The sequence below is a fragment of the Euleptes europaea genome, chromosome 1 (assembly GCF_029931775.1).
Source record: "Euleptes europaea isolate rEulEur1 chromosome 1, rEulEur1.hap1, whole genome shotgun sequence".
NCBI classification, from domain to species: Eukaryota; Metazoa; Chordata; class Lepidosauria; order Squamata; family Sphaerodactylidae; genus Euleptes; species Euleptes europaea.
Window position 1 is genome coordinate 78921970 of NC_079312.1, and position 144179 is coordinate 79066148.

At 42.9% G+C, this 144179-nt stretch overlaps 1 protein-coding gene across 2 annotated transcripts; it reads right to left on the reverse strand.

Annotated features, from left to right (window-relative positions):
• Positions 1-8704: 8704 nt before the first annotated feature.
• Positions 8705-82555, reverse strand: NSD1 (nuclear receptor binding SET domain protein 1). 2 transcript variants are annotated; one of them, XM_056852937.1, is made up of 24 exons: positions 82482-82555; positions 80904-81814; positions 63640-63775; positions 49040-49212; positions 46593-48207; positions 38109-38230; positions 37296-37578; positions 34438-34544; positions 33392-33467; positions 32159-32277; positions 30740-30883; positions 30167-30290; positions 29307-29507; positions 28937-29116; positions 27175-27331; positions 26408-26613; positions 25002-25114; positions 23145-23414; positions 22012-22128; positions 15475-15616; positions 12543-12649; positions 11859-12060; positions 10635-10826; positions 8705-10094 (listed from the first exon to the last, which is right to left on the reverse strand). In XM_056852937.1, the coding sequence occupies exons 2-24, from the start codon at positions 81792-81794 to the stop codon at positions 8968-8970; spliced, it is 6804 nt and encodes a 2267-aa protein (XP_056708915.1). In that variant the 5' UTR covers positions 81795-81814; positions 82482-82555; the 3' UTR covers positions 8705-8967. The 2 variants fall into 2 exon arrangements, with proteins under 2 accessions (XP_056708915.1, XP_056708907.1); XM_056852929.1 differs by having other exon boundaries at positions 8705-10826.
• Positions 82556-144179: the final 61624 nt, after the last annotated feature.

Below are 144179 nucleotides of genomic sequence, written 5' to 3' on the forward strand. Positions count from 1 at the left end.
GTCCTATACTTCATCTCAATATACTGATGGCTCACAGAAATCTCAGTAGAAGCTTCTTGCATCTCAAGCTCACTACTTTGGATATTGCACTGTGCTGCAGCAATCATCCGCAACTGTACCGGCATGTCCACACAAGATGATCCGGTTGCCAATCATTGCCATAGCACAATGATTGTGCAATATTCAGTAACATGCGGATTCGATCCTAGTTAAAGACCACCAGACATTAAATACCGCTGGTACATACCCTTCCCAGTTTTGGATGGTAAAAGAGGCTATGGAAGTATAGTGGCAACTTCCCAACCCTCTTTGTTTAAAAATATACAGAAAGCAGAAAATACAGGGCAGTGCTTCATTACCTTTCTGTGTATCGTCAGCTATCCCTCCTTGGAGAAGAATGTTTTTATTGATACCGGAGATCAATCCCAACGGAAGTCGGTTTCCGGTAGCCAGCTCAAGGTTGACTCAGCCTTCCAGCCTTCCAAGGTCAGTAAAATGAGTACCCAGCTTCTGAGGGTAAAGTGTAGACAATTGGAGGAGGCAATGGCAAACCACCCTGTAAACACAGTCGGCCTAGTAAAAGTTGGGATGTGACGTCACCCCAGTGCTTGCACAGGGGACTGCCTTTATCTTTAAGGACTGTTGTATTGAGTCTGTAATGATGGTATATAGGGCAAAAGCAGAAATATCTGGCGCTGGTAAAGGATCTATTTCCCAAATATATAAACCCAATACATGATATAGATGTCCATGTAGGATACATTGATAAAGTAAGCATGCAGCTGTCATGCGCTCTGCAAACTGGCCCAGGCAGGTTTTGCCTGAAATAGTACCTTACCCTTGAGGTCTGGGGCTGCCAAGGCTTGGGGCAGGGGGTGGAGCTTGGGGCTGGAAGTCAGACTGGAACATTGGCTGTGGATCACGGGGCTTGTGCCTTGTGGACTGGTTGATCCTGCAAGGCTGTCTTCCCAGGCCTCAGCCTAAATAGGCTAAGAGCTAATTCACACTAGCAGCACTGCAGGCAGGTGCTGGAGTTCCTGAGGCTGTACTGTGCCGGGATCCTGCAAGGAAATACCGCCACCAGAGCACTGTTCTTGCTCAACAGTTGGGTTGCGTGCAGACCGTCTAGGATTTTGCCTCTTCTGGGCCTTTTGCTTCCACTGTTCCTGCAAAGTGGAAGAGGATTGTGAGGGGCTACAGGCCCACATTCAAGTCCTGAAGAGCAGAGGGAGCAGTGGTGCAGTTTCTTTTGCTGGCTCTGGCAGGGAGCCTCTGGTGGTGGTGGTAGTTCATTGCCAGAGGGGGCCTCGGCAGTGATGGGCCCTCCCTGCTGCCTCTGGCCCTCAGCCGCTCATCTCCTGGGAACAAGAGTCAGCTGCTGAGCTGGTCAGAGAGGGTCATGATAGCAACAAATCCAGTCAGTGGTCCCAATCCATTAACCAGATTAGCCAAGTTTTTGTGTAGCAACCATCGCTATTTCCCAGTCACATCCAGACACAGTAGTCTCAGGAGCATGAGAGCAATATGTTGGTGGAAAGTGCCATCAAGTCACAGCTGACTTACAGTGACCCCGTGCAGTTTTCAAAACAAGAGACGTTCAGAGGCGGTTTGCCATTGCCTGCCTCTGCGCAGTGACCCTGGTATTCCTTGGTCTCCCATCCAAATACTGACCAGAGCCAACCCTGCTTAGCTTCCGAGATCTGATGAGATCAGGCTAGCCTGAGCCATCCAGGTCAGGACAACAATGATATAGTAACACTATAGAGAAGCTTGAATGTCATTTATCAAAGGAATTGCTATTTGGTAAGGAACTCCATCACAGAACTACAAATTTCAGGGTCCCGAGAGAATGATCGCTATATTGTTTTATGTACATAGTGCAGATATATCCAAATCTCAGACTGGACTTTATACTAGCACCTATTAAGGTGAAAGATTGTAGCTGAAAATGCATATACTGGTGGCATACCTGTTTTTAACAACTGCACATAAAGTGAGGGGTGGGGACCTAATTTTGAGAGTGAAAGAGCATACGGTGTAGGGAGCATTACCTCTCTCTCTGCCCATTTCTTCCCTGATATAACTTTCTCCCAACTGAACTCTGATACTAGAACTGAATCCCACTAGCAGAAAAGCACCATTGTGAATGTGGGAGGAGAGGCAAGGGTGAGGTAGACAGACTTTCTCTGCCCCACACCTGTTTTGCTCTCAAAATTGGACCCTTAGCCCACTGCTTTATTTGTGACTAGGGAATAGCAAGGTTTGAACAAACATGGCTACCACTGTGATGTATAGCTTAAACCTAGGCTTGTGTTTATAAAGCTTTTCATTGTATGTAGCTTGGTCAGTCTACCAGAGTAAAACCAAGGTGAGGCGTGCAATTCCAAATTAATATTATATGTCTTGGTCGCTAGGGTTTTGTTAAATGTAAAGGCCTTTCCATCCTTTTGAGGTCGGTAAAATGAGTACCCAGCTTTCTGGGGGTAAAGTGTAGATGACTGGGGAAGGCAATGGCAAACCATCCCTTAAACATAGTCTGCCTAGTAAATGTTGGGATGTGACATCACCTCATGGGTCAGTAATGACCTGGTGCTTGCTCAGGGGACTACCTTTACCTTTAATGCAAACTAGGAAGGCCCAAAAGCTTTCCAACAGTCATTAGAGTCATGTGCAATTAGAATCCACTTACAGGTTTTGTTTCCTAAGATCATAAGGCCTGAAGTTATGGTTAAAACAAAAGTTATTCCAAACTGTTTATGAAAATATCTGACTCTGGACTAGTGCCTTGATTCAGTGACAGAGAAAAAAAACTCCCACCCCACTCTTCACCCTGCCCACGGCCTGTGGGATAATTCATGGCACATGCTTTTTTGGCACCATCTGTCTACCAGCTTGTAATTTCCTCTGTGAGACTACAAAACTGAATCTTCCCTGCTCACACTCAATGAGACAACATACAACCATCAAGAGTAAAGTTAAACTTTACTTTACAGTAATTGCTTTCTTTTATATACAAAGAATTACAGTACATATTCCGGGAACACCTGGGTAGGGCAACCTTTTCCATTATAGTAAGTTTCACATACAGAACTGGCTAAGGAGACCAAAATGAAAGTAATGATCCAATACTCCTTCTCTTAATACAGACACTGTAAACATTTCCCTTGCCAGCTCTTTAAATCCTCTTGTAGATTATACAGATGAGAATTGGGTAGTGTTGTATACATACATTAAGCTTGGCTGTCACTAACACCAGCATATGCTCCGTTGACTTCCCTCTCATTATCCATGCAGAAACATAAGGATTAAACTCTGGAGAGTCACTGCAGGAGTTCAGGTCCTCCTCTTGCCAACAGCCCTGCTCAGCCACTACTCCCACTGAGGTGCTTTCCAGAATCAGCAACAAGCATGCCTGAGAAGGATGAAGCAATACAAAATCGCTTGGAAAAAAACAATCTTCCTCCACTAATTCACGTTAGCACTGCTTAATGATCATTTCCCAGCCTGGCCTTTCTGTTATCTTTCATTTAATATTATTACTTAAAGGAGTGGGGAGGTCTTGCTAATTTTCACCCATTTTGAAGCCCTTGTGAACAAACATTGGGACAGACGTAAGCTTTTAAAAGAAGTGCTTCTCTCCAGCACACTACAGACCTTGAAAAACTCCAAAGCACCATACATGTATACTATTCAAATGTGACAACGGGGAAATCCACTTCGAGCTGTTTCAGGGGCCATCTCTCCGTTTGCAGCAGACATTGTTCTTGGGCCAAGCAGTACCAGGGATGCATGAACCCTCTTCTCTCCTTGCTCCACCTACTGCATGGCACCCACCATACCGGGAATACAAAGAAGAGCTATGTAGATGTTTTATCATGGACCATTTTGTTACTCAATTCAAGTTGTAAAGGAATGTTTACCTATACGTGTGCATGAACGAGCAAGAACACACTGTCGTTTTTTTTTTTAAAAACCTACTGCACCAATAGTGAGAATCGGGACAGCGGGAGATAAGTGTCATATATACATTGATGCTGATTTCCCGAAAACGGATAATGGTTTAGGAACTTATAAGTCAGGAGGCAAAAATGTGGTCATTACTATTTTTCTACTTCCTCCCTTTTTGGGAAACATACTCTGAAATCTCTTGTTCACAGAATGAAGCTGTCTTAGGTACCTGTAAACGCAATCCTTGTTAAAATGCTAGACTATACTTCCTGCATCACTGGCCCTCTGCTTCTCACAGACAGGGAGCAACAGTGCAAACAGGTTAGTGTCAAACTTGTGGTATCATATAGGCCTGAAAGCAGCTATACAGATTTTGGGAGAAAGCCTTTGTCAGCACAAAAAGACAAGTATGTGCAGAATGGTTAAACACCTATTCCAAATTTCCACTTTCAACAGAAAAGTCCAGAGCTCAGTTCCTCCACTACAAACTATACATCCTAAAGCAAATATGCTGCAGCAAGCTTAGCGTTCACAGAATTACAAAGACAGCGATGCTTTCCAGACAAGCAAAGGCTACTGCAGTTGCTTTTAACACTGGCGGGATATATCCCGATCTTTCAATACAAAAGCTGAACCATGTATATAGGGAAGGAGAAGGGAAGGAAATTTGCAACATTAAGGTTGAAGTCACAGGAGGCAATGAGAAAACGGAATGTAGCTTTATTTTGTTGAGCTGTCAGACTCTCCTGTAAATACACCAAGATCAAGATAAGCAACTACAGACTTTCTAATCAAAGTGCTGCTTCCCCCAAAATAACACAATTAATTGAGAAACAATTAAAGAACAACTTATTCCTTTCAGGAGGAATCTGCAGTTATGTTTGGTGACTGGCATGCATGTTTTCCTATCCAAAGACAGTATACAGCGACACATCTTGTAGCACTGCATAGGAATTGTGGTCTTCTGGTGTTGACCTACTACGGGAAGGATGGTGGCTAAAGACATTGGACAACATTTCCATGTTCACAGGAGGCCAATAAGAACCTCAGTCTGGAAAGACCAGCTTGTTTACTTCACTTTCAAGCCAGTTTTATACAGATTCTGGCTTGTTCTGTTTTTCATGGAGATGCAATAATTAACCTACTTGTAATATTACTTTTCACATTATGTAATTTGAATTACTGGCACATGTTTTCATAAAGGGGGGGGAAATAGCTCCATTATAAACAATTGTTCCAATCAACTAAGGCCCCCAAGTACAACTGCCTACTTGCATTCTGTCTATTATGCAACTCTGTGAAAATGCTGCGCAAGCATTGCACTGAATACAGCATTTGGCATCCTGAGTACCTCAGCTTCCATCTTTTTAAAAAGTCAGTCCTTAAGGATAAAAAAAAAAGGCTTGAAAATGAGTGGATGAGCATGGGAGGGGAGGGGATGAGCCACTAGTTCTTTGCCCCTCTCCTTACTCTAAGGTGTGAAATAAATAAATATTTGCAATTCTGCTTATTTGCACGATCCACACATCACTGAACCAAAGAATTTGGCCTGTCTTGACAGAGGCTGGGAAATGTGTAAAGCTCTGTGTCTAAGTAGACCTCAGTGGCAGAAGACCGAGTTTCCTGCACGTAATATGAAATCTAGGTGGAAGATTGGCAGCTCAAACACCAGATGCTTGTTACTGTGGTCTAGCAAAGTACTGCACAAGCAACAGCGGAATAGCTGGCAACCCAGCTTGCGGAAACAGTAGCGGATTCAGGCTAGGGAAAGGGCGAGTGACAGGGATATGTTCCATGTCATACCAAGCATGGCGATCTACACAAACAGATAATCCCATCACTCTTTCCGCCTGTGTCCTTTTGGACAGTCCTTCACATTCAGGGTTTCTCAGAATGCTAGAGTGCTCCGTCTCTGCTTGGTTGGTGTTTGTCCTGATAGATTGTTCCGCCTTATGTGAGTGAGCAATTCTTCCCATTCCAGAGAGGAAGTATCTACTTCTGCCTTGCATTCAGGGACTTGGTGCCAATTCTGTTTTCTGTAGGAATGCTTCTCTAAACTTTGCCTTGTTATTTCTTTATTTATCTTAGACACTGTACTTGGAAAGGTGCTCTCTGTCGTGGATAAAGTAGTACTATAGGCATGCATGTGCACATTCTCCCATGTACATTTCTATGACCGTTTCTGTTGCAGATGCTTAATTTGGCAGCTTCTTGTTTCCGAGAAATGTACTGATCAGGGGAGGAGTAGGCTGTAAAACTGAATCTGTACAGAGAAGCTCTCCTGGGAGAAGGGAAGGATGAGGGAAGATGTCAGGCAATCACTCTGGAATGTCATGCAAAAAATCCAACCTAATTCAAATTAGAATTTCAAGCCAAGAATTCAATATGTGCTGCTGCTGTATGGACCACCTTTGCTACTGTTTATCACACCACTTGATCCCTGGAATCTGCACTTAGGAGAATTCATTCACAGAGAAATTTGCTCTGCTTTAAAGATTTAAAATAGCCTCCACCAAAAAAATTCACAGTTTATTTTTTCCCATTAAACAAATAGCTAGTTAAAACACATGACATTGCAAGAACAGAGTTGGACAAAGCAGTGCAGATATTTTCTTGTTACAGGAACAGCTGGATGGGGGGAGGGGCTGGCACAAAGGAAGTCCTAAACACACAATCTACATGACGGTCCAGCTCACAGGAAGGCCTAGATATGTAAAATTTTAGAGCTTTTTTTCCACACAAGAGAAATATTAAATATACTGAGCCTCATGATGCAGTTGGCTTGCTAAGTTTAAGAAGGTGGTCTTTTCATTGCTTAAGAAAAGCTTTAGTAAAATGCCCTTGGCTTCTTGTTTCTGTCTCATTCATTCTGAAGAGCTGTCCTGTTTTCCTCTGTACAGGAGTCATGCAGAAACAAAGGCATTTGCATTTCCTCCGTTTCAGCTATGAGCTGTGCTTGGCCTGCAGTTCTTCTTGGAGAACCAGCTTGAAGCACTAAGATTCCATGAGCTATATAATGCCTTGCAAAGTTAACAGTTGCACTCAGAGAAGGTGAAATGATTCAGAGAGGATGAGATGCACAACGGCAGAAGGAATGTTTTCCATTGCCCAGCGGATACCGTCACTGCGGAAAGCATAAACTGTAATACTGGCAAATGCCTATCGGACCTGATTTACCCTGCTTTTATCTGTTCCCATGTGAGAGGATCCGGGTTAGGATGCAATGAGGATTTCTACTCTGAGAAAAAACTGAGGTGGTCAAGTGGGAGTGGGCCAAGTTTGCTATCTGAAGGTGGAGCATATGACAGATGGTGGGACTCCAACTGCCCAGCAAGGAGAGTGACAATAGTTAAGCAGGAACAGAGATTCTTCCTGGTTAGGATTGAGCTGAAATCAACATGGGAAGTACCTGCATGATAGGCCTGTCTGCTCTCCTACATCCAAGAACAGCAGAAAGGGTCATATTCAGCCCCAAGGAATAATTTATCTGATCCCAGGGTATAATGCTACAGTAACACCTGATCAATACCATAGCAAGCTGCTTTTCTATCTACAGATAACATAGCTGGCTGGTTGGGTAACACAAATGTTCCCAACCAGATTTACACAAAATACCAGACTGGCAATTCACCAGGCATAAAAGGCTGCCTTGACTGGAGAATAAAGAGGAAAAGAACAGAGATCCCAGTCAGATGCTGGAGCCCTTGCATTCCAGTGTGAGAACTATAGTGTTAGGAGGATCTCTGTTTCTGACATGCAGAGACTCTTCAGTGTAGCCCAGTTAATTCAAGTCTTCTTTCAGAATTTTTGGTAACATGAGAGATGCATTAAGCCAAAGACTAGTCAGGATGAAAGTAAAAAACAAAAAAAAAACAAAAAACAATTTCCCATATTGGTCACGTTCTCCCCCCCCCCACCAAATAGGCAATGAGCTCTGTCTTATCTTCTGAATTAGGCTATACTTTAGCAACAGCAGTACAACAAAGCTGCCCGACTGTAGCATACAATGCAAACATAATTCCTAAGTACATGTTTGCAATGGAGAAGGGCAAGATGATTAATTCCATTTGTCTACTGTGACAAACAATTGCCGATGCAAAGAGAATGGACTTGGGGAAAGAAAAACCTAGAGGACAGCAATGAGACTCTGCAAAATCCAGAAGAGGAACTCTGCAGCATGCTTTTGCTGTGGCCCTCAGTGGTCAGCTTTCTGTAGAAGTGGTAGCTCTTGACTGCCTTGCTCTAAAGGTTTAAGTTCCAAGAATAAGAATACCGATGGATGACATCTTTGAATTTCTTTTTATTCCCACTCCCATTTGCAGGATCAGGCAGTCATGGTGCAGTGCGCTATCCTGCCTGGCACAACTGGGCTTCTCAAGTAACTTCAAGTAATATCAAGATATTCTCCCCCCACCCCCAAAAAAAGCACCTGCACTTTGACAAGTTTTGCATTGGCAGCATATTCTCAAGCAAACACTCCTAAAACAGAACTGGGAGGAAAGAGAGTTAGAGAGACAAAGTGTAAAGTCCCTTCCCTTCATCTGTCCCTACAACTGGAGCTACCCTTAATTGTTTTGGAAATGTGAGGTGCCAGTGAAGAATTGCTGACTTGCATCTAGCAAGAACAGATGGAAGGAAATTACTCCTTGGGAATTATGCAGGAATATTTAGGAAAACACCTTCAATGCAGGCCTGTCACTCAGACATGCAAGACTAGTAATTTGATAATTTCAATAGCATTAGAAATTCTATCCACAGTGGAATCCATGATTTCAGCTTTATTGTCTGCAAAACGAAGAAGGAACAGACCATCTACATTCTTACTCCTTGGCTGGGCATCATTCAGATTTAGATACGTGTACTGGTATAGCTCTTAACTGGGTGGGTGGGATGTGTTGGATGTTAAGGGTCTGGGGAAGTAAAATTTTTAAAAACCCCAAAAAACAAAATACCCTTCCCTATACAATTAAAAAAAAAACAACCCAATAACGGTGACCCGTCTGGTATCATAAACTGGCTTCACTTAGGTTTAGACTCAGTAGGTTCATGGCCAGGACAGTCCTGGCTCAGTACTAGCACCGAATTTTGTTCAGACAAAGGCAAAATGTCCCGCCCCACAGGTGTTTGTGCTTTCCCAGGCAGCCAAGAGATCTGCTCCAATGTCTGAATATTTCTGGTTAGCCACGACGTTTGCCCAGAAGGACGTGGAGCTTCTTTTGCAGGCCAAGGAGGTTGTTCAAATGCACACAATCTTCCTGTTGACCAAAATGTCTGCTCTGTAGGGGTTGCAGATGCCACTTCTTGGCCTGGACAAAGACTGGGCTCTGGGGCCTGCAGTTTCTCAGCTGTCCAAAGTGATTGTTCTGTAGATGACAGTCCTTTTGTACCAAGCCAAGAGCTCTGTTCATGTATTTGCAAGTTCTCTAGGGGGCAGGATGTTTGTCCCGTGTATGTGGAAAGTTTCCCTGTAGGCCTACAGGACTGCTCATCAGATACAGATGTCCGTTCTTTTGGTTGAGGATTCTGCTCCACGGTCATAGAGCCTCTTTCTTTTGGTTGAGCATTCTGGTCAACAGGCCTCAGTGCCTTCTCTGACACCAGAGGCCGTGGACTTAGTGGGGCTGGAAGCCTTTCTGGCAGCTGAGGTCTCAGGCCTACGGTGGTAGAAGGCTTGTCTGATGGCACAGGCCTACTATCCACTAGGGTAGAAAGCCTGTTGGGCATCTGAGGCCATGATCCCACATGAGTGACTGGCTTTTCTGATAGTTTAGACCTCAAGGCTATGGGAGTGGCTGGCCTGACCACTGGCTGAGATTTCAGGCTCACAGGAGTGACAGACTTGCCTGATGGCTGAGGCAGTGGGCCAACAGAAGCGGCCCCTTCCAGCGGCTGAAGATTCAGAGATTCAGGCTCTGAATGCTTGTCCAACACCTGGAGCTTCAGTGTCTCTGCAGCAGATGGCTTGTCTAACATCTGGGTCCCAAGTGTGTCTGCAGGTGACCTATCTGCCACCTCAGCCTCAAGTGTCTCTGCAGTGGGAATTTTGGCTGATGTCTTCGATCCCGATGCCTCTACGGCGGGTTTCTTATCCCAAGGTCCTGATGCCTCTGTGGAGGGCAGCTTGTCTGGGGGCTGCAACTCATGAACTACAGTGGATAGTTTTTCTGAGGTTTGCAACTTCTGGGTTATAGTGGAGGCTAATTTGTCAGAGGGCTGTAGCCTCAGGGCCACAGTGGAGGGTGATATTTCTGAGGGATGTAGCCTAAGAGCCACAGCAGAGAGTGGCTTGTCAGATGACTGCAACCTAAGGGCAAGGGCTGAGGATAGTTTGTCTGAGGGCTTTAACCTCAGGGCCAGGGTAGAGGACCTTTTGTCTGAAGGTTTTAAACTCAGGGCTAGGGTGGAGGATCGTTTGTCGGATGGTTGCAGCCTCAGTGCCACTGCGGAGGGTGATTTATCTGAGGGCTGTAGCTTCAGCGCAACCGAGGCAGGTGGCTTTTCTGAGGACTTTAATCTCAGAGCCAATGAAGAGGAAGGTGGTTTATCAGAGGGCTGCAGCCTCAGGGCCACAGTCAGAGGTAGCTTCTCTGATGGCTGAGATTTTGGGTCGGTAGCAGAAGGCTGCTGGCCTGGTGACTCAGTGTTTTTGCAGCCAGCTGCTGATTCTGTGGAAGGCGCATACTCACGAATCTCTCCTGGCTCTAGAGGGTTAGGGCCACAAGGATCATGTTCTGTACATGACAGGCGCCCGTCCAACTTAGAGATGAATAGCATGCCTTCTCGATGCTGCTTGCAGTAGGATCTGGGGCACATCTCACAGAAAGAAGCCGCTTCTTTGTTACATACGTCACACTGATGCCAAGGACACTCCCATTTCCCTGCAGCATGGGAAGAACAGGCACAACTGAGTGGAAGATAGGTCACGTGCTAGAAAATCAAGAAATGCTCTGCCTTATGGAGCCCGTGCAGGGAATGTCAGCGGAGTCCAGTTTAACCAGGCATCCAACTCCCAACATAAAATTACATAATATTTATACACAAGGCAGGAAATGTAATTTGGTATTGACTTCAGTTTTATTCAGTTCTGAACACTGTGTTTCAATTTAGTTTGTTTCAAGATAATCACCCACTTACACTAATTAATTTTCAACCCTGTAATTTTCAAATATATTTATTTTTGTCCTATGAAGCGGGATGAAGACCAAAGCTAGGAAGGGAATTAACTTGACACATAGCAATCACACACATGAACAAATGAAGCTGCCTTATACTGAATCGGACCCTTGGTCCAACAAAGTCAGTATTGTCTACTCAGACCGGCAGCGGCTCTCCAGGGTCTCAGGCAGGGGTCTTTCACATCACCTACTACTTGCCTAGTCCCTTTAACTGGAGATGCTGGGGACTGAACCTGGGACCTTCTGCATACCAAGCAGAGGCTCTACCACTGAGCCACAGCCCCTCCCAACATCCTGTAAAACATGGCCCTATTTTAATCTCTTTTCTTTCTCACTATTCAGTTTGTCAAAAGAGGAGCTACATTTGAAGCAATGTTTTCCATAATAAGTAGTGAGAACAAAATATCTAGAAAATACAAAAGAAGTCAACCATGGCGACCAATGGGGTGACAGATGTTGCAGCCAGATCACCCTCACATTGGATAAGATCAAGTGTATCTGAGCCTGAACCAAAAGAAGTCAAAGAAGGGCAGATCTGAAGGAATGTACCAACAAAAACTGATAAATTAGAAGAACATCTACTAACTTAATCTTTTGTCCTCACCAGATATGCACTCCATGAGGTGCTGCCAGCTTTCCAACTAGGGCACCATTTTAGCTCTCTCAACAGCAGTGCCAACAGTCCTGACTGTTACCTTTCGTCTCCATGAACAGTTGTGACAGCCTATTACTGACCTGCAGGACGTCTAGTCAGGTTGAGGCAGTCTGCATGGTACACCTTGGGACAGCCTGGCCTCTTACAGGAGACCAGCTGTCCTCCATCCCCACAGCTGAAACATTCGTCCTCTCGCTCCTTCAAGATTTCCGCCTGTGACTTGCGTTTGCCGTGCCGTCTCTTGAACCTCTTGGACTTCTCTTCGGTGGCAGGAGGCTGATTCTAGAGGCAAAACAATTTCAGTCAGCTCTTTTCCAAAGGGAATAAATCCCCGGTCCTCACAATCTTTTTTTTCTTAAACTTTTTAGCTGACCTAAGAAAGTACCCTGAGGAAAATGGCTATAGTAATAATAATTACAAATACATTTTAAAGACAAAAGGCAGTGGTGTTCTATACTACAGAACTTAAATGAGATTTTGTAACAGACCCACTGAAAATTTAACACTCTTGTTACAATAATGGTATTTAGCACAGATCTCTCTTACAATTGCCACCTCCCACGCATTTTCAACTGGTTTAAACAATGCAGAGAGGGCAGCAGCTTCAGCTTTCCAGAGGCGTTACTTTTAATACCAGCAGCAATCACACAATGAATCTAAACTGCATTCTGCAGTGAGTAGTACTCCTGTGAATTAGAAAGAAGTGAGGCCAATGGAATCCAAAGAGTAGCTGAGGGAAGAAATCCAGAGATGGATGGGTATACCTTCGGTCGCACTCCAAGAAAGCCACTGCAGTTTGGAGCGCCACATTTGCAAACTGTCTTCCCGTTCCCCAAACACTCCAGGTTGTAGTTGAAAGTCAGCTCAGTCCCTGGTAAATCAGAGAAATCAATTACTCATCTATATTATCACAGTCTTCTAAACTTAACATTCAGTTCCAAGCAATGGCATAAAAGATTAAGCCTAACAAAACACACCCAGAAGTGTTGAGAAGAATCTCCTCCTTCCACTTCTCATGTTATGGACAGGCACGGAGCTGGGGGAAGGAGGGTGGGGGAGCACCGCACATGCGCTGGAGCCAGGCACTGGGGTGGAGACAAATGTGCTGGGTGGGGCATGCAGTGGCTGCCCCAGCAGAAACAAAAAGAGAGGGAGAGCAGTGACTGGGCGGGCAGCACGTGCACCAGCCGGGCCATGGGCGGGCAGCTTCACCTGTGCCACGGCAGCACTCCTGCCCACGCTCATGTCCATGCTGGTGCCCCCCTTCTCCTTGCACCAGGGGCAAAAGTGCCCCTGTCAGACCACACCCAAGATCCAGCCCTGGTTATGGAACAGCTTCAGTAGCACAGGGAACCATGCCTGCCTGGGCCAGAACAGAGATATTACTATGGCCATTGTGTTTTCTGCCTTCATTTTGCATAATATCTGAGATTAGTGGGAACTGAGGGAAGTCGTAGTACATGCCCCTTGCCCATGAAATCTTAGAGAATGAGGATGCCAAACTGATTTTGAACAGAAAGCGGAACATTTTTTCTTTGCGTATGTCACAAATAGATCTACTCTGGGTGTGTCCCACTGTTGGAATATCAGGAGGAGGAAGCAGTCATTTCGTTTCCATTTGCGAGGCAGCTGAAGAAGTCTGCTATGTGGCTTTTGCCTCTGCTGTGTGCACAGCTTGGATTGAGGAGCTTTGAAGGATGCACCATTCCCATTTCATGAATGTTAAGTGGCACAAAATTGGTGAGGCTGTCTTCCTCTCTTAGTTTATATAAAACACGGCTGTTAGGTTGTCTGTCACCACCTTGATGTGCGACCCCATTAGGTGAGACTGAAGGTGGTTAGCACCAGGCAAATTACCTTAATTTCTAAGGCATTTGTATGGAGTGATTTCTCAGGAGTGGACCAAGCACCACTGACTGAGAAGGATTCTACATGAGTACCCCAACCTGACAGGGAGGTTTCTGTGGTAAGGGTCATTTCTGGTATGACAGGGTGAAACAGAACCCCTGACAAAAGGTTTTGGGGAAGAGTCCACCAGGACAGGGAACATATGATGTGACTTGGGGCATTTAACTTTCTGGACTGGTGATGATGGAAGATGTCAAATACCCTTACACAGCTGTAAGATATGCACACATAGTCACTACGGCTAAGGTAGAGGCCATGAATCCCTGGAGCCTTTGGAAGAATATGGCCAGTTGGAGTCATAAATGACTGCAGTGGAATACTCCTAGATGCATGGCTAGGATTGTTCCCAGAGGTGCGAAGGCTGTTGCCTGGGAGGAATCTAGTATTGCTTCTTTGAAGGACACTCTGTGAGTAGGATCTAGCCTGGATTTTTTGAAGTTGATTTGAAATCTGAGACCATCTAGGACCTTCAGAATTAGCTAGACATCTGATGCCGTTTTACCTTGGAGTCTACTATGATCAGCCAATCGTCTAGGTAGGGGTAGATTTCGCACCCTAACCTGTACAGGCAAACTACCACCACTGCTACAACATCAGTGAACACTCTGGGGGCTGTAGCTAGATCAAATGATAGGTTGGTATATTGCTGAAAGAGACTGCCACATTGGAAGCAGAGGTCTTTTTGGAATTCTGGCCTGATCCTTTAGGCACCTAAAAAATCTAGGGTCACAAACCATATGCCTGGACATAGCAGAGAAAGGACAAGGCCCAAAGGGCACAATTTCTTCAGAGGCAGCTCTAAAGAAGAGAACTTCTGTCCACGGTGGCAGAGAGAGAACTGAGGGAAGGGCATTTTGCCCTTGAAAAGGCAAGAAAGCAGCATGAGGGGGAAAGGAGCTCCCTCTAAAGTTTTTGAGCTTCAGAAGCTCTCTGCTGCAGGCGTGTGCTGTAACCCGAGTGGAACTGCAAAGGCACCACTATGACGAACACAGTATGTCTGCACAATTTTGCTTACTGTAGGACACCGCACTTCCACGTAGGAAATTTTGTCAATCCAGCATGCAGTTCATCAAGAATGGCAGACACATTTGTCTATGTTAGTATACACAAATATGGAAGAAAGCTATTGTCGGTCATGGCCTTCTGGTGCATGTATTTACAGTGAAGACGTGTGTGTCACATATCATGAACCACACAAAGGGTAAGGTAAATTTCTTATACACAAAGAATTTCTGAGTCCAAAACACAACTTTTTAAAAGGAAACTTAAGAGTCTCATTCATGGCTTCTGAGCAATAGTCACTCTGTACTATTTACATGCAGGTTTGAATGCTTCATCCATCCCAAGCACTGATCCTTTTCTGTTGGAGTTTGTCAGCAATAAAAGAAGAGTACAATAGTTCAGGTTACACAGTCCTAGATACCCCCAAACACTTAGAAACAGAACTGCGAACTGCCTCAAGCACTTTGGGTGGAGAGTTAAAAAGGGCTAGAGTCCAGTAGCACCTTAAAGACTAACAAAAATATTTTCTGGTAGGGTATGAGCTTTCGTGAGCCACAGCTCACTTCTTCAGATACAGCTAGAATGTGAATCCATCTGTCTTTAAGTAGAGGAGAGTGAATTCAGACAAGCATTAGTATGTAAATGTTAACAGTATGTAAATGTGAATAGCAGGCGTGATGGGATTAGGTGTGGTATGCAGAAGAGTCTGTGATGTCTGTGATATTTGGGTGGAGAGACAATGTACAGGTATTTTAAATCAAATAAACAAAAAACAAGACTACTTACCTGCTTTGACGTTTGTGATGGCAAAAAGGCCAACCCGGGTGTCTCCATTCACGGACCACTTCTGAGTCTCACAGTTTGGCTGGCAGCAATGGTTCATGAATCGAGCATAATTGCCTTTTGGTCCAGCATCAATGATCCGATCCTACAGTCACAGGAAACAGCTCTGTTTTTAAAAATACAGCCAAAACCTTTCCCCAACTACAACCAGCTCAGTACAAATACAGAGTGCCTTACAGATTCATTGACTTTGCAGGAAAGTGTGTGTACACACACGTACACACACACGCAACAAGTTCTCTGTTCCAATGCTAAAAACAGAGTTTCACTTACCTGTAACTGTGGTTCATCTGGTGGATCTTCTATGCAGGCACACATTGGGGAGACTGCACAGGCGCAGGCTAGCCACGGATAAGATTTGTCAGCTTCTAGCAAAATCTAAGAGAGTGCTCCCCCTCCCCTTTGGGCATGCAATCTTCCCGCCCCTTGGTCACATGACCCAAGGGGGAGGGAGCACTCTTCCCTCCAGTTCTCCAACCTGCCGCCACGGAACCAACTACTGGTCTAGCGGAGAGGTCCCACAGCAGGGAAGGAGGGAGGGATGTGTGCCTGCATAGAAGATCCACCAGATGAACAATAGTTACAGGTAAGTGAAACTCTGTTTTTCATCTGCGTGGCTTCTATGCAGTCCCACATTGGGAGAGTAGCGAGCTCGCTTACCAGGATGGTGGGTGTGGGACAGTCACCGAAATAAAGACTGCAGTATGGCACGTCCCACAGCTGCATCTCGCGCAGAGTCCACATCCACAGTGTAGGGTTTCATAAACGTGGACCAGGTGGCAGCCTTACAGATGTCCCGGAGATCTGTCTTTGAAGAAAAGGCGATGGAAGCCACATACACTCTGGTAGAGTGTGCTTTAATCATAGGAGGGCATTCTTGGTGAGCAAGATCGTAGGCCAATTTGATGGTAGACGTGATCCACCTCGAGAGAGTCTGAGGAGAAGCACGACGACCTTTACGGTGTCCCCCGTAAGGTTATCGTCCTTACGAAAGTTCTGAGACCTCTCAATGTAAAAAAGGAGGGCTCTTCGGACATCGAGGGAGTGTAACGCCCTATCAGCATCTGAGGATGGGTGAGGGGAAAAAACAGGGAGGACAATGTCCTGGGTAAGGTGGAAGGCTGATACAACCTTGGGTAAAAAAGAGAGCTTTGGCTTCAGTACCACCCTATCCAAGTGGAACTTAGTAAAAGGAGGGGAGTGTGAGAGTGCTGATAAGTCACTGACCCTCCTTGCTGAGGTAATTGCGACCAAAAAGGCCACTTTAAACGACAGCAGAGCCATTTCACAAGTGGCCAATGGCTCAAAGGGAGGTCTCATGAGTTGAGAAAGGTACGGGCATAGTGATGGGAGGATACAAATTAGTGAGACCTCTCAAAAACCTTTTGGAAAGGGGATGAGAAAAGACTGAAAAGGAGTCGATATCTGGGTGAAAAGCCAAAATTGCGGCTAAATAAACTTTAATGGATGAATTAGATAAACCATCACCTTTGAGGGTTAGCAGATAATCAAACACAACAGACAGTGGGCAAGTAATTGGCGAAACATCTTTGACTTTAGCCCAATCAGAAAAATGTCTCCATTTTGTGTCATAAGATCGTCTCGTGGAGGACTTTAAGGAGTGCAATAAGACCTTAGCTACCCTGTCAGACCACTGCCCTGGGGCCGCACCCTCCAGGCAGCGAGTTGTAGGTCTGGGGGGGAGTGGGAGGGATCATTCGGGAGAAGGATGTAGTTCCCTTGTGCAAGTGACATGAGCACTGCGAACCACGACCTCCTGGGCCCAAAAGGGAGTGACAATGATGGCATCTGTCTTGTCGTGGTTCAACTTGGCTAGGACCTTGTAAAGTAGAGGGAATGGGAGAAAGAGATAAGAGAGCCCTGTTCCAAATCGTCTGAAAGGCATCTCCCAATGAGCCCGGGCTGGCTCCCGCCCTCGAATAACACATGGAGTTGTTGTGTGTTGCAAAAAGGTCTACTTGCGGGTAACCCCACTGTCGGAATATTTGGTAGAGACAGTCGTCGCTTAAGGTGAGCTTGTGCGTTTGATTGGGAAGGCGACTCAGAGCATTCGCTAACGTGTTGCTCTTGCCTGCGATGTGAATTGCTACAAGAGTAGCATGTTGAGCTATGGCCCATTCCCAAATGTCGCTGGCCTCTTTGGAGAGCGAAATGGACCCTGTGCCGCCCTGCAAATGAAGAAAGAGCGAGATGGATGGCACGAAGCTCTAATAAATTTATGTGCAACCGGGATTCTAAATGTGACCATGTACCCCGTGACGTAAGGTTACCACAATGAGCACCCCATCCAGAAAGGGAAGCATCTGTGAACAGGTACCTCTCAGGGGAAGGACAATGAAAGGGGATGCCTGAGAGGATGTTGATGTCATACGGCCACCACTGCAGGGAAGCAATGACATATCTGAGGATGGATAGGCATTTGTACTGGGAGTCGACATTGAGCCTGAATGCCCGGAAGAACCAATTTTGGAGCGGGCGCATACAAAGTCGTGCAAACTCCACCACAGCGGTGGTGGAGGCCATGAGGCCTAACAACTGATGTACATGGTAGGCTGTCTGAAAGCATTTCTTAGTGAACTTGGCCACCAATTTTTGGATGTCGTGACCTCTTTGAACAGGGAGGAAGGCCCTGGCTTGTTCGGCATCCAAGCGCGCGCCAATGAAGGTCTGTACCTGTGCAGGGACAAGTTTGGATTTGGAAAAATTAACTAAAAGACCCAGATTATTAAGGACTGCAAGGACTAAATCCACTTGCATGGCCAACTGTGATTGAGAAGGACCCACAATTAACCAATCGTCGAGGTAGGGAAATATTACTCAACCCTTCAGGGCAAGGTGAGCTACCACAACTGCAAGGCACTTTGTAAAGGTCCTGGGGGCCATAGATAACCCAAAGGGTAACACATTGTACTGGTAACATTTTCCGTTACATTCAAACCTCAGGTATTGGCGACACTCTGTGTGAATTGCGATGTGGAAGTAAGCATCGCGGAGATCTAGCACCGTGAACCACATGTGCCTGTCCAGGAGGGGAAGCACTTCTGGGAGCGAGAGCATATGAAATTTTCTAGTCTTAATAAAGGCAATAAAGTCCTGGAGATCCAGGATAGGGCGCTTCCCCCCTTTTTATCCACAAGAAAAAAGCGGGAGTAAAACCCGTTGTTCTGGTCGGCAGATGGAACCTCTGAAATAGCCCCCTTAGAGAGGAGACTGTCAACCTCTTGTACAAGTAGGTCAGGGGCCGGTGACAGAGAGTGGGCCAAGGGCCTATGTGGAGGTAACGTAAGAAACTCTATGAAGTAACCGACATTTATTTTTTTCAGAACCCATACATCACTGGTAATTGCAAACCAAGCATGGAAGAAATCAGACAGGCGATCATGAAAAACAACGGACACGTCTAGTCATGCCTGTTTCGGTTTGTTGAAACGGCCCGGAGACCCTCTGGAGCCTTTGTGGACCTTAGGTTTGTTTTGGAACTTCCTTTCGTTCTGAGGGCGAGGAAAGGAAGGGCGGAATGAAGGTTGTGTGAAAGACCCTTGAAAACGGTATGGGCAGGAAGGTTGGTTGGTTTGTCGGCCAAAACAACGCCACTTGAAATCAGGCGCCTGAGGGGCAATCCCTAGAGACTTTGCATTTGTCTTATTCTTTTTCAAGCGATCCAGAAAGGTATCTGGTCGCTAAATAGGGACGTCCCTTCAAACGGAAGGTCTTCGATACGTGCCCTAGTATCATAGGGGAGCGCAGATTGACGCAACCAAGTGTGTCTGTGGATGACTATGGTGGAAACAATGGCTTTCCTGGACGAGTCCGCCACATGGCGTGCTGCCGTGAGCTGCTGCCTTGCTAAAGACATGCCCTCAGACTGAATGGCTACCGCAGAAGGGCACTGGTTGTCAGGAAGGATGGAAATTTGAGGGGATACACGATCCCAAAGGGAGTACTGATATCTAGCCATGACCGTAAGGAAGTTGGAAATGCAGAGGCCTACCGCACTAGAGGTATAACTTTTTCTAGCAAGGGTATCTAGTTTGCGACCCTCTCTATCGTGTGGAGAGGAATGTGCTCCTGACCTATATTTACCGGGCAAAACCTCCACTATAACGGAATTAGGAGGGGGATGCTGGTAGAGGAATGCTCCACCTTCTCTGCGAATCTTATATAGATTCTCTACTCTTTTGGTGGAAGAGGGGACTGAGGCAGGCTTAGCCCAGTTGGTAGGACCACTTCGAGAATGCTTTTTATCATAAGGAGGGCCACAGGGCCTACATCAGGGTTATGGAGAATATCCATTATATCATCGATAGGACCGGAATCCTCCGGTTTAAAATCAATTTTAAGAGCTTTCGCCTTGCGGATTAATTGTTCCGCGTATAAGTGAATGTCCCCCATAGGAGAAACTGGTTTAGAGTCCCCGACAGTGTCCTCAGGTGAGGGAACTGAAGCGCGGGATTCCTCATCAGGAGAGAAGGAGGCGTCATACTCGGATGGATCAGTGTCCCTTGACATAGAAGGAGACCTGGACAGAGGAGGCTTGTGAAGCGATGCTTGCCTTGGATGGACGGAATCTTTGTGGTGAGACGGCGTGTGTCAACGCTGACGAAAGCCTTCAGAAGGTGAACGTGAATGGGAGCGACGACGACGGTCGACCGAAGAGCCCAAGTAGACAGAAGGAGTGGGATATCGGCTTCGAGAATCATCTCGGCACCGACGAGAGGGAGACCGGCTCCTAGAGGAGTAACAGCACCTATGAATGACTGGATTGCGTGAACGAAGTGAATGGCTATGTCCGGTAGTTGGCTGTTTGGATGATGAACGGTGAGGTTGAACATTTGGACCATGTGAACGAAGTGAACGGCTATGTCCGGTGATTGACTGTTTAGATGATGAACGGTGTTGTTGAACGGCTGGAGTACGTGAGCTATGACCGGAAGAAGACTGTCTGGATGAAGACCGATGAGATTGGGAGTGACAAGAGGTAGATCGGCGCCGACGAATGTATCGGCTCCGACGAGAGGAACGGCTCTGACGAGAGGAACGGCTCCAATGAGAGGATGACCGGCGTCTGTGGGAAGCGGATCGACTTTGATGATCAGATCGACGTTGAGAAGAGGATCAGCTCTGACGGGTAGGGCGGCGACGGCACGAATTTGACCGACGCTGACTGGATCTGGATGAAGCTGGAGTTCGAGAGTGGCATCGAGAAGTCGATCGACGCCGAGGCCGTTGGCCAGGTTCGAGATGGGACAAACCTTTCGGAGACTCCACTTGGTTCTTTTTGACAGACTGCTGGGAGTCTTGTTAAGCACTCACAGGAGGGGGTGGTTGATCAGCACCGACCTGGAGCTCTGCAGGTTCTGCCCGAGACCCTTTATCATCAGGCCGTGGGGACTTTGTAAGCACCGGAGGCACATCTTTGTAGAGATGAAGGAGGTGCTGTCTGAACTCAGCCGAGTCTTCCTGGGCCCTGCTCGGACACGGAACCGAGGGGGTAGCCAGGGAATGAGGAGGCGAATCCTCGATGGTAATGGGCTGCTGCTCAGCTACTTTGGAGGTGAGCGACGCCGATGGGTGAGACGCTTTGGTTTGAGATCGGCGTCGAGGAGAAGCCGAGGGTGATCGACGTCGAAGAGACTTCGGCGAACGTGAAGGTGATCGGAGCCGAGGCGATCTGGAGCGGGACGCATGGCGCAAAGAACTGTGGCCGTGGCCACCATCTTGCGAACCCGGAGCAATAAACTTTGCCGGACAAACAACGACCAACGAGGGCTTCTTAGAAGGGCCACCCCGCTTGGATTTTTTTGTTGGGGGACCAGCTTCAGATTGCGGCTTACCCGTCGAAGGACCAGGCTTAGCAGATTGACCTCGTGGACGAAGAGACTCCTTTTAAAGATGAGAGAGCAGGCGAGTCGAACGAACCCTCAAGGCCTTGTTGGTGAGTTTGGAGCAACAAGTTGCAGGAATATGGCCTTCCCCCAAACAAAGGATGCATTCAAGGTGAGGATCAGTCTTCACCATCTTGGTACCACAAGATGTACATTTCTTGAAAAGTGGAGCTTTCTTGGGCTCCATGGCTAGAGACAAAGCTAACACGTTCTCACTCCGTGGCGGCAGAAAGAGAACTGGAGGGAAGACTGCTCCCTCCCCCTTGGGTCATGTGACTGAGGGGCGGGAAGATTGCATGCCCCAAGGGGAGGGGGAGCACTCTGTTAGATTTTGCTAGAAGCTGACAAATCTTATCCATGGCTGGCCTGCGCAGTCCCCCCAATGTGGGACTGCATAAAAGCCACTCAGATGAACAGGACTAACATATCAGAAGACCTGATATCCTGATTTCTAGCTGTGGCCAATTCAAAACAGAACGTTCACATTTCAAGCATTTCTATCAGGCACCATTCACACCAGAAATTAACAACAGAATGCCAAATTTCATTTGAAGTACAGAAAGTTTTCACATACCTTGTCCAAAGTCAGCATGTAAAAATTGGTAATGTCATGCTCTTGAGCATAGCGGATTCTGGCCCGGCATTCCTCCTCATCTATCAGTTCTCCAACATATTCATTCACAAACTCACCCTGAGACCAGGGGAAAAGGGAAACAAAGAAGTACCGTGAACATGAAGCTAAGAGCAGCCAAACAAACTGTCTAAAAATGGTACTTGAAAAATGTTTGTATTTTGACCTTTCTGCAGTATACTGTATCCTGGAACAGATCCCCCAAGGCAGTTTACACAACATTAAAACAAATTAAAATACACAATCAATATAATAAGAAAGGAGAGACAGGCAAAATTCTGAGTACTATCCTACTGTTTCACTCAGTTAAGAGCGATGCATTCCGTCAGCACAAGATATAGCCTGCCATGCAAGAAGCTCCTCCAGCAGAAGGACCGCTCTCATTGATGGAATTCATTTTGTACTAAACACAATGCACTACCCGAAACCAAGTGGAGTGGTAGAATACAAACCACTCTGTCCCATTTCCAGTATGGCAAAGGAAACAATAAGCAGAACCCCATTAACATTACCATAATTTTTTTTGAAATGTCAAATCACATTTTAGCAGCTCAAATAGGTAAGGGCCCTATCCATCAATGAAAGCTGTTTCGGTTACTTAAAGACAAAATTAACACACATCACTTGAATATCCATTCATGAAAGTTAAAAGCTTCTAAGTATATCTTAGAGACACAGTCTAAAGCACTAACTTGATTATAAGCAAATAATTTTTTTTGGGTAAAAAATACATTAAAAAAAAAACCATACTGTGGCAACCTATCATAATGCTACTGTATCAACTTGTGCTGTTCCAGACTTCTCTTAAACGTAAGCTGCTTAAATCAATCTCATCAGTTCAACTAGCATGAATCATGTTTATACAGCTGCACAGAAAAAAGCAGGAATCAAGAGGAAAATTAGAAAAATTTAGATGACAGAAATTATACATTATGTATATTACACAAGATGGCTCATTTCTCATCTTTATAAATCTAGTGCTTTAATGAGGACATATTTGAGTTATGAAAAGTGTGGGATGTTGTCTGCTGAAAGCCAATATAAAAAAGAAGTTAAGAGAGCAAAACAAAGCATACCTTTTTAATGTCTCTTTTAGCTTGCAAGCCCCAGCCTCGGGCTAGAGTGCGGAAGATTTCTACTTCTGGGTACTGCCTCTTGGTGAAACACTGGTTTTGGCAGCGTTCCCCAGCCGGACACACTGCTGGATGACACTCATATAGCAGCATGCGATTTATGCACTCTGAGTCTAGGCCACAGGGGTTTTCATCAGCTGCCTTGCAGTTGCAGCGGGGTATTTCAGATAGGTCCGCAGTGAAGATCTGCACTTTGCCTATAGGCCGGTTTATCTTTAAATACAAACATACAAGACCAAGTAAATAAGCAAGTCTGGCTGAGAGACAATTCAAAATGCAAGCGTGGATGGAGCTACACTCAAAGCTATGGACATATATATGAGAATGTGTGTGTTTTAGTGATAGTTAAGGAAGAATGGGCCCATACAGTACTTTTATGTACACTTGAAAAATCAAGTGCCTTTGATACAGAAAATGAACACACATGATGACACCTTATACAAAGTCATACCACTGATATATCAAGGTCAGTATTGTCTACTCTGAATGGCAGGGTCTCTCCAAGGTCTCAGAAAGAGGTCTTTCACATTGTCAACTACATGATCCGTTTAATTCAGTGGTTCCCAACTTTTTTTTGACCAGGGACCACTAGGACTTTTTTGTTCGGTGCAGGGACCCCAAGGTTCAAAATAAAAATTCAGAGAATTTGAAAATAAACTTTAATCATAACTGTTAGTTAAACATTAAACTTAGAATAATATTTGAATATATTTTTTTATAACAGAGAACTTTTAATTGAAAATATTAATTTATTATGGGTTTATAACTTTGTTTTGCGGACCTTAATTTAGTTCTCGCGGACCCCTGGGGGTCCGTGGACCCCCGGTTGGGAACCAGTGGTTTAATTGGAGATTCCAGGAATTCAATTTGGGGCCTTCTGCATGCCAACCCAATGCTCTGCCACTGAGCTGTGGCCCCTCTAATAAGTGCATCCTTCACTTCAATTATTATCTATGACAACGGTTTTCAAAGCGTAATTCAGACCCTCCCAAGTGTGGTGCAAACACTTGCCAGAAATAACATACATCTCTATGGAGCCAAGAGAGAAAATATCAATCCCCTTCCTCGGAACATTACTGGTTCATATTACTGGTTCATAGTACTCAGGGTTCAATATAATGTAGCTAACATACTCCACGGTACAGATCAACAAATCAGTGGGTTATAGATTAAATCAAGCCTGAACTGACCCTAGAAGCTAAAATGACTAAACTGAGGCTGTCATACTTTGGTCACATTATGAGAAGGCAAGAGTCACTGGAAAAGACAAGCATGCTACGAAAAGTTGAAGGCAGCAGGAAAAGAGGAAGACCCAACAAGAGATGGATTGACTCTTTGAAGGATGCCACGGCCCTCAATTTGCAAGATCTGAGCAAGGCTGCTCATGATAGGACATTTTGGAGGACACTGATTCGTAGGGTCGCCATGAGTTGGAAATGATTTTGGCGGCACTTAACACACACTGCAAAATACAGTCTGGGAGACTGAGGCACCACTGAAAGCTGTTTTTGTGGTGCAATCACCATCATTTTAGAAAGAGACAAATATGATAGTGGAAAGACTATACAGACATTATTTACAGGGATGTGGTGGCAAGTGTGAGATATGGATTACAGAAGAGCAAGTACAGCACATGTGAAGAATGCCCCCCCCTCCGATTAGTATTAATTGTGGTTAAGACTGGTCCCAACACAAACCTTTAGTTATGGTTATGGCTGACTGGGATTGTTCCCTTAACCATGCTTTAGAGACTAGGAGCATCACGTCCACACAGTCTGCTATGACATTCTGCATTCTCACCTTGATATGTTTGTAAGGAGGAGGCTTCTTATCGTTCTTCTTGTCTTCCTGTAGCTGCCGCAGCTCCTTCTGAGCCTTTAGCTCTTCAAATCTCACAGCTGCTTCCTGCAGAGCTACATTAAGAAAAAGTTTCAAATAAGATTTAAACAGCTCCTTCTGAGCCTTTAGCTCTTCAAATCTCACAGCTGCTTCCTGCAGAGTTACATTAAGAAAAAGTTTCAAATAAGATTTAAACAGATACACAGCCATTTTTCTAGTAGATGTATTTCTTTTGATTTGACATGATGTCTGAATTGAGACACTTTCTAGTAGGCTGTTGTTACCATTCAATTTTCAAACCGGGAGGGCAGGAGCAGAATCAGGAACAGATTCAGAAAGGTTTATTTAAATTATTTTAACCCAACCTAAGACCAGGGAAAACATTTAGGTAGTTTAGACTAGGGAATGTATCCAACAATCTGCTCATGCAAGGACTGTAGATCTCCCCCCCCCCCCCAGCAGTTCCTTACATCCTGGAAAACTTTATTCCCAGGTTGCGGGACCTGCATAGAGTAACAGCAGTGCATGTTGGTGGGCTGCAGTGAGGAGGCAAAATTACTCCCTCTTCAATCAGCACCGCTCTACTCGTCAGTGCTATTCTTGAAGTGCATCAATAATTTTTTTTTAATCTGCTATAAGTAGTATTGTAGTTTCTTGGGACTGGAGACATGTACAACACCTACGGTTGGCTTCAGTGGCCAAGTCATCATGCACTTTCTTAAGAGCACATTAGATTACTGCAATGCACTCTACATAGGGCTGCCCTTCAGAAGTGTTCAGAAACTTCAACTGGTACAGAATGCTGCAGCCAGGATGTTGACTGGAGTGAGTTGTAGGGACCACACAACTTCAGTCTTGGTCCATTTACACTGGCTCCCAATCTGTTCCCTGGCACAAGTCAAGTGTCCTTTAAAGTATTGCCCTTTATGGTTCGAGACCAATATACCTACATTCCCTTATGAACCTACCCAACCAGCACGGTCATCTTATGAGACCCTGCTTCAGGAGCCCTGCCTTCTGAGATTAGGAAGGTAGCAACCGAAGAGAGCACCTTCTCAGTTGTGGCACCAAAATGTTAGCACTCCCTGCCCAGGGAAATTAATCTGTTCCCTGATGATGCCATCTTTCACCAGCGAGTGAGGTTTCATTTGGCATTCCCTCAGTGATCCTTCCTTCTTCCCCAATGGTTTAATTATTGTTTTTATTACTTTGTATGCATTTTAGCTCAGGCTTTGTTTTAATGTACTTCTGCTGCTGCCTTTTTTTGTCTTGTTTTAATGTTCACTGCCTTGTGAGGGCAGAAAGGAGGGATATAAATTATGTAAAATAAAACACATAAATAAAACACATAAAAGAAAACATGCTACCTTTCTTGTAAATGCCATCCACTCCTTTTGCCATCTTGTCCTTGCTGCTCACGTCTCCTTCCATATAGGGGAATACTCGAGCCTGGTGCGTCCAAAGGTAATCATTTGATCCAAAAAACAGCACAGGAAATTCACCAGTGACGTGTTTCATCTTTTGGATGTTGACAGGGATGGTCCTAGGATGGCAAATCTCAGCAGGCCACCACCTGGTAATAACAAAACAAAACCAAAAAGCCAGGAACAATAGGTTAGCCCACGTGCATTCCAGATGTATTTTATTATTTAGTTCATTTATAGCCCACCTTTCTCTCCAATGGGGACTCAATGGAGACTCATTCTACTCTCCTCCATTTTATCCTCACAACAACCCTGTGAGGTAGGGTAGGCTGAGAGTGCGTGACTGGCCCAAGGTCACCCAGCGAGCTTCCATGGCACAAGCGGGGATTCGAACCTGGGCCTCCCAGATAGCACACCACACTGGCTTTCTGTTCCCTAGGTTAATCCTTTTGGCAGTTCATCTTTTGTACGGTTGCTAACCATGACAAAGCTGCAACTCACATGGAAAGACAACTTTATACATCCTGTTATCAGTGTGGGAGCAAATGCAGGAACAACAGGCATACGAGCAGGTAAAAGTGGGTCTCACTTGTGTGATTTATCACTGTTTTATCATTTAGTTAAAGCTGCAGGCATTACTGTAGTTACCACAACCAGAGGAGAGCCAGCTCGAACCTTCAGTGATTAAAACATCATTTCCCCTCACCCACCTGTAACGCCCCACTTTCACCCAGACCACCTCCTTGTAGTGGGGTTTCTTGCCAGCCTTGCAGTCATTACAATACCAGCTCCCTTCCGGCATGTCGATGTTCAGACACTCCCGGTGGAAGGCAGCAGGGCAAGACTCACAGCACAGAAGGCTCCCACCTGTGAAAAACAAAAGGCGGCTTTGATAGAGACAAAGGGGTCCCCTGTTGCGTTCAACACTTGACTAGATAGTCTCCTCCTTCCCATGCAATAAAGAGAAACACCAGTGGTGAAAAATTCAAAATGAAGCATAAGTGGTATTCTTTCCCCCTGTCCATCAATAATGACTCCTTCGATCTCAAACCCTATCACAGATCTCAGGATAGGAAAATGGTCAGAACAGTATTAACACCAGTGTTCTGTGTAGGGCAATCTTCATTCATAGCGGTCAGTTTTATTTCAGAGGCATCGAGGTTATCTAACCCACCACAATACAACAGTGCGCATTGCTCCCATACTTGTTTGCACAGAGCTGCACCTGAAGGTGAGAACATTTTCTTTAGCCAAAATAAGCAGTTTGGAATGCTGAAGGATGCTATATTGAAGAGATAAAAAAGCAACCTGCTCTGGTGGGTTTTAATCCTGTATTTTCCAGCTCCCTTATTGCATAGCCATATTAAGATTTTATAGGTACTCATAAGCAGTAAGCTGGAGCAGGTGCAGGGTCCCCCCCCCCCCGCAGTGAGCTCTGTTTCCCTTCCATCTTCAGTCCCTGAAGGACTCAAGGACAGCCCCTGAACCTAATGCTGATTGCCTCCAGTGGATAATCCACTTAATTTTGTTCTCCCCCCTCAACTGCTTTGCAAGTGTATCTGAGCAAAGATTTCAGCAGCACTCTACTTTGAATATTTGGGGGGGGGAAACCTGCATCAAGAAGGATACATTGGGCATCATGACTGACAAAAGGGCCTAGCCAATCAGTTCTGTGCACAGTCTCATCAGTGAAAACAAGCTTCTCCTCAGCTGAACTGAAGGAGGCTGTATGTCTGACCAAAAGTGGAACGTGTGCTTCCACAGCAGGCTCATCATTAAAATTATGTCTTGTGCACTGCACTATCAAGCTCCCTGGATCTTCATCCTAGGCTTCTGGGAACTCACTTGCGTCCTGCTGTATAAAAATAATAATGGGTTGGATCCTACAAACTGTGAATAGATGGTGTTCATGGAACAGATCACCCCACTTCCCTATTTCTCCCCCCCCCAAAAAAAGCTGCTGCTGAGGATTAAGCAGGACTTCTGGGAACAGAGTGGGATGAAGCTTGAAAGGAACATGGCAGAAGTCACTCCCACCTCTCCTGTGCACCCTCTTCTGTGAATGGAGAACTCAAGAAAGAGCAACTTCTGTGGGTTCCATATCCATGCCGCAGCCTTCAACACTGCAACCCAATTTGTTCCCGAGGGCTCCCTGGGATTCTGAAAGTTTGTTTTTTTGTGGGGGGGGGAGTGGGGTGCAGAAAGCCTCAGGGGGAAGAAGATCAATTCCATTAACTCCTTTGGTTTATGATTTGCAGACATCAACCTATGATTTCTGTTGCTGCCAATTAAATCCTGATAAGCTGGACATTAAAGATTACTTCTAGCAAGCCTGTGTGTGGACAGTATGCAAAAGGGCTTCTTTTCTGTAATTTTTTCTGCATATGCACAAACTTTCTCCTTCAATAATGTCCTTCTGATGAAGGAGCCATCCAGAAAATGGCAATACCACAATGCACAAGACTGTCTTACCTTCCGAACAGACGAAGCACCAGCTGACGTTTACATGCTCGTGGTTTCTGCAGCCTCTCCGAGCGGTAAAATGATTAGGGCAGATCATGCTATTGGAAGCAAGGATCACTGTCCCAGCAGCAAGGCAGAAATCATTTGAATGGTATGCAACAGGACATCGAACACAACGCATCAAGCGACCTTGCAGAGGAACACATTGGAATTACATGGGGTTTTTTAATCTGAAAAAAATGGCTAAGAATCAAGTTTTTTTAAAAAAAATCAATCCCACATCTAAAATTTCCAACAAAAGCATAAATCCTAATTAATGGCTGCACAGGAAATGAATTTAGAAAAAGACTTCAATGGTGGGTACATAAAATTACTGTACCTTTAGACGCAGACACATTTGCAGGGTTGGCTGCATGGCAGGTCATACAGATGTGCAATGAACATCGAAAGCCCTTGTTCTGCATGACGGTGGGAGGATACTTCTGTATACATTCTTCATGGTAGTACTTCCCACACAGAGGAAGCAAACACCGCTTCACATTTTCTCCACTGCTCTTGCATACAAAGCACGTGTGGACCCCTGAAGGATGGGACAGTAAAATGGAAGAGAATTTCAATCAAAGTTTAGAAGAAAGCAGAGTTCTAAGAAGTAACAAAGCAGAAATGTATAGGCAAACAGTTTGGGGTGTCGAACCCATTTGTTACAAGGGCCAGATATGACATAAATATCACTTGGTTGGGCCAGGTCATGAGTACCATCACATTTAATGCCAGGTACCGGAGACACAAACTTTATAGAAGACACAGGCAAAACCAATTAATGATACTATTTTTTACTTAAAAGACTAACATGCTTAAAACAATAACACTCTTATAATATTTTCTTTTATTTAAAATCTTTGATAATTGACACCTCAGGATGGAGGGAGGTGGCTGCCTTGGCTGGTGAGCCCGCTGCAGGCTCGGCAACCCGTATCATGATTGGGGGTGGGGTTGGCTGCCTCGGATGGCTCACGGGCTGGATAAGAGCTCTCAAGGAGCCGGATCTGGTCCCCGAACCACACGTTTGACACCCCTGGTCTAGCTGATGGTAGCTAGAGTAGGAACTGTTCTATTTTTGTTTACAGTGTAGCTTGCACCACAGCAATGTCATTCATTTTTAACAGGTTCACAAACACAAAATAGGACAAAAGCGGAGTAGATTAGTGGTGAGCTTTGTCCCTGCTCCAAGAACTGTACCTGTGGAACACTCGGTGCAGATGAACTTGCCCATCGGCATTTCGGAGAGCCCAAGGCACTGCAGGTGGAAAGCGCCACAGCACTGCGCCTCACACAACAACAACTCACCCGGCTTTTCACAGATCTGTGAGGAAGGGAAACAAAGCATTACCACAGGGGATTTTTTTTTTAATACGCACAAAATATACGGTTTGTGTTTCCTTCAGCTGAACCTTTTTCAAAAATGGGTTTTCACACCTATCTCTTTAGAGCAAGCGCATAGCCAACTTTGTGTGGCTTGTCATATGCATGAAGGAAATCCCAGTGATTTATGCAACTTCACAATTCCCATTCAAATGATTTTCTAACAGATAAAATGAATTCGGGTCAGAGCTGGTGCCCTGTTTGTAAAAAGTTTATTTCAGGGCAACACCCCCCACCCCCTAAAAAAACCCTGAAATAAACCAACCCAGCCCTGCCTGAAACAAGAATGGGAGAATACTGGTTCCTGTTGACACCATCTGTTCCCAAGTAGTCTAGCCCATGACATTTTCACCGTCAGCAGCATTCAAGCTGAATGTCTCAGATTTCTACCTGACACACGTTCTCCTTGAGGGCAGCTCCTCCTCCACGCTCCCCTTGTATCTTTTTGGATGAAGGGACTCCATGGTCATTTTCGGACCCCTCTTCAGTAGTCTCCTTGGGGCTTCCTACTGTCCCCTGAGTAGCTCTATCTCCCTTTTAAAAAAGAAGGCCAAGATTTTAAACAGCCACATTCTTTCCTTGGCCCCCACACCCTCTTCTGGGCTGCTGTTAGATGGGCTACAAAACATACGGATGTTCCGCCAACCTGCTCGCTGAGGTGCGCATGCAACGCTTCTAGCCCTAATCATTCTGCCTGCAGAAGGTGCCTCACGCTGTGGCGCTAACTCTCCTCACACTGCTCCAACTCTTAGGTTTCACTGGGGGAAAGAAACATTCTCAACTTTATTACAGCACATTAAATATCACTGTTTTGTTGTCCTGTTTTGGCAGCTTTACTGACTGGCCACACTGGAGAATTTCAACAATCCTTCCTCCAAGCCGCCTCTGTATTGGGCATACATTATGAAGTTGCAAATTAACACATTTCTTGAAGTGTTTAATTTCTCTGCTCATATGAATAACACACCCTGATTTTTAAAAGTTACACTTCCACAGTGTGAACAGGACCACCAAATAAATATATGAAACCTACATTTACAGGTACCTTCCTGTTTTGTGCTAAATCTTGCAAGGAAAAAGTTGTGCACTACTCCTTCTAAACAACTTTGTCCTAGTGGCAGACTGAGGAAAAATACAGCTCTGTACATGTCCCTGTCCTACAGAACACCTACAGGACAGAGGAAACAATTCTACATCGGACAGTCTCGATCAAGCTGTTAGGAGGACAAAATATATGTAGTTTTCATTTCCACAGCAGTATAGGGCAGGAATCAAGAGCTCATGAATTAGAATCCAAAGAACTGCCAGCTCGGTACCATATGCAAAAGAGAGCTTTCATGCCTCCTCTCTCCCATTGCACTACCAATAAACTGAGGAACATCATAAGGTGCTTGCAATGGGAAGGGGGAACTGGCAAAAGAAAAAGAAAAATCACTCCCCCTGCTTGTGTAAGCAGAAGCGCCTACTTGCAGAAGGAGGAATTTGGATCCAACTCAATGACAGAAACATTCCTTAAAAGATACCTTTTTAAAATGCAGAAGTAAATCATCCAGTGAAATACACTGTATCAAAATTTACAAAGGTCCATCATTCCGAGAAATGAAACCTAAGCTTCCAAAGTGAACTACTAGTTCAGAGGGTAAAACTTCTTCAAGTTTGGTGAGAGCTTTTTAAATATTTTCATTTTGCAACACAGTCAAGTGTTCCAAAGTTGTTGGGTGTTTGTTTGTATTTTGGTGCTACTTTCAAAAGAAAAACGGTTAAGTGTATTGCTTCACACAGTCAGGAGAATCCACAGCTTAGCAGTACCTCTGAGTTTGAGGTTTCTCCAAGAGCATCTTCACCCTTCTCTTTTTTATTTGGAGCTGCAGACAGAGTTCGCCTCTGCCGCTTTCGTTTTCTCTGTTTTGTTGGAGTCTTTTCAGGAGCTGTAGCAAGGCAGAGTGCATGATTTAAAGCCATGGCAGAAACAGCTGAATCGTGAGACAATTTTGATAATGTCACTTCTCAGCCTTAAATACAACAGAATCCAGAATTCACCATCTTGTATAATGACACTGGGTACACTCAGGATCAATGCATGCAAGCCTATCCAAAGGCAGCACAAATTTAAAAAAATATTGTGATCAGGACATTAGAACCAAATACATTATTTTCTTTATTACCATCAGATCAAAGACATTGCTAGTATGTTTATAAAGAATTCAAATTCAACGTATTCCTATGTACAACACACAGGAAACGTAGTTGATACCTAAGGTCAAATACTGGAGAACTGAAATAATGAGTTTCTCATCCTTGCGATCATTAAGAAAAGCACAGTTGGCATCAGCTGAAGATTAAGAAAGCCAAACAGTGGCCTGCCCTTTCTATGCTGTCTTCTGGCCAATCCCCTCTGTTTTTCAGTCCTGGCTCTGAGCAGCCATTGCTAAGATTTCCACGTAATTTCCACGCTTTGCATTTTAGTCTGTTTTCAATAGCTAGACATTCATTGTTGAACACAGCACCTTGTGATGTTTTAAAGACAACTAATTTATTGCGGACATACACTTTTGTAAGTCAGAGTACACTTCATCATGTGCATGGAGGTGAATCTGAAGTACCATCATCTACTCTGAGATCTCAGACTGTGTGAGTGTCGGTGGCACAAATAAAACCAAGAAATCAGAAGACTGAAGTTATTACTACAATCTCATCAAAAACATCAGCGGGAACTTGAGGTGGGTATACAGTATAAAATAAATTTGCAAAACTGTAAAACTTTTTTATAGTCAAAGTAGCCCGTTCCCTCTCAGATATACATTTCCAAGTCAAGCCATGACACACATTGTTTCATTCAGCATTAATTATTTCACTGTGTTATTTTTTAGCTTTTGCAGAAAATCTTAAAAGAAAAACTTTACAAATCTTGACAAGAAATGATGAACCATTTGCTTATAACTTAGCTGACTGGTTACTTATTGTGACTGAAGAATCTTGCTTAGTTTACACACTGCATAGGAAACTGCTTGCTTCATTCTACAGAACTCAAGCAATGCCTACCTTCACCAGAGTCCAGAAATTGAGGTGTGGAATACAACTCAGACATTTCAGTATCCAAAGGACCAGCCTCAGAACACTGCGGATAAGTAACATTGACAATTTACCAAGCAAATTCACATTCCTGCAAGAAGGTGTGTTTCTCTGAGCTCATCTCAACTACAATTCTACTTCAACAAATTTACAAATCAATATTACAGCTTCTCAAATTACTACAAGGAGAAGACCACCCGGAGAGATCACTGAATGGCAACAAAAGGGGAGAATCATATTTGACGGAATGTATTTAACAGACTTTCGTTACTGTGAAGGACTAGAAATATCATAATCATACAAAACAAGTACAGGGCCTATGCTGAATAAAATACATTACCCCATTTTCACAGATAACAACTACGACCCCTACCCTTGGCAGATGTTGTTGTCCATATTACAGGAGAGCAGAACCAGAATGACACCTCAGATACTTATGTTACATAGAGGACCATACTCTAACAGACCTGAGAAGTTAGACTTGTATCCCATCTAGAGACATTTTAGCACAACAGTCTTTCAATCATGGCATAAATGTCCTATAAGAGTTAATATCCTGGTACAGAATAAGAACAACTCTCATTTTGTCACCTAGCATGTGCTGATGTTATTTTTTTTAATACCCACAAATGCAAAGTAAAATTAGGAGTTGTTTCATATCAGAGGTTGTACTCCTCATAAAAAGCCAAGATACTTACTGATTTGCCTAAAGAGTTGGAGAAAACATACCACTAAGACATGATCTTATATTCAACTGTGATGAATAAAGGTTGTATATAAAAAATGATTAGTGGGTTGTAGCTTTGGCCATTATAAAAGATACACATATTCAAGGGTTTACAGGACTAACATAAACCTAATTTGGGTGGCAGGTTTTTTTAAAAAAGGGAAACCGACAATGAGAAATTCACAGATAAAGTTTTGAATTATTTTGCAGATTCCGTTATTTTACACCCAAGGGCATAGCAGAACTTTATATTGTAGCTAAGACTTAAAAGCTGAATGAAGGAATGTACCTTCTTTATGGAAGTCCACTCTCTCTTTGGTATGAATGTGGTATCCAAATCATTGGATTCCAAGAGTTTTTTAGTTGGCTTCCTCTGACGCTTGCTCTCAAAGCTCCCTGTGACAAAGATGCAAGTCAGTCATTCTCCATACAAGGTACAAACTAGAACTTGTTAACAACCATGACATCCTTTATGCTATACCTCCTCTTTCCAGGACCAAGGAAGCAGCAAGATCAGCAGGGCAACCCTAACAGTTATGCCCTTCTAAGCCCACTTAGTTCAATGGACTCAGAAGAGCACAACTCTGCTTAAGATGGTTCTGTAAGCGAAATATGTCATGCATATTCCATTAGCCACCTTAGTGGCCCGTGTAAAGGCAGAAAGCTGGGATATACATTTTGTAAACAAACAAACAAACCTATTAATCTTCAGGCTTAATATACTCCATTTTGCCAGGTATTGATCTTATCTTTAATTTTGTAGAATAATTGAATGTTCTTTTATTTGATTCATTCAAACAGATGAAATTACACATATGTACTAGTACTGAAAAGCACAACTAAGATGAGAATGTTATCAAAGAGCAAAAAGTGCTGCAATGCAGGGCTATTTCAAAGTCCTTGGAAGTTAAAAGTTAGCTACAGAGGCTTTTTCTGCCAAAAAAAAGTTGAAACCACAAACTGGAGAGAATGTTTCGGGGATGGAGGGCTAAAGGAACACAGAATGGGAGGTAAACAGCCCACCATCAACCATTTCAAAAGTTGTTTGCACCTAGCCAGTGCCTTCTGCTTCCTGAGGAGACAGTGAAGCTCCCAGGCTGTATCACTTCTAAAGATTTTCTGGACTTCTCCAAAGCACTTTCAGCTGGGTCTGAATTTGGGTAATTTGAACAAACCAACATCAGTAATCTTCATCCCTTCAAGCTCCTTATTTTGTTCTACTGGCTTCTGTTTAACTATGGTTTTATATTCTATTTGCACCCCTCCTTTCAATCGCCCCTATTGTAGTGCTGGGAGCTCGATGTAGAATATTGTTCCTCCAACACTTAATTTGAGGGATTCTTCTCCACTGCTGGATTTCTCCCCTACCTTACTCCTCCAACTTTTGCTACCTACTCCTTCCGTGATAAGGAACTGTAAAAGCATATGAGCATGCTCAGAATTCACATGTGCTCACTTAAATAAGTCCAATGTGGTACCTGTGCTAATGAAGCCAAAGGCATGGGGGCCTGTTAACCATTGTCGAATGCACTGGTTCTTTTGTGGTTTGTATGTTGTAGGTTTTGTCTTTTGAAAAGCCTGTGTTTTCTCTGTATGCAATTTCATTCAAGCCCTCATTGTCTGGGTACGTCAAAATACTGTGTTCACACATAACCTGGCAGTTTTCTATAACTGTAAAGACGCATAAATATCTTGAAGTCTCTCATTTACAGATAGCAAGCACCATTTCAAATAACCATTTAGATCAGAGCATCAAACATGGTTTAATCCACAGTGTTCAATGGACTGCAAATCCTAAGAATTAAGCTATATGCCACATTATTTTGTAGCATCCCAAACAGGTATTTTAAAACCCATTTATGTAAAAATTGAAGGAATTTATATGTAGAAACCAGCTATCTAAAATGTGGCTGCTATCCTAAGCTTCTTCCTACTAGGTCTCAAATATTCTCTCCACACCCTGTCTCAAATAATTTTTTCAGCATTCCTTCCTCATTCTGTTCTTCCCCCTCTGTTCCCACCTCCTTTACAATATGGCTCTAAAGTACATTCATATGTTTTAAAACTGAGATAAACACATCCAGTACAACAGCAAATGAAGAACATAGATTACAGAATAGACAGACTGTGGTCTTTTCATGAAGTTTTAAACTTTTTTAGACCCATTTGAACCCATATTCCATCCATTCCCTCTCTCTAGGCTGACCCAGAGCTTATGTATACTTTTAACAGTTGCGTAAAAGAGGGAATTTTTGTAGGTTCAACTTTTCTCGCCCATGAAACAAGTGGCCACAATCCCTTCTTCTGATTAGCCGCTAAACAACTGTCGTCCTCCTTTGCAGTGTATATTTCCCTGTTTATCCTAACAACAAAATCTTTAATGCTGATGATGTAATGGCAGGGTGCATCTTATGTCAAAGTGTAACCTACTTGCAACTCCAACAAATCACCTACAGTACAGCAGATTGAGTGTTGACTAGACTTGGACTGGTTGAGTAACTCTGCATAGGACTGTACTGTGTGTGACCCTGGGCCAGTCACTCGGTTGGCCTAGCCTATCTCAAAGGGTTGTCGGACGGATACAATGGAATTACTCCTCAGCTCTTTTCAGTTGGAATTACAAATGTCGCAAATAGAGGCCTGTACAAAATCCCTGTCAGCATTCTGGGACCTCTCATGAAAATCATTAGGGCCAGCGGAAGAACCTCTTGCAGGACCAGGAATTAATATTAAATGCTTTTGTTTTATATTTTTGTAGTGAACACAAAAACCATGTTAAAATGGTGTGCCAGTTTTAGCGCACTTTTAAAAGTTTTATCACTGCATAAAGTGGCAGCTGGGGCAGTGCTTGCTGTTCCCACTGTGACTATATTGTTCCCTCAAATACTGATGATCTGGGAATAATATCTAAAAACGCTAATATGAGCACTTGGAAGATCCACAAAGGGAGATCACTCTGGAGTACCCTTAGAAGAACCACATGAGTAATACTTACCAAAGGGGTGGGGATAAACTTGAATACAGAGATACAGCAAGAAGAAACTCAGGTGTGGCATTAGATTAAAACTGGGTATATGGCAGTCCTATATAGGGAAACACACACACAGAATATGCACCCATTTCTATCAGAAATACAATGTAATTTACCTGATTTCACCAACTGTTCCTCTCTCTGTGAAGGAGAAGCAGCAGCAGTTTCCAACACATTTGGTGAAGACAACGTCAAAACGGGCATTTCAGACCTCGGTTCCATGGAATGGGACCCAGGGTCATCTGTCAGACTACGTTCAGCTTCAAGGACTGGAGGAGATTCTTTAGATGAAGAAGCAGGTGAGACCGAATCCATGTACTTCTTTCCTAGATGTTTATTCTGACCTTGCTTGCCACTGCTGCAATCCTGTTTGCCTTCAGGCTTCTCTACAGAACTTGCCTAATAGCAGCCACATATACAAATAGAGGAAACTTAAGACTCTGGTCCAGCATTTGGATCTCATGCAGGCAAAGGATACTAAGGAGTACAGCCTGTTCAGGGACATAGCAACATTTCTGCAACAGGTTTAACAATCAAATGGAAGCAAAATCAGTCAGCTTTGGGTGACTGGCAAAATGATGTGTGGTGATGGTGGTCTTTTTGTATTTATTTGCTTAAATAACCAGGAAAGCTCAGGCTCCAAAAAGACACACATGGTGTGAATGCTCCACAGTTTCTCGCGATCCTTCTTGCGCTCCCTGATAAGCCCCTACTAGTTGAGGCAGCTACTAGTAGCAGCTGATGTGGCACAAGGGGCTACAGAGAACAGGGATCCCCACGCCCCTTTGCACATGCACACATAGGCCTTGCAGGACCCCAGCCCTACTTTTTAAAATACCCATGAGAGTTTTGTAAAACCCTATTTAGACATTTCCCCAGTATTTCACAAAGTTCCCACTGCGCTTGTTTTGCACAGTGGTTGCACCCACCTTCCGAAACGACTCCCGGCTCTTCTTTTTCTTCTTAGGTGCAAATATATGATCATATTCTTCTGCATATTCCAGAAGCCGTTTACTTGGCTTTCTAAGGCGTTTCTTTTCTGACTGTGATACTGAGAAAAAGGAAAGAGAGCTTCAGGGTTAGTCTTCTGAGAGAATCAAAAGGCCTGGGAGGAAATTCTCCATTGTGAACTGGTTCTGCTGATGCCCTGTCTTCAAGTGTCTGCAATAAGAGATCACTATAAGACTCTGAGGAGCAGTTTTGGCATTTGATTCTCTTTGACATTGTTACTAAAATGAGGGTTTTTTTTAAAGCAAGCAAGCAAGCATCAAATCTTCTGTTGGTGTATAGGTTTAGAAGCAACACTTCCCTCTGGATATTCATGTAAACCAGCTTCCCTAAATGTCTTTCTTGTCTCCTCTTTAGCAGGACTCCATACCGTGTTGCATGCCAATTCTACCCCCACCCCAGGGAGCCATCCACTTCCACTTCATAGTTACTAAACTCTGGAAAGCTACAAATAATTTGCCATCAGCATCTTTCTGGTATCAACGGCTCCTGCTAGTTTGGCTGCCCAAAGTATGAATGCAACAGCTTTGCACAGTGAACAACACTGATCCGGGCCTACCATGTCAGTCAAAAAGGCAGAAACAAGAAGAGAATCCAGAGCTGTAAAGGTTTGTGATTTATTTCCTGCCTAAGTCATAGCTGTGCAATTATCTTCATACTTATAGACGGACCCCTCTCAGACTTCAGTATAGAAGGGGAAACAGGAATATCCTATATTTTATCCTGGCCATTTTTAACCAGCTACTCTTTATCTAATGTCCAACTAGGATGTCACAATAGCCATGTTATTCCTCTGTTTATCATGTCCTTTCACTTTTTGAAAAGCACTGCTTCATTGCCACTGCTAAAAAAATATGGCCAAAGTGCCATTTTGAAAAACAAAAAGCACCAATACACATTGCAAATAAAAAGGTTGAAGCATCCCAGGTAACAGCATGAAAACAGATCGAAAATGAAGTTGATGCCTAGATTAATAGCTCAGCTATTCCCTTTTCACATTTAGCACAATGGTAAGCAGAATAAGTGCACTGCCATTGACAACAATCTTATCTTTAATGCTAATAAAGCAAACCCTTCCATCTTTGTGCATGTCTTCCCCTTGCAAACCACCATTTATTTAGATCATGATGCATAGCGTGTTAGCCTGTCACGAGCAGTAGAAAAGAGCAAGAGTCCAGTAGCACCTTAAAGACTAACAAAATTTCTGTCAGGGTATATGAGCTTTCGTGAGCCACAGCTCACTTCTTCAGATACTTCTTCAGAAAGCTCATACCCTGACAGAAATTTTGTAAGTCTTTAAGGTGCTACTGGACTCTTGCTCTTTTCCACCCCCATTTATTTAGTTACTTCCAGTTTAGCACAAGCCATTGTTTATAACTGCATCTGAACCAGCAAACTAGGTCTGCTCTTCTGCTCTAAACAAGGAGTGCAAATCAGCTTCAAAATGTGAGTTTAAAAGGCTTATGAATCAAAAAGAATTAAGCCTTGATTTGATGGTTCAGATGAATGGCAAACTATGAGCTGTGTTAAATTGAAAGTCATTGATTGATTCCAAGTATGTGAAGGGACAAAGAAGGGGAGTGCATGAGCGCAAACCTCACCCCTTTGGTGCCAAGCTATGTTTTGAATTATACACAAGTTAAGCCAGTTTGAGTCACAATTCTATAACGTAAGGTGATTTGATATATCACCAGCGAAGTACCACTGTGACCTAGCAGTTATCTTGAACCTTGGAAAGCAGTGTTTTCCTGCTCAGCCATGGACATCGCGGAACATTTAGCAAGTTAATTTCTAGCAATTCATCTATAAATTGAGAATAATGAAGACCTCAACGATGGGCAGTTGGTTGTCCATGGGTGGCATCAGAGTGTTTGGCTGCCCCAACTCATTGTTCTACTAGATTTTGGCTGCTCCTGCCAGGCTTTGTGTTCAAGGGGAGACAATGTAAGGGATAAAGAGCCTCTGCTTCCTTTTCACCTCTACGCTGAGCATGCATAAGAGCTAACATGCTTAAAATACACAGGGGGGAGGAGGAGGAGTCACCTCTATGTTTAATGAAGCTAGCCAGAAGAGGAAGTCAACATTTCTACCTTTGCCTCACACTGTTCAAAATTATATAACCTGTAAACAGGGTATTTTATAGTACATTCTGTTTCTATCATGGAGGCATGCCATGTGGTGACCACCCTGCATTTTTAAATTACCACCTGGCAGAATTATTGGGTTGTATCCCATGGCCATACTGCCAGTGGAAGCAGATCCTTCTCTGCCTTTTCTTTCTTACAGCAGCCTCCTGTGACACTCCCACCCCCATCCAGGCATTGCTGGGAGAAGCAAAAAGCAACACAGGCCAGGATGCTGCAGTGAGGAGAGGAAAAGGCGTTAGATCCCCCTCCCCTGCTTCAATCAGCAGAACAGCAGTAAGGTATGAAACAGGCTTCATTATCTGTTTCTACATCTGGAGATTTGTTATGGCTTGTGGCTGAGACAAACAACCTTGAACCAAACACACAAGTTGCTGTTATGACAAAACTGTGAAATACTCAGTATGGTTACAAGTGATTAATGTAAATTATTGATAAATACTGATAAAGAGAACGGGCAATAAACAGGCATATAGAAGCAGCTATGCAGTGCTAGTACTGCAATACTGAAATCCATTACGTCCTGGGCCTTAATTTCATCAGCACTTATTTGGCTCATTATGAAAACATGTTTCCATCCACAGAGTAGGTCCTTCCTGACTTCTAAATGACGAATCTAAAATGTGACTTCTAAAGCAGGACACCCGCTTTATTTGCAGCAGTTCCTGGGTTTAATTCGTAACATCTCCAGTTAAAGGATCTTGGGTAACCGATGTTGGGAAATCCCTTTCTCTGCCTGAGACCCAGAGAGCCATTACCAGTTAAGGACTGACAATACTCAGCAAGACAGACCCTATCAATAGCTGACAGCTACTAGAAGTCATCCAACTTGGACTTATTCATAAACTGAGGTATTATATAACATACTAACATTACATTGAAATGTTTGCAGAAACCATTTTATCTGAAAATATGTTCCACTTCCTTTTCTAAAATTACTATACTTGAGCCAGGAAATCTCTGGCTCAAATACCTTCTTCAGTCATGAAGTCACTATATAGTTTTAAGCAACAACTATCCTTGCAGCCTCGCCCCTGAATCTGAAGTATGGAGATAATAAAATTGGTCTAAGTTACAGAGCTAGCGTCGGTTTCTGGTGGGTAGCCTTGTTAGTCTGCAAAAGGGGGAAAAGATGCGCGTCCAGTAGCATCTTAAAGGTAAAGGTCCCCTGTCCAGAGGGGACCTCTGACATCAGAAGGTAAGTAGCAGACCCTTTGTAAGGTTAGTGCCTCCATACATGTAGAGAGAAACTATGATCTAACCAAACCTTCAAATAAGAGTAAGATATACACTTATATGTATGGATGTGCTATCCAACACTACTATACCTTTATTAAACAAAGAAAAATAATATAAAATGTAGGTACTGACAAAAAGAGTAGATGAGATAATATATTAATGAGAAGTGCTGCTGAAGGGGGGAAGTCATCAACACAACCATTTCTCTTGTGGGAAAGTACATTTAATGTTCAGAGGTCTCTTTGAATCCCTTCCCTATATGCAGTGCTTTGAGAAAACTGGAGCTACTGTTTTCTTTGCACAGTATAAAATGTATAAGAGTATGAGCATAAAACACATTGCATTTGCGCCTGTATAGTCTAATTAGTGAAAAAGGCACAGGAGCCTGGTGATGCAGTTCAAAGTGCTTGGCCCCTCGACTCTGGCCTACTCTTCTCAAACAGCAGATAAAAGCAATATGTCATGAAAAGGACCCCTGCCCCACATGCTAGCTTTCCATGAGCATAATTTTTTATCGGATGGAATATTCCATCATGCCAGCACCAATCAGCAACTGGAGTAGTACAATACAGCTATGGTACCTCACATATTGTTTGCAAGAATAAAGTCTTTGTTGGCACCTTCTCGTAACAAGAATTAGAATCACAGAATCGTAGAGTTGGAAGGGACCACCAGAGTCTAGTCCAACCACCTGCACAAAGCAGGAAATTCACAATTACCTCCCCCCACACCCCAGTGACTCCTACCATGCCCAGAAGATGCCCCCCAATTGGCATTTCCCTGGCCATGTAAGAAAGGGCCACGAGAGCCAAACACAAACTCAACCCTTCCTGCTGCCCTCCCTCTCATGAACTGCCTAAGTTCACGGAGTCAGCATTGCTGACTGATGACCATCTAGCTCCTGCTTGTTTCCCATACTCTGCGCATTAGCGAAGAGACATTGGAATCCATTGCTCAGATCATGCCTCCCTTATTCTTGCCTATCATTTCCAGTTGTCAATAGCTCCTGTTTTTACAATTACATGAAGCTAAGTTTTATTTTACTGGTGCATAATTATAATGTGGTAGAGCTGTATACCACATCCATCCATCAGTGCATGTCTCACTCAGATAAACTTCAAAGGTTGATCAGAAACTAACAAACAGTCTTGAAGACACAAAGCTTATGAAGGACAAACTATTTACTTTCAGGAGTTCAGTCCCAGACTTCTGTGGGACCAAGGTAAAGCATACTTTGGAATCTCCTGTACCCAATGTGAAGCCCTTGAAAATTTTATTTTTAATTCGATAAAGCTTGAAGGAAGTAAGAACATACTATGCAGCTCAGTGCAGTACCCCAACCTTCAGGGATGGCTGCCTCTGGAAGAGACAGTTGCAAAAGACCTCATGCAGCAGTTCAGATTCTAGCAAGAAAAAGACCCTGTTTACTTCCCAGAATTATGTTTTGCAGAAAAATTCTGTTATCACTCAATTTGAAACTTCTCATACGTTTTACTGCAACTTATTGCCATTTTTTATCCATATGCTTATTTTTCAGAGATGTTGCAAAAGTCTATTCTTGTTTCTTGCAAATCAGATGAATGTCAACTATGGTGTGAGTAACTTGCATTTTATAAACCAACACGAAGACATTTTGCGTAGACAGTTGCCTTTGTCTCTCACGTTTTGTGCTATGTTGCATTTGTATATGGTTGTCAACTTGTCTTTTGCAACTAATAAGCCCATTAAATCAGGTCAGCTCTCTCCCATTTGCCATAATGCATGGCATATAATTGCTGATCGAAGAATATTAATGAATTACAAAAGTGTTAAGGCTAAGTAAATTATAATTAGAACCTATTCCAGTAATCACCTTGTTATCTTAGTTATACACTAGATTTGGGGGAGGGTTTAAGGCCTAGTGGTAGAAGGTCCCAAGTTCAATCTTTGGCAGCTCCAGTTAAACAACCTTGAAGTTGCTGGGAAGACCCTTTTCTGGCCAAGAGCGTCTCTGCCAGTGAGAACAGACAGTACCGAACTAGATCTACAACATTGGTTCTTGTGGGTTATCCGGGCTGTGTAACTGTGGTCTTGGTATTTTCTTTCCTGATGTTTCGCCAACAGCTGTGGCAGGCATCTTCAGAGGAGTAACACTGTGTTACTCCTCTGAAGATGCCTGCCACAGCTGCTGGCGAAACATCAGGAAAGAAAATACCAAGACCACGGTTACACAGCCTGGATAACCCACAAGAACCAATGAACTCTGACCGTGAAAGCCTTCGACAATATTTAGATCTACAACAGTTTCTCTCAATAGCTCCAGAATTCATGAACTACTGATTTTACACAAGGAGAAAAATTAAAATTTGATAACAATGAAAAAACGTATTGGTTGTTTAGGCGACAGCGTTCCCTTTAAAGTCTTATGGGAGCAATTAGAGTGATCCCACAGACTTCAGTGGGATTTAAGAAGTCTGTGTAAAGAACTGCAGAATTAAGCATTCCAAAACTTTCTCCTTTTGAGTTTTCTGCAGTACACATTTTCATTAATTTACTTTATAAATAAAATTTCTGCACAAGGCAAAAGAAAACCAAATAATTTAATAAATAAAATATAAATTATTTTTCCAAATCAGCCATCTCTATAGACTGTTTTTTTTTTAAATCAGAAAAACAGAAATCTGCTTGCACTAAGCGTTAAATAAAAAAAGGTGGAGTAAGCCTCAATATTTCCATGGGATAAACTGGGAATATACTACATTGCAAATCCTATGTAGAATCTTCTTCACCTAGCATCTGTCTTGACAGACTTCTTTCAAAGTTGACCAGCTATTTGCTTTTCAGCATTGGACTGCATCCCTAAGGCTAAATTCTCACAAACTGCAGATGAGACTTAAACCAGCAGGTGAACTGAACTACCTGAGAGGGGAGGTGGAAGTTGACATCACAGAATGCTCCTTCATAAAAAAATATATCCATGCACGTAGAAAGCTAGATGCTTCACAGAAATGTTCAAGACTCCCTTCTATGTGCAGGAATTGTTTTTTATGGACATGCATTTCATGAGGCAAGCACACTTCAGGCTGAAGCAGTTAAAACCCAAACAGGTTTATCACCTTATACATTGTCAGTGACGACCTAAAACCAGCTTTTTTATCCTTCTCCTATAGAGAAAATGGTGCAGACTGTCCACTATGGAAGAGTACTCCCAAAATGCTTCTGTAGCATCAAGCACTGTGCAAAAGATGCTGCCTTCTCTATCTCCAGATAGACTCCGAAGAGCTGGAGGTCAGAAGACAATTGTGAAAATGGAAAACTATGATTTCCATGACATTATGGGAAGCACATAGAATCAGAGTTGGAAGGGACCACCAGGGTCATCTAGTCCAACCTCCCGCACAATGCAGGAAATTCTGAACTAATTCCCCCCACCCCCCCAGTGACCCATACTTCATGCCCAGAAGAAGATGGCCAAGGTGCCCACCCCTCTCATGATCTGCCCTAAGGTTCTCTCATGATCTACCACTCACTGGTAGGGAGGGACGTGTTCCCAAGTATTACTTTTCTACGAGCTCCTTTTACCAAAGCACAGCGGCTGCTGATTTTTAAATCTCATTTAGTGTACACTGGATGGATTTTCTGCAGCCTTTAGTTGCCAGACATTTTAGCCTAATTCAACAAGGTGTTCCAAGCACTGGAAGTTCAATTTTGCACAGAGTTCAAGGTGAACAAAGTACAGCTATCAAGAGGGAAAACATTCCAGAAACAAACATTCCCATCACTCTTTCTTGGGGGGTGGGGTGGGTCCAAATTAGCATAAATGCAAAAAAGTTATAATTGTACAGTGCTGTCAGTGAAAAAAACAACAAGCACATGCTATGGAAAGGAAGTCAGGCTTACAAAACTTAACTATAGGAAAAAAAAGATGGTCTTCCCTTATTTATTCTTAAAAACATAGACCAAGACTCAGCAATGCAAAGTATTTCAATAATGACATATTGAGTAATGAAGCAGCAGCTGCCCAACTATCTTCACACTCTCTTCTTAGTATGTTAAACAGCGTTTCAATTGATTTCTCAAGTTGTTTAGGTAGCATTCATGCTTAACCCTAAACAATGGTGCTTTTAATACAATCTTATGTTACAATCCTATGCAGAGCTACTCCATTCTAAGCCCATTGGCTTCAAGGGTTTAGACTGGAGTAATTTTCCACAGGATTGTAAATTCAACAGTGTTAAATGGAAATGTACAGGGTCAACTGTCTCACCTTGCACAGAGAACTGAGATTGGGAAGTCAAACTGCAAGTTCCAGTTCTGGAGCTTTACTCCCCCCGCCCCCAATTTATCACAGTGAAATGTTGCCCAACTCATTCTCATTGCTCTTGCCTGTTACGTCTCCCTTGATCTGTGACCCCATACAGGCCTGCACTCCCACACTCATTTCTGTTTAGCAGACGCCAATGGCATATAGCTGTTCTACTTCCCTACATCTACCAATGTGCTTACCAGCTTTAGCACTGCTTTGGTTAAAACGCTGCCATCGCTTTTTGGGTGCTACGTGGCTTACATCTTTAGGCTCATCACTGTAGGAGCCTTCTCTATTCAGTCCTGAATCCAACTCTAGGCACTCCCCATTTTCGAGGGAGCTGCAGCGCTCTCTCTTTTTATCAGATTCTGACTTCATTTTTACACGCACTAAACTGCCATCAGAGGAACTTGCAGAGTCTTCATCAGGGGAGCGTCCCGTCATCTCCCGAGATACCTTCCTTGCAATATCATCCTTGACATTTTCTAGAGGACTAGCAACTGGTCCTTGGCTAGCTCTAAGCTGATGGGGCACACTCTCAGCTGTACTGCGTAATCGGATTAGTGACTTGCTCTTTGAAGTTGTATTAGCTACTAGTTTGGGCAGATGCTTAGATTTTGGACAGCTGCGCCTTGCGGTGCAGTTTGTACCAGAAAAAGCAGCATTTGTAAGTTCCCTTTTGTTAGCACCAGGATTGATCAACTTGGTTGCGATACCATGTGAAAAAGAGGACTGACCTTCTTTGGGTTTCTGACACTCTGGTTCTTGAGCACTATCTCGTTTTTTTTCTAATTTATGAGTGGATTCCTTTGTAGGCAAAGATGTCAAATCACTTGGAGCATTATTTCCAGAACTATCACCGCTGTTAGGACTCCTATAAGAGACTATGTTCTGAGTAGTCATTATCTGTTTCTCTTTTGTCTTACTATCATGCATATCTTTGATCATCATTAATAAGGTGCTGAATTTATAATCAGGCTCAATAGGCAAGTGATTCTGCCCAGAGACTGAGGAAAAGAGTAAGGGCCCTGTAGTCTTAGCTGGCCCACAGTCTTTCGCTTCAGCATTCATGGGCCTACAAGACAGCTCCTTTAGTTCTGAAAGCACATGCTTCACTACTGCCGTCTCTATTTCAGTAGAATCATGGGACTTCTCATTTGTGCTGTTCAGCAGCTTTGGGCCATCAACCTTTTCACTTTTGGCAGGCATATCTAACTGAGACCCAGGAGAAACTTTGGCAGCAGAAAAGCAGCAGTTGGGGCTACGTTCGTCTTCCTTAACAGAGGAGTCTGTCCCAGCAGCAGTTCCTTTATGTTTGCATTTTATACTTCTGAACGGAGGCTGTTTTGTATCCATTTGACTTGTAAACCCCTTACTTTGGAGTGTAGTGTGCTTATCTACACGGGTTAGATTGTCATTCCTGTAAGGTGAAGCCACCTCAGCTGCAAGGGGCAGCTCACGGAATTCCTCACCTCCTGCTTCAACATTGGCATTTGTATCTAGAGATCCTTCCAGAGGTTTGCAACTTGAATTGTGGTTTTTGGAGACGTGTGAAGAATGTTTAATGGTTCTTGAAGACAGTTCCTTTCCTCTTTTATTGCCAGAATCACCATTTTTCAGGAGACTATGGGCTGCTGCTATACTTTGGTCAAGGGGGTCTAGATCACAGGTACTATTATCCAATGAATCAGATTCCATTTCTTTCTCTGTTCCAGCATCAGCTGCAGAATAGTGGTGATGCAGTTTTGAACTGCATATAAAGCCTGCTGGGTTTTTCTTTTTCTTCAAGTCTGCTTTGGGTGCCTCCTGCTGGCAGTCTCTATCAGAGACCTTGTATTCCGTTTTCATAGGCTTCTTGTCAAATTGTCTCTCTCCAAAAGAAGAGAGCAAGTAGTTTTCCACAGTGCCTTTGGATCCCATTAGGCTCTTTGCTATCCTGCACAGTTCATGAGATGCCTGCTTATCTGGCAGATCTGTAGTAATCATATTTTTAACTTTGTTCACTGCCACTTTCCCCCCACTGTCCCTCTTGGATGTCTCCAATTCGGTGCTACTTTTTCTTACTCTAGTTCTCCTCCTTGTATCAGAACCTTTATTTATTTGCGTTTTGGATGTCTTTGCCTTCTCATCAGAGGAATGTTTAGAGTCCAATGCCAATGACCTAAAACATCCATTCAGATGTTTGCACTCTTCACTTAAGGAGCCCTTTGTACAAGATCCCACTAAATGCATGTCCTTCTCATTGTCTGGATGGCTAGAAGTCTGTCTGCATTTCTGAGTACCATTCTGCTTAAGACATTCATTCGCAAGTCCAACACTGATCTCCCATTTAGCCATAAATTTCTTAGGAACCTTTAAAAAAAGAAAGACACACAGAGTTAGAAAACAAATATTTATACCATACAAAAGAGCAACATTATACAGAGAGGTGAACATTATTTTCCTTCACAAAATGTAACAAGGGTAATTGCAATTCTTGATGCAAAGCGGGATTCATAAAATATCCAAAGTGCTCCACAAATTCTCACATTAGAATGTAGGTGAATTTGGATGGTTCTAAGTCATGGACTGGGACAATCCTACAGAGCTGGTTGTCTGGGCACCTAAGCACACCATGGTAGCATCTTGGAACTGGAAATATTAATTCAACACTGACATCTAAAATGAGATGCAGGCTCATAAAAGAATTCAAGCAGTTGGCTAAGATTTTGTAATGTTTTTCCAGCGCTACCTGTTTTACCCAATATATGCCCCACCAGGTGAAAAATGTTCTCCATCATTAACACTGGGACACATTCTTAAAAGCTGTCAGTTTTACTCATTTTAACGCACTAGCCAGATGTATCCCCATGTGCTCTTCTAACTATTCCCATGCAAGCCAACACAGATGCGCCAATGCATGAGGTCTTTTTTTTTTTTTTTTTTAAATCAGCTGCCTCACAGGCCTGATCACATTATACACTCTCTCAAGGTTGCTTGGAGATGTTACAGGCATTATCCAGACCAATTTAAGTACTGTGACCTTCCACTTATCTCCAGAAGAGCAATAAGGCATGTGCTGAAATCTCTACAGCTGAAATTAATTGGACTTAAAAACTGTTTTAACTTTGGATGGATCATGGCCCATGCTTTGTACTCAGACAGGGTCTCCCAAGTACAAAATACTAAAGAGCAAGAGCTTTACCTTGTGCTTGTAGCCCTTTTCTTTTTGTTTCCCTCTTCTCCGAAGGATAGGCAGATCTTCAAATTGATGTCGTCCTTCAAAAACTACAATAGCTTTTCCTACAACCCAGGCTCTTTCAGATGGTTCTCCTAAGGCTTCCACATAATATTCCCGATATGGTCTACGATTGGAAACTATTGAAATAAAATTAATAAAGATTACCAATTCGCATCAAGGTGTAGGAATAGAAGTACATAGAATCATAGGGATGGAAAGGACCTCCAGGGTCATCTAATCCACCCCTCTGCACAATGCAGGAAATTCACAACTATCTCCCCCACACTCACCTCAGTGACCCCTTCTCTATGCCCAGAAGATGGCAAAAAACAAAAAACAAACCCCTCCTCCATGATCCTTGGCCAATCAGGCCTGGAGGAAAATTGCTTCCTGACCTCAAAGTGGCAATCGGCACTACCCTGGGCATGTAAGAAAGGGTAATAAGAGCCAAGAACTGAAGCAACCCTTCCTGCCCTCCCTCTCATGATCTGCCTAAGTTCACAGAATCAGCATTGCTGTCAGATGGCTATCTAGCCTCTGCTTAAAAACCTCCAAAGAAGGAGAGCCCACCACCTCCTGAGGAAGGCTGTTCCACTGAGAAACCGCTCTGTCAGGAAGTTCTTCCTAATGTTTAGCCAAAAACTCTTTTGATTTAATTTCAATCCATTGGTTCTGATTCGACCTTCTGGGGCAACAGAAAACAACTCCACCCCATCCTCTGTATGACAGCCCTTCAAGTACTTGAAGATGGTTATTATATCACCTCTCAGTTGTGTCCTCTCAAGGCTAAGCATAAACTAATCTCCTTCAGCCTTTCCTCATACGACTTGGTCTCCAGACCCCTCACCATCTTAGTTGCCCTCCTCTGGATATATTCCAGCTTGTCTACATCCTTCTTAAATTGTGGTGCCCAAAACTGAATACAATACTCTAGGTGAGGTCTAACCAGAGCAGGGCCTTACCATAGCTTCACATTTTGGATAAATATCTCTCATACAGAAAATTTGCCTCTCTGTTGAAATCCAGGAGACAACAGCCTGAGAAGCTATGACTAAGAGTTGTGGAATAAACATTTTGTTTATTAAATAAATTCCAAAGCCTCAGATTTTGGCAGGAGTTGCTGGGTGTCCAACTTCACTGTTACCTCCATTTTACCTCTTGAAAAAACCAAAGGCTACAGTGAGTTCAGAAGTGGTTATCTTAGGGTAGATAACAAATTGTGAAAATACATCCTGAGCAAAAACATCATGTGAATAGATATACAATTGCACAGGTGTATGTTTTGTCTTAAATTACATCACTTCACACATTCTTCAGGCCCCTCTTAAATTATGTTGGGAAACTGTATGAACAGTTACCATACTTTGTTGTGGTTTTCTCAAATTCAGCTATAAGTTCCTTTCAGATAGTTTTATATTTTGAAATGTTCACTAGGTAAGATTTCTCTAAGAATAGCTCTCAGGAATGCATGTAATTTTATATGTCAAATAATTCTATAAGACAAACCTACGCTGAATCAATAAACATTAAAAAAAAACAACACACACAGCACGATGGCCCAAGTGATACTACTATGTAAACATCATGTTGACCGTCAAAGAAAGTGACTGTGGAGATTGCTAATTAAACCCTCTTGAGGTCTTGTTTTCAAGGTCTTATAAGATTCATAAACGCAGGCTGAGGAAGTAATTTGTACGAAACATGCAATATTAATATCTGGAGATCACGTCCCTGCATTTTCTTTACTCCTGAGCAAGCTTACATGCTACTTTCCTACTCTGAGCTTTATCTTCTTGGAGAAGTTGAAAAAATTTATTTGCTTATAACACTTCTACCTGTAATCATGGGACTTCATACAATTGTTTTCTTACATATGTATGTGTAGGGCTTCAAACAATAATTTTATTATGTATGTAATATAACTTGGGCACTGTAATCTGTGAACATGTTTGCATAGTAGTATCACTTGGGCCATCGTGCTGTGTTTTTTTTTAATGTAATTTTATATGAACATCAATAGTGTTTAGAGGCTTCCAGTGGAGCTTGGCGAGCCAGAGGGAGTGCTTTCTAAGCGCTCTCTACCTTTCGCGCCCCTTGCTGGGACCCCGAGGATCGGGGCAGGGTGAGAACCCTTCGGGGGACTCCCCCTCTCCTCAGAGAGCCAGTTGAACCGGCGATCGCCCTCTTTCGGCATGATCCGGCAATTTCAGCGTGGGGGTTTGCGGAGAGACCGACCAGGCTGGCCTCCACCATTTTGTGTGACTGTGAGACGGGTGAGTGTTAAAGAACTTCGGGAACTTTAAACGAAGCTTACTTCAGGGCCATTCCAGAGAAAATTAAACCAAGAAGGGGGGGGTGAAGACTTTTTTGGCGGTGGAGACAGGGGAAAGCAGCAGCGGGGCGAATTATCAGCAGACGACAGATACGGCCAAACGGAAGGGGGGGAAGAGCCAGGAGAACGAATCGAACGATTTAAAACTACAATAAAAAGGCAGGTAGCTCGGTTAAAGAAAGGAGAGAGGGGAAGATTGGAAACATCAGAAAAAATAAAGGAGAGCAGCTCAAGTCCGCAAAACAAAATCGAAAGTAAAAGCGGATGGTGAGCGAGCGGCAGGCGCCATTACGCAGCACTGAAACAAACCGCCTCTCCTGATCTCAACAAGCGGCTAATGCTCCCTCTCCTTTTTAAAATCATAAACCCCTGCCTCACCTTCTAAAATCAGGAATCGTTATCCTCCCCCCCCCTCCAGACAAGTAGAAAATCTCAACTGCATAAGCCCCCGCCCCCACCAGGAACTTTTTTTTTTTCATTTCCTTACTGAGAAGCAGTGTGCTGATCAACGCGCTGATGGATCTTGGAGTGAGACCACCATCTTGTGGCCAAAGTTGAAAAAACATTTTTTCCTATCTAATAACATAGGTTTAAGCTGTCAGCATAACTAACTCAACTAACTCATAAGTATTCATTTTCATTATTGCCTAATTCTGAGTAGTGCTATTATCCCACCCAAAAATCTTGACATTTTTTCTATCTCTTACTTACTAATAAGATATTACATTATAGAATCTATCCATTAACTAATGAATTAATATAGCAAAAAAAATAATTTAAAATTTTACTAATTTCTTAAACATTTACCTAACTAACTGACACCTTGTTATCAACAATGGGAATTTATCAATTAATCTCAGAGGGGGAAAATACTTAATTTACCTAATTATACACTATTATATTGCTGTAAAAAAAATCTACTTGGATTATTTGAATAACTTCAAACTGCTGTTTTTTTTTGTGTGTGAACAGACTATATAGCCCAATTAGATTTTAAGTTCAATGAATGAATAATGCAGATTTAAATGTGATGATGACTATTGATTTAAATCTGATGAATGATTAATAGTGTATCGAAAAATTGTATTACCATATGCAATTAAGAAGAAAAAAACATAAACAACAGGTTACAAAGAGAAGAGGCAAGGGGGCTAAAAAAAGACAAATCATCCAGTGAAGAAGAGCTGGAGGGTGACTGAAGCTGACCGAAGCGCAATTTCTCCCCGGCTCCCGGTAGAGAACCAAGAAAACGTCTTTAAAGGGACCCCCGCGACCCCCCCATTCCTAAAAAGTGGAACAGGAGATCAGGAATACTCCTGCTGCCGATCAAGAGTGGTTTGACTCCCGAGCTCTCCGAGAGTGCTTTTATAAGACTTCCGGAGGCTTGGATGCTGGCGCCGCTGGCCAAGGAGCTTCTAAGCACCGCGGACGTTATCTTTGGAAGAAGGCTTCGATCTCTCCTACCCATTACCACCCAACTAACTGATTTAAAGGAACGAAAGCCTCACCCTCTGAAGTTCTAGTGAGTACAAAGAATCTCTCTGCATTTCTACTCGGAATCAGTTGAAATATAATAAAACCACAAGGAGAACCTTGCCTCCCACTTAAATATATTATTTTGAACTTTGGATGTTAACAAACTTTGGATAAAAGCGGTGGAAAATTCTTAAAAACTGAACCGGAGCTAGACTAAACAATACAAAGTAAACAATATTTTCTGAATTGATGTACTGACCTCCAATGAAATAACGAGAAAATCTGGAGAAGGAAGAGGAAATCCCACCCTTTTGTAATGGCTTCCTAGAGGAAAACTGTTCAACTGCGCCATTACTTAGAGCAGTGGTTCTCAACCTGGGGGTCGGGACCCCTAAGGGGGTCGTGAAGTGTTTTCTGGGGGGTCGCCGCCACTGTCCTGGGACAGCCCCCATCCCGGGCTGTCCAGGACTAACCCAGATGCCCTGTAACCCTGATCCTCCACGAGGGCAGGGAAGACCCCAAGCAGAGAGGTGAGGAACTGGCCGACCGACAGCCAGAAGGAGCCGAGCTGCAGAGACGCGGCGGTGTGCCGCTGCACACCAGCTGTAGCCCCGCTGCCCAGCTGAGAGGCGCGCGGGCCAGCCCTGGGCGCGGTCGCACCTGCGTCGGGCGGATGATGCGGCAGGATGTGTGGGAGGCTGAGGAAGCTCCCCTGGCTCAGCCAGTTCAGGTCTCAGAGGAGAAGAGGGCGGTCCCCCTTGAGGCTGCTACAGCCACGTTGTTTTTACTTTTAGCTGCGCTCGGGTGGGGCAGGAGCTTCAGCCTGGAATCCAAGTGCGCATGTCTGTACTGTGGCTTCGCTTTTCTGCCCTGAGTCATCAGTTCCGCTCTGCCATGAGTCATCAGTTCCGCTCTGGCCAGGCCAAGGGGGAGAGAGTCGAGGTGCATGCGCAGTTCGGGATTTCCCCCTCGAGCGCGCAGGTTCGGTGAGGCGCAGAAGGAGCGGTGACTGGCGGAGGGGAGAAAAAGGCACGAAAAGTCCGAGCGGGATAAGTGGCCCTCGGCTCTTTCCTGGCCCTTCGCTCTCATGAGGTGATTAAACGGAGATCCGCTTTGAGGGATAACTGCAGTTCTGTGCACAAGCAGTGTCCCAGTCACAAGAGAGGGGGTTTCCTCGCGAGAGCCCCGGCCTGCTTGGAAGAGTTTTTGGGGAGAGAGGGGAGAACAAGGAACGCAGTGAATGCTCAGAGGCACTCTTTCCTCCGTGCCAGGAAAAGTTGCCGTGCCACAGTCACAGTCGCTGCACAACAGGTGGTAGTACCGTTTGCTTGTTTGTTTTAAACTTTAAAATTTAAAGTAATTATATATATGGATACCCTGGACTGCCAAAAAAACAAATGTGTTTTCTTTATCCTATTGAAAATGTAATTTATGCAAATTTATGCAAATGTGACGAGGGTCGCAGGTTACTTGGCAATTGTAAAAGGGGGTCGCAACTCGAAAAAGGTTGAGAACCACTGACTTAGAGTCAGGACACTGGCTGTGGACTGGAAACGCCGGCTGCAAAGCGATACCGAAGGACCGGAAGTGCCCTCCTATTGCAACTGGTAAACACATCCGACTGGCAAGAGCATAGAAAGGAGGAGACAGAAGGTCCGCGGTACTTCCTATTTCCTGTCCTAGAAGCCGACCTAGAGTGTCCCTATACTCTATGGTATAGAAAATTTTAAAACTCATTTTTTCTATAAAAGCTGGAAGCCAAAAATTATAAAAACAAAGCGAAACAGGTGGGAGGACCATCCTTAACTGGAATTCTATATATTGAGTCGAATGGCACCGCTATTACATTTATATTAAGATCTGCTAATTTGTATGTCTGCACCAAGGCAACGTTCGGGATCCTTGCATAGCCCAGCAGTACCAAAGCCTTCAGCAGACTCAGCTATGGACAAACAGGATAAGAAAATGCAAGATCTTTTGGCCAAGCAGACAGAGACTTTTACTAAACTAATGGAAAAACAAATGACACAGCAAACGGAACTGCTGGCTGGAAAAATAGACAATGTCACAAAAGAAGTCCAAGAGATGAAGACACAGATGACAACACGACAAACTGACATGAAGGCAATGGATATTTCAGCCAAGAAAATGACAGAAGAACACAAAGAAGTCAAAAAGAAAATAGAAACCCATGATAAACAACTGGATACATTGCAATTACAGGAGGAAACTACAAAAGACCAATTGGCAATGATGGACCTGGAAGTCAGAGAGCCTAATTTACGCATTAGAAATTTACCTGAAGATTGTGGTACCACCAGAGAATCACTGATAAAAGAGCTAGCAGCTATGTTCCATATACAAGAACAAGACATGGACACTGCTGTTAATAAAATCTATAGAATGCCCTTACCTCCGAATTTAAAGAGAGCAAAGGCAAAAGATGTAATGATATCTTTTTATGATATCAGAATGAAAGACATGATGATGCAATATCACTATAAAGACCCAATAATTCTGGCTGGTAATCCTTTGATACTTCTAAAGGACATTCCAAGACACTTGATGACTAAACGGGCAATGTTCAAGGATTTTACAGCAACTTTGAGAAAAAATGGAATAAAATATAGGTGGTTGTTACCACAAGGATTAACTTTCACTTATAAAGAAGTGAAATTTACCATAACAACTAAAGAAGATGTTGGGAAATTTTTGAGAAAGTACAGGAGAGAATTGGAGGGATCCAAGACAGGACAGCAGCATGACTCTAGTCAAGAAGAAGAAGAGGAATCATAGCAAGGGGCTGTAGGTGGATTTTAAAATTTAACATTTTGACAACATGGCTAAAGTTATTTCATGGAATGTGAATGGACTGAATGAAAAAGTGAAAAGAGGACGGATCTTTAAATTTTTACAACAACAAAGGTATTCTCTGATCTGTTTACAGGAAACACATATTGCAAAAAAAGACAAGAAATATCTAGAAAGAAATTTTTTGGGACAAAGCTTCATTGCCTCATCTAAGACAAAGACTAAAGGACTAGTTATATATGCACACCCTTCTTTATTACCAGAATTTGTATATAAAGATGAAGAGGGCAGAATTTTAATGGTGAGGATTAAGGTCTTAGGCAAAAAAAACATTGGTGGTAGGGATCTACGCACCAAATGAAGGCAAAGCACAATTCTATAAACAACTGCATGATATTTACAACAGTATGCCCAAGAACAAATATTACTTTTGGGAGATTTTAATGGAGTTATGGATTGTGCGATTGACAAAAAATCAATGGCCAAAGATGACAAAGAAGGCACTCTTCCTAAAACTTTTTTCCAATTAGCAGAGGAATTTAAAATTCAAGATATTTGGAGAACAATTAATACGACGTCAAAAGAATATACGTACTATTCCGCAAGACATAACTCACACTCTCGGATTGACATGATATGGGGAAGTAAATCAGTATTTACACAACTCCGCAAGGTACAAATACTACCAAGGACTTTCTCTGACCACAATCCGGTTTCTTTTCAATGGAATAACAGACAAGCATTTAGATGGAGGCTAAATGACAGATTGCTTCGAGATGAAAATATCAAAAAGGAAATACATCAGCTATTAAAAGATTTTTTTGAGATTAACATGAATGGAGAGACAAGTTTAAACACAGTTTGGGATGCTTTCAAAGCTGTTTTGAGAGGATTTATGATACAGAAAATACGGCATGGAGGAAAAAACAGCTACAGCAAACAAATGAAATACTTTGGGAATTGCAAAATTTGGAACAACAACTAGTTTTTGAATCAGCTGAAGATAAAAGAACTGAAATTACTCAGAAAATAAAGAGGGTGAAGCACCAGCTTAGTTTAGTAGTGATGGAAGAAATGAATAAAAATTTGAAATATGCAAAGCAGATCTATTTTGAACATGCAAATCGACCAGGGAAGCTTCTTGCTAGTCAATTGAGAGACTCTACACAAAAGAAGATAATAGATAAAATACAAACAAAAGGACCGGTTTATACAACGACTGATATACAGAGAGAATTTGAATCATTTTACTCTAAATTGTACCAAAGAGTCTTGATTTCTGGCAAAAAGATGGACAAATTTCTGAATAATATAAATATCAACAAGTTAACTTCTGAACAACATAAGGTGATGGATGATTTAATAACAGTAACCGAACTTGATGAAGCAATATCTAAACAAAAGACTGATAAAACACCAGGCCCTGATGGTATTACGGCTATGTTTTTTAAATTATTTAAAGATGACTTGAAGAATCCTCTCTTGAAGGTATGTAACTCAATACTACAAACGGGTCAAGCTCCTGAAACGCGGTCTCATGCCTTCATATCACTTATCCATAAAGAAGGAAAAGACCCAGAGAAAGTAACTAACTACAAGCCAATTTCCCTATTAAATGTGGACTATAAAATTAATGCTTCAATATTATCTACTAGATTAAAGCAAATTATAACAACTTTGATACATGAGGATCAGGCGGGCTTTATACCTGGAAGGTAAATAAAGGATAACCTGAGGACACTATTGAATGCGATAGAATATTATGAACAAAACAACCAACACAAAGTGGCACCTATTTTCCTGGATACAGAAAAAGCTTTTGATATGGTTTCATGGGAGTTTATGAAAAAAGTTTTGGAAATGATGAACTTTGGAATTAGATTTCGAACAGGGATTGAAGCTATTTACAAAGTCCAAAAAGCCAAGATATTAGTAAATGAATCGATTTCAGCCAACTGCGATATACAAAAAGGAACCAGACAAGGCTGTCCACTTTCTCCTTTGTTATTTATTTTGACCTTGGAAATTCTCTGCAGTAAAATACGTGAAATGGAGGCAATCCGCGGTTTAAAAATAAATAAGCAAGAGTATAAATTGCGTGCTTTTGCAGACGATTTATTGCTTATTCTGGATGACCCAAATCACTCCATAAATAATTTGATGGAAATATTGAAACAATATAGAGAAGTTTCAGGATTTAAGATTAATCAAGACAAGACCCAGATACTATTTAAGAATCTCCCTAAAAAAGAACAGGAGGAATTCATGACTATTTCTAGATGGGAGAAAACAAATAAAGTAAAGTATCTGGGAATTTGGATTACAAATAAAAACAAAGACTTATTAACAAATAACTATCTTAAACTTTGGGAGGTAGTTAAAAAAGATATGATATTGTGGTCTAATAAAAACATTTCCTTACTGGGACGTATTTCAGTAATTCAAATGAATGTATTACCAAGGATGTTGTTTTTGTTTCAGAATTTACCTATAATTACCCAAATGAAATATTTTGAATTATGGAAGAAGGACTTGTTGAATTTTGTCTGGCAAGGAAAAAAACCCAGAATTGCATATAAATACCTAGGTTTCGCCCTTACAAATTTTAAACTGTATGTGGAAGCTTCTACTTTGGTATGGCTAAAAGACTGGATTTTATTGAAAAATAGACGTTTATTGGACTTAGAAGGCTTTGAAAATAGATTTGGATGGCATGGATATTTGTGGTATGATAAATTAAAAAGTCAAATGGCATTTCAACATCATATTATTAAATCATCTTTGATAAAAATCTGGCTAAGATATAAACATCTGTTAGAAACTAAGACACCGCTCTGGATCTCCTCACAAGAAATGTTAACATTACAACCATTAAGACCATCTCAATTTTTAACATATCAAGACCTTCTGAAATGGGAGGATAAAAAATGTGCTCTAAAAGATTTTGAAGATATCAAAGACCAACTAACTTGGTTTCAATATCAACAAATAAAATCTGTATAGATACAAGATTTGAAAAAGGGATTTCTCAAAGAAAAATCAACTTTTCAACAAACTTTACTGGACAATACGGATCATTTAATTTCAAAGATGTATAAACTTTTGCTGTTAATATATACGGAACAAGAAAGAATTAAACCAACAATGATAACTTGGGCACAAACAATTGGACACAATATTCCCCTATCATGGTGGGAAAGATTATGGTCAAGGGACATGAAAAATGTTCGTTCACAACTACTTAAGGAGAATATTTACAAGATGATATACAGATGGTATTTAACACCGAAAAAACTATCGAAAATGTATAGTACAATGTCACCAAACTGTTGGAAATGTCAGGAGAAAGTTGGTTCTTTTCATCATATTTGGTGGCTCTGTGATAAAGCTAAAAACTTTTGGGATATGATTTATAATGAATTACGGTTAATTTTACAACAAAACATCCCTAAAACACCGGAGATGATGTTACTAAGCATCATACCAGGACATATTTTAACACAAAGAACGTTTTTACTATATGCCACTATAGCTGCAAGACTGGTCCATGCAGCCAAATGGAAAATGTCCGAGATACCGGACAAAGTTGACTGGATAAATAAAATGTTTGAATTAGCAGAAATGGCAAAATTAACAGCGTTGGTAAATCAAAATGAAAATGAAGATTTTGTGAAGGAGTGGGAGGCATGGATGATATATTGTGATAGGGAACTTAATATGAATGATGTTAAAGGTTATGAATTAATCTAATTCAACAGTCAAGAATAATACTATTATATTGTTAAAGGGGAAAAGAAAATAAGAAATAAGAATGAATATAAATATGTTATAAATGAATTAGATAAATATTGCAAAGAAGATAACAGAGGTTTGGTAGTAACAGAAGAGGGGAGAGGGGAAGTTAGAAGAAAATCTAGGTAGAATTTTATGGCTTTTTATTTTGGTAGAAAAATCTGTATACAAAGTTAATGAAATGTATGAAATTATAATAGAAAATTTAAAAAAATTATTAAAAAAAGAAGAAGTGACAACAAGACACAAAGAGAAAAGGCAAGGCCAATAAAAAAGATAAATCAGCCACTGAAGAAAAGCTGGAAGGTCAACCATCGGAAGCAATGACCAATGCGGTGGCAAAAGCAGTGGTCGAACAACTTATGCCACAGCTGGCGGGACTAGAAAGCAGATTAAAAGAAGAACTACAATCCTTCAAACTTGAAACAAGAACATCTCTTTCAGAAATCAAAGTTAAGATAGCAAAGAATGCTGAAAGCATCAAAGACCTGAAAATATCTAACTAGCAGATTTCTGATACTGTACAAGAACACGAAGTTTGGAAGAACAAAGCTGATCCAAGAATTGATATTTTAGAGATCCAGAACAGAGAAGCCAACCTGAGATTTTGAGCTCTTGAAGAGGACTTTGGGAAAGACAATTTACTACAAAGTTTCACAGAATTGATTCAAGATTACTTACAGCTGGAAGAAGAACCTTGCTTAATTTACAATATTTACAGAATTAACTCAAGATACGCAGCAAGAAATAATCTTCCAAGAGATCCTTGTGAGATTTATGCAGAACACAACAAAAGATTCGATAGAAAGATTCGATATTAAGACTACAAAGAGACAAACCATTGGAATACAAAGGCAAAAGAATTCAGATCTTTCAAGACTTACCGAGTTCAGTAGTGGAAAAAAGAAAGGAATTCAACCAACTTAGGCAAATCTTACTAAGTAAAGGAATTAGATTTCTTTTTATTAAAGAATAAAAGATTAGGACATGCAATCATCGCATTGGCAAAGGAAAAGAAAAAAGGAGTGGTGGTCTATTTAAGAAATCCACATCTCCAAATAAACACTGAGATTAAAGATCCGGAAGGGCGATATCGTGGCAAGAAGTGCATATCACATTAATTCACAAAGAAGGAAATGATCCACAATTGCCTGCTTCGTATAGACCGATATCTTTACTAAACATGGATTACAAAATATTTGCTTCTATCTTGGCTGAAAGATTAAAAAAGAAAATAGGTCAAATCATACACCCTGATCAAACTGGTTTTGTTCCAAAAAGACTTATGCAGGACAATGTGCGTTTCATCATTAATGCCATAGAACATGTAAAACAGAGGAAATGCAAAGCATTTTATTTTGCTAGATGCAGAAAAAGCATTTGGTAACATCCAATGGGACTTTTTACTAAAGACTATCGAAAGTTTGAACTGTGGCAATAAATATATACAATGGATCCAGAGCATATACCAAAGACAATCAGCAAGATTAGTGATTAATGGGAAGCTATCTGAAAAATTTGAAATTAATAAAGGCACTAGACAAGGATGTCCATTATCTCCACTTTTGTTTAACATGGCTTTGTAAGTAGTAGCTACTAGATTAAGACAAGATGAAAAAATTGCTGGTCTGAAGACCTCCGGCGAGGAGTACAAATTAAAGTGTTATGCTGATGACGTGGTCTTAACTTTGGAAGAACCGGCAGAATCAATAGAACATCTCATGAAAGAAATTGAAAAATATGGTGAACTATCTGGATATAACATAAATAAAAATAAGACGAAGATTATTTTAGAAAACAAGGACAATTTTGAGAAGCAAAATATCCAACAGTTGACAGGATGCAAAGTTACAGAAGAACCAGTAAGGTATTTGGGAATCTATCTTACTGGGAAAAATCACACATTGATAAAAGACAATTATCAAAAAACGTGGCTGACAATACAAAATTACTTAGAAAGATGGACTAAGTTGAATCTGTCATGGATGGGCAGAATAGCAGTAATAAAGATGAATTTGTTACCGAGATTGACTTTAGCCTCCCAACCATTGAGGGCAAGGGAAAGGGGGACCCGGCCATTCTCCACGGCGAAGGGGGGGGGAGAGACAGCGCGCCCGCTCGCCTGCTCTCTCGCGCTCTCTCAGGCGCGCCGGCTCCGCAGCCCAGCTGCCGGCGCGAGTGGGCGCAAGAGCAGGGGCTCCGAACCAAGTTCGGAGAGCCGCACTCAACAGGCCAAAGCGCCGCATGCGGCTCAGGAGCCGCGGTTTTCCGACCCCTGCAATAGAACAATGTTTATGTAAACTGATTCCTGAAGTAAGCGCAAAATGTATGAATGGAAGTGTATGTATATGTTTGTTATCTTTTTATTTTTAAAATGTTAATAAAATATCTTTTAAAAAATAGTGTTTAGAAAGGCAAGTTTAAAAAAAATCTTGAAAGTAGTGCATAAATAACAAAAGACAATAAATCCACTGTAGCAATTCAGCCCTTTCCAAATTGTCCGGAAGAACAATCAGGAGCTTTCTGCAATCAAATGTATACCTTTCATTAGCAATCACCTTTACTAATCACTTTTGCCTACTCGATTTCGGCAAAGGCCACTGTTTGGGGATGCTTGATATCTTATCTAAAACTACAGTTCCTCTATTTCATTTCTTAATGAAAGAGGATGTACTAAATTTAGATTCAATAAGATGCAAGTGAGCTCAAAATCTGTCTATGCAACCAAAGCTTCCCTTTGGAGCCAGAAACTGAGATGTTGACATGTCTCTACATCCCTTTGGTAAACTAACCTGTTCAGTATAACATGAATGGTAGTAATTCCTGTCACCCAGGTAAAGGAGTTCATATAATCTCTCCCTTTATAAGAATCTTCAAATACCTCAGCCTGAGTAAGGGGTTCCCAACTGAGAGGCAGCAGACCCCAACTGGTACCAGTCTTGCCCAAAAGTAGATTCAGTTTCATACCATCGGACTATGGCAAAAAAATTCTCCCACTGGACATGGGCTCTGACCAGTCCTTCCACCTTCAATCCCCTCAGACTAAAAAGCAGGACTTTTGCCCACCAAAGATGTCATCTCTTTTGATCTAAGGAGGTTTGTTCCTCATGTTGATACAGGCAAGTGTGTACTCCACCATTCTGATGTTTGTTCCATCCCATGACCAAGTGTCTAGAATGGAGATAAAAAGGCTAAAAAACCATCTGGTGGCAGCTAATAGTTATTCTCTATGGGCTGGACCAGTTACGTCCTAGCCCATCACCTATATTCATTGATTTCCCTCTGGCTCTAGTGTGAAGTAGGAGAAAAAATTAACAACTTCAGCAAGTGAAAAAATGAGGCTCATCTCACCAGCATGTTATGATGATGGAATGTTTTGGTAAGGGATGGTGAAGCAGATTAGTTTTATTTTAAATTCTTCTTGATCCTTGGAATTAAAAACTTTCAGTGCCATCCTAGGCAGGTCTACTCAGATCTATTCAAGGGGGCTTACTCCCAGGAAAGTGTTCTTAGGATTGCAGTATTAGTACCTGGTTATACAGGAGCATGGGCACTTGCCATGTCTCAACAAGTTTGCCTCCGCCATGCTATGTTTTTTGCCAGACTACTGGTACTACAAGTTTAGAAAGCCAAGCCCTTTCATTCTCCACCGTAAATCCAAACTTGGGTGGCAAAACTGGTAAATTTAGCTTTTGAGGAACATACTGCTTGCAGAAGACAAGCTTTAGACACATTTGGGAAAAAATTGGAATCCAGTTTTGGAATGATGTGATTAAATATTTGGCTGTTGGTATTTCCACTCAGCCACTGGGAATATGTTCTACTGTGTGAGTGACAATGCAGAATGAGTACAGAAACACATCCTGCTCATCAGTGATGCTAACTGTACTTTTGTACAAATAACAAAAGAGATTCATGAAGATGATCAGACTTCAAATTTACTAGAAATAAGGAAGGGAGCTGTTAACCAAATAGTTGTTATTACTTATATTTTTCAAGTTTTTCTAAAAACCACAGCAGATAAAAAGATACTCACTCAATGTAGGTTATAAGGAAAACGCCATGCATAGTCAATAAGGCAGAATTTGTAATTAATAATGCAGACCAGAGAAGCATTAACAATGTGGAGTCCTATAATGTCTACATACATTACCTTTCATTTTTGTATGCGTATCTAACATAGGATCGTGATAAATTTTACAGGGCCACCATGGACGTCTACTGAACTTTGCCCATACAAGATCTCCAGCTTCATACTTCACAGGAATAGGTTTCTTCTTGGTGCGACCCTTAAAAGAGGAGAGGAAAAGTTGTGAATATCAACTGGGAGTTCACATACGTATATTTTATGAACAACCCACAAATATTTTTCTCATTTCCTACACACAAGAGTCATGAATTACTAGTACAGTTAATTTTAATCTATTTATTTCAACTGATTAATTGGAAGGACAGCAAATTAAATATCCACATTTTGGAAGTTATTTAGTTCTAGTGAGTTACTTTAAATAGGCTTTGAAAAAAATTATACATCATTTTTCATTTTAATAATGAAAGGTTTACTCTTGTTTGTTAACCTGTAAGCAAAATTTGACATTTATAAATTTACAAACTCTAATTTTTACACTTCTTTTACAATCTAAAACAGCTCTATTATTGCAATTTCATCTAAATGAAAAATGTAAATGGTGGTAAATGTGCAATTTTTTCACATTGCATGCTAAAACACCGCTAAAAGGCAAATGATTAGTTAAAATCTTATAATTAATTACTAGACATATAAGCCTCCAATTTTCAGGTCCCACAAGCACCTACAGCTCTTCCCCACATCTAGCCTATCAAGGAGCCACGGGCAAAGTATCGCTACTAGTTCGATACAATAATTACCTTTTAAGACAATCACAATTTTGTGCACTTATTTAACTGCAAGGGCTGCTCTTTTATGTCAAGGAAAAACCCTAATTTTGCTAAACCTGAAACCAGAACCTGGGCAAATCCTATTCAGAAACAAGGGGAATTTCTGAGTGTTGCGACAAAGAATAGAATTCGCTTTAACCAGGAAACGTCTACCATTTCACCACATCTCCAGCTCAGAAAATAAGCCAGTTGAGTCCCATTGCCTTAAGCCTTGCCCAGGGGTGGGGGGGGGGAGAGAGAACAGGACAAGACTATCTTACGGTTTTTCTCAATACCCAGAGACTGTCCCTTTAACTGCCTATCTTTGTGCACCCCCACTCATTTGGCTTCTGTCGACCCTGACTAGCTATAAATACTTCCAGATCATCTTCCAACTCTTATCAGACCAACAGGTTGTGGCTCTCAGTTCCTGTGACTTCTCTCCACAACTACCTTTCCATCTTGTCTGCAAATTTACTCCTGAGCATCTGGCGTCTTCCCATTTTTCTAGGTTTTCAACCACTAAGACTTGCTGTGGTAGGGGCAAAGACAGGAGCTTGTCTGATTCCACCATAAATTCCTGCCTTTCCTCCCAATATTAATACTTGTTAACAAGAATAATTAGTTTTACAGAGCAACAGCATAGATAAATAGGTATCTACTAAGGTATGATTCACTTTACCACTTTGCTTTCAAAAAGGTGTATTCTCCTGGTTCCCAGACACAGCCATTCACTGCAAACACCTACACCCTTTACTCACTTATGAGCAACATGCCACAATTTGGCACAGAACTGCAAACCTTCAAAAGTGAACCGAGGTATGAATGCTATACAACATTATGCCATTCCCACAAGTCATAATAAAAAGTATTCGAACTAATGTTAATATTTCAATATGTATTACTGCTTTATTCTGATTTTCATTCATCTCAAGACAAGGAGAGAATTCAAATGCAGAGGGATTTTTCAGCCATCTCTTCCCATTACTCCCAGCCCATGAAAAGGCACCCACAAAAGATGGAGAACTTTCCAGAGTAGGTCTATTTGGATCCCAGACAAGATTTTCCACAGAGGGTTATGACAAGACTATTTTAAAGAATCTCAAAATTAAGTTATGTCCAGAAAACGCTAGCAGAATTTGAAGCCACCTATAAACCATTGTCTCAAGCATAAATGGTTGTGATTATATATTCCCCTTCCCAAGATCCTCCCCACCACTCACCATCAATGAAGGATTTAAGTCTGTGCATTGACATTACATGTTTATTCTCTTCACTCCATCCCAAAATCAAAGATTCAAAGCATCCTTCGTCATTTTATTGCATCTTGTTTAAAAAATGGGCATTGTTTAAGGTACAAAGCCATAAAGATGCAGAGTAATATATAATTTTCAAAAACTGGAAATTGCATGTTTAATTTTACTACTTTATAAATTACAGGGTATTTTCAATTTGTTTCAAATGTCATTCAAAAACTTCCATTTTAAGCGACTTGTAAAGTCACTAAAGAAAATGGTGCAGTGCAGACACCAAGGCAAACCTTGGTTAACTAAGGTTAATGATAGCTGGTGTAACATCTAAGTCCATAGAACATTATCAGAACCATAGGTCTGCCTCCAGAGGTAACTACACCAAAGAAACAGGTGGGAAACTAGAAGTGTCATGCCATTCTAACATCATGGTTTACGGATCAGATGAAAAACATAAGTAGTTCTAAGCCATGGTTTGCCTGTGTGTTTGGAAACTTATTTATGGATTTCTATACTGCTCTTTCCCAGCTGAGGCCGGGCTCAGAGAGGTTCACATCATTAAAACATCTCGCACAAATTGGGCAACAGTGGGTTCGGCAGCTCTTTAAAATTTAAAGAGCTTTAAGGAGCTGTCTGAAAGGAGCCGAAAAAGCTGCAACTTTTCACCTTTTTTGAATAAGATTTTCTTTTCTTTTTTTGCTCCAGTTCGGCACACCCAAATGCACACCCCTAGTGCATATACCCACAATCAAGACATGTCTTTTCTAAAACAGCTTTATTAAACTAAACTTTGAAAAACATGATTTCATACCCAAATGAAGGCAAACCTTAAATGAATTTATTAACAATTTTATTTATTATACTGAGTTCATTCAATCATTAAAATTAAGAATTTCAGCATGCTAAAGGCAATCTTCTAGTAACCCTCCCCTCATCAGTATTTCAAGTGTTTGGCAGAAATCCAGGTTTCCACACTTCATGTAACCCTTGAAATCTAGTTCACCTGCAATTTATACTCACTTCTGAAATGACGTTACGAATTTCAAAATGAAACTTTTAAAACTGGTATATATTTTACCAGCCTTTCACTTCCATTTCCACTGCATGCAACAAAAAATACAATGCTGGGAGGTGCTCCAGTTTCCATCAGCTCCTCCCAGTCAGACCCTCTGATCACCTTGAACCATGTTCTGTTCACTACTGTAGCCCTCAGAAATAGCTTTTTAAGGGTGCTGAAGATGCAGTTGGAAGGAGGTAACAGGATCAAAATCCAATTTTTAATGTTTTTCAAAGGCTGGTGTTTTATGTCAATAAATATTAATCAACTGCTTGGCTCCTAATATTGTGATTCCCCACCCCAAAATGTTTCACCATTAGGCAAATTTTTGGGACCCAGAAGAATTATCAAATGTTTTACAGCAGGGTGCCCACTCACTAACATGTACTGGAGGAATATAATAAAGTCAAGGAGAGATTTGGCTACTTCACCCGCACCAAGCACCTGCTGTAGCATCTAATTCCAGAACCAGGAGGCACCAATGAAATTGACAGACAATAGATTGAGAACAGACAAAAAGAAATATTTCTTTATTCAACAAATAATTAAACTGTGGAACTTGCTGCCAGGAAATGTAGTGAGGCCCATGAACATAGATAGCTTTATGTTCATGGATCTTCCTCGCTTTCCCCTCCCTTCAACAGCCATTTCTGACCCCAAGAAAGTTTATCCCCCATTGTTGTTGGACCCAAGTGGAGCTAACAGCCATGTGGCTCTCTTCCTGCATTTTTTGTTGACAGGGCTCCACTGGACAGAAGAGGAAGAGAGAAGCATATTTGCCCTTTCCCCTCTCCTCACTGCAGTCTACTGACATACACAGCTATTACTCCACGTGGGTCCCATGGCACCAACTTTCCCTGAATCAAAAATGACTACTGCAGGACAGAAAAGAAGGGAAGACTCAAAATCCTTATACTGTATCCAACCAGGTCTCTGCAGTGAAAGACACTGTATAAATGGCAAGTAGGATCTTTATTACCCTTATAATAGTTAAAATACTCTGTATGGAATACTGAGACAAAAGGTTCTTCACTGTGAATGAATATGTGGATAAACTGAAACTATACTGTATGGCAAAATTGGAGGATAATAAAGGAGAAGGGAGGGGAACCAAGTCAAAAAAGTAGTCAACTGCAGCAAACAAAGGAAATTCTGTTAGTCTATGAGTTTTCTTAAATATTCCTGTATTTAATACATTAATACATAAGTTAATAATAACGTAATTAATTCATTAACAGTGGAATCTTAAACAGTTACACCTGTCTAAATCCACTGAAGCAGGTTGTAACTCTGGACTGCAGTGACCTTTCCTTCTAATGCTTAATTAACATATTACAGAATATGTTTACTATTTTGTCTGAACAAAACAATTTTAAGTGACGCTACCTTGAATAAAGACTCCTGCATGCCCTGTAACACGTAACATCTGTGCACTTTACTGAATGAACAACACATCTAGAAATGCCCTTAAACATATTCAATGACTTTGTGGTCAAGAATAGGTGTTGGGGAGGGGCTGTGGCTCAGTAGTAGAGCATCTGCTTGGCATGCAGAAGGTCTCAGGCTCAATCCCTGGCATCTCCAGTTAAAGGGACTAGGCAAGTAGGTGATGTGAAAGACCTCTGCCTGAGACCCTGGAGAGCCGCTGCTGGTCTGAGCAGACAATACTGACTTTGATGGACTAAGGGTCTGATTCAGGATAAGGCAGCTTCATGTGTGTTCAATGGCCCACTCAGACCCACTGCCTATCCCATCGTCCAAGTACAGAAGTGAAAATTTACTTCACCAACATCCTACTTCCTGTGCACACACTGTATGCCATTTAATTCTCTAGTTCTCACTGTAGTGCATAGTTATCAACACACACACCCTATTATATTAAAAGATATAGGCCCCTTTCAAACTGCCCTTATAATCCATTTGAGCAGCAGGTTGCTAATTGATTGTTTGTGTCATTTCAGACACAACCATTTTGGCTCCTGGCTGTGAACGGATTTTTTTTTACCTTTTCAGACAAAGCCACTTGTATCCCCATTGGCATGCTGGGGCTCAGCTGTTTTTTATGAAATTGTTTTCTCCCATTATCAGTTCTTCCTTGCGCTTCTGAATCGCTGCAGTCTGCTATTTAAAGTGTCTGGAGCGCTTCTGAAAGGACTGCTTTTATCCCACCTTTTTAAGCAGTGTGTTCTTTTTTGCCCTTTTTTTAAACATTCTGAGATTACCGCTATAGCAACCCGATGCATTTGAATGCTGGTGATATAGCACTGAATTACTATATCACCAGCATTGGGGTGCACTGGGTCACTATGGCGCTACAACGTGAATCTCAGACCATGGGGGTGTGTGAAAAAGTACACACCGCAGAAAAAGTGGTGGTTTGAAATGGTCAGAGCGCTTTAGAGACAGTTCATAGACAGATTGAAATGAGCTGTTTGAAACGCCCGTCTCTGTATCACTTTACTCAGCAGTGAGCCAACAACTGATGACATCCTGTTTAGAACGGTAATCTAAAAGGGCCCAAAGTACACAATCATGGCAGGCAGATATCAATCAGAATCTTCCATTTGAAATAGCCAGGCTATTAATAACTATTATTATTAACTACCTATTCATAATGCTAATTTAAGCTGGATTTCAGCTCTACTGGACGCAGCAAAATAAATCACATTTGCATAAATTAACACTTTGTGGAATTGCCTACAGGGAATATAATTTCTTCAGCTTTTACTCTCTCATTAACAACTGAAATGCTTCTTGCTCATTAAAAAAGTACTAGTTCCCTACCAATTCTGAGAATGACTGTAAGTGGCTCTATTGCTCACGCACGTTTTCTGCTGGCAACAAACATTTTAATTAAGTTAAATCAAAGCTACAGACCGGATGCAAAGAACTACCTTTAGGTTTAGTGTAAGGCTTTAATAGTGTTTAAGATAGGTCATTACTATTATCTCCACATTACAACTGGAAGTTACAGTTTGAGGGATAGCAGGCTTGCAACTACAAGGCGAACAAAAGTAGTATATAATTCATACTAAGGATGAGGTAGTACATATATCATTGTAATGGGAACTCTTGATACCAGGTGCTATTTTTCATATCTTTATATTTGTTACTCAAAAGCAGCATGCATATTTTGTTGATTCCCATAGAACACTGCTACATCTGGCTCAGTTTACCCTAAAAAATTATGACGTTTTCTATACCTCTGAAGAACCCTTCTGATATAAATGAATGTAGCATATACTTGTTAAGGCGTCTAGTAATCCCCTTCCCAATCTAATTGCTAAACTGCAATGGAAATCAGAAATTTCCTGTCTTTCCAATATAATGCACTATCACTCTTCACAGTGCAAAAACAGTTTCCTCTTACCTGCTTGTTATACGTATCTAGGGCTGCCAGCTCTGGGTGGGGAAATACCTGGAGATTTTGGGGGTGGAACCTGGAAAGGGCACCGTTTAGAAAGGGGAGGGACCTCAGCAGGGTATATAATACCAGAGTCCACCTTCCAAAGCAGCCGTTTTCTCCAGGGGAATGGATCTCTGTTGTCTGGAGATCAATTTAATAGCAGGAGATCTCCAGGCCCCACCTGGAGGTTGGCAACCCTATATTTAGCTAATGTCATGGTTGCCCCTTACTTTCACATTAGGGAAACAAGCAACAGAACATTTCAGTTTGGCATTTGAGCAGAGCACCAAGAGGGGGAAATCATAGACAAGGAATTAAGAACCATGTATACTGCCCTCAGCTTTTTGGAGGAAGAGTGGGATAAAACTGTACTGGATAATGTCGCTCCTTAATATTTGTTTTTAGGGTGGTGGCTGTGAAACAAAGAAAAATGTCCTTCCAAACAACCAGAGTACTCTTCTATTCTAATTCTGAGGAGGGTATACAACATCCCTCTAAACTGGATATTATATGGGGGTCATTAATTATATGCATATAGTGATCACTAACAAGTAAATATTTATTTGAGAAACACAGGTAATAATTCAAGACCATCTCTCTGTTCCAAACCGGGGGGAAATTTTATCAAGACAGTCCTTATTTAAATTGTTCAACATCAGTTCACAATATTACACTTGAATCCACATAAATGTTATTGCCATCCTGCAGAACAAAATATGATAACTTTAGCTCACTGTGGCTCTCAGCCAAAATGAAGCCTTCCAGATAGCACTGAAAAAGAAAGCTGTCCATGTGCTTGCATAGTGACAGTTTGGGTAGAACCAGAATGCAACCTGGACACAACAGCTGCTGAAACAATTCCCTTAAGTAGAGGGTAGCCCTTCTGAGCAGGAAGCATTTCAGCAAAGAATTCCATTGGAGATTATGGCAAAAGTGTAATACAAAAATGCTCTAGAAAATAGAATGCTATATTAAACAACCTTTGCATACTTGAGTTACAGCGAGATTTACACCAGAGTAACAGTTTACAAGGAGCCCCGTGGCGCAGAGTGGTAAGCTGCAGTACTGCAGTCCAAGCTCTGCTCACGACCTGAGTTCGATCCCAACAGAAGTTGGTTTCAGGTAGCCGGCTCAAGGTTGACTCAGCCTTCCATCCTTCAAAGGTCAGTAAAATGAGTGCCCAGCTTGCTGGGGGTAAAGGGAAGATGACTGGGGAAGGCACTGGCAAACCACCCCGTAAACAAAGTCTGCCTAGTAAACGTCGAGATGTGACGTCACCCCATGGGTCAGGAATGACCCGGTGCTTGCACAGGGGACCTTTACCTTTACATTCTTAACAGTTTACAAGTCTGTTATAAGGGTGCAGTAATCCACTACAATTTAAAACCTGAATTGGGGAGAGACTTCAAGTCAACACCATTGTTCCAGAGCAGAGCACAATCCAACATTAGACTATATTTAGCATGTTCATGCTATGAGTTATTTCAAAGAGTTTAACATTCTGGACTTTTGTATGTAGATATATTCAGAATGAGGAAACCTACCTCATTCTAGATTGTAGGTACAAAGTGACATGTTTATTAGCACTTTTCCACCATCTTCCTTGATCTTAAAGAAGCTGGAATCAATTACATATTGCCAGCTTTTTAGAGAGTGTGTTGCAGGTGTTCAGACTACTGTGCTTTGGTTCATCTTCTATGCCCCCCCTCACAGAATATTTCTCATTTTAGATTTAGTTTTCCCTCAACTAGAGCAAAACGTCCACAGGAAAATAGATGAGGTTTTTTTTTGGGGGGGGGGGACACTCAAAGCAACTCTGCCTGTCGTGTCTGACAAATGAAGCTCTGACTCTCAAGTCAAGTTTATTAATACTGTCAACTGACCAATCACGTGCCAACACATCAAAATTTCCAGACACAACAGTTTTGCACTGCAGAATCACAGACTGCTTGTACATATAAAGGTATAAGGTCAATAAAAGCAACTCCTGGTTAAAATTATCATATTAAAATTGATAACATTGTAAAATATTCTAACAATCATTCTCTAATAAAACTCTGCGTATTTTAATAGCAACAGTGCAGAACTTGGCAGTTTGGAGCATAAGCTGAGGGTCTTCTCCTAATAGGAGCTTCTTTGCCAAAAGCTCAACTGACTCGTTAGGAAAGTTACCAAGTAGGGGGGAAATAAACTTTGATCTAACTTCGTGGTAGAATGGGCAACATATCAGTGCATGTTGGATGGTTTCAATGTCCCCCTGTTCCACACGGACATAACCTCTCTGCTCTAGGGATCTTCTTATATTTCCCTTCCAAGACAGCCGATGGTAGGGCCTGGCATCTGGCAAGGGTAAAGACCTTCCTATAATTAATAGACTCAAGATGATAAAAATAAGCTGCAGGTGAGACCAAGTATCTAGATTTATCAGGTACTAGGAAAAATGGTGATTTTCCTATGTCTGTCTGGCATTCAATGCCTTCCACCCTTTGCTTCAAGAAACATGATGCTTGGTCTACGCCCATGGCTAACAGGATAGGTGGAGAAAGGCTCAGGCAGGCCATTTTATTAAGGACCATCTTTAGCTATGTTGACTGGAACTTATGCTGTAGAAGCAGGGGTAGATGAAGCTCTGACTCTTAAAAGCTTATACCGTGAAACTCTTGCTGGTCTCTAAGATGCTACTGGCCTTGAATCTAATTGTAAAGACGAAGACTAGCTCAACCTAAGAACATTGGGGGCATGACTGCATTATGTTTCTTTTTTTAAGAGAGTCTTTGTTTGGCTTAACATTGGACTCCACTTGCAGGGCCGTTGCCAAGCAAGTGCACCTCTGACTCTTGCCCCACAGTTGTAGCAAAGTAATGTGTTTATTTTATATCCTGCTTTTCTTCCAAATGGAGACCCAACATAGATGACATGGTTCTCATATCCTCCATCATATCCTCATAACAACCCTGTGATGTACGTCAGTCTGAGAGTGTGTCGATCAGTAAGGTACCATGGCAGAATAGAGATTCAAACCTGGGTCTCCCAGATCCTAGTCCAACATTCTAACCGCTATACCACATGTTTGTATGCACATGGGTACACACACACATTCCTACATACACAAGCCACGCAAAAGAAACACAGATGACCAAAGAACATTATTAACAACAAATGAAGAAAGATTGAATTTCCATCAAATTCCATCACATTTTGATGCAAGCAAAGATGCATATGGCCATGGACCCCGGCCTCTGAAATAAATCTATGAACTGTTCATCTGGATCAAGAAAACTATATCAGTTTTAGGAGACTCTGGACTACACTCTCAAAGCCCAAATCTCTTGCAAATCACAGCCAATTCGGATGCAATACAGCTCTTTGGAGCCTGATCCTGACTCTGTCCATCAAGTTTCCTCAGAGGACTCAATAGTGTCCCAATAAGAAAATAGAAAAGGAATTTGCTCAAACACCTCTTGCACCCAAGCTACTTTTCCTGTTCTCCCATCTGCTTTAAAGAAAGAAAAGCTGCTTAGGTATGACGTTTCATCCAATATTCTCTTGTTCTGTTTCAGCAAAGGCCAGTCAGCCTGGTAGAGATAGAAATGGGTAATGGAATCATTGCTAAGAGAGGTTTTGAAGGAGGGTACAGCTGAAACAGGGAAGGACTAGGGGGAAGATAGGTCTGAGGGACTGGAGGCAGATTGAGTGGGTTCAGTTCAGAGCACCAATGGACAGAATAGGCACTTACTATATTATGGAATTACCATAGACTGAAGAATTATACCAACTAATGGGTATCATCCACTATCAGTTTTTCTCTGTTCGTGAAAACTAACCTGGTATGGCATTCAACTGATCCTAAATAGTGATCAGTAGGTCATACTGCATTTAACCCACAGGTTCTTTCTGCAATGTCTAAATGTATATGGAGAAAGAAGAATTCAACAAGTAATCTATTTACTTTAGCTCATATGTTTGTGTTTGCAAAGTAATCCAAACATTCGTATTTCCCATCCAGAAGAAAAAAATCACAACACATTTTAAAGACATTATTGCAATTAATTATCATTTTAAGTAATCAATTTAGACAACAATCTGGGCAAAATGTATGCAATTTGTGACCTTAAAAAGTAACTGAACTGTGGCTAAAATTAACACAAGTAACTGGCAATGCAATCCTACATAGAGTTACTTCAGTCTAAGACTATCAATTTCAGTTGGCTTAGACTAGAGCAACTCTGCACAGGATTGCTCTGCAAAAGATATTACCCTCAAAGTTTTGTACCCTAAAAAAAAGAAATGTTGCATCAGTGGAGGATTGGTTCCTCCTTTTCGAAAGAGTTTTGACAAACATATTATCACAACAATCAGCTTTATGCCACGATATCAAGAAATACAAGCTGGCTTGTTCACTGGACCACTATTTAGTAGCATTTAAAATTACATGTATAACCGTAGTTTCACCCTGGTATTGCCCTTGAAATCGCTACACACCAAGAGAGAAGTAGAAACATCAGTCATTTGTTAAACACAAATTTAGCCATCAGGGCATATAGCCAAGTTGGTAGACAACACTTTAAAACATCTTGATTTCTCAGTTTTGGGGTTACAAGTCAGAGACTTAAAAATGTTTGCTCAGAATTTACCAGAAAATATTGCTTTATTCTAAAAATATTAAAATTATAAGTAATCTTAAATTTAAATGTTAATGCATTTATTCTTCTGAAATAGTTCTATCCGTTAAACTATTCAAGGAGAATATATATCTGCCAACTGAGAACTTCATACATCTGATGAAGTGGGCTCTAAACAAAGCTTGCATAATAAATCTGTGGGTCTTCAAGGAGCTATGAGACTCTTTTGGGTTTGCTATAACAGACTACACTGCTATTTTTTTGTCTTTTCCCTACCTAAACAAATAATTTTGAAAAATTTTCACTGAAGTCAATCACATACTTCCTACATCAAGCAATAAAGTTTTACAGACCTTCTGGGGCCAATCTGAAACAAATATCTAACTTGTAGCCATCATTCCAATCTGTACAATTTGCCAGACAACTACAACCTGAAAGACACTAAAAATAACCCATGGTAATGCTAATAAGAATTAATCTACTGCAACAGGATACTCATGTGAGTATCCCACTGGGCAGTAAGATGTGATTGCTTATATTGCACGCATTATATAATCACTATTTACAAAAGTTCTGGCATGAAAAACATTTTTCTTTGAAACATAATACCTAGAGTTGTTCCTCTCAATCTGGTACGAGAGTCTCTATTTTTCCAGAAGCAACATCTCTTTGCAAGAAGCACAAACAGCTGGACACACAACTCATGAAACTGTCTTCTTCATGTCAAAATTCAGTATTTTTGGTACTTTGTTTGCTAATAAAAAAATGAAAAACACATCCATGGCCCTCTCACATGGTACTTGATTATCTGTGGCAGGAAGGGTTACAAATAGTCTCTCTAATGAGTTGCCTCTTAAAAATCTTGGACAGCAACCAGTTTTATTGCAGGATCAGTTTGAGGAGGGACACAGCAAGGTCTCACCATGCCACCAAAAAGGGCCATAGCCACTTACCGTACATGTCCTCCAGCCTCCAGGTTGGTAACTGCAGCAGGGGTTGGCATACCAGCAAAGCCACTGGCCAATGTTGTCAACTGAGTATTCAACAGCAACCATAAATTGCCAAATAGTCCATAAAGCTGGAAGGCCACTGTGTAGATGGCAGCTTAACTTAATTATTTCATCATAATACCATTTGTTAGCATGGGCAGCAGTAAGAGCTGCTTGTACCTCAGCCCTAAAGCAATCGAGGACAGGAAACCTAACTGTTTTAATGATATTTTGTAAGCCAGCTCAACAGCCTTTGGCGGAGAGTGCAGCCTAGGGGAAAAAACTGAATAAATACACCTAGTGGCACAATAAAGCTTCTCTCACTGGCAATGTGCTATAACTGCAGTCATCTCCATACAGAAGAAACATGAACGCAAGCAGCCGTCAGTGGCAAAGGTTACGCTGTCTATGACTGCCCATAATTCCACACTTCCTGCAGGAACTAGAGAGCTTCCCCCATCTCCACAGGATCTAGCTGTGTGTTCTCTAAAGCTCCTGGGAGAGACTAACAATGCTTGTAGGCGGCTTGCTGCCTACTTAATGTAACTGCCCTTTTAATAGATGCTATGCTTTACCTCTATTTTACATTCTGTTTTTAAAATAAATCGCTGCTTTTTTTGTGTGTGCAAATTGTTATGTACAGATGATGCTAGAAATTAAATTCCCAAAACAGTTTTTAGAAGTTAATTTAATTGATTTGTAGTAACAGGGTGTTCTTGTAATTAGCATTAAGTATCAACCTGTTGATGAATAGACTACATTTGTAGTTCTAATAAGTTTATATTTTAAAAATATTAGACTGGTTAATTGACTAACCCCTTTTCCACCAGTCAAATGGCTAAAACTAAACTGGGGAGAGTGTGGATTTAGCTCTGGGGTTTCCATTACTGGTCCCTATTCTAAAGAACTGGAGCCAGGGCCGCCCTAAAGAACTTTGCAGCGCAACCCTGAACAGAGCTACACCTTACTAAGTCACTTGAAGTCAGTAACTGCTTTGGACTGTGCTGTCTGTTAATTGAACTTCTGCAGTTTAATCAGTCAACTGCACATAGTCACTCATAAATTTATTTATTTATATCCTGCTTTTCTCCCCCAGGTGGGCCTCAAAGCTGTTTAGAACATTATTCTCCCCTCCTCCATTCTCTCACAACAATCCAGTGAGGTAAGTCAGCCTGAGAGTTATCGGCAAATGTGAAATGACTTAAAAGTTATTGTTCGCATTATTAGAAATAAGCCATCTTTTAAATTCCCTATTGCAATACTATACTAAAGGTAAAGGTCCCCTGTGCAAGCACCGGGTCATTCCTGACCCATGGGGTGACGTCACATCCCGACGTTTTCTAGGCAGACTATGTTTGCGGGGTGGTTTGCCAGTGCCTTCCCCAGTCATCTTCCCTTTACCCCCAGCAAGCTGGGTACTCATTTTACCGACCTCGGAAGGATGGAAGGCTGAGTCAACCTTGAGCCAGCTACCTGAAAACTAGAACCAAAATAATATCAAAAATAAAAATTGTACCCTTATATAAACAAATGCCCCTCCCACTGATTATGATTTGCCTTCAAATTAAAACTGTCTCCTACCAACTACAGGCCGTGACCTGGATGGCTTAGGCTAGCTCGATCTTGTCAGATATCGAAAGCTAAGCAGAATCAGCCCTGGTTAGTATTTGGATGAAAGACCACCGATGAAGTCCAGGGCCACTATGAAGAGGCTGGCAACCACAGAACTGCAGTCATATACAATTACATCGCCTAGACCCATTTAAATTAATGGGGATTTAACAAGCCTCAATATACCACTGTAGCCTGTATCCTTAGCTGGCTAAAGATTGAAACCCTAATTAGTACCATTAATTGCGATACATAATAAACATAACAGAGGAGCAATGACTCTCAATTAAAATAATTTCTACCAAGAATACTATATATCACTATTTTAAAAAAACCTTTATGAAACAGGATAGGCTTACCAGAACTTCCATGGGAGAAATGCTTATGTGCAGGACTTTTCATTGCCTTCCATGAAGCCTGGCCACTACAGATCTGTGCAACATTCCCAAATTTTCTCCTACTAACCTCACTATACCAAATGGGACTGACATAGACATCCGGAAAGCCAAAACAGTACACGTAGTATATTCCATCCTATTAGTGTCTTGACCTTGGTCTCTTGACCTTGGAAATATGGATCTCCATATCTCCCATACTCCATTCAGGCTTATACTTAGGTTCATGTATATTAAATATGGTTTTAACAAAGCCACTGATGTTAACAAATATATCAACATATCAGTCCTGCATCTCCTTACTATACAACTATCCACCATCTCAAAATCAAAATCTAGCTCTTGTTTTTTTCCATAGAATAACTGAAATGATCATACAATAAGGTCATATGAAATGTCCATCACACACATATTGGCTATCACAAACAGAAATTCACATGCCTTACCATAGTCACCCCAAGAAAGGCTGTAAAAAGGACCTTGTGCTACTAAATAAGTATCCAAAGGGGCAAGGGGAGAACCCTTGCAAAATAAGCATATTAGTTTTAGCAGTATGCAATATCTAACAGCAACCAATTAGCATATTACTTCTGGATAGAATGATCAAATCATGTATAATCAAATCAAGATCCCTATTATACATACATCCAACATCCTCATAAATTTTTTTAGGAGCAAGTCTATATGACTTTCTTTATAACTGGTGTCCCTGGCTAATAGCGTTTGGAAATGCTTCCTGATATCCAAATGGAATTTGTTTTATTATAACTTGTAACTTCTCATCCACTTCAGTGCTTTTGAATCAACAGCCATTCCCACTTACTCCGTCCTTCTGCATATCTTAAAGCTAGAATGTTCCACCATATTTTCTTCAGCCAGTTAAACATGTCCAGTTCTTTCAACATTTTCCTCTTTCCTAATAAAATCATTTTATAGAAGCTTGTTTCCCTGTATTTTAATTGCTTATCAACACGGGAATCACCACCTTAAAGGTACACTAACCATTTCACTTTATGGAAAATTGGCCTACTCCATGGCCTTAACAGAGACCACTTCAGAAAAATATTTTCAGTACAATCTTAAGAACACTTTTCTGGAAGTAAGCACCACTGAATACTCCTAAGTGGGATTCCGAGTAGAGCTGCTTAGGATTGTTCTCTCTACATTCAATATTTTTTCTAGCTGGTTATTTTATGAAGACTAAGAAACCATATGCATAAGAGCTTGTAGTCACATAGACTTCATGTCTAAGAAAATAGGATGTTTGGGGGGGGCATATGTAAATTAAACACAAGAAACAGTCATGTTTCCATGCCACATCAAGCTCTACAGATCAAAGAACTCGAAGGAAGTTGTTCTTTGGTAAAGCTACATTGATAATATATGGAAAGTATATGGAAACTGATTTATCTTCTTCATGAAAGTACTCCAACAATCAGACCAAATGGAAGGCATGGCATATGGTCACACTGGTTGTTCATTTTCACTTTTTGTAACATAATTTTGTAATACAATATTTATTTTTTTAAATCATTGGATATGTACTGCTAGGAGTTGGCCCCCTCAATTTCTTATTGATAAGTTCAGAGTTCTTCCACAGCTGCATAACTCCATTCAGCTACTGTTTTGTTTCACAAAATGGCCAAGAAAAAAAAATCAATGACTGTTAGCAACAGAACTCCTCTAAAGTCCAACAGTGGCAGTCTACCAAGAGACCTGTTCTTGACCCTGCATCAGCCATAACTGAAACCATCAGCCATCATTTAAAACATAGATGGAACCCCCTGCTCACAGAAAATTGCAAGACCAATACTTTGAGATGACGTACCACTTAACTATATTGGTGGTCTATTATAACTCAACAAAAGAAAATGTACTGATAATACCAGAGAGGTAAACAATACTGAATCCAGTTTGGAAGTTACAATTATTCTATCATGAGTACAATTCTGCACAGTACCATGACACACCTACTACTATCTATGACATTGCCTTGAGCTTTTGGCCTCATTTTGCTATTTTTTTTTTAAAGCATTTAAGCTGCCAGCAGTTCTTTGTTGTTTTTGCAACAACAAATCGACTCTGCTATCCCTGTGGAACACATAACAACAAATAGGGCTATTTGGCAATGAAATTATTTTGGATAAAGAGTGGCCTACTAGTACACTAACTGAAATACTAATACCTGGAGAACTCCATTACAGCTGAACACTAAGAAATAATTCTGTCATTGCACAAAGTAATTTAGCAGACTTTTCCCAACTCTACAAACATTCATCCCTCAAAGGGAAAATAGGAACAGAATTGTCAGCTGAATCTTATAATTTTACTAGTAAAAAAGTATTTTCTAATTAGGGCCATTTCACACAGCGTTATACTTACAAATGTATACCCTGATGCAGGAAAATAAACATGTTCACCTGTGCATCTCATGCATGTAGATTTTACCGAGTGCCAACACATTGGGCAGTTATAACTGGAAGCAAGTTTTTGTTCATATATGTACCAAAGGAGAATTGTATGATTTCCCCAGGTGACTCTGTCTACACCTGCCATGATCCAGGTAAAACACTTTGTGTGAGGCAGCCTACTAACCTTGCAAATCCATAAGAAAAATATCTGGCACCTGCAACTACCATTTTAAAAAATACTCAAGAGTTTGCTTAGAACAGTTGATTCCTATCCCAAGTATATTTCGCTTAGCTTTCACTATAAAATGAAATTAAAACTTCTATAATTATAGCAAACTAGTATGCACAGGAAGTAGGATTTTGTGAGCAATGCATGTTTTAAAGTCTTTTATAAACTTATCAAATCATAATTATGACAAACCGACTGTTAACAACCTGCAGATGAAATATGAGTTCCTGTAAAAGAAAAAAATCAAGTTTTGTTCAGCTATGGAAAAGCTACACTAGAAATTCTCTACTGTGTCAACTATTTCGATTGTATGTTACGCAAAATGGCTAAAGTTTTTCTTTAAAGCTCACACTATTATCTTATTGACATCAACCCCAATTTACTTTGCAAACTGAAAGAACACAGGGAAACCAGACAACCTGTCAACTCCACCCACTTCTCACTTGTATGTTTCTCTGAAACAGTAACAGACCCAAAGAACACTAAAGTAACCTTATTCCCCCATAAATAAATTTGCAGAGTGCTTAAACTGACACCCCAAGGCTGCTTACAGATGGTAATCCTGTTGTTGAAGGTTTTGTAGTGATTGAAGTTTCAAGTCTTTCTATCAAGTTTCCTAAAGTGATGGGACTCTGACCTGGATCTTCTTTTTCAGATACCTTTGTAATGCTGAACTCTTTTTCTTTTTTCGACTTTGTATCTCCAGGCAAATAAGACACTGGAGGTAGGTTTGCTTTCTCAGTTCTAGCTCCTACTCCAGATACTTTGCATGAATTACTTTGTATTTGCTCTGCAGGGATGGTGGGTGAGAGCAGGGCAGAAATGGCCTCATTGTATCTAACTTCTATGGAGGTGCTTTGCCGATTCAGTTCCGCCCCATTTCCAAACTCTGCCTCCTTACTGCAGGAAGCCCTGGCTGTATTTTTCATCACGAACTTAATTCCTTCCTCTGGGTTTTCTTCTGCCGTTAGGAATGACGTTCCAGAATCTGCATCCTTGTCCTCCTCCTCCAAGCCAGGGGAGAGCGACTCAAAATCCAGCAGCCTCGCGGTGTCCTGTTGGATGTCGAAGTCTTCTGGGTCAGCTAGGACTGAAGAACTGCAGAGCTCCGGGGCCTCAGGGCTGGAGATGTCGCTCCTTTCCAGTTCCTGCAAACAGTCAGAGCCATCTTTTGAGCCATTCAGATATTCAGCATTAATCATTGAGGCCAAATCCTGCAGTCTGCGCAGCGGGATGTAGCAGGAGGCAGGGTCTTGGCCAAACGCAGCAGCCTTGGACGCTGCTGCGGGTAACTGCATGGTGCAACCATTAGGTGGTTCGGGGCTACGGCTCTGACCCTCCCCCCCATAAGGGCTGCCCCCACTCTCCGGGGCATCTAATGCTAAGGAGCTGGCGAAAGGCGACAGGCAGCTCCTCCTGCTCACTTCGCAGGCTTGATCCATCCTGAGGGGCGGGCATCAACCTGCGAAGCAAACAGCAACAATGGGGTCAGGCAAACCCTCCAGGGCCTTGTTCTCCAAAATGGCAGCCACTATTGCTGCTGCTCCTCCTCCTCCTGTTCGGCGGCGGCGGTGGCAGAGGCCCAGCAGACGCCTCCTGCTCCTGGGCTCGGAGGCCGCAGAGAGCCTAGAACGAGTGGGGAGCATGCCTCTCTTCTTCCTCCCCCCCTCCTCCTCCTCCTCGTCCCGGCAACGTTGCCTTCTGATCGGCACCTCCCGGGCACAGGCTAATGTTGCCTTCACAATAGCGCAGCATCAATCCTGCTGTTGCTTGCAGGGAGCGCAGCAGGCCAGGCCAGGCCTCGCCGCGCTTCCCCTTCAGCTGCCTCTTGCCCCCCCCCTCCGAAAGCTGCAGCTGCTGAACACTGAGCCGTTCATTCTCCCGGCTTCTGCGCCAGGCCCGACACCGGCTTGCGGGGATGCCCCCCCTCCGCCCCCACTGCCACAGGCCCCTCCGGGAGTAAGGCTGCATCGTCCTTGCAATCTGACCGGAAAGATCGGCTTCAGCCGCTTTGGAGGGCAACCGAACCCCTCTCCAATTTACCTGCCTCTTCCCTGCCCGTCTTCTCCCCACCCCCAGCACCGACCAGGGCCCAAATTAAGAGCCGATGTGGCTCCTCCGGGCCCTACCAGGTCCGTCTCCACCACAGCTGCCAGCCAGCCAGCCAGCCAGCCTCTTTTGCTCGCTCGCTCCTTTCCCCGCTCGCTCGTTCTCGCGCGCGCCGCTCCTGCGCGCGCCTCCCCGCCGCTGTCCCCCGTGCGCGCTCTTGCGCGCCCCCTCACTGACTCTTGGGGTTCAGCAGCGGCAGCAAAAGCCGCGCTGGCCAATCAGCGCGCGCGCCTGCTCGTCCCTGCAGACGGACTTTCGGTGCACGGCCCCTGCGCTGGCAGCTGCCCCCTAGCGCCCACGGCGGCAGCCCCTCCCTCCCTCCCTGCCCCACCTATTGCTCCTTGGACTAGCTCCTGAACCCGTGGCCATGAGCCGCCCGCCCCATGGTGTCGGCTTGCAGTTCTGCCTGGCCTCGGCCTCCCCTCCCTCCCTCCCTTCCTTCCTTCCTCCCCACGGCACATGGCGACGCGGCTCTCTCCTCTACCCGCGCTGGACACAAGCCCTGCCTTCCTCGCCACCAGCGCCCAGCACCGGCCCTCCCCGCCACCTCCACCAGTCACCTCGTCCAAAACCACCCCAGCAGGGCGCCGCCTGCGAGGCCAGGCCTCTGCTGGTCCCCCAGCCAAGCGCTGCACCAGGGAGCCGGAGCGAGCAAAGATGGTGGCTGTTGAGCTCGCTCGCTCGCTCGCCCACCCGCCCGCTGGGCAGCCGCCGCTCTCCTTGCCAGCCCGGGGGAGGGGAAGCCTCGTAGACCCCCCGTGACCACCAGCCAACCGGGTTTAGTGCTGCCTCGGGGTTCGCTGCGGGGGGCTCATGGAGCCGCGGCCGGGTCTGGGCTGTTCCCCACCTCATACGTGGTGGTGGTCAAAGAGCCCGGGCGGCCTCGCTCATTTGTCCCACTTCGGGGGGAGGAGTGGGAAGCTGGGAAATCGCGCCGCTGCTCAACTGGGAGCAGAAAAAAGCCAGGCCATCCCCTGATTCCCGCCCAAACAACGAAGGGAGCTCGGCAGGTCAGCCTGCTCCCTAATCTCCAGCCAACAATGGGGGCGGCGGATCAAGGCAGGCTTCGTCCGCGCTCGCCTGCCTTCACCCTCCCGCGCCCACTAAGGGGAGGGGAGCCGGACGGCCCTCAGCTGGACGGACGGCGCCCCGTCTGCCTTGGGGCCCCCCACAGGCGCCTCAAGGGGGGCCAAACTCTGCCCTCTCGCGTGGCAGGCAGGGCCGAGCGGCGCGCGCCCCACACACCACTGGGGAGACGGCTTGGCGCTTCAGGAAGAGCAAAAGCAGGCCGCTCCCCAGCCTCTAAAGGGAGGGAGAGAGGGGGGGCAAGAGGGAGTTGCAAGGGAGTCTCTTTATTATTCGGCGGGGACCCCCCCCCCGCTTCTGCCCACATTAGGAAACGTTTTTCCCCTCGCTCCAGCGGAAAGGCGAGCGAGTTTGCCCTTCCGCCTTCGTTCTGCTCGGAGCTGAAGTGGAGCCGGCCGACTACTTTGCAAAGCGCCCCCCTCCCCCGGTCCGTTCCCGCAGCTGGTCTCTAGGGCCAGCCGGGACGACGACGACGCCTCCTCCTCCTTGCAGTTCCCCGGAGCAGCGCTGCCCTGGGCGCTCTGCCGCCTCGTGTGTCGCAAGGCAGCCGAGAACCTTCCTGGGATCCGACCAACCCCAGCTTAGTCCACATAGCCCGAGCAGGCTCCCCCACCCACCTACCCGCCGGCCCCACTCCCCACTAGGCGCCCTCTCAACGCCTTGACATCGGCCAGGGGCGGCGGGCCTTGGCCGTTTCCTGCTCTTCCTGCTGCAGCTCCTGCTTCGCTTGTGAGCAGAATGCAGTCCTCGGCTGCTCGCCGCCGCCCCCACCCATCCACCCACCCACCCCCCCACCCCCCAGCAACCTGCCTTGCGAAGCAAAGCGGCCATTAAAGCCGCCAGCCAAGCTCGGGCTTCCCGGGGCAACCTTTCCGTGCAGCGAGCGAGCCCCCTCGAGAGGGGCTGAAAACGGGTGTGGCTGGCAGGCTAATTCCTTCTACCTTGAAATCCTCGCCCCGCGATCCGTCGGCAAGCAGCCTGCTCAGAGTACTGGGATCGCCCGTTTATTTATTTTTTTTAATGTCCTCAGCTTCAGCAAAACTCCTCCGTCGTTGAGGGTGTGCATTCAAATGCGAACGCTACTAAGGCAGAGAGGAATCGCTCTGGGGCCCAAGGCCGCCAGTGGAGTATAGACTCCTCGTTTGTTTGGGGTAGCACTTCTGATGTATGAAATGTTTCCCAAATGGAAAACAGCCCCTGTTCCCCATTCAATGACAGACAGGCAAAGGTATGTGTGGGTGTAGATTAGCCAGCCTATTAAATAGCCAGGTTTGGGAACAGGCAGGTTAAACTATGGCTGGCAAATCCAGCGTGGAGAAAGGTGCACTCTCAGACTTTCTGTTCCACAGACGTCTCGAGCAAGCCCAGGCAAGGTTACTTAAACTGAAACTACTTACTCTGAAGTTAAAGTCAGGGGTACAACCTGCTGCACCCAGCCCTGATATGATGAGTTAATTTAACAGAGGGATTATCAGAATTGCTACAAAGTTCACCCGAAGTAGGGAAAAGCTGCATTAGTCTCCCAGAGCATAAAATAGGATAATGATGTACTTGGCCAAATTCATTCCCTGGCTTGGGGTGCAAATCGATCTGAAGGAAAGATGGTAGGATCGAATGGACAAACTGGAACTGCATGGTTCTTACAATCACTTCCCCTGGGGAAAATGTTTTGCAGAAAATGGAAATGTGGTCCATAGGTCTCAGAAAAGACAATTGCCATAATGGGGGCGGGTGAGAATTTTGTGTGAAGAGAAGGAAAAGTAGGGATTGTTCACTGCTTCCTGACACACACTGGATGATGATAATACTTACAGTACTTTCAAGTGTACATAGTGCTTTTTCACAGTAATATTCTCCTTGCAAATTGGGACAAAAGGAGAAACCGTCCCTACCTTCCCACCCGGCTGCATCATATTTTTGAGAATCTTTGCTGTAAGACAGACCAGACCCATTCTGTCCACCTCAATGATTATGCACTTCAGTTCCTGGCCAAGGCATGTAACCAAAGGGGGATGGTTATCTCCAATCAGTTGGCACACTATCACCCTGCTGTTTCCAATAAACCAATAGGTCCCAGCCGCTTTTGGCAATGGGGGCTTGATGGGGTTTCCGCCCAGTATGGGATCCACACCCAGTTGTGCACCTAATTTTCACAAGGGTAGGATCATCTTTCCCGTCTTCCTCTTGTGCAAGGGGGATATTACTGCGATCTGATATTCAGCATCCACTCTAGCCTCCTTGGACTTCCTGGATCATTGTCCATTTGACTTCCCCCCTGAAGTCTGTCCTAAATGTTTTTACAGCCATTACCTTTCATTTTGTTGGCCTCTTCTTCCCTCAACCGCCTGCCTGCTTGCTTCAGCATTCATCTTCCTTTCAGGTCACTGCTTTTCAATTTAATATCTACTTTCCCCCCTTTCTTCAACCAACCTGCCCTTTATTCCCTAATTCCTTGGCATCCTGACCCTTGGTTTCTCCAGATACTCAATATGCAGCTGCTTTATCTCTACATTATTCCTCCCCTATTCTGGCCATGATACATAGCTCCTTGTGTCTTTAGGCCTTGTCATATTCTTCCAAACTGACCTTTAACCTTCACCACAAAAACCACTGTCAACCATTGCTCTGACAGTACAATCCTATGCAAAGCTACTCCAGTCTAAGTCCACTGAAATCAATTAGTTTAGATTGCAGTATCTCTGCATAGGATTGCGCTATAAGTGAGTTATGATATTTGTGAGCATCACTATATATACTAACTAGGCAGACTGGCCCTTGTGCAGATGGTGAAACTCACACAACAGAGCCACCCACAGACAAGATACCTGCCTTGAGGACTCCTGTGGTGTGCAGAAAATTGTTGACTTTGTAAATTAACTCAAGGGAGGTGGTGGCCTGGAAAGGACTAAATAGGTTCCAGCAGGTATGGAATGTTGACAGCAGTAGAACAATAACAGGATTCTGGATGGGTATATTTTGAGCAGTTTGGAGGGATTTCCAAATTGTTCCCTGCTCCCATGATTCTTTGCAGATCCCCAGTTTGTCACAAAGTCCACAAAACGGGTAGCTTATGCTGATCATTAAAGCAGTGCAACAGAGCCACCCGCAGATAGTTGAAAGGTATCTACATCTTGGGGGACTTCCCCAGTATGCAGAAGAGTTTGACTAAATTATTCAAAAGTTGTGAGGGGAACCCCAAATGACAACTGAGTATCTTTCAGCAAGTATGGGATATTAGGAGCTGAATCAGTTTAAGAAGGGGGGGGGCAGGAGGAAAAATCATCATGGCCAAGCCTGTGTGAGCTGAGAGGGGATATTGGGGGTGGGGATTTCAAAACTATCCCCTTCAGTGATTCCTCACAATCCTCCAGTTTATCCATCTCATAGTATCCCACTGATTCAATCAAACCCATTATCTTCAGGTAAAGATTTGAGGTAACCTTTCTGGCATAGTAATACTCCCTATGACTCCATTTGCCCCTTTGTTTCAGTTTACTATCTATAAAATGAGTTGAGTAGTTCTGTCATACTACCAAAGCAGGGAGTTTGTCATGGATTTAGAAACTGAGTTAGCATGCCTCTCTCACTCAGCCTGCAACTGTAAGAACACTTTCTGGAGAGTAAGCCTTATGGAATAAAATGACTTCTGAGAAAACCTTCTTAAGAGTGCTCCCTCAGGTTGGGTTGCTTTTAACTTGCATTTGTCTTTCCAAAGTATGCTGATCAGCTTTTATACAAACTTCTCAGAACTGCTAAACACATTTCAAACAATACCGTCTGTATCACAATACAGGATTGGATCCCCCAAAAATATCATTTTGTGCAAATTTGCAAATTACTAATTTTGCACACTGATATACTACGCGCTTTAATTTGACACCTTGTCTCAGTATGAGCATAAAATGTTGGTTGATTTGAGTTATTTTAAAGCATTTCAATTGTAATTGATATTTCAATGCAATTTTATCTTTTTGTGAACTGCCTTGGGTATTCTTTCCAGGGTAGAAGCTAAGCTAAACTTTTTTTTGTCTATTAAGGCTAGTTTAAGGAGCCCCATGGCGCAGAGTGGTAAGCTGCAGTACTGCAGTCCAAGCTCTGCTCACGACCTAAATTCGATCCTGACGGAAGTCGGTTTCAAGTAGCCAGCTCAAGGTTGACTCAGCCTTCCATCCTTCCAAGGTCGGTGAAATGAGTACCCAGCTTGCTGGGGGTAAAGGTAAGATGACTGGGGAAGGCACTGGCAGCTCACAAAAAGATAAAATTGCATATATAGAATGCTATTGTGTTTAATTTATTTTTGGTGGCTTTTTTGGGCCAAAAGAGATGATTTCAGTACCTTGACTCCTAATCCTAGATGCTGTGCAGCTGACAATTGTTAGTTGAGGGATTCTGTATATGTTCAAAAGTATAATGAGCCCCAGCTAAAATTAACAACTTATTAAGGTATTCATTTTATCAGCCAAAGTTGTGCCACTAAACTCTGTGACACAGCAGTTCCGGGGTGCTGATCATTAACATGGCACCCATGGGCAACATGGTTGCCTACCAATGTGCTTCTAGTCTGCTTGCTTCATCGCCTAAACAAAGAGCCAATCCTGGCTTTCTCTTACCTCAATGTAATAAGAGGTGCTTCAGAAAACCCAAGAGTCATCATCTTTGGGACTATTGAAGAGTGCCCATTTGGAAATGACTCCCCACATTATAGGAAGAATTTGGAAATGACTCCCCACATTATAGGAAGATACTTGGCTTTGAAACCTACCATCATTTTTAAAAAATTGCCTCCCACGGCAGAAATTTTGTGCTAGCACCCCTACCTGTGTGAGTAGAATTGCCAGGTCCTTCCTGGCCACCAGTGGGGGATGGGGGGTAGGGCTGTCAGATCCAGGTTGGGAAATTCCTGGAGATTTGGAGATGGAGCTTGGGGAGGGCAGGCACCTCAATGGGGTATGATGCCACAGAGTCCACCGTCCAGAGAATCCATTTTCTCCAGAGGGAACTGATCTCTGTATTCTGGAGATGAGCTGTAATTCCAGGGGATCCCCAGGTCCCACCTGAGGAATGGCATCTGTATGTTTGAGTTGTTTAGCAATCTGCCCTACTCTAGATGTGAGGTTTCAGTATCTACAATGAATGTGTATGACACTTTACAGAATAGCAAAAAGACAAGCTTCTGCCCTAGGGTTGCCAGTACTGGGTTGGGAAATACTTGGAGATTTGAGGGGGGGGGGAAGGCAGGGTTTGGGAAGGGGAGGGACCTCAGTGAGGTACAATTCCACTCTCCAGAACAGCCATTTTTTCCAGAGGAAATGATCTCTGTTGTCTGGAGATCAATTGTAATGGCTGGAGATCTCCAGGTGCCACCTGGAGACTGGCAACCCTATTCTATCCTGAACAGCTAACGATCTAAGCTTGACACAGGAGAGGTACTAGAGTGAAGGGAGGAGGATGAAGACAGTATAAACAGGTGGAGAATAGACTTTTAGTTAACTTATATATGTTTTGGTTTAGAGGACTAAGGGTGCTTTTCTCATTGCACTGACAGAACTGCTAATGAAAATATTTATCCTTCTTGAGGTCTGAGTCTTAGCCTTGTCTACAAAAACAGATTTTAGAACTGAACTTGTGAATCCCAGCTCAAATTAAGTCCTGCCTGTTTTAAACCTCTTTTCTGCAAAGTGAGGAACCCATGAGTTGTGCTAACTTACTGGACACAAGAACAAAGGAGGACTAGATGCTTGCCTTTTTCTCCATAAGTCCTTCACATATTAACTAAACTGATAATTTAAGTTACAATAATTATTGAGCTACAGCGAAAGAAAGTGCAGTCTTTAGTAACTGAATTAAGCAGGTTGATAGCAGTCCTTGGAAACGATATTGATGCCAAATGGGAACATATTTTATCAGACAGGGCAGTGATCAAGGGCCACGTAAAATGGGTCAGGCTAGATAAAGACTGTGCACTGGCATGTTCCCTTCATCTCATCATTGTCACTATGGAATATTGTCATAAATCAGAACCTCTAAAATTAGTTTGCAGTGGATGTGACTTCTGTCATACTGTCACAGCTTGGTGAAAAAGCTGTATATATTTAGATGTGTGCAGATCATATTGGTATCATCCATGGGGTGGGGAGCGTAGTGTGCTGGTATCAAAGGTGTGGTGGTAACAAATGACCTGCAGGGATTGTTAATAATAGCCTCCCATCCAACTGGTGGTGCTGTACCTGACATTTTATTAGAGTAAAATACAATCATAAGCAACAAGGAACAGGATATGCAGCATCAAGGAAAAGGTGACAAAACAAAGGTAGGACTAGGAGACAGCTGTCACCCTTTCATCGTTATCTGTAGCATGCCCTTTAAATCATTATGCCATCATTGTAAAGCCTCTATGAATTAATGAGGACACTATAAAAAAAACTTGATTTCATGACATAGGGTAAGCCAACCTTTGCAGCTTTTGTGAACCACCATTCGATCTTGAGCTGCCTTTATGTGACGCATAGGGTTCCCAGGTGCTTGCTAATGGGGAGCAATCTCCCAGCTATTGCTGCTTGTTCTGCCAGCTGATGCTCAGCTGTTCAGCAGTTCAGCAGGCAGAAGCAGACCAGACAAAGGGGGGGGGGAACGCGATCAGTGTCTGTGTGCAATGACTTCACTTCCTGTGTAACGTGGAAGCGTTGGAATCGCGCAGGGGGACACTCTACCACTTTCGCCAAAATGCTATGAAAACCATAGAGTTTGGGGGTGAGTGCGAGAGTTTCCCCCCGTGAGATGCCGGCACTTCCACATCATACCAGAAGTGACATCATCATGCAATCACTGCACCCTGTATGCACCTCCAAACATCTGCCAGTTGCCAGGAGTGATCTGGCAACCCTAGTGACACATCACTCTAGCTTCAGGCTGGGAAACTCCTGGAGATTTGGGAATGGAGGCTGGGTAGGACAGGGACCTCAGTGAGGTACAATGCCATAGAGTCCACCCTCCAAAGCATCCATTTTCTCCAGTGAGCTGATTTCCATAGTCTGGAGATGAGCCATAATTCTGGGGGATCCCCAGGTCCCACCTGGAGGCTGGCATCCCTAACCGTTGGTCATTTTCAGGAGTGAGCCATGCCTGTGGGTGAACTGTGAAACACTGGTAATACTGCATCCATAGTCCAATCAATGCATACAACATTTTTCAAATTACACCCTTCCTCACCAGCACATGGCCAACATCAGCAACTAATCTATGGACTGAGTGAACTCAACATGACTCTGAGAAAATACAATCACCCCATCAACTTTGACAAAGTTAGCAGGAGCTAGGCATCTCCTTGCCCTCTGAAATGGAATCCTCAGAGACAAAAACAGGCAAATCCCAATACATCCCCTCCATAGCAGTTAACAAATAGCAGGAGTTTCTGATGTTGTCATGGAAATGCTCCTGAAAATGTCATCTCCAATGGTAAGTCAGCCCCATCTCATAACATGGTCAAATCTGTGACACCCTGCACATCCCATTCTGCGTTCTAGCAAAAGAAGGGTTGTGCGTTCACAATGTCATGGTACTGATGGTATTTGTAAATAGTGTAGCCAGGACACAGATGGTGTGCTGCAGAGAAGCTGATCTTAGCAGTGTCCTTGTACTGATAATAAGACATGCTACAGATTTGTTTTTTCTTTAAATACATTTTATCTTATGTGCTTGGTCCCACCCACCCCCAGCATTTTTCTCCCGGACTGGGTTATTGCAGCCTTGCTGGGACAAAAAGGTTTCATGAGAGTGCAGTGAGGCAAGGGAGAAGAAAGGGGTCTGGGTTTGGGTTCACCCACATGCTCCATTACATGAAACTAACACAGATGCCAACTCTCTGCATAACACATGAATGGGTGGGTTCATATGAAAGGATCTCACCAATATAAATTAACGGAACCTACCAGTTTTCTTGCTAAAGTCTGAGTCAGCCCATTCGGCAAACAAGATTTTTTTAAATTAAATGCATTTTTAATTAGACAGTGTGAAAAATTCCCAATAAATGGCACCCCCTCACAAAAACTAATCACCTGAAGCCATGTAATTGCAAAAAGTCTGACCAAATGTCCTCATGTTTTGTGCTCCAGCTTAAAAGGTTTCTTTGCATGTCCTTACTCTCCTTTGTTTCTCTGTCCCAAAGAACAAGCACCAGAGACTGAATCAGAGTTGCATTTATGTTTATCTTGATCACACATTATTCTTCTGTCTGTGGTTATTTCACTCAGTGGATTCTCTTCACTGAGTAGCTGCAATGATGAACAATGTAACAGGCAGTTTGAATCAGGAGCATTGCTACAAACTGCCACATACGTACACAAATGTGGAGGATCTGTAAGCCATTAGAAATAATTGCTGTCGTTTCCAGGAGGAACATGCTTGTGAAAAGCACATCACTTTGAATGTTTATTTTTGTTGCATTCTAGGACCTTGATTCAGGTTTAAATTTATTTATTAGTTTATTTTATTTAAAACATTTATATGCCACCTTTCCACCCAAATAGGGTCCCCAAGGTAGTGAACATCAGGCATTAGAACATTAATACATTAAAATTACATTTAAAATGTATATATAAATATTTAACAATACAATGACCATAGGTCATAGTAGGTAAAGGTAAAGGTCCCCTGTGCAAGCACCAGGTCATTCCTGACCCATGGGGTGACGTCACATCCTGACGTTTCCAAGGCAGACTTTGTTTGCGGGGTGGTTTGCCAGTGCCTTCCCCAGTCATCTTCCCTTTACCCCCAGCAAGCTGGGTACTCATTTCACCGACCTCGGAAGGATGGAAGGCTGAGTCATAGTACCCCTGTTTATAATTTACAGTGAACATTTACAGTGTACACTTGACTTTTATTTATATGTCAATTGAATAATTCTCATGTTACATTCAACACACATACAGCTGTTTGATTTAAAACCCAGGTACTTGTCCCCCAGTTTCATTTGTAAAGAGAATGCACACTGCCTCTTTCTTACAAACAGTTGCACATGCATACAGGCTGTGTGTGCATTTGCAATAATATGTGAACAATGCTAGTATAACATGTAGGGAAAAGCAATATTTACAATGTATAACAACATAAAGAGCACATCAAATAAATGTCAGACCTATATTATCAAATTTAGTAAAGGCATAAAAGAACATTCCAACATCAACATTTTTTTCATAATGTAACAGATTTAAAGTCCATAAAGGAAAAGCAGGATACAAGAATAATATTTTAACGTGTTAAGTCACTCTCCTCAAAAAAGACTTCAGAAACATTATTAAAATTTAAAAATATGAAGGAAAAAAAGGTAAAAGAGAAAATTGTCCATTGTTTCTGACTGACATATGTACAAAGCTAATTAATAAAATAGTGCCCTCCTGGGATCTAGCACAGTGATTTCAACAGTTGCTATTGTTAAAGAGACCTCTGTGAATGCAGCTACTCTTTGTGAGGATTTTAACTGCTTCGGTATAAAATTCTGAAAAGTGATTCCAGCAAGGATATCACTGGACAATTGCCTCTCTGGCATCTGGTTCACAGGCCAAGATGACTGAAGAATGGGGAAGATGAGTGGAAATAAAAACATAAATAGTGTCTGCTGGCTTAGACCAGTCGTCCGTCTCTAGCTCAGCGTACAGTTTCACATAGTGGCCAACCAGTTGCCCTGGAGGGCCAACAACAGGGCATAAAAGCCAAGGCCCTTCCCCTGCTGTTGCCACCCAGCACTGGTATTCAGAAGTTTGCTGCCTCAGGAGATGGAGGCTCCTTTCAGTCACCATTAGGGTTGCCAACCTCCAGGTACTAGCAGGAGATCTCCTGCTATTACAACTCATCTCCAGTCGATAGAGATCAGATCACCTGGAGAAAATGGCCACTTTGGCAGTTGGACTCTATGGCATTGAAGTCCCTCCCCTCCCCAGACCCCGCCGTCTTCAGGCTTTGCCCCAAAAACCTCCCGCCAATGGCAAAGAGGGTCCTGGCAACCCTAGTCACCATGGCTATTAGTCACTGATGGACCTTTCTGAAGCTGTCTAACTCTCCTTTAAAGCTATCTATGCTTGTGACCATCACTACCTTCACAGGCAGTGAATTCCACAGTTTAATTACTTGTTGAGTAAAGAAGTATGTGTGGAGTAATGCTTCTGAGTGTAATGTCTCGTTTGATCCTACATTGTATTCAAATAATGTCAACACTGACAACAAGAAAGGAAACAACAAAGGTCAGAACAATAAAGAGCATATTAAAACATTCAATAATTTTATGATACTGATTACCTTTTTTTTCTTGAGTCATGATCCATATTTTCAAAAATAAATTTGAACAATAAATTCATGCTGTCTATTTCAGCAGAGACCGGTGACATTTACCGAGGCATCTTGAACAATTAGCTGGGCAAATCTCACAACCAATAACCATATATTAAAGAAAACTGGCATGATTCTGGAGGACAGCATAAATAACGTGCTTAGCTCTGGAAATAAATGCAGTCTTGTTAGCGAGTCTTCTCTATTTGGAAAGACAATAGACCCAATGAGAAAGCAATTGGTTTATAAACATCTAAAGGGAATGAATTAACTACTGGTAACAGCTAGCATGCCTTTATTAGGAATAAATTATACCAGATCTAGCTTATCTACACAGGTATCTGGTTTAGTAGTAGTAGGAAAGAAGGAGGGAAAGTATAGCATGTCTCAATTACAGCAAGGCCTTTTCACTTTGACCTATATAAAATCCTCTTAAGGAAGCTCAGGAAATTAGAATTAGAAAAGGAATTTACATAGTAGTTCATGCAATTTGTTTTTGTTTTTTTAAATCATTGTGTGGCATCAGAGATATGCCTGGGGAACAGCAGCTATTCTTCCCACCACTATTTGTGGTATTGTGCTTTCACATTTACTCTTCTGTGTAGTAGTACTATTGGCTTCCTTATGTTGTTATGCAAATATGACCACACTTTACAAGTTTGGGACTTCGGGTGGGGTGGGGATAGGCAGAAATAGCTGCTGCCAGGCAGATACCAGGCATCAATGCTCTGGTTCCAATACAAACTTACAGTATGTCCCCCCCACCCCCTGCCATACCATACATGGTCCAATCCCATCTATACAATCTCATGAATCATAAAAGAAAAAATATGTTTTAATAACATAACATAATAACATAAATAACATTACAGTGTGTGTGAGTGTATGTGTAAAATGCCACCAAGTCGCAGCCGACGTATGGTGACCCTTTATGAGGGGTTTCAAGGCAAGAGACTAACAGAGGTGGTTTGCCATTGCCTTCCCCTGCATAGCAACCCTGGTACTCTGTGGTGGTCTCCCATCCAATGTCCTGTCCCTTTAATAGAGGCTTAATGCAGGGAAATGGACAGATCAAGCATTTCATGGCATGGAGATAGATAACATCACCTGGTGAATAACATCCCATTAAGCCTTCATTAAAGGGAAAGGCTTTTTTTTCTTTTCTCCAGGCAGTTGGTAACCCTAATAAATCTCAAAGCCTTATAACTAGTACATTTATTCCTACATTACTACTGTGGGGAAAGTCTGAAAGATGATCATTTGCCCAAAGTTATGAATTGAATTCATGGCAGAATTTGGGACTTTCTGGTTCACAACTCATTTCCATGCAGACCAAGTCTATCCATATTTACTCAGAAGTTAGCCTTCAAAGTGACTTGCTCTCAATAATGGTGCACAGGATTATAATCTTACTTCAGTAGCTCTAAATTTAGACTAAATTGGCTTCAAATTGGACAGAGGTATCCACTGGTCACTCCAAGAACTGGCACCAGTATTTTCAGTATTCTAATTAATGACTCCAATTAAGGCTGTGAATTGAAGGATAAACTTTGAGGATTAAAAAAAAACAACCTTGGAGAATATTGCATTCTTTTGGGTGAGTAAATAGGTTGAAATTCAGAATGATCTCAAACTAGAGAGGTGGCTTGAAAGAAACAAAATAAAATTTAGTGATGGAAAATGTATTACCCAAGGAGTTTAAACTACAGGAAGACAGATGTAGATCAAACATTTAGAGAGGAAAATTTCCTAAGTATGAAAGCAGCTTGGGAAACAGAGCAAACTGTATTCAGAAGATTGTGGAATTGTTTTTCCTGGATGTTTGCAAGGAAGAGCAGGATAAATACTGTTTTCTACTTTGGGGCTGTTATTGCTACAATAATTCACATTTGGAAACTGGAGGCAAAGATTTCCCCCAACCGAAGGCTACAATACTATCAATGCTTATTTGGGAGTAATACCCACTGATTTCAATTAAACTCCTGCCAGTATTAACATGTGGCAGAATCAAAGTTTTTTCCCCTCCTGGGCTGAAGTAATAACTTCAGACCTCTGTGGTAATTGGCATTTTATTGAGTGCTCCCCTGTCCTGCGCTCCTCAATTGTTTGACAAAAGCTAGTATGGAGAGCAAAACAGGGGTTCCATCTTCACCCTCCATATGGGTAGTTCTTTTCACAGAGCAGCATTAAAACACACAAACCCCTTCCTGCTGCCTAAAATGATACAAGTTAGCTAAATCTTGATTCTGATGCACATATAAATTGGGTCTTACTTCCCAGTAAAATGCACAGGATGAAAATTCACACTTAAAAAAGAAAATATAGTAACTGTAACTTCCATAAAAGCGGTTAACAAATGAACTTAAATGAAGGTCGCGGGTAGGGTTGCCAGCCTCCAGGTGTTGGCTGGAGATTTCCTGGGATTACAACTAATCTCCAGGCAGCACTGATGAGTTCACCTGGAGAAAATGGCTGTTTTGGAAGGTGGACTCTATGGCATTTTACACCACTGAAGTCCCTCCACTGGCAAACCCCTCCCTCCTCAGGCTCCTCTCCCAAAATCTCCAGGTATTTCACAACCGGTAGCTGGCAACCCTAGCCACGAGGCTCAAACTTCTAGCTACCTAAAGGACTCAAAACTGACAGTAGGGACTAGTGTATAAATTTGAGTTAAATATTTAATATTATTGAAAAATTTGGCATCTTGCTTATGTGTCAGGCTAAGTTTTTTTAAAAAGAGATTGCTTACTGCTTTTACATATTATTTCTGTTATCAACATGGATTGTAATCATGCAGAGTAGAAACATTTCCTTTTCTTTCTCCTGCTAGCTGAGGGGGTTAATAGAAACTGATTAATGGGTAATTAGCTGTAACCCATCTCCCACTGAGAGAGACATCAAGGGATGAAAAAGAAGGGCATGACACAAGAAATGTTAATAAAGGACACATACAAGAAACAGTTTGAATTTTCTTGTGCTAAGAACTGCAGGGGAAAGCTTGAACTGATTTTGATATGACTGCACATTTGTAAAGAAACCTATTTACATAGGCACCAACACTTTTCTGGTAGTCCAAATCTTCTCCAAGCACAGCCCAAGCTTCACAGTGCTCCAAAAAGTAGAAGGGTGTGATGGCTCAAAACATTATCTGTTATGAGTTTTCAGGAATAGGATGAATTAACAACTAAATAAATATGGAACTTCAGGAGATCTTATGTGGCTGTCCCTCCAGGAATGAATATGTGTTTGATAGATCCTGCGCTAGTTCCTCTGTTGACCTATTTACATTGCTTTGACTTAAGTGCTTACATTTGCCCCAGCTTGGTACCTCCCCCTTCTTCCGGCAAGCTTTTAACTTAAAACTTTTAAAGTGCTTGGCTCATATCTGAGCAACCTTCAAGCTGAACAGGGACATAGGATTCTTATCTCACCACAGTAGGGTTGCCAGGTCCCTCTTTGCCACCGGTGACAGGTTTTTGGGGCGGAGCCTGAGGAGGGCAGGGTTTTGGGGAGGGGAGGGATTTCAATGCCATAGAGTCCAATTGCCAAAGCAGCCATTTTTTCCAGGTGAACTGATCTCTATCAGCTGGAGATCATTTGTAATAGCAGAAGATCTCCAGCTAGTACCTGGAGTATTGTCGAAGGCTTTCACGGTCAGAGTTCATTGGTTCTTGTAGGTTATCCGGGCTGTGTGACCGTGGTCTTGGTATTTTCTTTCCTGATGGACAATGATTCAGCTCAAACCCAACCCCTTCCTGACTATATATTACTCTTCCTATATATTACTTGACACTGAGAGACACTGTCCTTCAATGTTACTCCTCTGAAGATGCCTGCCACAGCTGCTGGCGAAACGTCAGGAAAGAAAATACCAAGACCACGGTCACACAGCCCGGATAACCTACAAGAACCAATAGTACCTGGAGGTTGGTAACCCTACACTATACAATTTTCTGCATTTCCCATCCCTAAGCATTTCTCCTCTGCTCTAATCAAGCTGATTACATTTTGCATTGTACCTTTGCATCCTGACTCCCTTCTTTACAACACCCCTCCCACCTTCTGACTGGGACTAGGATGTAAGGGCTCAGGGATCTCCATTCCCACTTGTATCTGGCAAAGGGGACTTTGACTCTTGAAAACTTTTACCCTGAAAATCTTGCTGGTCTTTAAGGTGCTACTGGACTCAAATCCTGCTCAGTCAAGGATAATATCAAATGGCAACAAAAATGGGGCAGCACCTTGACTGTGAAATGCACTCCCTTTGGTTTAACTGGCACCTAGCTTGTTAAGTAAAAGGGTATAATCCTGTATCCTTTTAATATTTTATAGCCTAGTGCCTATGTGTGTGTGTAAAGTGCTGTCAAGTTGCAGCTGAAATGGCAACCCCATAGTGTTTTCAAGGCAAGAGACATTCAGAAGTGGTTTGTCATTGCCTTCCTCTGCATAGTGACCCTGGAATATTTTTTCTTCCAAAGTTTTATTTTTAAATCTATAAAATACAGACAACGATACATTACATAACACCATAATATACACAGCACATCACAATACAATATGTCCAAACATCCTGCTAGGGTGCACTTAATACATGTAATTTCATTATAAGTTCTATCTTATACTATAAAGATCTAGTATACTACTATTGCTAACTGCCTTTTATGATAACACTCCAATCATGATATCTGCTTTGCCTTTCTTTTTGCCATAGCCCACCTATCCATCAGTACTAATTCCAGCCAGAATTAGATGCTAGCTCCAATATAATACACATAAGATTTATACATAATAACTGACTTTTATAATACTAGATCTTGAAACTAACCAGTTTTCTTATTATTTATGCAAACTTTACATAGCATGTAAATAATAGTTCCCTTTTCTTTTTGAACTCTTCAATGGATCTTTTATTTACTAGATTTGTCAACTTTGCCATCACTGCATATTCTGCTAGCTTGTCTCTCCAATCTTCAGTGTCTGGTGACCCTGGCATTTCTTGGTGCTCTCCCAAGGTCAATCCTTTTTAGTTTGCAAGATCTGAGAAGACTAAGCTAGCCTGGGCTACAGGTCAGGGCCATGGTGCCTTTACTACTTGCATAATATTGTGCCCTTTTCGCTGCTGTTTACTTTTATTCTGCTGGTTTTTAAATCATTTTTAACTGTTAGTTTTAACTTTACCTTTCACCTCTTAATGTTGTGAGGTGTCACAAATATTTTAAATAGGCTGGCAATAAATATTTTTTAAAAATTAATGTTTATTTAACACTTTGGCTTAAAACAACCTGACCTTTTACAAACTAAAAAAAAAAAGAGTCCAGGCGAAGGGGGGAGAGGGGCTTTGTGAGCTTGTGAAATTCAGGCAGTACACGGATCAGTATTATGGAGATTGCTACAATGGCCAGCTAACCTGCAATCTGCAGAGTCTATTCTGGAAACAGGAAGACCAGTGATTCCAAAACCAAATTCACCTTGAAGTTTGTACGAGGCATGAATGAAAATCCACAGTAAGCTCACCTTACTACTTAACATATGTACATGTTGTCATTTATTAGAACTTCCCAGAAGCAGTTGTAGATATAACATTTTGTTTTGAACACTGAGTTAGTTGCTGATTTTGAAGGCTCAATGGGGCTAATAGGTAGGATTGCCAGGTCCCCCTTGGCAACCAGCGGGGGATTTTTGGGGCGGAGCCTGAGGAGGGTGGAGTTTGGGGAGGGGAGGGACATCAATGCCATAGAGTCCAATTGCCAAAGTGGCCATTTTCTCCAGGAGATCTTCTGCTATTACCTGGAGGTTGGTAAGAATAAACAGCATGAAGCTCAATGCATCTAAATATCAAAACACTTTATTGTACAAAAATTGTGACCCTGTGCTTAAAAAAACAATATATTTACAAATACACTTAAAGACACAAACAAAGCACTCTTTTACACAATCTTATAGCAAAGTTCTTATCAAAGTTCATAAACTGAATAGTGCAACTGAGAATGATATCTTCTTCTTGCCTTGATGGCTAAGGTAAGTAGACTTGGCTTCTCGAAGAAGTCTTCACAGCCAGAAAAGGAAATTGTTCAAGGAACATTTTCCTGATTAATTTTAAAAGCTTTCGCCGCTAGAGGGCTTTGTCAGCCTGGCAGGAAATATCATTTATATTATACAATTCTTACTCTTTTTTGAGAAAATTATCAATAACATTACAGCAGCAATAATGGAAAGCAAGTGTTATCAAAAATTATATACCTTAAATTCTATAGCACAATCGGCTCTCATTGCCCCGCAGGGCTTCTTATCAGCAATGCCTCAAGGGGCTAGGTTGTCTCACAGATCAGAGATCGTAATTGCGAGAACTATAGGTAATACTTATAAATAGTCCCACATGCGAGGCATTTGCCAATCTACATGGGTCTGCAGAGTAATGGTATCCCAGATCTTAAAGGGAACCTGTTGGCTGCAGTTGTGACTTCAATCAGGGTGGATTGTGAAACTTCTAATGTCTTAAAGAAGATTTATGCAAAACAAGGAGGGTTTCACCATAGGATATAAATTTTAAACAAAACATGTTAGATCTAATTCAGTGTTAAGCCCATTTGGGGCTAAAGTATTAAAAAAGTAAATGAACATAGTTTCTCTTTGCAACAGAATTTTCTGCACGCTGTTCATGTTGTACTGGTGACCTCGGTATACCCATAGTACAAAAAAATCTAACATCATCTTCATTGTGCCTTTTTTCTAGAAAATGGCTCACTAATGGAACATGGACACGAAAGCGGGAGCAATGTTCTCCTATTCTTAGTTTGACAGGTCTGGTTATGCTGCCTATATACAACGTAGAACAACTGCAAGTAATCGTGTAAATGACGCGGCTGGTGGAGCAATTAGAAAAGTGTTGTAATTTAAAGCAAAAATTAGAAGTAGTAGACTTAAACTCCTTGACGGGTAAGCTCAGAGAGCAGACCGTGCAGGAGCCACAATTAAAATGCCCGATGACAGCTGGGCTAGGAGGAGGAGGAGGAGGTAGAAAGTCAGAGCGAACAGAACGATCCCTAAATGAGGTAGATCTTCTTAAACCAAAAACTGGGGTCTGAAAGCACCCAGGTATATCAGAAATGATATACCAATGTTTTCTTACAATGTTCTTAATAGCTTCAGTATGTCTGCGGTACGAAAGAGAGCAGAAGATGTTGTTTCAGGTCCTATTGCATCGGTTGGTAAATAATGTGGCACGTTCTCTTATTTCTGCTTTCTTTCTGGCTTCATGTAACACTTCCATAGGATATCCCCTTTTGTACAGGGTATTTTGCAATCGTGTGGCTGCTTTGTCAAAATCGGCAGATGATGTAGGTATAACTGTTATTGCATTTGCTTTGGTATGCCTCTCTATTGAATATATTTGTTTTCATATGCCATCAGTGCTTGTGTTGTTTAATTACTTGGAGGTTGTCAACCCTACTAATAGGTGATTTTTGAGACAGTGAATAATAACTTCATAATCTGGGTTTTATTAATAAGAATAATAGAAAGAGCCCAAAATGATGATACACCTCTATACTTGCAAATACAAACATTTAAAAAGCACCATTTTCTTTCAGTGTGTTAGCTTTGGTCATTTTGCATAGGCATGCAAAACTGAGCCTGTGTGATTATTGTCTGATAGACCTTGGTAATATAATACTGTTTACTGTTGCTTATTAACTAAACTAAAATATTTGTAATCCTGTGTCAGGACCATAGAATCATAGTGTTGGAAGGGGCCATATAGGCCATCTAGTCCAACCCCCTGCTCAATGCAGGATCAGCCTAGAGGATACTCGAGGCTGGTTAATGAAGTTAACTTTGACGCTTGCTTCTCAAGTAAAAGAACAACTCATTTCTCTTCAGATCCAAACAGCTGAATTCTTTAATATTTAACAGCAACAATAGGAACAATAGAAAAATGCAGAACTGGATACAGGAGAGCTGTCTTTGTTCTTAGTCTATATGAATTCCAGTTTACAACCTTCTGAGGCCTTTTCTGCCAGCTTTCTCATGGGGAGGGGAATCTCCTTTCCCTGGAGTTCAATGTAGTAGCTACCTTCGTGAACTGCCTAGAGACTGGCTGTAGTTATTCCATTGTGGTGTAGTGGTTAAGAGCAGTGGACTCTAATCTGGAGAACCGGGTTATTTCCCCACTCCTACACATGAAGCCAGCTGGGTGACCTTGGGCCAGTCACACTTCTCTTCAAGCTCTCTCAGTCTCACCTACCTCACAAGGTGTCTATTATGGGGAGGAGAAGGGAAGGAGATTGTAAACTACTTTGAGACTCCGTAAAGGTAGAGAAAAGCGGGGTATAAAAACCAACTCTTCTTCTTCCTGCAGCCTAGCTCCTGATTGGTTCTTCTCTAACCAGGCTAAGGCACCAATATGCCAGCTTTCCCCACCTCCTCCTTTTCTAATTGGTTAGCTGTACAAACCCTGATTTGCATGATTGTTCAGCTTTCTAATACATATAAAGACCTTAAATTCGTTTTAATACATATACTTTTCTGTTTACAATTATATATACAAAAACAAACATGTTTTTTTTAATTATTCACACCCTGCCTTTCTCCCTAATATAGGAACCCAAGTGTGGTAAAAACAGATTAAAAGACAAATATCACACATTTAAAAATTAACATAAACTCTTTTAAAATAAATGGAATTAACATCTTTACTATCTACTGAATCCAGAATGCAACCCAAAATCATTATCAAATGCTTGCCAACTCCGGGATGGGAAATTCTTGGGGAAGGGAAGGATCTCATTGGACTGTAATTGGACTATAATGCCAGAGACTCCACCCTCCAAAGCAGCCATTTTCCCCAAAGGAACTCATCTCTGTAGTCTGGAAATCAGTTGTAATTTTGGGAGATCCCCAGGATCCAACTGGAGGCTGGCAAACCTACATGTTCTCCACTACATTGGAGCACAGAAGATGGCCTTGCAACGGGATATTTTTCTGCTCATTTCAAAAATAAAAATAATTTTTGGATGACATATCAATAGTTCACTCAGAAATGTAAACCAATAGTGGCACTTATACACAATGGGGGGGGGGAGTCATTCAAGGAACTGTGTCCTGCCAGGGACTAGGCTTTTCTGTTAGCTAGTTTATTATTTGTGTGCTTTAATACAAACATAAGGATAAAGGCTTTGTCATATTTACTTTCATTCCGCCACAAACAGCTGCAACTTCTGGGATTTAGATGTGGGCTTTTGATGTGGTCAGGAGCGCCTTTCTTCCAAACCCCGCCCCCTCTTGCCCCACCCCCCAAAACCTCCCACCAATGGCGAAGAGGGACCTGGCAACCCTAGCGCTGAATCTTTTGTTTCATTGTGTATTGTGAGACTGCTTTATTGCGGTGTGATTTGTTGTGATTATTCTATAACCTGCCTTGAACTTATGAAACCTAAGAAAAGAAATGTGAGTGTTGTCAGGGGGCAATATTTCTGTAAAGAGCACCCTGGTTGCTGCCTTGTTTTTCATGGTGCCCCATTTCCCTTTAGGAGCTGCCTGACTAGCAGAAATCACTGCCTCTCTGTCTGAGAAAAGCTGCAGCTGTTACACACCTGCCTGTCCTGCGTCTTTTCAAGGCATTAAAGCCTTGCCAGCAAAAAAAGGCGACAACCCAAATATATTAGTTAGTTATTAGTGCTATATATGTTTTCTGACTTCCGATATATTTCCTTGGGATTCAGTTAGCACTACGGTTCAGCTCAAAAAACATTGCTTGCAAAAGAGAAAATGTAATGGTGTTTTGGTCTTAGCCAGAAGCAGGACAAATGGCATTTCCTGGATTTTGTGGCAGCTCCTTTTTTTCTTTTCTTTTTTGGCATTTCTTCAGAAATTGGAACATGAACCATCTTATTCTGCAGTTTTTAAGTCCCTGATGTTGGCGCCCTCTAGTGCCTCACAGCAGGGTAACAGTCTGAGGAGTTAAAGTTTTTTTGTTCAGGTTTTTCTCACCTGGGTTCATACCCTGGAAATCTTGCTAATCTGTAAGGTGCTACTAGACCCAATTCTAGTGTGGTATAGGGGTTAGTGTGCCAGTCTAGGATCTGGGAGATCCAGGTTTGTAATCCCACATGGATGCTTGCTGGGTGATCTTGGGCCAGTCACCCAGCCAACTTGGTGTAGTGGTTAAGAGTGGTGGTTTGGAGCGCTGGACTCTGATCTGGAGAACCGGGTTTGATTCCCCACTCCTCCACATGAGCAGCAGAGGCTACTCTGGTGAACTAGATTTGTTTCCCCACTCCTACACACAGAGCCAGCTGGGTGACCTTGGGCCAGTCACAGTTCTCTTAAGAGCTCTCTCAGCCCCACCTACCTCACAGGGTGTCTGTTTTGGGGAGGGGAAGGGAAGGTGATTGTAAGCCGGTTTGATTCTTCCTTAAGTAGTAGAAAAAGTCCGCATTTAAAAAACCAACCCCTCCCCTTCCCCTTCTTCTTCTTCTCCTCAGCTTAACCTTCCTCACAGGATTTTTGTGAGCCTAAAATGGTGGAGAGGAGAAGAATGTAAGCAGGTTTGGATCTTCATTGGGGAGAAAAATGGGGTATAAATTATGTAAATAAATAAAATAAAATGATAAACTTCTCTGCTTCTTCTTCCATGACTGCAATACTACAGTAGAAAACAAGCAATATTTTAGAGTTGAAAACAGTTTGAAAGGAATCACATACGCATTCATCCCTCTCCAATAAACATATCTTGTAAGTCCTTGTGTAGTTTGAAAAACCTGTTTGACTAGGGACAAAAGAACTGTATGTTTTCCATGGGAAATGAAGCAAACCACCTCTGATCATCTCTTGCCTTGAAAACCCCACCAGGTTTTCACCATAAGTCAGCTGTGACTTGACACACAAAAGAAAATGGATAAGGCAAGGAGGGCCCCCGCTATTTTTTACATAGAAAGGCATATGTTTATGAGGGGAGCTACAGCTTTGCCCCTTCCCTTGCTATAACTCTGTTGTTCAAACATTTGTATTCCCTGCCTGGAGCTGAGAGGTAGGTGCTTCAAACAGTAAGTGCAAAGAAGCAAGCAGAAGGAGGGCAGGAGGCTCATGTAAAAAAAAAAGGAACAAGGCAAACGCAGATAAATGCATGTGGCTGCTCCACCATATCAACTCACTGTAGGGCAGGGGTGGGGAACTTTTTTTCTGCCAAGGGCCATTTGGATATTTATAATGGTAACCAGAAAAAAACCCACATGAAAAAAGCCCACAAGAAAATTGCTCACAAAAAAAGCCCACAGTCATAAATGCACACAAGAAAAAAGCCCACATGGAAAAAAACCCACACGGGAAAAAACCCACATGGGAAAAAAGCCCACACGGAAAGAAACCCACACAGAAAAAAACCCACATGGAAAAACCCCACAAGGAAAAAACCCACATGGAAAAAAGCCCACACGGAAAGAAGCCCACATGTGGAAAAGCCCACACAGAAAAATACATTTGAATACTTAATATTATTTATTTATTTTGTTTTTTAAAAATTACTGCCATAATATAATTTTTACAACCCGTAACATAACTTTCACAACTATTAACATTAACAATAAAAAATAACTAGATCAGAAAGAACCATATTTTATTATTTCCAAATCATGAAAAACACTATTTGTACTGGTATGATAATACCTGATAATTATTCATTTTTATTCTTACATTTCACATTAATTTTATTCACACTTCTGTAAAAGTCTCTTATTTGTTATTTAACTATATACTTTATTCCTTTACAGTGATTATTTGACATGAAATTAAAGCCATTTCACTGTTTTAATATCCCTGCCAATTCTTTCATTTGACATGAAAATGAAGCTATTTCACTGTTTTTATATCTCTGCCAGCTGTTGAAAACAAACCCGGAATGAATGGGTTAAATGAGGGACCAACATTCAATAATAAATCGAGTAAATAATAATCTTTACTGCAAATTAGCCAATCTCCTTAAGTAGGTAAGTTTATCTTCCACCTGCTCATACTCCTGCACAGAAGTGGAACCATGTCATGTAGTGCCTCGTATCTTCTCTTTTTCACCTCTGGGCGACCTGCTTGTGCATTAGCCAATGTTAATTTGTGGCAAGCCAGGTCCTTCTGCAGTCCATCAAATAGAAACCACACACTGGGATGACTGCAGTGGAACAGGGAATTAAGAGCGTTGTGAAATCCTTCACAACAGTTGGTAGTTTTTGGTGACCTACCTGCTGCACCCTCGATATATGTAGAAAAGAAGTACGTGAGCACCTCATTGTAGCTGTCTTCATCTGGAAATGTGGCGGCAAGCTTTTCAAAAACACTTCTTACATCATCTATTGGTACAAAGGCTAATGCAGCAAGAGACTTCAGTGTAATTTTTATGTTCATATTAGTTTCTATTCAGTCTTCAAGCCAACATTGTTGATTTTCCTAATGAGACTCTGACACAGATGAAAATAACACCCTTTGACCTCAGCGTGTGGAAAGGCAATCTTCACTGCATTCATACAAGCCTTCTCAAAATCGACTAAAACCTTTTGAGGTGCCAGATTTGGAATCAATAGCTTCATTATTTGAAACATTCTATTATAGATGTCTGTGTTCTTTTTTTGGAGTAAAATGTAAATACATGGCGGATATGAATTACCCACCTTGCCATGCCATGTGTACAGTTGGTAAAACATATTTGGCACTTTATCAAATGTGCCATCTCCATAGATGGTATCTTTGTTCAATTCGAGCATAAGATCTCTATCACCTAAAACCAGAATTCTGTCTTATTCTCCACACCTGAATCATGAAGTATATATATCATTATTTAACGCTGACAACACATTTCCCATCACATTGCGAGGAGTAGCACTTACTGCTCCCATGTCTTCCCTCATTTTGCTTCTGGCAATGCTTGCTGCTGCTTTTTGAGGACAGGAATCGTGACAATGCTCTGTTGGTTCTTGAACTACGTTGCCATCTTTTGTTTTTATAATTGAATGGCACTTTATGGAGCGATTCTGTCTGCATCTCCAAGTCACCACTCCATTGACAGTGTGAAAAGCGAGATACTCAAACCCCAAGTAAATCATAACTTCATTGTTCTTCTGGCTTCTTGAAAACTTCACTGTTTGCACTACAAAAATAAAAAATAAAACTCATAATGTACATTAAAAAAAACAGCAATAAGATAGTTGTGTAATAATTGTGCAAGTCAGTAGTGTGCCTGTGCAACTCAGACTTGAGGCAAATGCTGAAGTAGGCCTCTGGCGCACCTCCCTGCCATCCCCCTGCCCCCCATCTGGAGTCCTCATCTGGAGGTCTGGTCTACCTATTGGCTTTCTTGGTGGTAGACTCCCTGGACTCCAGGGGCCTATAGAAGCCAATGGGTAGACCTGGCCTCCAAGGGTGCTCACAAATGAGTGTTCTTGTTGTCTCAGAACACAAGCACAGGAAACTACACACACTTCAGCAATTCTCCAAAAACTACAGGGGCTGAAAAGGTCCAAACAGGCAGCTCCAACTAAAAAGCACAAAAAACGTCCTGATCCATAACACCTTTTACAAAGACACTTCAGAATTGTGTCAGCTCTGAGGGGAGAAACTTGGAGTTGTTGCCTGGCAGAGCCTCCAAATTCAGAACAGCTCTTTTCTAAGGCTTTGGCTGCAACCTGACTGAAACTCCCTTCTTAGGGGGAGAAATTGAAATTGAAAGAAGAGCTTAGGAGTACCTGAAGCAGCCCCCCTCACTACCATGCAAAAGAATGTTCTCAATCAAGGATACACCCCATGCCTAGCAGAAAATGATAATAGCAGCAAGCAAGCAAACAAACAAAGCTATTTCAACAAGGAAATATAGGCACTACCCTTCCCCAGTGTTCTATTTCCAAACTACAATAAAATGATAACATAACTGAAAAGTAAAATAAAATAGAGACTCACTTTTCCCCCTTCGTGGATAGATGAGGTAGCTGTGTTTGTGTGTCCGAAGTAGAAAAGAGCAAGAGTCCAGTAGAGAATGCAAACTCAATTAACATCTGTGTGAGAACTCCAGAGGTAACGCCCTGCTTCTCTGAATTGAAGGTACTCAGGAAGCCATTTGTTGTCAAGATAACGGATGGCCTTTCAAATGGACTATGAAGGTACTCATCATTTTAAACAAATAAGATGTTTGCTTCCAAACATATTGTGAATATGGAAATTTTTCTACTTTGAGTATTTTTCCGTGTGGGCTTCTTTCCATGTGGGCTTCTTTCCATGTGGGCTTCTTTCCGTGTGGGCTTTCTTCCGTGTGGGCTTTTTTCCAAGTGGGCTTTTTTCTTGTGTGCATTTATGACCGTGGTTTTTTTTTCTGTGGGCAATTTTCTTGTGGGCTTTTTTCATAGAACCATTTATAACATCATTCGCGGGCCATACAAAAGTATCAACTTAAAAATTAGCCTGCTATATTTGGTCAGACATTTAGCCAAGAGGCATGACCGGAGACGGCTCCGAGTGTCTGCCACATAGAGCGACTCACTTTTGAGCTCTGCTGTCCCCAGCTGGGCCAAAGAGATTCAGGCAGGGCAGCATCCTTCTGAGCTAAAGAAGTGCCAGGACCCATGAAGGGCTTCACAGGCCTTATACGGCCCCCAGGCCTGATGTTCCCCACCCTTGCTGTAGGGCAAAGTGAAATCCTACTGAATTCTTGCATTATCTCAGGAACTGTTGCAAGAGTACATCCTTCCAGCTGTGTGGACAGAGCATTTGTAGTAGAGCTTCAGGGCACCAGCAACCTGGCAAACATAAGAAAAGCCATGCTGGATCAGATCAAGTCCAGCAGTCTGTTCACACAATGGCTAACCAGGTGCCTCCAAGAAGCCCACAAAAAAGATGACTGCAGTAGCATCCTGCCTGTGTTCCACAGCACTTAATATAATAGGCATGCTCCCCTGAGAATACGTATGCATCATGATAACTAGTATTCATTTTGACTAGAAGCCATGGATAGCCCTATCCTCTATGAACATGTCCACTTCCCTCTTAAAGCCTTCCAAGTTGGCAGCCGACCTCGGAAGGATGGAAGGCTGAGTCAAACTTGAGCCGGCTACCTGAAACCAACTTCCGTCAGGATTGAACTCAGGTTGTGAGCAGAGCTTGGACTGCAGTACTGCAGCTTACCACTCTATGGCATTGAAGTCCCTCCCCTCCCCAAACCCCGCCCTCCTCAGGCTCCACCCCAAAAACCTCCCACCAGTGGCAAAGAGGGACCTGGCAACCCTAAGCATGAGCCAGGCTTCAGCAGACGCAATGGTCTTTAAGTCCTATGGGTCACGTGTCACCGATCCACTGAGCTACTGGGTCAGGGAAGAGACTGTCTAGCTGGACCGCTCTCTTGTGGCTCAGAGGCTCTCATGCCCTCCACCAAGCATGCAGAGTAAGCATGAGTTTTCCCAGACAGGCTACACTGTCAGCTCATGCTGGCCACATCTGCTCCCCTGGAGGCTTGAGCAATCGGTCTTCCTGAAGGTCAAATTGCTGGTCTTCTGCTCCCCGGCCCTGTGCTTGCACCTGCCTCCTCTCTGTCTGTGTTGGGGAGTCAGGAGAAAACGTTCTTCCCCAAATTTCAAACCCAGAAGTAGAAAGAAACTGCTGGGAAGTTATCCAATTTGAAATTATCAAATATAAAATCCACATTCAACATTGTGTTCTGAAGAAACAAATCCTCAGCTGAACCCTAGTCCCTGTGCATCACGGAGGGGGGGGGGTGTCAGTGGGGCTCAGCATCTCTCAGCACACTTTCTGTGCAGAAAGCAAATAGGTCCATGTTGTTCTTGCCGTCATAAAGAACTCCACCCGACAAATATCATTGGAACAAGAGGTGTTAGGTAAGTAGGTGAGTGGGTCACTTAAAACAAGCAGGACTTACAGAAGCACCTAAAATGAAGCTCATGCATGCTGCATTGCTGTTGTGCTTCTTCTCTATAGGGCGTGGGAGGGAACAGGAAGTCTAGTGATGAAGGGGCATCTGCGGCCCCTGAAGCTCCTCCTGCAAGGCAGTGTGTATTATGGGCTGCAGAGACAGAAAACTCAGCTGCCCCCAGCCCCCTTCCTTCTTGCTTTCTGTGGCCTTCCTTGGGGAAGAGACATTAGTATGTGTGTGCGTTTCATGACAGGGCTGCCTGCCTGCCTGCCTTGGTACTGCCTTGCCCGAATGGTTTGGCTTGGATTCTGTGGTTTGACGTGGGCTGGGTTGAACTTGCCGCATTGCCACATTGGACCATGGTTCTGCTTTGAGGCTGGTCCTATTTGCATTGGGAGGCTTTTGGCCAAAATTTGCTCCTGTGTGTTTGGCTATTGGTTTCTTTGCCATGGAGAAAGCATGGATTCCCCCCCCCCCCGGAAACAAGTGGGATGGCCGAGGGTGCCTTGTTCAGAGGTCTGCAGAACTGGACCCCTTGATCCAATCTGCTTGAAACTTGGGGGGTCTTTAGTGGACAGGAAGGAATTGGATCCCTGAAATTTCGGTATCTTTTTGTGTGTGCAAAACAGTCACTCCTGCCCCCCAGAAAGTGTCCCCTCATAAGGAATATGAAAATTTCAGTTTCAAAAACCCCCAAACACACCACCCTTATTTAGAATTCTGAAATGGTAATCGGTGGGGGGGAGATACTCTGGAATACTGATATGGAACCCATTCCCAAAATTAAAAAAAACACATTTTCCCCCCAGTCACACATCCCTACTGGGAATGGTACCTGCTTCCCAATAGGAACCTCAGGGTATGATTAGAAATTCCATTTGCTTAAGTTGTTGTTAGCACAGCTTCTGTGCTAAGCACGAAGCACATTCAAATATTCACCCATTTAAATAAGCTACCATATATAAAGTCAGTGCTTAATTTCTAAAAAAAGAGACACTTGGTGCGTTTGTTACCTGTTCCTTATTTTGTGGGAAAGCAGAGGCTCACCAGAACTGCAAAAATGCAAAAAGAAACTTCAATGAAGTACAAGGGTACTGCAAGGATGAAGAACATTACAAGGATACAGCCAGTGTGGTGTAGTGGCCGGAATGTCAGACTAGGATCTGGGAGACCCAGGTTCAATTCTCCCTTCTGCCCTGTGGGTCTAGGGTTGCCAGTCTCCAGGTGGAGTCTGGAGGTCTCCTGGAATTCCAATTATCGGTCAGTTACCCTGGAAGAAGAAGAAGAGATGTTTTTTATACCCTGATTTTTCCTACCTTTGAGGCATCTCAAACTGGCTTACAATCATCTTCCCTTCCTCTCCCCACAGCAGACACCTTGTGAGGTAGGTGGGGCTGAGAGTATTCTGAGAGAACTGTGACCAACCCAAGGTCACCCAGCAGACTTCATGTGTAGGAGGGGGAATCCAACTCGGTTGTCCAGTGGAGAGTCCTCTGCTCTTAACCACTACATCATGCTGGCTCTTTGGAGCTGTTTGACACTGTATCTGCTGAGCTCCCTCCCCTCCTCAAACCCGGTCTTCCCCAGCTCCAACCACAAAATCTCCAGGAATTTCCCAGCCCAGAGCTAGCAGCCCTTGAGCCAGTCACACATTTTCAGCATATCCTACTTCATAGGGTTGTTGTAAGGATAAAATGGAAGAGAGGAGAACTCTGTAAGCCACTTTGGGCCCCCACTGGGGAGAAAGGCAGGATATCAATAAAGAAATCAGTATGTTAAAATAACAGTACTTTGAATGTTCTGATGCATGAAATATGTCCTTTTCCTACAGCTGCAAAATGTGTGCCTTATTTTGGATCGTTCCAGTTGACATTTGGATATTAGGGCTCTGTTCTTCCTGGAAACTGCATCAGTGACCACAAAATTATTCTGCCTGTTCCCTGATATGTTGAGAGCTGCATAGGGGTGAAAACTATACCATTTACCCTTGCTCAGGTGCACTTTCGTCTCTTATATGTCCCTGTGTTAGCTTTCAAAACCAATGCCATGGTTGGGCCCTAGTGCAAAGCAAGCCCTGTATGAAGGGAAGTTAACACTGTACGTTTAAAAAGATTCACATCATACAGCTTCCAACCGAGGAATGCTGGGAATTGTGGTTTTAAGAAGGGACTAGGTGCCTTGTTACCTGCTCAAAACTACAGTCCCCATGGTTCTCTGGGGAAAGCCATGCCAGTGAAGCCAGTTTCAAAGTGATTAACATTTGCATAGATAGGCTCTATGTTAGGACTAAGGCTGACAACCTCCAGGTGGTGGCTGGAGATCTCCCGCTATTACAGATGATCTCCAGGTAACAGAGATCAGTTCCCCTGGAGAAAATAGCTGCTTTGGCAATTGGACTATGGCATTGAAGTCCCCCCCTCTCTAAATCCCCCTCCTCAGGCTCCACCCCCAAAATCTTCTGGTATTTCCCAACCTGGAGCTGGCAACCCTAGTTAGGACTGGGGGATTCTTGCCCCCTATTTGTACGTCATATTCATAAACCATTTTGCTCTTCAAAGAGCTTCACATACATTATTTTGTTGCAATCTGTACACCAATCCTGCAAAATAAAGTTCCTTATCTTCACATTGCTCATGCAAGACTGACAAAGGAAGGGCAGTCTAAGATCACATAGTGAGTTCATGACTGAGGCAAACGGGGGAGTTTTTCTTAGTCATTGTGCCATACCAACTTTCAGCAATTATATTTCCAGTTTAATTTTCTCATGACCACAAGCACCATAAGTCTTATTCAGAAGGCCCGGTTAAATTTGAACTGTGTCCAGCAGAGGGCATACTTTCATTACTATTCCCAATAGCTGGCATGAAAAGGGGTGCCATTTCCTTGCTCATCCTCCAAACACATGAAGAAAGTTGCCGGGTTCTTAGCTTTAAATGTTTCGTTTAGCAGTGTCTCCATTCTTGTAGGCATTTTCTCTTCTACCCAAACATGAGCTCAATCCTAGCACCTCAGGTTGCTGTTCCATAGTCTGGGTAGGGATAATTTTCACCTCTGAGATGATTTTGGGGCAATTCTTTGTTGAGGTATACCTGTCAAGAGTTTTCAGTCAGTTTCCTCACAGTGGGAAATGTCAGATTGTGCACCTTATATTGCCTTCAAAGAGCTGCAAGACTCAGCTAAGCTCAAACAATTTGCATTTGGATACGTTATTTTCCTAAATAATGGACAGGATCCAAATAATCACACAATTAGTCTCCTACACCCAAGGAAGCTTTAGCCTTGTAGTCTCTGGAACAGCAACTCCTGCTACATAACAAACCATTCTGAAATGGGACTTTCAAAAGCAGCTTGATATGGCAGAAAAGTCTGGTCAAAGGGGGAGGGGAAATCCATCAAAATTTCAATATAAAACAGGATTCCAGTGGCACCTTATAAGCTAACAAATTAATTTCAGCAAAATCTTTTGTGAGCTAGAGCTCACTTCTTCGGATGCACAAAGTGTTCATCCATTAGGCACCTGAATGCATCTGAAGAAGTGATCTTTGACTCAGGAAAACCTATGCTGGAAAAAAAAAGTGTTTAGTCTTTAAGGTGCCACTGGACTCCTGTTAACGTTTTGCTCCCACAGATTAACAGAACAACCCATCTGGAATCATCAAAAAATTCACACACTTTGGATCCTAAATAGATAAATCCCATCTACATAAAGCAAATGAACCACACAGCTTGTAACCTCTGGTCTTTTTTTTTTACAGGGGAGAACTGGGAAGCCAAAGGGCTCTGGCCTTCCCTCTCCCCTGCTACCTCCATGGAAAACCCCTGAAATGTGCCTGCCCAGTATACTACTTAGGCTGTTGCCAAATTTATTTCAGTAGCACTTAAAACCCACATTAATTTGATTCAGGCCATCTGAGAAAGGATGAACTAGTAGTGAAAGTGAAACAGGGAAGTTGTGCTGCCTGAGTCCCTCACCCACCTTTGGCCAAACAGCCCCTTCAGCAATTGGCCTTGGGTGGTCAAGGTTGTACAATGACAGGAAAACAGGGAATAGGGAAGCGCCCCATACAGAGGCTCCACACCACCGTGTAGGCCTTTGCATTCATAGCAGCAAGAAGACTCAAACAGCAAATCAGCCCGGTGCAGAAGCCAACTCTAAGCTCCCACTGTTTTAAAAAATTCAATTATCAGGCACTCAGGGACCTGATTTGACTCTCCTCCCCCGTGCTGTTTTCCCATTCCCAAATAGCCCTGGAGAGCTACTATTTGCTCTGTCTGGGTAAACCTGTGGGTTCCCATATCTGTACTTGTATGTTTCCACAACAGAGCAAATAAGCAGTGCCATTTTAGATGGCCCAAATTGTGCAGGGAAGGGAGGTTTAACTCCCTCTTCCCTTGTGGTTCCAATCCAAATCAGGCCTCCACATACCTGATAACTGAATTTTTAAAAAGTGTATCCTGTAGGGCAGAATAGTAATTAAAAATGTTTTTCTAGACAAATGGTTTTTTTAAAAAAAACTTTGTTTCTTCCTTAAGATGGCAATTGTGTTAGCTGTGATCCAGTGTTGGCAGCATAATATCAACAGCCCTGTTATCTGCTTACTCATATTTCCAGCTCTTTTGGAAAATCAGGGAGAAATAGTGTGCTGCAATATATTGTCGAAGGCTTTCACGGTCAGAGTTCATTGGTTCTCGTAGGTTATCCGGGCTGTGTAACCGTGGTCTTGGTATTTTCTTTCCTGATATTTCGCCAGCAGGACAATGATTCAGCTCAAACCCAACCCCTTTCTGACTATATATTACTCTTCCTACACACTTGACACTGAGAGACACTGTCCTTCAGTGTTACTCCTCTGAAGATGCCTGCCACAGCTGCTGGCGAAACGTCAGGAAAGAAAATACCAAGACCACGGTTACACAGCCCGGATAACCTACGAGAACCAGTGTGCTGCAATACTGGCAAAAGGGAGCACCCACCACACCTTGGGAAAGGCAGATATAACCGCTATTTTAAATAAATAATATTAAAAAAAAATGCAGGCCAACTAAAAGAAGAAAGGCATGGCAGAGGATGACCACAGGCCAAGGTAACAGCTGTACTGATGTTGAACACACATATACATGAACACGTGAATCTGCCGTATGGAGTCAGACCATCGGTCTATCAAGGAATCAGCATTGCCTACTCAGAATGGCAGCAGCTCTCCAGGGCCTCGGGCAGACGTCTTTCACATCACTGATAGCCTAACTCTTTTAATTGGAGATGCTGGGCATTTAACCTGGGACCTTCTTCATGCAAAGCAAATGCTTTACCACTATGATATGGCGCCTCCCCGTGTTACAATTTTAAAAAGGGGAGGGGGCTTACAGGATATTATTAGGTGTGAGTGGGAGAGTATTCTGTAAAGGGTTAACCAATCCCTCCACCATAAAACATGGCAGAGGAAATTGTGTTGTTTCTCAATATATGGCCTATGCCAGTGATGAAGTCACATTCCTCACAGCACTCTTATTACCATTGACACACTAGCAGAGGGCTGGGGGGTGGGGGGATATTTTCCCGATGCCAAATGTGGTTTGAGTGCTGGAAATATGTTACTTCCTCACGTCATAAACACTACCTTGAGGGAAAACATTTAATTATTATTTCCTGATGATATATAACACCAGACTTTTCCTGTTATTCCCCCCTGGAAAGGCTTTCAGCCTATAGTAGTCTCATGGGAATCATCCAGGAGGGGGGAGATAATAAATTCAAAATAACTGAACAAAGATAACAAAGGACTATAGCAGTGTAGAAAAAAAAGCTCAAGACATCAGATGGCACCTGAGGCTGGGGAAATAGGTCAGCTGTAAGTGTTCCTGGTTTAGTAAGTGTTCCTGAGGTAACTAAACAGCTTCTTGGGCATCCAACACATGACGATACCAAGTCCTCAGTGGATGGACAATGAGAATGGTAAGGAGCTGGGAGAGGAGAATCTTGTCCACTGCATCTGTGGCACCGCTGTCTGCAGAGGGAAGGGACGAAAGCAGATGTCATTGGCCATTAATCTGTTGGCAAGCACTTTCCCTAACCACACAGTGGCTGCAGGAAGTTATTATTTGTAGCCCTGACCCCATTGACCCCCAAGCACCAAGTTCAGTCCTTGTTTTTATTTCTGTTTCCGTTCAGGATGTTACTAGGTTTTGACTTTTGACCCTTTAAATCAACAGATGGCAAAGCCGTTGAGGGCTCTCGGCCCTCTCGCCCTCTCACCATCACCAGTTTTCCACCTCCAATACTGGGGAGAGGACAGGAAATGTTTCCAGTTTGGAATGGGAGATGTGATTACGCCAAGAAGGATGCAAATCCAATGGTGATATAAGAGGATCCAGTTGAGCAAAAGCAGCACAACTTCAGCGGAACCAACTGGGACTTGCTCCTAGAGTACCGGAACCATATTTTCTGATGCCCCCAGAATTCGTACTCAGTTACCTTCAACACAGTAAGATACATTACAAAGCTACAACACTATGATCCCACATATGCCTCGGCTGTGAAAAGCAGCATACTAAGGCCCAGTACACAGGTACTGGAGTTCATACTGTGACTAAGAGCAAAGGATGAAGCCTGGGTGCCCCACTTTGAACCTCTGTGGGGGGAAATCCACTCAAAGGAATGGGGGTGATAACAGGGCTTGAGCATTCTTCATCCCTTTGCTCGCAGCACTTTAGGGTGACAGGCTATCTGATGTACCCCTGCCCTCCCCATAATGGCTGAACAGAAGAAAGGAGACAGGATGAACCTCAGAAGTGCCAGCATTCAGAAGCCAGAGGGAAGATAGTGATGAAAGATGGAACATCGGAGTTATTAAACACCAGGAGTGGAGAAACCAGAGGGAGCTCTCGGCCACCTGCGGGGCTTCTTTCTACTTTTAATGTTCTCCGGTTCAGATTTTGTACCAGCAGATGGCACCCTTTCCCAATCATGCGATAAAGAGTAAAGAGTAAACCCTGGATTTCACCACTATGAAGTTATATATACACACACATATACCACACACACACACAGATCAACAGTGACTACCAGCCTATATAGGACCTTAAAATCTAAATATAGGAGGATTTATTTGGGTCCTGAGGAAAACTTTAACAGCTTCATACCAAGCCTTCTTGGACAGGGTTTACTTTATATCCAGGTTCCAAATAGGCCTGCTTTAAACAGATGAACTGTTCAAAGATGATTTTTGTGTGCAAAAACACCACGAGGAACTACTGACATGGTCACCTTGTGCATAACTGGAGCCCGTGAGAACGAATGTACTCACCAATACCCCTGTGAATTGTTCATCGTTTTCCTAGGTCATGTGAAATTTCCTTCATCATCTGTGGGGCAAATATACAGAAGGACGTCACAACCTTGTCCCTATGTAAGCACACTCTAAAACAAAACAAGGAATGGTTAGTGAGACTGTGGGGCGAACTAGATGTTGTCTCAGTAAATGTAAAATGTATTCCCAAACACATATTTGCAAAGATTGGTGGGGGGGGGGGGCTTAACAAGGGATGACTGGGCAACAGCAAGGAAGGCTTTTTAATCCTTTCTGATTTGCCCTTGTAAATTATAAATGGCTGGTGGGAGGGAATCAGTGAGCAAGAACTGGTGTGTGTGTGTGTGTGTGTGTGTGTGTGGGGGTGATCAAGGACCTTTCTTTAGCTTGCCCGCTTCACCCTGCAGGTACTTTCCTGCTGTGCTCAAGCTCTACATTAACAAAACAATAGAAATACCATTGCCTAGTTCTGCTCTTTGTATATATGTCAGAAGCAAAATTTATCTCAAGGTCTGACCTCATGTAATATATCCCTCTTCCCCTGTTTGTGGGAATAGTTACTTCCCTATCATAATTTATAGATGCAATCTGCAAACACCAGAACCAGTTACAACTGAGGATTTACCTGCCTCAGTATCAGTATTTCATTCTCATAGCCAAAGCCCTGAGTGGTCATGTAGACATTATGGGATTTTGAGTCCACTGTTATTATTCTGGAGGCATAAATATGGAAATGGGTAAGTCACTTGATTAAAGCCAATGTCACAGAATTCCAGGGAATTTGACGATAGCACACTCTGCTAGTGGGTCAGATGAATGATGAATTCAACCGCATTTGGGCAACTGACAGTAACAAGACAAGGGAGACTCCTAAGCAAGGCACAATGGCACTGTGTACCCAGTCCTGTTCTTCCCCAGACTCTGGCAGTCAGAGCTACCAGTTGTATTTTGGGCTAGTAGCCACCTATGGTCCTAGCCACCATTGTTCCCTAATGGGTTTAAAAAGTATACAGCTATCATTACATGCTCTGGCAATGAGTGTCATAGGTTAATTACATGTTGGTGAAGTCATCCTTCCTTATGATATCTCAAAGCTGTTGTTGATTGATTTCTATGGAAGATCCTTTTTTATATTAGATACTGCTCCTAGCTAGATGCCAAGGAGGGGAGGGTTGTGTCTTTAACAGACATGCAGAAGAGGGGGGTTTCGGCTGGTGCAGTGTCTCATGTAATAATAAGAAAAAACGACTGTGGAAATCCCCTCATCGGTACAAACGTTCAAGGTTCAAGGAGGCCTATCCTTCATTGCAACTGGTCACCCTGACACTGGTGAAAGTTTGTCAGGGTAGCAACAGGCCCTGCTATTCAAGAGAGAATCCACATGTGAGAGATCAAATCCACGTCAGCAATGCTGCTTAGCCAAACCAAGGGTGTTTTGTACTAACTGTCACTGACAAAGCAGTCGGTACACAGTGTCCCATAACCAGGACACTCATATTGGTTTACTGGTCATTATGACACTCCCTCAGGAAGTGGTGGGAGTAGCAGGACTTCACTTTTAGAGTTCTCTGGGCCTCCACACAGAACTACAAGTGCCCAGGGTCCTTGACATGGAGGGACTAAGTTTTAAATCAATCATGTCCTAAGTATGAATGAAGAGTAAAAGTTGAAATAGGGCTCCAGACTCATGATCCTGTTAGTTTACCAGAGTTGTCATCTCTTTGTAAGATGGGAGTTAGCATGCTGCAAAGGGTAATGATTTACTTGGTGGGATCATGGTTCCCCCCCCCCTCAAGGACTTCCAAACAAACCAGAACTACTAGAAATAATGTCACATTCTTTTAATATTACATGTCAGGTCTCACACACATGCCCCCCCGCCCCACTGTGAATGATTGATGAAATTTAGATTAAAGAATTCCTTGGTTGATGCGGCCTAGTATCGTGCCCCCTGGTGCAAAGTATTAGAAAGGCAACGCAGCTTAAATAGCTCTTTTAAAAAAATGCTTTGAATGAACTATTGAGGATGTGTGTGTAATAAAACCAGAAACGTGCTCGATGCCTAGGCCACTGCCGGATGCTGTTGCCACCACGCTTCTCCCTTCCCCCTCTCCGGCTGAGACAGCCAGCCTCAAACCTGGGCCAGCCGGCTCGGTTTCCTTTAGCAACTTCCGAGACGGCAGCAGCAAGCACAAGAAGGAAGGGTGATTAGTGAAATGAAAATTCAGAAGAGAAGGCTGGATCCAGCTAACTTAAAACTTGTAACCGTGCAAACTGGAATCTGCAGTTCTCTTCCTATGTGCTAATGGTGTTCTCTGATTAATTTTTGCCACTTTGTGAATTCAAATGGTATTAAGTGAAGTTTGTGAATTCAAAATTCATTGGTCATAATTCATTTACACTGGGCTTTCCCTCCCCTCCACAGATAAATTATTTGCTAGAGAAAGTATGCTCTATTGCTGTCTAAAGATTATATAGCTGCTGCTATTATGTGTTAATTACTATTGGGGGCACAATAATAACTGTGTTGTGTTGTTGGGTTGTCAGAGAGTGTGTGAATTTCATTTCATTTTTGTTAATTTTGCTCCTTCCAGCAATTTAACTTTAGTCCTATCTGTTACTGGCAACTTGGCAGTGGGATTTCTGTTTGAATGAAAGTGAGAAATACGGGGGAGGAGGAACAATTCTTTGTACCTTGGACCGGAAAAAAATCCTGGGCTTTCACACAAAAGAAATTATTAACCAGCTAAATGCCATCATAGCAATAATTATATAACCATATGCAATGCGAAGAAATCATATAAATATCTTCAGGCAACATTTGTCATATTGCACTTAAAACAAATATTTCTACTAGCCTAGTTTTACAAATCATACAGCCCACACTTCCCAGAAAGAAAACAGAGTGTTCTAGGAGAGGTCTGGCTGGAACACTGGTTGAACAAGGGCCTTGGGCCAGGCCTTGCTGAGAATCAGCTTCTGGCTTAAGGTCATGTTCACAAAAACAAGGGAAGCTCAGCTCTGCCATTGAGTTCTGAGCACGACCAACCTTGGCCTGTGGTAGGATTGCTAATAGGGTTGCCAGTGCCCGGTAGGTAGGGTTGTCAGGTCCCTCTTCACCATCGGTGGGAGGTATTTGGGGCGGAGCTTGAAGAGGGCGGGGTTTGGGGAGGGGGAGGGACTTCAATGCCATAGAATCCAATTGCCAAAGCGGCCATTTTCTCCAGGTGAACTCATCTCTATCGGCTGGAGATCAGTTGTAATAGCAGGAGATCTCCAGCTAGTACCTGGAGGTTGGCAACCCTACAGGTGGGGGAAATACCTGGAGATTTTTGGGGCAGAGCCTGAGGAGGGTGGGGTTTGGTGAGGGGAGGGACTTCAATGCCCATAGAGTCCAATGGCCAAAGCGGCCGTTTTCTCCAGGTGAACTGATCTCTGTCGGCTGGAGATCAGCTGTAACAGTGGGAGATCTCCAGCTGCTACCTGGAGGTTGTCAACCCTAGTTTCCAATTTTTCATCTTGCCTCTGTATTTAGGCCTTCAGTTTATTTCTGTGAAATGAAAATCTTCATCCAATGATTTCTGCAGCTCCAGCTGCGACCGAAAGAGCATGCTGGGCTGCTAAGAGTGGCTCCCCATGCGGTCGCAATCCTCTGAAAAGAGAGGTTGTGGTGGCATGATGAAAAATCACCCAAACTGCAGGTGAAAACTGCTCACACCATGACTCCATTATTTATTGCTTTCTGCTTATTATACTCCTTGTCCTCTGAGGAACAGCTTAAATCCAGTTCCCCAGGCATGCTCCCACCTGGGTAGTTGACTGGGCCTGATCCACTTAGTTTCAGCAACAGGGCTGTGGCAACTAGGGATGCCAGCCTCCAGGAGGAGCCTGGGGATCCCCTGGAATTACAGCTCGTCTCCAGACTACAGAGATCAGTTCCTCTGGAGAAAACGGGTGCTTTGGAGGGTGGACTCTGTGGCATTGCGCCCCATTGAGGTCCCTGTCCTCCCCAGGCTCCATCCCTAAACCTCCAGGAGTTTCCCAACCTGGATCTGGCAACCCTATCCCCCCATCCCATGCTAGTGGCCAGGGGGGACCTGGCAACCCTAGTGGGAACAGAGATCCACAGTGATGACTGGATCCCACAATACTAAGAGATGAACAAGAGGCAAAACAAGTAGAAGAGCTGGTTTTTCTATGCCGACTTTCTCTACCACTTGAGAATCAAACCGGCTTACAATCACTTTCCCTTCCCCTCCCCACAACAGACACCTTGTGAGGTAGGTGAGGCTGAGAGTGTGTGACTAGCCCAAGGTCACCCAGCTGGCTTCGTGTGTAGGAGTGGGGAAACCAATCCGGTTCACTAGATTAGCCTCCACTGCTCATGTGGAGGAGTGGGGAATCAAACCAGATCAGTTCTCCAGATCAGAGTCCACTACTCCAAACCACCACTCTTAAACACTACACCAAGGAGGAGGAGGAGAGTTGTTTTTATACTCCACTTTTCCCCTACCTTTACGGAGTCTCAAAGCGGCGTACAATTGCCTTGCCTTACCCTCCCCACAACAGATACTTTGTGAGGTGGGTGGGGCTGAGAGAGTTCTAAGAGAACTGTGACTAGCCCAAGGTCACCCAGCAGGCTTCATGGGTAAGAGTGGGGCAAGACTGTTTATTCCAGTCTTCACAGTAAATAGCCCTCATGCTCAAGGGCCATGTGAATCAGCTTTGAGTCAGAGACAAAGCTGGGAAGCTGCCTGCGGTTTAGGAAGTGGGAGCCTAAAATTTGGCACAGAAAGTCATTATTATATGTAGAGCCTGCAGCCTCTTGATGTGGGAAGCCTGGTCCCAGGCCTTCCCCTTCCTTCATGGAGCTCTTTCTGTAGTGTGAGCGGGCGCTGTGATCTCATGGCTGAGTGCGTGCTGAGGACTGCAGCTCTGATGACAGCCTGCGTTTGATGGGATCTGGGTGCTGGCAAGAAGCAAACCATCTGGCCTTGCTTCAGGGCCACAACAGGTCTCCCTCTCGCCACCCCCCAACTGGATGGCTCCAACAGCTGGACTGGAAGTGGGGGCCACAGATAGGGTTGCCAACCTCCAGGTCGTGTGCAAGAGAATAACCAGCAGGACTGGCTTTACAAAAAAACTCAAAGACAATTGTAGATGCAAAAAGTCACACATCTATATTAACAATGAAATAAACAAGTAGCAAAGTGCAAAGATTGTGAGTCCAGACAATGCCTGTTACACCACAGGGTATGTCATGCAATAAATTCTGTCCATGCAAGGAATCCAAAATTTCCGTGGTGATATTGATAGTCCACACAGATTACTTCAACCCACACGTATAAGAAGAATAAGAACCCCTCAATAATGATAGACAGGGATCTGGTAATCATCCTGTTTCGATGTTAGTCTTCCTCAGGGTTCAACACTGACCGCTTAGTAGCAGGTTCTGTGCTGAAGGGAACAAAAATGTTCTCTCATCTCCACTTAAAATAGGGTTGCCAATCTCCAGGTGATGGCAGGAGATCTCCTGCTATTACAACTGATCTCCTGCCGATAGAGATCAGTTCACCTGGAGGAAATGGACTCTGTGGCATTGAATTCCCCCCTCCCCAAACCCCCCTCCTCAGGCTCCGCCCCAAAAACCTCCTGCCAGTGGCAAAGAGGGACCTGGCAACCCTAGCCACAGAGCGTAAGCTCTGCAGATTCTCAGAACTTTGCCAATCACAAGGTACAAGGAAGTTGGAGGTGGCTGCAAAGTGAGCCTGTCAAAAGACTGCAGAAAAATAATGGAAAGCATTGCAGAGCGCAGGCCTGCTGCTAACAGGAAGCGTGATGTGCCTCAAAAGAGACATTCACCAGCTTGTACTCCAGCATAATTCATCTGCTGTAAATACCACCTCCCTGTTTCTGTTTTTGCAATCACTGTTGATTAAACTCACCATACCACATGTTAGGGCACAGTCACACCATCTCTTAATGAGGATTATTTAAATATATTTTTAGTAGTGTTTTGTTCCAAAAATCTGTATGGTAAAAGAGTATTCTGCTTATACCCTCAACCCAGAGCTGCAATCAAGAACAAGAACATTTGATTTCAATGGGATATAAGCACTTTCAACTCTGTGCTGGGTTTTTTAAATCTGATTTTTAAAAATGCATTTTTTTTAGGTACGCTGCAAGGCCACACTTTTATGCACTCTTTTATGTGAATCAATTCCAACTGAACCCAAAGGAGTTTACTTCTAAGTAAATGTGCACTGGTTTGGACTGTAGAACCTTCAGCTCCATAGCAGGAAGAAACTGGAGAAAGGACAGATGTGTTATGCAGCCCAATCCCGTCCATTTTCACTTCAAAGTACCGTAAATTCTGCTGTATTGTGAGGCTCACTCCCAGGTAAGTGTGCAAAGGAGTGCAGCCTTAATTCCACAGAGAACATCCGAGAGTTATCAGACTCTTAATTTAATCTGGATGGCTGAGAAGATGCCTTCCTATACCTCAGCAGCATCAGCATCTAATGAGTTCACCTGATTGATCTTGCATCCCTAATTTATGCCCAAATTCCACAATGTTTTTATTTCTCAAATATTTGTAGCTGCATGGATGCTTACTTTTCATCTCATGGAAAAATAGCGTTCGATCCAGAAAGTAGCAGCTCTTGCTTCTGTAAAATTTGAGACATGAACAGTGCATTCCTAAGGACAGTTACTCCAGTCTAAGCCCGTTCATTTCAACGGGCTTAGACTGGAGTAACTCTCCTTAGGAATGCACAGTGATAATCTTTGAGTAAATCCTTCTATGCATACAGAAACAATCAAATTAAAATCCATTAGTTTTGCAATGCACCCCCTCTGTCTCTAGATATATTTCCATAGTGCAAAAGACATGTGGCTGCATGATCAAAGATTCTGAAATATGTTGCAAACGAGTACATTAGAATTATTAGAACTACCAATTAGTATGTGTTTTTGGTTCTTGTAGGTTATCCGGGCTGTGTGACCGTGGTCTTGGTATTTTCTTTCCTGACGTTTCGCCAGCAGCTGTGGCAGGCATCTTCAGAGGAGTAACACTGAAGGACAGTGTCTCTCAGTGTCAAGTGTGTAGGAAGAGTAATATATAGTCAGAAAGGGCGGGTTGAGCTGAATCATTGTCCTGCAAAAAGTATCAAAGGTAATGTGCTAATCATTGTCCTGTAAGTATCAAGATAATGTGCCAATGAGGGTATGGTATGTTAATATGGAACCATTGTATCCTGAAGTGATCTGTTAATGTGTGAAATCCAAAGCTAATCTGCATGGCTATTGTCTTTGTTAGTCTGGAGGTTTTCAGGACAGGAAGCCAAGCCTTATTCATTCTTAAACTCTCTTCTTTTCTGTTAAAGTTGTGCTGATGTTTATGAATTTCAATGGCTTCTCTGTGCAATCTGACAAAATAGTTGGTAGAATTGTCCAGTCTTTCAATGTCTTGGAATAAGACCCTGTGTCCTGTTTGGGTCAGTCCATGTTCAGCCACTGCTGATTTCTCAGGTTGGCCAAGTCTGCAGTATCTTTCATGTTCTTTTATCCTTGTTTGTATGCTGCGTTTTGTGGTCCCGATGTAAACTTGTCCACAACTGCAAGGTATACGATATACTCCTGCAAAGAGACCCCCTCACCTCTGCAGGTGAGAAGCCATTGAAATTCATAAACATCAGCACAACTATAACAGAAAAGAAGAGAGTTTAAGAATGAATAAGGCTTGGCTTCCTGTCCTGAAAACCTCCAGACTAACAAAGACTACAGTCCACAATAGCCATGCAGATTAGCTTTGGATTTCACACATTAACAGATCACTTCAGGATACAATGGTTCCATATTAACATACCATACCCTCAATGGCACATTATCTTGATACTTACAGGAGAATGATTAGCACATTACCTTTGATACTTTTTGCAGGACAATGATTCAGCTCAACCCCCCCCTTCTGACTATATATTACTCTTCCTACACACTTGACACTGAGAGACACTGTCCTTCAGTGTTACTCCTCTGAAGATGCCTGCCACAGCTGCTGGCGAAACGTCAGGAAAGAAAATACCAAGACCGCGGTCACACAGCCCGGATAACCTACAAGAACCAATGAACCCTGTCTGTGAAAGCCTTCGCCAATAATTAGTATGTATGTTTGTTCGGGCAATACATGGACGGAAATGGGAAAACCTGATTTCATTTTGTGATTTGAATCCCCTATATTTAAAAGAATTGCAACCTTGCAATCATGCAGACAAATCTCATATATTTATTGAAAAGTACTCCTCACTAAATTCAGTGACACTTATTTCCATGCCAACATTCACAGGGTCAGGCTCAATTCAGACATCATGAACAATCTGGAGTTTGGTTGTGATGGGAACATACCAGGCTAATTGTCGAGCTTATGCACTCACTTAGTCTTCAATGAACACCAGTTATTTGTGATGTCTGGAAATGGATGCCTGAAATGGGTTAGTTTCTCAGTAAACTGGATTCTTAACTACACTTTACATCCAATTACCGGGGAAGTGGGGGACTAACCTTCATTTGTCAAGGCTCTCACATTTGGAATTCACAACTAATTAGAGTTATTTGAAGACCTCGATCTTCAATCTCCTTATTCTGCCAAAGGGGAGGAAGTGGAGGGAAGGGGCATGTGAGTGCACCAACCAGGTTTGTACGTTGAATTGATCCTTAAATCCTAAGGAGACCCAAACATTATACAAGAGAGAAGCAAAATATTAAGCTGGAGAAACAAATCCTCATAGACTTTGCTGGAATTTGCACTCAGTGGCCCGATGTGGGGTGTGTCTGATCTCTGAAAGATGGACACTGCCTACAAGCTCTGCCTTCCCCGAAGAAAATGAGAATGGGTCAGGTCCAGCCTTATTAGGAGGCCATATGAAGCTGTTCTCTTTGAACCACAGAGTCCATAGGAGGTGCCATTCCATAGCCTTCCATTCTCATTTTTATTTTAGATGTGAAATTTTCTGAAGCATTTAGAAGGGGATATAATCACTGCAGCCAAAACAGGAGAATTGGGAGGCGCTATGGACTTAAAGGCACTTTACACACACACACATGGTGTACATCAGGGATTTACAGCATCAGATCATGTAAAAAATAGACGGCATAGACAAATCTATAATGGACAAGGAAGGGGATTAAGCACTTTCGTACTCCTTGATCCTGTCTGGCTAATGAGCTATGGTTGCAAATCACTATGTCGTGGGAGGGGAGGTTATTCACATGCCAAAATAACTGCTCTGAAGGTGGCAGCAAGAAGAGCCAAGTGTGAACTCCACGGGGAAGGATACGTTGCTGGATGGCAGAAGATTCACCTAAACCTCTCTCTTGCAGGCAGAGTGAGGAATGCTCACTGTATCAATGTTGTTGTGAGATACCATTACTAATCCAGTTCTGGTTCATGCCTTTGGAACAATGGGTCATGAGAACTAGACTGATGATCATTAATCCCAACACTGTGAACCTGTCTTTCCCTCACAAAGTCACGAGTTAAAAGAAAAAAAAGTAAGAAGATTGGGAAAGGGAAGTAGATACAAATCACTTCTTTTTTTCCCAAGCTTTGAGGAGGGACATGAGGATGGCCTGGCTAGATCAGAGCAAAAGTCCACTGAGTCTGGCATCTCCAAGAGTGGCTTGCCCTGGAAAACTCACAGTGTCTGATTCATTTTTTGCTGTGTGGTTATCAAAGGTATGCTTGCTTCTCCCCCCTCCTTCCTACTGCAACCCAACCCAACCCTCAAATTCTGCACCTGGAGGGTGAAAATCACCCACTCTTCCACCCAGGGGTGAAAATCACCTGCTCTTCCATCCAGTGAAACCATCCGTTGGATCCAACCCCATAGATTTCTGTCATGGTATTAGAATTCGTGCTGTTATATTATCAGTCCCTCTCCTAGTCGTTCCTAACATCAAATATTATTTTAATGATCGAAACACATGAGACAATGGGAGTTTCCTGATAGGACTTTCCAAGCAGTTTTTAAAGTTACATGGTAACCACTCACTAATTCGCCTTTGTGAAGGAGAGAGGGAATTTAACCTCCATAGAGTTAAAACGGAGTCCCTGTGCCTTTATTAACTGCAGAATGGGAAAAAGACAGGCACACCTCTTTGCTTCTTCTTCTTCCAAGGCAGGGATGGTGGTTTCAGAAGGCTAAATACCGGAATGAGTTACACCCCTTTTCTGTTCCCCAGGTGATCTTGATTTGAATTGGGGACATGTGGCTTCCCTTTAGACCAGTGGTTCCCAACCTTTCTCGAGTCGCGACCCCCTTTTACAATTGCCAAGTAACCTGCGACCCCCGCCACATTTGCATAAAGCCATGGGGGCGGAGCATCTGCTTGGCATGCAGGAGGTCCCAGGTTCAGTCCCCGGCATCTCCAGTTAAACTTTAAGGGAACAGGCAGGGCCGGTGCTACCAGGCGAACTAGGCGACCGCATAGGGTGCAGACCTCAGAGGGGCGCAGATCTGACCTGAGGGGCACCGTTTTCAACATATTAGTTTCTTGAAAAGATGCAGCTGACAACTTATATCTTTTTTTATTTTAAGATAAGTGCCACAACAGTGCGATGGAATAGAATTAATTATAACGCCTTATAAAAAAGTTTTGTAGGAATGCATCAGGCTTGTATTTTTTTCTACAAGAAATCTGTTTTTGAAAATTGGTTAGCAATTGGGGGGGCACAAGTAGTTAGCCTTGCCTAGGGCGCAAAGAAGACTGGCCCTGGGGACTGGGCAAGTAGGTGATGTGAAAAGACCTCTGCCTGAGACCCTGGAGAGCCGCTGCCGGTCTGAGTAGGCAATACTGACTTTGATGGACCAAGGGTCTGATTCAGTAGAACTCGTAGTTTGGGACATCAGAGGGGAGGAACACTGCCACCCAGCCGCTTCAGTTCTACGCCTGTTGCTCCCCCCCTGACAGATCGGTTTCTCTCGTTTCTCCTCCTCCCTTCTGGAATTTTCCTTTTTTTGTCCAGTTCTTATTCGTGCATAAAGCCAGCGGGGTGACTCAGGGCACCGCTCTCCTCCTCGCCCGCCTTGCCAGCGCCTCTCTGCTCCCAGGGAGGCTGGTGCGTCGCCATGCACTTTGCCGAGTCAGCGAGGGCCGCTGCAAACTCGGGGCCGCCGCCCCATGGCAGCAGCAGCGGCAAAGGGCGTGCTCGAGCCGCTTCTCTTCCTTTTCCCCCTCCCTTCAGAGCCCGCCCTCCAGCCAGCCACACTTTGGCACTGCAGGAGCCGCCGTCGACACGCGCGGTTTATATATGCTCCCCGCCCCACCCCATCCATTGAATAAAGTGGGCGGGGCCGACTCCGACCCTTCGGAACAGCCCCGGCGCCTTCCCCCAGCCAGCCCGTTGATTCTGGCGGCGACCCCCCAGAAAACACATTGCGACCCCCTTGGGGGTCGCGACCCACAGGTTGGGAACCAGTGCTTTAGACCCTTCTGGCTAGGCTGGCTGTTATAACACAGCTCTCCTGTCTAGGGCACCACCAGAAGGCAATGGCAAAAGATTCTGTCCCTCAGGAAAATAGCACTGGGGGGGGGGGACATGAAGCCCCTTCTCCCCTACACACAACATGGCCCTGATTCAAACAGGGCTCTGTGGCGCTTCATACGAAAGTTTCTCATAGCTCCTGTCTGGCTGCAGGGAATGCAAGCTGGGGCAGGAGTACCCCAACCTGACTTGTGGCAAAAAAATCTTGTGTCGTTCAGGCTTTAAGAAACTGTAGTCAGATTTAATCTCTTTTTTTGCCATCAAGTCACAGATTATTTATGGCGACACCATAGGGATTTCAAGGCAAGAGACATTCAGAGATGGTTTGCTATTGCCTGCCTCCCCATCTCAACCCTGGTATTCCTTGGAGGTCTCCCATCCAAATACCTGCCAGGGCCCACCCTGCTTAACTTCTGAGGTCTGATGAGCTCAGGCTAGCCTGGGGCTATCCAGGTCAGGGCAATCCTCCATTAGCATAGTAATTACTTGAACCATCAGGATTGCTAATCCCCAGGTGGGGCATGGAGATCTAGGAATTACCAACTGATCTCCAGACCACAGAGATCAGTTCCCCTGGAGAAAATGACTACCTTGGATGGTAGACTCTATGGCATTATACTCCACAGAGGTCCCTCCCCTCCAGAAACCCTGTCTTCCCCAGGCCCCACCCCCCACATCTCCAGGAATTTCCTAACCTGGGGTTGGCAACCCTATAAACTATTTTTATTCTGCCTTTCTGGTCTGCACACCACTCAAGGCATCTTACAATAATGAGCAAAAACCAGTTTTAAATCTAATACACACAGTGACTATCAAACAAATACAGTATTCAACTAAAGAGTGAGGAGAGAAGGAATAAAAGAGAACAGCAGCTAAAATCACCAAAAGAAAACACATTAACAACGAAGTGCTGTGTTAGGCGACTCCCCCTTCCCCACACAGCATGCTTCACATTGCACTTATATGGAATGTTATACACCACCACCAGGAAAGGATTCTTTCTGAGTTCCTTCGTATCACATTCAGGGTAGTAAAATCCCAATCATTTATTATCATCTGCAAACTTGGTTACCTCACTCTTCACCCAGGACTCTGGATCACAAGCAAGTTAGGTCTGCAATCCTATGTACACCCTACCTGGTGTGAGTCTCAGTGGGGCTTACTTAGGGTTGCCAGCTCCAGGTTGGGAAATACCAGGAGATTTTGGGGGTGGAGCCTGATGGCAAGGTTTGGAGAGGGGAAGGAATTAAATGCCATAGACTCCAATTACCAAAGTGGCCATTTTCTCCTGGGGAACTGATCTCTGTCGCCTGGAGATCTATTGTAATAGCAGGAGATCTCCAGCCACCACCTAGAGGTTGGCAACCCTAGGCTTACTTCAGAGTAAGTATGCTAGGATTGAGCTCCCTTAGGGTTTCCAACCTCCAGGTACTTTTTTGCTATTACAACTGATCTCCAGCCAATAGAGATCAGTTCACCTGGAGAAAATGGCCGCTTTGCCAATTGGACACTAGTCTATGGCATTGAAGTCCCTCCTCAAACCCCGCCCTCCTCAAGCTCTGCCCCAAAAACCTCCCGCTGGTGGCGAAAAGGGACCTGGCAACCCTAGGCTCCATATTTCCTTCAATTGCGGCAATCATCTATTTAAATAACAGCTATAACAAAACACTATTCCTTTATTTAATATTTAAGTATTTCTATCCAGCTTTTCTGCCCACTAGGGACTCAGAGCAGCTTACAAAGAAACACAAAAATATAATGTAGGCAATCAAACAAGAAAACCCCCCCCCCCCATAATAGGACTCTGACTTCGGGGTTCATCCTGGATTCACTGCCCCAGTGTATTTAGGGCCACTGTCTCTGATCCATGAGCTAAGAAGCAAGGGCCAAGACCCCTTTGGCTCTTCCAGGTCTTGCTTCTGGCTACACTCAGGCAAAATATGGCTACATTTTTTTGCCAATCCAAAAAGAAAACCTGTCTTCTTATCATATGACTGCGAAGCCTTTTTTTAAGGGACCGTGTAAAATGCTGTTTTAAAAAAGCAAAGTATACCATAGTTATGAGGATCCCCCATGTACATGGAATCATAGAATCATAGAGTTGGAAGGGACCACCAGGGACATCTAGTCCAACTCTTCCTCAGCCCCAGTGACTCCTACTCCATGCCCAGAAGATGGCCAAGATGCCCTCCCTCTCATGATCTGCCTAGGATCATAGAATCAGCATTGCTGACAGATGGCCATCTAGCCTCTGCTTAAAAACCTCCAGGGAAGGAAAGCTTACCACCTCTTGAGGAAGCCTGTTCCACTGAGGAACTGCTCTAATTGTTAGAAAATTCTTCCTACATGTTTGACAACACTTTCAGAATATGGCAGTACTTCTTTGCAGAAGATATCATGATTCTTCCTTACCAAGAACCCTTTCCCTTCCTCCCTGTTGTGATAGAACTTATATTCCCTTATATTAGTTTAGTTGTGGGTTAATTTGAAGACCTTCCCTAAGACCACATGTTCGAGTAGGCAGTGGTTAGAAGAGAGCGCTTTGCATGAACCTGTAGGATTTGCTCCTTAGATTAAACTGTTTGACCTACTCCTCATTCTTTTGGTCTCTATTTTGGAACCCAGAAACATTACACTCCCTCTTCACTATATGGCTCTTTGGCCAGGTCCAGTTCTTGGCTCCCTTGCCTCGCTTGTGAATAAGCCCTTACTTTGGGCAGGCTTGTAGTTGTAATCAAGCCACGTTGCCCATGATGGGGCCTTTGCACCCCGTGAAGAAAATTGTTTGGGTGCCTAGCAGGTCTTTCTCATTCCTTCTCTCCTGTACTGCCTGATGATGGGAAAATGCCCGTTGGCCATCTCTTCCATTACAAGGTTGCTGCTTCCTCCTGTGATTCCCATCCTTGTTCACTGACTCTGTTATCTTTTCTTTGTTACCATATAGGCTGTGTTTATGTGTTTTGTTTTATATATGTTTATATGTGTTTTTATTTTGTTTTAATGTTGGCCACCTTGGGAACCCTAAGTTGGGTCAAAAGGCGGCTTAAGATGTTCTAAATAAATACATAAGCTAGAAGATTTCTTTTAGAAGCATATTTTGTCATATAAATGAATTGCTCCTGAAATCCTTCCACTGTAGCAGCTGGAATTTTAAATAAAGTAACAACCACGAGGCCTGGCAACTTGCTGGGCAATGGAATAGAAAGCTAGGGCATTGTGGACCACAGAAAGTATCCATAAAGCATTTGCAGATGCAGAGGCCCAAATAAAAAAGGCCTCACCCTCATCTTGTACTGTTATCAAAGGGATATACTGTTCACCTTGCTGCCTTGATTCATCACGCTTATTCCACCACTGGGTAGAATTCAGAAAAAAATATCATAAACCTCCTTTCATACCCCCTCAGTTCGCCCCTTCCTAATAAAAAACAAAGTATTTTTTTCCCCCAGGAGTCTAGAATTCTATGCTAATATCCCCAAATTCTGCAATATGAATAAATTATGCCAAGTCAAAAAATAGGAATCAGTAACTGAGGCTGAATCCTTTATTCTTAGACACAATTCTTTTTAAAATGGGTGGTTTGGAATTTGGGAGAAAGGTAATTTGGGTGGTATGCGATACTATGCAAGGGCAGGGAAATAGGGATTTACAGTTATCAGTCCTCTTGGATCATCCTTCCAGGGTTCAGGTACAATCCATGTATAGCCATGAATTACAGAGGAAAGGAAAGGGGAAGGAGCCATGGCTCCATAGCAGAGCACTTGCTTTGGATGCAGAAGGTCCCAGGTTCAGTTCCTGGCTTCTCCAGTTAAAGTACCTCAGATGCAGCCATGTTGGGAAAGATTCTTCTCTGCCTGAGCACCTGGAAATAACAGCAGGGTCAATGTAGACAAGAAGATGGACCAAAGGTCTAGCTTAGTACAAGGCAGCTTCATGTTTCTATAAGAGAGGGAAGAAAAAGGAGGATGTAAAAAAAAAGATACTAAAGAACTCCTGGAAGCCAGTGATTGCTCAAATGTTTGGTCTCTGCAGGATATATAGCAGAATGTTCTTTCACTCTGTTCACCCACATATATAGCTAACAGGAGGTAACACATTGTGGGGGGAAATTACATTAACATTGGGCAATGCATCTTCTCACAAGCTGAGGTACTTTCTAAGCGGGGTCGCAGTCATCTGGAATAGGCTGAAAAACAGGATACAAGGGCCACGGGACTCGATGATCTTCCTGTAGGTGACTTGGTGCTCTGTGATGCTCATCTTCTGCAGGTCACTGTATGTAGCCACAGGCCACAGAAAGATATGCAAGGAGTGAGTGAGACAAGGCAATAGAGAAACAGAGAGGGGGGGCCTTCTGCTTGGAGTGGGCCCAGGTCCAGCCCCTCCAGCTATGAAAACAAAAAATGCTAGAGCTGCTATGTTTTGACTGGGGGGTGAGTCCTGGGAATTGGGCTGGGGTTACCTGCCCATGAGAGGTCAGCAAGACTTCACTCGGGTTTCAGGATTTAATTATTTAATAGCCACTCTCCCTCCTCCCTGTTGGGCACTGGAGCAGGATTAACTAACGGCTCTTTTGCAAGGGGGGGGGTGTTGGATGCATAGCTGAAGCAATCAACAGCCTGTTGTCCCAGGTGCTGCCCGAGTTCAAATTTCTGCACTGGGAAAATAAAGAAATATTTCCTCAGATTAATGGCCCTCCCCCCCCCACACACACACCATGTCATTCCCAAAGAGAGTAACACAAGTGCTGCTCCCTTCCATCTCAACACAGATTCCTGGGGATTCAGCATAATTCCCCTCCGGCAGATGGAGGCATTCTTTTCTGGTTTAACTGCCCAGTAAAAGGCGCCTCCTCAAACTGTGCCAATGCAAAGGACTTAGGCACGGATAGAAGGCAGCTTTGGGCATACCGACACAGGGTGATGGCATGAGATGCTGGGAAGGATTAGAGGCAAGCAGCACAAAGCAGTCGAGTTCATGGCCTTGTTCTGCTGCTTGTCACCCATACCAATATTGCAATTCCCAGGGACTCAGTCATCTCTTGGCTCCATCTGTTTGAGTGTGGTGCTCTTTTCAGGGCCAGGCAGCTGTGCCTGTGCCTAAGGCAGCACCGGCATAGTTTCAAAAAAGGAATTCAGTTGTGAGATGAGATGCACCAAAATTATCTACAAATGGGCTAATGAAATAAAAGCTAGAGAATTTGGTGCAGGGATACAGTCCCCATCCCCCAACATCTCAAGATGCTTAGAAGCAACATTTCATCCAAAGATGTAAAACACGGGGCTAAGTGAGGGCCAGAGAACTGGCCGGCAGCTGGCAAAGTCTGTCAATTGCACTGCAGGGAAAGGGAATGGTGATGAATGAGATGCTATAGATTTAGAAGAGGGCAAAGAAAGCTCTGGATTCAGAGACTGAAGCTGCCCTTCATACACTTTCCATCACAATAGGACCAAACATTTTAAGTGCAAGAGAAAGAAAAAAAAAAGACAGTCACATCTGTGATTTGCTCTGAAGTTCTCAAAAGTTGACTATACTTTGAGTTCAATATCAATCCTTGATTACAGAATGAATACGTTGGACTAGCCTGGGGTATGATTAATCCTAACTAGAGATCTCTGTTGAGTGCTTATCTGCAGTACAGTTGAAGGCAGGCTATTTAGTTGGCCACTTGAGCCAGTGAGACTCCCTCACAGCTTGCTTCTTTTTGGGAAGGTGCTTCTCTGGATTATATGGACAAACATGGCTTCAGATAGCAGATATCCCAGGTTGTATTTGTCTGTACTATGTACTGTATTACCTACGTGCTCTTCGCTATTATTAGCCTGTGGCTCACAGCCCATGGCCTTGGCCAGATGAATTAACCTGGGGCACCAACCAGGATGTCTTAACTAGAAGAAGAGGAGTTGGTTTTTATATGCTGACTTTCTCTCCCACTTAAGGAAGAATCAAACCGGCTTACACTCACCTTCCCTTCCGCTCCCCACAACAGACACCCTGTGAGGTAGGTGGGGCCGAGAGAGCTCTAAGAGAGCTGTGACTAGCCCAAGGTCACCCAGCTGGCTTCATGTGAAGGAGTGGGGAAACCAACCCGGTTCACCAGATTAGCGTCTACTGCTCATGTGGAGGAGTGGGGAATCAAACCTGGTTCTCCAGATTAGAGTCCACCGCTCTAAACCACTGCTCTTAATCACTACACCACGCTGGCTCTTTTTGTCTTCTGTCTTTCGTCCTGTGTTTTATGTAAATTTGTTTAAAAGTGTATTTTTGTGAATCACTTTGTGTCCCCAATGGGAGAAAAGTGGGTAAAAAAATATACTAAACAAATAAATACATGAACTATCCTGAGGAGTCATGAAGACACTTCCTCGACAAGAAGTACAGGACTGTTAGAGAGTCTCCCTGGCAGGACAGACACAAATAGCTTCAGGGGAAGTTGTCATTGGAAATGTTGGATTTACAGTCAGCCGGTAGAATTTCTCTTGTTGTTTCTTTGCTGTTTTGCAGGCCACCAAGAACAAGAAGGAACACCCTCAAGGAATGCAAAAACAAAGTACAAACATACAAAAATGTATACAAAAATAGGGGTGAAAACACTACAAACTGAAAACACCAACTGAGCCTACAGTGTGAAAAAATGTGACAAGCATACAACAATTATAAACAATATTCAATGTACCAATAACAAGCAAATGTATGATTAACAATGTACCAATAACACAGCAAAATGGATGTTATAAATCTATAAGTACATAATACATCAAAAAAGTTAAAACATGTGACAAACGGATTGTCAGCCAAATTCTGTTTCAAGCAAAAGTTCATCAAACCATTACTGTGTTATCCTGTTTAGTCAAATCATTTATCATTTTAAAACAGCCACCAACTCAAAACATTCTCTCCTTCTGTTTTTATTTTCCTCCATTTTCTAGTCCTGTGGGATAAGCCAGAAGGAAGACCTCAAAAGAAACTTAAATCAGTATTTTTCTTTAAGTGTTATAGAAAAACCATCTATTCCAAAAAGGGTGATAGTCTTCCTTTCACCCACATGACATGGTATCAAAATCCATTATTACTTTTTTAAAAATCGCACCTTCTTGCAAAGAGGTCAGGGCAGTATATGTGCCCCCACCTTATATCCTCACGCAGTTCTGTGAGGCACATTAGAGTGTGAGAAACTGACTGTCTAAGGCTCAAGGCTAAGCACTGAGCAGGGAGTGAACCCAAGTCTTCTGATATCCTAACCATCATACTGCACTGGCTCTCTACACAACACTGTCTGAATCCTATACTTAAAAAAGGTTGGCAGTGAATTAAAAAGGAAATCCAGACTGCCAGACTGGTGAGTAGATAGTGACAATTTAAATATGGAAAATGAAAGGTCAGGCTGACATTAAAGTCGAAAGAGCTCAGGCCATCAAGAGTTAATCCTGCAAGGTTCTCAGTGACTCTGTTTTTGTGACTGTGTGTGTATCCTGGCAAGTAGTTGGGACAATGGGCTCATTCAGTGGCCAGGAGGGGCTGCAGAGTTGTGTTTGTACAGCTAGGAAACTGCAAACAGTTCTCCACCGATAGGGACACCTTTGCCCCAACCTCTGCCCCATCACAATTCCAAGCATCAGTGTCTAAGATGGCCCTTTCATAGTTTGACATATGTACAGAACAGGTGCCTTGAGTTCACTTGTTGGAAATTTCACATATTCATTGTTTTTCAACCCCATGAAGTTTACAAGAAGGAGGTGAATAGCTAGCTATGACACGGAGTAAGTGCATTCTATGATTGCATGATTATACTGCACAGACACAGAATTTACAAGCATTTTCTTTTATTTTCCAAAATATAAGTTTCTGGCTCTGAAGGATGTGAAGCTAGGCTTAAAAGCATGCGAACAATACACATACACACAAGCATGAAGATGCCTTATACTGAATCAGATCATTGGTCCACCAAGGTTAGTATTGTCTACTCAGACTGACAGCGGTTCTCCATGGTCTTAAACAGAGGTCTTTCACATTATTTATTACTTGATCCTTTTAAGTTAGGGTTGCCAGGTCCCTCTTCGCCACTGGTGGGAGGTTTTTGGGGCGGAGCCTAAGGAGGGCGTTGTTTGGAGTCCAATTGCCAAAGCGGCCATTTTCTCCAGGTGAACTGATCTCTATTGGCTGGAGATCAGTTGTAATAGCAGGAGATCTCCAGTTACTACCTGGAGGTTGGCAACCGTAGCCATCATGATTGCCCTTTCTTTTTAATGTAGATTTTTTATAGGAAGGGAAAAGATAATGGGAGGAGAAAGTGGCCAAAAGAAAGAAGGGGCTAAACAAAAAGAGACCGGAAAAGGAGATACACATAAATGGTTAAAAAAAAAAAAATTAACATACCCATGTTACAGGGATGGTTAAAGGTGGGAAAGGTTAAAATTTACTGTGGCTCCCTTTCCTCAGGGCCTGTAATTTGGTCCTAAAAATTTGCTGGTAATGTGGGAGAAGATTAACTCTTCCTCAGCAAGAGGCTCTGATCCATATAAAAACCTCCATGGGCAATAGTTTGACCCTTTGTCCTTGGTGCAGTCTGGCAGAGCAGCCTAGCTCCATCTCTGTTGGTAAACATTCTTTATAGTCTGTCTTTCTCTATAGGTAGTTTATATTTGATTAATGGTTAATCATTTATTTATTAAAATATGTATACCATGCCTTTCCTCTTGGCTCAGGGCAGCTGCAGATCTGAAACTTGCCTTCATCCTGAGTAGCTTTGTTCCAGAGGATAAAAATCCTGGACAGGAAAATTTAAATCTGGCCAAAAGGGCACTGTCTGTCACTCTTCACCCAACTGCTTCCATCCATCTCTGCTAGGAGGCATTATAACTGCTTTACTTTATTATTATTCTAATTTACAACGGTTTGTACAGAAAGCAAAGTTTTTTCCTTTCCCTCCTACTCTCTGCCCCACCAGATAAGCCTTTCATGCAAACTTTGAACACATGCTTCTGCTGTGAGCCACAGCCCTGAACTGTATGGATCTAAAATGGCTGCTGTGCCCACTGGCAGCCGTTCTCCTGGGTAGCATAGGAGGGACAGTATGAAAGAGATAGCAGTTGCTTCTATAAAAAACAGATGTGGAGTCAACTGACATGTTGGCAGATGTCAGTAAAGGAGAGGGAGAGAAGCGTTAGCATACATAACAAAGCACTGCACAGATTACAAAAGGAGCTTGCAGTGGGGCAGAGAGCTCTCAAAGTTGCCCCCCTTCCCAACAGGATTTGGGGAGAAAGAAGAGCTTGTGGCCATTGCTCAGCAGGGGCAGAAGAGGGCATCCCCATACCCTGTGTGGTGGGCAGGACCTGGCAGCTGGGAGAGTGTGTGTGGGAACCCCAACTCAGGAAACTAGCTGGATTTACTGGGCTACGCTCTAAATCCCCCCTCACAAAAGATGCCTGTTCAGTGGGAACAGGATGCCGAGGATTCAGCTGCATTTGTTTGGCCAGCAGAGCCTGGTGGATTAGGGACAATTGGTTCAGCCCTGACAGAAAATATCAGGAATGTTAAACAATAAAACGGCCTCCAGTTGTTGTGGGCTTGGAGTGGCCCTCCCTTCCTCTAGCCCGGACAGGCCCCACATGTGCCTCTTTGCTTCTGGTTAGCCTGTGGCCCTTATACTAGAAGTGGATAGCTGCCTTAGCTCTCTTTGGCTTACTGATTATTTTGCTGAGTAGCAGTATGGGCTACCATGGCGACACTATTGTGATCAGCTTCCAGCTAATATGTGTAGCCCCTTAATGAAGGGCTTGGAGGGTGAGGAGGGGTATTGCTTGGGTGAATGCAGGAAGACACCAGCAACTTGTATGCATTAAGTGGGACCTATGTAAACATTATATTGTACAGGGAGAAAGGAACAGTTCCACTAACTCCAGAGCATGAACATAACTACTGTCTATTTGGCATCCAAAGCAAGGATGCACAGCAATGGCAGTTTTCCAGAAGAATTAGAGAATTCTCCAGTGCTGTAAACAAAGTGTGATTTGATTTAGCATGTTTATTTTGACTTATATTTAGTAAATAAATTTTAAACGTTCCCCATGATAATTTTATGTAGTAATAGCAGCAAACACATGAACTGAATATTGTTTTTTTAAAACCAAGTATTATTGAAATGTCATATTTAAATAAAGTCAGAGTTTTATTTGGAAATTATTTTTATTGGAATAATAATTGACAACAGAGCAAGTACTTCCCATACACCGTTTAAGAAAATAACATATCCAGAGAACTGTGCATAATATGCCATAATGTGGTTGTCCACTCATCTGTAAAAAGGTAACTCTCATCCTCAGAGATCAGTGGCGTAACTAATCACTTGCATTACTGGTTAGTTCCGTAACAGATTGGTGATTACAATATCCCGTCCACCATATGAAAGAAGACATAAATAATAATTTTAGCTCTGGTTTTGATTTGACCTGTATGCCAATAAAGTGAATTCATAACCTGATTTTACATTTGGATTATTATATGTGTTAGTAATTTTATTCCCCCCTCCCCAAGCTTACAAATCAATGAAATGTACATCTGTTCTCACAAAAATCCTAGGGGTAATGACATAAAAATATTCATACAACTTAAAAATTTCCAGGCGTGCCTAATATTTAATTGACAATGATATCCATTTATTGTTAGTTTAATTAATCCTTAGAAATGGGGACATTTTCATGTTGGGAAAGTTTCTGCAGAAAAAATTCCACCCCACCAGGCTGTATTTACAGCAGAATCCTGGAGAGCAGCCGGGAGTGGAGGGAAGCTTTCTCCAGGGGTCAGCAGTGAATGGAAAGGCTGGCAGTATTGGTGGTGATGCACCGAGAGGGCATTGTGAGGCTGCTGTGGAACCTGTTGGAGGCGTTTTGGGCAGGGGTGGCACAGGAGTTGGCACAGAGGAGACCTAGGCAACGTGGGCAACCTGCTGGATGGCACTGCAGCCGGTGAGCAGAGGGCACCTATGAATGCATGGACTGCCCACAACATCTCCCCCTTCCCCTTCCCGAATTTGGGTGTTTGCTGCTCTGTGTGGGCAGGGGATCAGCTTGGGTTGTCCATGAGGGGGGAGGGGATGCTGGGTCGCCACCCCTGGCAGGTGCCCAGGGACTTGTGATGGGACTTGAACCCTTTAGTGGGGTGTGTGTGTGCTGACAGTGAGAGAGCGCCCCTGGCCTCTCCCCTTTCCACCCCTGGGCTGTGACAAGCTCTTGGCTCAGCCCCCGTGCCTGCGGACCCCTGATTGGTTCTGGCTGACCTGTCCATCACAGCCCCACCACCTTGCCACAACACCTTCAAGGAACACAATGGCATGGTTGATGGGAACATTAACATAGTTGCAGCCACTGAAAGCCAATAAATAACACTTTTTTTCCTGCTGGCCACCACATAAACCCTACAGGAGCGGACTACCCGTTCCATAGTTATGCTGCGGCCAGCTGCGGCAGGACAGACACGCCTCAAAAGATTGCTCTGCCCAGTTCTAGTGAACTTCCCTAAAATGCGTGGGAAAATGTCCTCCAATATCTGCAAGTAATATAGATTTTTTTTTCTATTGGGTAAATAAAGAGGCCATAATGTGGCAATAATCAAGTTAAATGGCGAAGCCACTTGCACAGATCTTTTGAAATTTTAGTTTATAGTTTTCTCTATACCACCAAAAAAAAGGGAGGTGTGTGTGTGTGTTAAATGCCGTCAAGTTGCTTCCAACTCATGGCGACCCTATGAATCAACCAAAAAAGATAGGGTAAACAAAAAGAAGGTTGATAGCATAAAGAAACCGAAAAAAGCAGTATGGTGCAATATATAAATGGACAATTCAATTATTGATTGTTAATTATTGAATATATATTGCATTATATTGCTTTCCCCCCCTTTGTGCTCTCAGCTTTTTTGTTTTACCCTAGTTTCCTCCATATTGAGAAAATAGATGTTCAGATCTGGATGTCAAAAAAGTATATGTTTTGTCACACCTCACTGTAAAGAATACTCAAATATTCAGAATTTTGCAGATTTAGTGCATGCTATTCAAAATGCTTTTTTTTAAGATTATGAGAAGCAGTTCCCATTTAAGATAGATATAGGTACAATTGGTGGGTGAGTGATGGAATTCATTACATGTTCAAAATACACTGGAATCCCATAAACAAAATCAGTACTATAGCCAATATTTAGTTCACATTACAAAGCTGAAGGGCATAGAAATTATTGGAACTTCTTGAAGCATAACAATACTTTTTGCCCAAATTGGCATAGACTCCATTCTAGTCTTGGGGGCAATTAGTGGCAGAAACTTTCTCTCTTCCTTTATAATTAGGGTTGCCAACCTCCAAGTGGTGGCTGGGGATCTCCTGCAATTACAACTTGTCTCCAGGCGATGGACATCAGTTCCCCTGGAGAAAATGGATGCTTTGGCAACTGGACATTGAAGTCCCTCCCCTCTCGAAACCTTGCCCTCCTCAGACTCCACCCCCAAAATCTCTAGGCATTTCCCAACCTGTAGCTGGCAACCCTATTTACAGTCATAAACTGCCTCTCAGATCCTGTGTGGAGTGTTAATGGCAATTAAAATCATCCAAGGCTTGCCAAAGACCAACCCATGTTGGACTCATTATGAAGGCACATTGGTTCTGGCACAGTCAGAAGAGACCTGGGCCTGAAAAATCAGTCATTTTAATTTGCTTCATTTATAGCCCACCTTTCTTGTTGAGACTCAAGGTAGATAACAAAATATAAGAAACAGTTCAATGAGACAGCAAAGACTTCCAATAAACAATGCAGTAGGGGCTAGGATTATAGAACTGGAAGACAATGCGGACGAGAGGAGCTCTCACCAAGCAATTGTCCTACTTCCTGAGGAATGGGAGGCTCTTTCCCACAGATCTAGAGTAATTCACCATCTCAAAAGGCAGTAGTTGAACCTTCTGGGGCTAGAAAAGATTTACATGAACTGAGAGCGAAGGTCACATCCACCCTGGAGGAATATGCATAAAGTCTATGGTAAATAGATGGGATAATCTGTCTTTATGAACACTCATGGCTATTAACCCAATAGATAGGGTGCTTAAGCAAGATGGCTTGGTTCATATCCAGAAAACTGACAACCTTCCTCAACTCAAACTTGGAGTATTTCTAACTGACAGCACAGATGGATAGTTGCTTCCTGAATTTTGGCCTTAATAAGCAGGGTTGACAGCAACTTATATTTCTTATTTGTGCACACTTTCTCTCATGGGTCTCAGAGGCGAAGGTGAGAGGTATCACTTTGGCAACTTTCTTACTCATACTCCATACCAACATGTACTAGCTTAATTTCACCCCTGTTGATAGTTTAATATGTACTGTGTGCTTCCAAGCTAGTAGTATAAAGAGTACTAGCATAAGGACTGCAAACTGGGCAATTAAATTTAATAGCAATTAAAGCAGAGATACTGTTATGTGAAAGTGCCATTTGGTTGATCACATTAACAGATTCCTCATAAGTGATATATAGGGCAAATAAGGGTAAAGTTCCCAAACACCAGAGCTTATAAAAATACTAATATTATTTACCACCAAGCCAGAGAAACAAGTTTAAATCTTCTCCAGCTGCCAGCAGCCCAGGTAAACACAATAGATGCCTTAGGCTGCCAAGAAGGTTATGCATTCACTAGTAAATTATTTGTAGACTGAAAATGCCCAGGTCTGTTTGGAATCACTCAGTAGTTTCATGGGAAGAAATTCCAGCGGAGGCTAAAGTTTTCTGGGAGTCACTCACATTAGCTAGACAGTAATTATCTGCAGATTCTGCCTGGTGTCTTGTGGCATTATTTCTGCTCCTTGCTTACATAAGGAATTTAGGAAGAGCAGATTGGAAGTCAGGCCTATTTCAAGGAAGGCTCAGAAACCTTAGCAGAATAGCTTGGCAAACTTTTCTGCAGTCATAGATTTACATAGACATTTGTAAACCTGTCACTTTCTGCAAACAAAAATAGGTCATAGAAATGTTGGCAGAAGACACCAAGAGGAATATGCAGATACCAAAATAAGATAGGTGGTCTAGATTAGTTTTTGCAGCATTTGATCACATCATAGGTCAGACTTTTAAACAGCTGCTTGCTTGGTTGCCTATGCTCAGAAAATATTCATGCTAGGTGAACAGAGTGAAAAGTTTTAGAAAAGTTGAATCCTAAACTGAGAGACACATGCTGGGGCAGAGAATGAGAGCCTAACACTGGAGGCTGTCTGTCTTGATGCTACTCTAGGTAACCCTCTCTGGTCTTTTTGTGTACAGGGCTCAGGCCCAACTAGTTTACCTTTAACACCCGCCATACCTCTGGTGCCTGAAATATTATTAAGGTTGCTAGCTCTGGAATGGTAAATACCTGCAGATTTTGGGGGTGGAGCCTGAGGAGGGCAAGGGGTTGGGGAGGGGTGGGGCTTCAGCAGGGTATAATGCCATAGAGTTTACCTTCCAAAGGAGCAACTTTTCCCAGGTGAACTGATCTCTATTGCCTGGAGATCAGGTATAATCCTAAGAGATCTCTAGCCCCACCTGAAACATGGGAACCCTAAACATTATGTAGGACACAAAATATTATGCTTTTCCTGCTAGTCAGGCCAACTATCTTCTGTATTGTCATATAGCTGGAAATGTGGCTATTTACTGATGCCCTGCTTGTGAAAAGAGGACAGACTGAGCAAGGCCCCAGTAAGATACTAGTGGGTCCCAGGTGAACTATAAATTACTGACTCCCCTTGCTTACCCTTTCTTAAATTGAAACAACTAGAAATCTACCCTATGTTGGTGGGGGATATTCCCTCCCCTCACTTGAACATTATGGCAGAGTTATGACTCCAAAGAAGTCTAAAAAAACCCAGATTACTCCAAAGAGGGGTGCCAAATGTTTATTGATTGTTTCCTGCCATGGCCCAAAGCCGGATCTAAAGTATTTCTGATGCAATAATTAACGATTAGTATTTACATACATACATTATAGGATCAAGTGAGAGAATATGATCAATTTTTAATTTTTTTAAGTGATTTGGAGATGGGATAGTCAGCCCAATAGCTGGGCAGGAATTTGTACCTGGGCTTCCCCCTCTCAAAGCCCAACATTCTAATCAGTACAAAATATCGTTCCAAATTATTTAAGGTATATCAGTTACAGCTAGGGTTAAGAAAGTGGAAACCTCATCCCTTCTGTCATTTCAAATGGGAAGGGGAGCTCTCCTGAGACTAATTACAAGTTTGAGCTTCCCTCCGTGCCTGTCCCTTTAAGGCAAGTCTATAACAGGCATTCTAGTGGGGGCAATCTCCAGCCCCCTTGCCTGTCTGTGTAGTGGTCTTTACTTCCACTCCCCACCCCTAGCCATCAATTAATCTCAAGTGTAAGTATTCCCTAACCCAAATGGGCCCTCAGCTCTCCCTGTCATAGCCAGCTGAGGGAAGAGGGCAGTCTCCGTTACCAGCTGTGGGGTTCAGCCTCATTGCTGTCAGACATGGCCACTGCCTTGGTTCTGCTGGCACCCACTGGCTGCCACTCCATGCCCACGACCTGAGTTCTTG

Bases quoted from the DNA above. Each gene is read 5' to 3' on its own strand.
- NSD1 (XM_056852929.1), bottom strand. From the start codon at position 81,794: ATGGATCAAGCCTGCGAAGTGAGCAGGAGGAGCTGCCTGTCGCCTTTC. The intron at 37,579-38,108 runs GTGGGTGCAACC...GGCTGCTATTAG, and splicing joins GCCGGGAGTCGTTTCGGAAG to GCAAGTTCTGTAGAGAAGCC. The intron at 23,415-25,001 runs GTGAGAATGCAG...TTGTATTTAAAG, and splicing joins CTCCTTACAAACATATCAAG to ATAAACCGGCCTATAGGCAA.